This window comes from Panthera onca, chromosome C1, assembly GCF_046562875.1.
Source record: "Panthera onca isolate mPanOnc1 chromosome C1, mPanOnc1 haplotype 2, whole genome shotgun sequence".
In the NCBI taxonomy this organism is placed as follows: domain Eukaryota; kingdom Metazoa; phylum Chordata; class Mammalia; order Carnivora; family Felidae; genus Panthera; species Panthera onca.
In genome coordinates this window covers 212922554-213038688 of record NC_138346.1, presented here as the reverse complement: position 1 = coordinate 213038688, position 116135 = coordinate 212922554, and the positions used below count along the sequence as shown (strand labels likewise).

Here is a 116135-nt window from a genome sequence, read left to right as displayed (position 1 = left end):
TGGCTATGGCCACTGCTGAGTGCCCAATTCACCATCATCAGAGACCAACACAGAGCCCCCAGTAGGGCACCATTTCCCAAGGGGATCAGCCAGCTACTGATGGCAGGTTGGTTACACTGGATCACTTCCATCACGGATGGGGCAGCTTTTTGTCCTTACTGGAATAGACACTTATTCTGGATATAGACTTACCTCCCCTCCATGTAACACTTCTACCAAAACTACCATCCGTGGATTTAGAGAGTACCTTACCTACTGTCACAGTATTCCACACAACACTACTTCTGATCAAGGAATTAACTTACAACAAAAGAAGTGTGGCAATGAGCTCATGATCATGGAATTCATTGGTCTTATCATGCTCCCTGCCATCCTAAGGCAGCTGACTTGATAGAACAGTGGAATAGCCCTTGGAAGACTCAATTACAGTGTCGACTAGGTGGTAATACTTTGTAGGGCTGGGGCAAGGTTCTCCAGAAGGCTATATATGCTCCAATATACGGTGTTGTTTCTCCAATAGACAGGATTCACAGTCCAAAAATCAAGGGTAGAAATTAGAGCGGCACCACTCGCTATTAACCTTAGTGACTCACTAGCAAAATTTTTGCTTCCTGTTCCAGAAACTTTATGCTCTAATTGGACTAGAGGTCTTAGTTCCAGAGGGACAAATGCATCTACCGGGAGACACAATGATTCCATTGAACTGGAAGCTAAGACTGCCACCCAGTGACTTTGGGAACTTCAGGCCTCTGAGTCAACAGGCAAAGAAGGGAATCACAGTCCTGGCTGGGGTGATTGATCCTGACTTCCAAGGGGAAATTGAGCTCTTACTCCCCAAAGGAATATGGAAGAGTATGCCTGGAATACAGGAGATCTCTTAGGGCATCTCTTAGTGTTACCATGCCCTGTGATTAAAGTCAATGGAAAACTAGGGGCGCCTCGGTGGTGCAGTCGGTTGGGCGTCTGACTTCAGCTCAGGTCATGATCTCACAGTCTGTGGGTTCGAGCCCCACGTCGGGCTCTGTGCTGACAGCTCAGAGCCTGGAGCCTGCTTCAGATTCTGTGTCTCTCTCTCTGCCCCTCCCCTGCTCATGCTCTGTCTCTCTCTGTCTCAAAAACAAATAAAAACATTTAAAAAAATTGAGTCAATGGAAAACTGTAACAACTTAATTCTGGCAGGACTATGAATGACCCAGACCCTTTAGGAATGAAGGTTTGGGTCACCCCACCACATAAAAGACCATGACTAGCTGAGGTGTTGCTGAAGGCAGAGGGAATACAGCATGTATAACAGAAGAAGATAGTTATAAATACCAGCTATGACCAAATGACCAGTTACAGAAATGAGGACCGTAATTACCATCAGTATTTCCTCCTTATTGTTATGACTATGTTTGTGTGTATATATATACATGTATGAAGCAAATATCTCTCTTTTCTTTCCTCTCTTATTCCCTGGTCATATAACATAAATGTACTGACTTAACGTCAGTTTTCACATATTGCTGATTTTATATCACACTATTTAAGTTGTGGCATATCAAGAAGAGTACACATCACTCAAGGACTTTACCTCTTCTTCTGCCGGAGGAGTTAGCGTGTTTTGCTCATATGCAGCCTAGTCAATCGTGTTAGGTAGAATTATGACCTTGTGATTGTCCTTATTTGGAGATTAAGTACAGTTTATGGAGATGGGTGTGGGTGTCAGGTTGACAAGGGATGGACATGGTGGTTAATATTGTGTGTCAATTTGACTGGGCTAAGGGATGACAAAATAGCCAGTGAGATATTAATCCTAGGTTGTCTGTGAGGGTGTTTCCAGAAGACATTAGCGTTTGAATCAGTAGACTGAGTAAAAAAGATCACCTCTCAGACATGGTGGGCATCATCCAATCCATCTAGGGTAGGAATAGAACAGAAAGGCAGAGGAAGGGCAAATTTCCTCTCTTTGCTTGAGCAAGGGCATCCACTGTCTCCTGCCTCAGACATTGGTGCTCCTGGTTCTTGGCCTTCAGTCTCTGACTGGCGCTTACACCATTGCCCCCCCCAACCCCCACAATTCTTGGGCCTTTGGACTCAGACCTTATACCATCAGCTACCCTAGTCCTCAGGCCTTTGGACTCAACTGAATGACACCACCTGCTTTTCCTATCTCTCCAGCTTGCAGGCAGCAGATGGTGGGACTTCTCAGTCTCCACAATCACATGAGCCAATTCCTATAAAAAAAATCTTCATATGTATATATCTATATCTATATCTATATCTATCTATCTATATTTAGAGGGAGAGAGAGAAATAATGTCCTATTGGTTCCGTTTTCCTGGAGAACACTGACTAAAACAGCTCCTAAGTTTGGGGACAGTTTGTTACACAGCAGTTTATAATCAGCATATTACTGACTTTCAAAAGAAGGAGAAGGAGTTATCAGAAAGCTGTAGGCCAGGGTTCTTGGGGCCCTCCCTCTACATTTAATGTGGGGTCAACTTGAACCTAGATGTCCCAGGGGAAACACCACTCCCAGGTCTGAAGGAGCCTGTCCTAGAGAAACTGACCGTTGGGTTTCCTTATTCATGTATTCAGCAATCCCCCATGTGAGCAGTAAAGATAGGAGTGAGAGAAAAGCAGTCTTTGTCCTGGGGCTCACAGTTCACGAGGCAAAACAGACACAACCAGGTAACTCTGAGGGTTGTTAGAGAAACAAGGCTCTGACGGGAAGAACCAGGCTCAGCAGTGGCACTGGCCACCCTCCCACATCCTCACTGCGCCCTCATGACTTCCAAGGAAATGACGTAGGACAAGCACCTGGGGAGGCCCTCCGTGTGCCTACCTATGGCTTCTCTGGGGCGAGAGGATTCAATAAGAAAAATGTTCACAAATTACTTACTACAAGTGGGTGGTGCCTAGTGCTGGATGAATGGCAGCCATTGTTTTTATTCTGATTATTACCATTACTATTCACAAAAGTGGAGATGCTTTGGGGCACCTGGTGGCTCAGTCAGTTAAGCACCCGATTCTTGATTTTGACCTCACGGTTTGTGAGTTCGAGCCCTGCATTAGGCTCAGCGCTGAAAATGTGGAGCCTCCTTGGGATTCTCCTTTTCTCCCCGTCTCTGCCCTTCTCCGGCTCATGGTCTCTCTCTCTCTTTCTCAAAAAAATAAATAAACTTTTAAAAATAAAGTGGAGATGCTTTACAAAGTTCTTCCATTTTTCCCCCAAATTAATGGAGAATCTATTGAGTATCTTCTAGCTGCCTACTTTGTAATCTGTCTACAACTGGATGCTTTCCAAGCCCCTGAAACTTAATGTCCCCAGATCTTCCTCCTCTCATTTTTTTCCCCCAGTGCTGCTCAACCTGATTTCCTCGCTCTGTCAGTGGCTCCAGCATCCATGGCTTGGGGACACTAAAAGCTGGGAGAAGGGACAGGGTAGGCAGGAGCTCTGGGGGGATGTTGGGAGAGTAGGCTTCCAACTAGGAGGACTGGGAGACACCCTAGATCTACAGCCCTTTCGGGGGTCACTGGCAACACTCACATCTCCCACACAGCAGGATTAGCTTCCTGACCCAGGAAACAATCTCTCACTTGGAAATCAAGCAAAGCCTCACTTCATTTTGCCAGAAGTGGCAGCCAGATGGATGCACTAAACCTTGGTCATGATGTGTGCTGTAGGAGTTGGGGCCGGGGTGGGTGGGTATTCATACTCAGTTTTAACTGTGATCCCTTCCATTTGGAAGATGACTCTTGCCTTTCTGAAGCTTTTCCTGAAGCTTTTCACCCCCAGAAACCCTCCTGATCCTCCCCCCTACTCCTTGTGACTATACCCATGTGATGGATGCCATGGCATCCCACCCATGCCTCTCGGCGCTCGCCTTGTCTCCACATGCCAAAGCTGCTTACTGCCCAGCTCAAGGGAGAGGCCAGCCCACCTGCCATGGGAAAACCAGCACCAGAGACCCCTGTAAGGAACAGCACATCCAGATGGGGCCTAGGAGAGGCAGCCGTCAAGGCCCCCTGATGAGTGACAGGGCTGGGAGCTCAGGTACAGGCAGAGAGCAGCGCAGTCAGCCAGGTGAGGGTTCAAATCCCTCCTCTGCCTCTTACTGAGAGTGCGACCTTGGGCAAGGCTCTCAACCTCTCCAAGCCTCAGTTTTTACCTCTGCAAAATGGGGATGACGACAGTCAGTCGTGAGGCTATGTATGAAAAGTGTTCAGCATGCAACGAGTGCTTTATTATTATTTCTGCTGTTGCTGCTGCTGTTGTTGGCTTAATGAGTCTAAAGAAGAGGTGGGCTCTGTCCCCCATTGTGAATTTCATCACTTGGAACAACTATCTCTCCCAACCCAGGGACTCCAGGGACTCATGTCCAGCCTGCTGGATTTCTGACGCAGAGATAGGAAGGGCAGGGCTGGAGGGGAAGCCAGCTGCAGACCGACAGCCAAGGGCAGAGGCTCCTGGAAAGACGTGGCCAGGGGGAAAGAAAGACATGAGTTTGAACAGCATTTTTAAAGAGTCAGAGTCACCAAGAGACGAAATGGTGTTTTCATCTGGGAAGTGGGGAGGCCCTGCTCCCATCCCCCTTCCCCAGATGCTACACATGTACAAACTGAGGACAGTGACCTCAGTTTCCCCAAAGCACCTGGAGGTTGCTGGGGAAGGGGGAAAACCCATAGTAGGAAGGAGTTTGGAAGCTCCAACTGGAGGTCTGTCTTCATCCCCTGAGGTCGATAGTGTTAAATTGGGGGTGCTGGCCCACCCACCTTAAGTGGGAGTGTTGTGGGGCTAAATCAGGGTGAAAGCTCTCTGGGGTGTGGGTGTTCCGGTGCTCTTGGGCAGTGCAGCATTGAGGCGACTTCTGTGACCATAGAAAATAGCCCTATGAAGCCATTAGGTCATTACACACCGTTATCATTAAGATAATTTGTGTCACTGAACTTAATTCACACCCCTGCCCCCAGTGATAGGAAGGGATTCCAGAGCAAACACTTGGGGGGGGGGGGGTGAGGGTCCTGCACCAGAGAGGGTGGGACTCTCCTTTTTTCTTTCCCAAAAGAAGCTTTGACCTCTCTACCCAGTGGCTCCTTCTTAAACCTAGAAATTATTGGAAAGGAAAAAGAAATGTTCCTGCTAGTGAATTTTCATGAGTGTGAGAAACAGGAAAATGCTCACCTACTCTCATTAGCCCCCAGTGTGTCTGTTCTGAAGTGCGCCAGCACAAGGACATCTGTGTTATGACCTCAGGGCCTTTGCACATGCTGTTCTTCCTGACTGCATGCTCTTCCCCCAAGATATACAGACAGCTTACCTCTCATTCCCTCAGGTCTCTATTCAAAGGTCCTCTCCTTAGAGCCCTCCCCCAACCACCCTTCTAAAGAACATCCCCAGGGGGCACCTGTGGCTCAGTCAGTTAAGCGTTCGACTTCAGCTCAGGTCATGATCTCATGGTTCATGGGCTCGAGCTCCACGTCGGGCTCTGTGCTGACAGCTCAGAGCCTGGAGCCTGCTAAGGATTCTGTCTCCCTCTCTCTACCCGTCCCCTGCTCATGCTCTGTCTCAAAAATAAATAAACATTAAAAACAAAAATTAAAGAACATCCCCAGTGCTCTTTATCTCCTTATCTCACTTAAATTTTTCCTAGTTCTTGTCACTGTTCCTCATCACATTACATATTCATTGGTTATGGCCACCTCAGCCACTGAAGTCAGCATTCCCAGAGGGCACAAGTGCTGTCTTACGACTGTATTTCCAGCACCTAAAACAGAGCTACACATGCAATAAGTGCTCAGCAATATATACAGAAATCCCAGTCTCCCTCTACTCCTGTTGGAACCCAAAGGCACAGGGCTCCACCTCAGTCACTTGGGCCACAAGCCCAGGCATCATCCTGGATCCCACTGTGTGCCCACTCCCTGCACCCAACTGGCAAGTCCTATTGGCTCTGTCTCCAAAACCTATCCCAAAATATGCTTCCTCATACATCCCTGTCCCTAAATTCCTTTTCCAAGTCAACTCCCTACTGCTTCCAGCATCCCTGCCCGCTTAACAGCCAGAGGGATCTTTTAAAAATATAAATCAGATGTGGGGTGCCTGGGTGGCTCAGTCAGGTGGGCAACCAACTTCAGGTCATGATCTCACAGATCGTGAGTTCTAGCCCCGTGTTGGGCTCTGTGCTGACAGATCAGAGCCTGGAGCCTGCTTCAGACTGTGTTTCCCTTGCTCTCTGCCCCTCCCCCACTCATGTTCTATCTCTCTCTTTCAAGAGTAAAAAAAAAAAATTTTTTTAATATATAAATTAGACGTGACCACCTCTCCCTTGCTTAAAAGCCTTCAGTGGCTCTCATACCAGAAAAAAAAAATTCAAACTCTTTGCCTGCTGACTTCTCTGACTTCATCCCGCACATTTCCATGTACGCATCCCTGCACAAGCTTTCCTGTTGCTTCCCAAGCATACCAGCCTCATTGTTTCCACCACAGGGCCTTTGCACTGGCTATTTCAGAAAACTCTACTGATCCTTGCGAAACCAACTCTGCCTTATCATTGGCCTCTCATATCAAATGTGTTTTCTCTGAGAGGCTGCCCTTGACCACCAAACACACCCCGCCCCACTCCCAGTCACTCCCACTGTGTTACCCCACTTGCTCCCTGCATCTCACGGAACATCGTCTGAAACAGTCATGTTTGCCTGTGTGTTGATCAAGTGTGTGTCTCTGCCATTGACTGGAATGGGGAGACTTGGAGCAGAGAAAGCAGGTGTGGAGGGGGGCGGGTGCAGAAGGAGGATGGCAGGTCCTGCTTGGCTTTGTTGAGTCTGAGGGGCATGGGGTTGTCCAGATGGGGATGCCCAATGGGCAGGAGGATCTGTGGGTCTGGAATTCAGGAAAGTGTTCGGACTTAGAGACTGGGATCTGGATAAGCGCTCTGAGAAGGGCATGAAGCGTGAGAATGGATGGGGAGATGAGCACAAGAGGTAGCTGGAAGCCACAGAAGGTTCTGAGCAGTCGACAGAGAAACCTAGAGAGAGGAGCTGGTCAGACGGGCCAGTGAGGCAGCAGGGTCTGTGCCCTGGGAAACGCGGCCTGGTGGTCCATGCACCAGGGATGGAGAGGAAGCCACAAAGGCAGGACCCCCATCATGTGATCTTTTAGGACAGCATCCCCTTCCCTTCTGCAGGCAGGGGTCGGAAATGTCATCCGGACCACAACTGAGGCCCCCGTTCCAGCCATTCTCTTCACTCTGCTCCACAGGAACGGCCCCACCAGGCCCTTGGACATCAATTCTCCTGACCCTCAGCTCTTACAGAGCCCCTGCCAATCGATCGCACTGAATCGAGTCAGTGGGGCAGGTCCAGAGGGCCTCAGGCGGAGAGATCATCACAGTGCTATTGCTGCCAACGTGTGCAGGGACAGATTTTTCATTAACCTCACGGCCCCCTCCTGGAGCACCCCCACTTGGCTTCAAGCCACAGTCTTCCGGCTCCTAATTCCTCTTTGTCCCTGGCTCCTTGCTGGTGAGCGCTGAATTGGGGAGCACACTGGGCCGGGTGTCAAGGGTCTTGGGACGTTGACCCTCTTGCAGAAAAGAGCCAAGGGGAGGGCAGCTGGAGCCCCTCTGTGCCAGTCAGGCCCAGTTCCAGGGAGTCAGGAGACACAGAAGGGGAGGGTGGCCATCCCAAGGGTCCCAGTAAGAGCCTCAGTTCCCAGGGCATTGGCACCAACGTGTCAGGAAGGGCAGCATGACCTAGAAGTTAAGGGCTGGGGCTCTAGGGCCCTGATTCACCTCCAAATCCCTGAACTGCTACATCCTAGCTGTGTGGCCTTAGGCCAGTCACAGGAATCTCAGCCTCCCCGTCCATAAAATGGGGATAATAAACAGCACCTACTCCCATAGGGCTACAGCAAGGGTTAAATAAGATAATGCATGTAAAATGCTCAGTATGGTGCCTGGCACGTAACATGTGCTTGAGAAATATCAATATTCATTATGATTTCATCTGTGAATCCCTTTTAGAATGAGGCAGAGGTGGAGGAAAAAGGACCATAGGTTTCCCCAAGATATTATCCCCAATTTTATTTCCTCCCAGATTGTTTGGCTTCAAGGGAGCCTGTGTTCAGTGTTACCCAGAACATTCTCCAGAGTCAGCTGACCAAAGGCTGGAAACACGTTGCTGCTCACTACAAGCCCCCGTCCAGAAAAGGTGTGCCCAGGTGCCCAGCCCAGGCCCCACCCCTTGGCAACCCCCTCCTCCAGGGAGCCAGGACCTCATTCCAGGAAAGACCCCAATCAGGAGGTTCCTGGCCACATTGGGAGACTCTGGACACTTCAGGTTCTCCAACGGAGCTCTGAAAGGCATGGGCTCTGGCTCTCTCTCTCTCCAGATGGAGCAGTTTCTGTGTGACAAATCATAGATTTCATGACATCTCTCCTGGGTGGGCAGGGGGTGCCTCTTCCAGAGGAGGTCTGGGCCCAGGGAAATGGCTGCTGGTAGCTGCTGTCACCACCACCCACCTACCCTCCCCGGGGTGAGCAGAGCTTGTCTCTGCTTCTTCATATAGATTTCAAAACCTGAGAACCTGGTTGAGCGCTTGCCCAAGGCTGTACATCCATTACACAAGGAGAGAGGGCCTACAGCCCAGCTTTCTGGCTCCAAGTCCAGTACTTTCTCAAGGGTGGGGAGGGGAAGGGATGAGAGCCTCTGGGGGAAATGACTTGGTCACCTGCTTTCAGTGGCCTGAGGCCCTTGGATACCTGGGTCCCCACAGGGGCTGGGTCCCTTGGTCTGCCCTGCAGGAGGACCCTATAGCGGAGGAAGCGGAGACAAAAGCAAGAAGGGTGATAGCACAGTGGGAATCAGAAGGGAGTTCTGGCCTTGCCTCCGACCTATCCCCCCTTGGGACCTTGGACAGCTCCCTTCCCTTCTCTGAGCCTCCACCTTTTCCATTGCAAAGCGGGGAGATTACATTAACAGACCTCTTCTTGCTCTCATACTTCAAAGGGATGGGTCAGTACCCTCAACTGTCAAGTGAAGGACTGAGGCCCAGAGAGGGAAAGCATCTCACTCAAGGTCACACAGCTCCTTGTGGCAGAGACAGCTAAGATCTGATGCTGGACCAGATATGGTCTTTAGGTGTCTTTCATGGGCCAGTTCTGCAACATCTCTGCCCAGCCAGGGCCGAGCCAGACCCAACCCTCAGGCTTCTCCACAGTTGAGCCTGTGGCTTTAATCCCCAAACTACCCAGGCTGTGGCTTCCAGCTGTGCTCCCAGACTCCGGGGGGCTTTTCCTAATGGGGACATGGCAACCAGCCCTGCAAAGCGACTCTGGCAACAGAATCAGAGGGGTAAGAGGGGCCTGGGCAGGCTCCTTCCTATCTCTGCTAAAGTGCCTCCCTCAGCTGTGGTGAAGGGTTACCGGCCGTGCAAGTGCTGGGAAGGCCCTGGCTGAGGCTTCTCAGACACCAAGGGCAGGCCCCAGACCTAGGCCAGGCCCAAGACAAGAGGACTTTTAAAGTCCTCCCCTCTATCAGAGCAAAGTGCACCAACAGCTCATAATAAATATGACATTTTTGCCAACAATCTTTTTACAGGATTTTTATAATTTTGTTCTTGGAATTGTTTGGCTACCAGGCACTGACTTAACGGGCAGTTGGCTATGCCTTCCTTCTCGTCCATTCTCTTCCTTACCCGGGATTTCTTACCAAGTGAGAAAATGTAGCTGACAAATTGCTTTTACGAGTAATGACACTTTTATGAATGCCTAATGTAGTAATTAATGCAGTTGACCTAACGTTACATTTTGTAGACATTTAACATTTATTAATTTCGATTTCACCGTTTTCTTTTCCCATTTTGCAGCCAATAAATATTTTAAGGCCTCAGATATTTTTGCAGGATCCTTAAAAGTTCATAGGCCCAAAAAGCTAGTGTGACCTTGAGAAAAAAAAAGAACTGAGCCTCCCTGGGCCCCAGCTTCACCCCCGCCCTGTTCCCCGGGGGCCTTGCCAGCCATAGGCGAATCCTGCAGGGCTGACCCACACCAGGAGCGACATTTTAGAACTACGCTTGGTCAGAACAAGACCAAGCCCCAACAGGGGCTGCCAGAGCCACTATGAAGATGCTCAGAACCACACAAAGACAGAGACAAAGACCTCCCTCTCACCCATGAAGAGCAAAGCAATAAAAAATGTTATTTTGCCAGTCGGTTGAATTTCATTTGTGTGGTTTGGAGTGTATTTTCTAGTTAATGAACCTGCCACATTTATGACCACTCTTTTTCAATTCGGTGGAGAGAAAGGGGGAAAAGGAAGCGGAAAAGCCTGCCATATCTCCCCACACAGCTGACGGCTGATAGCTGCAGGTCTGCACAGGGCAGGGCCACACAGCCATGGACCTAACCGCCTGGTCAAGGGCAAGGTCACTGGGGAAGCATTTGTATGTGCAGCATATATGATCTGCGTTAGACCTCAGGGACAAGTCCCCAGCATAGGGCCCTTGCTGAAGGGAAGTCCCCAACCCCACCTCCAGGCATCTTTCCTGGGTCAAGGTGATCCAGTCTGCCCTGTTCCTCTGCTGGCAGGCTGGAGGATGCCAAATGGCCAGTGCCCTCTACCCCTAGTTAAGTAGGTGTGGGACAAAAGGCAAGAAACTGGGACATGGCCAGCGGGAGAGGAGAGGAAGGTACACCCCTGACTTGTCCGCCCGTGAGGCAATCTGCGATCGGGTCCTGAATAAGTCATGACAGGTGGGACCAGTAGCTCCAACTATAAACACACATATACACACACGGGCTCCCTCCCCTTCCTCCAGCCCAGCACCACTCCCTGAGCCCAGCCTCCATGGAGGAATCCGAGGCCCAAACCTTGTCGGGGCCGGGGGGTGGGGGGATCTCAGCTGCTTACCCCACCACTACCCCAATAGGGAACATCCCTGCCCACACTGGTCATGAGTTGTAAGGACAGCAAACCGGAGATGACTTTGCAAGGCTGCCGAGGCGTGGGCTTTGGCAGACGAGCCCCTATCCAAGCTACAGATACCCCTCTCCTCTGATTTCTCCCTCAATCACTCCCTCTCCCCTCTTACCTTCACAGCAGCCCCAGCTAAACTGTAGTAGGGAACCACATCTTCAACCATTCGCACACTGTTATTCACATCCGCTATACGCAGGCAAACGAGGCAGACCACAGTCCCTGTGCCTTTGGGATTCACAACACTACTAGAGAAACAAGTAAGTGCAGCAGTCACAGAGGATGGGCCAAGTTCTGAGGGAAGGAATACAGGCTCAGGAAGCACAGTGGGTACCTCTCCAGGACTGTGGAGGCAGCATTCCTGGAAGACTTCCTGGAAGAGGAGATAGCTCATGTGGGAAAGGAGGAGGGGATCCCTAGGGGAAGCCTGGAGCACAGAATGGTGCATCTTTTAGGCCCGTCAGTGGGGGCAGAGGCTGTCCCAGATGGACGGCGACCGGGGAGCCACACCCCCGAGTCTTGCCTTGAACTGAAGAGCCCACATGGTCACAGGGTATGAGGATGGGAACTGAGGAGAGAGGGAGCCTGAGTCCACTGATTTCAGGCTGTCAGGGCCTCACATCTTCCATTTTTCATAACTGAAAGAGGCATTGACAGCACCTGACCCTCCCAAGGGATTTGCATTTTAAGAGGGATCAGAGCCAGAAGGGAAATACCCGCCCCCTGCCATCAGCTCAGCACTCCCTCCTCTGCCAGAGAACCTTTCGCCCGAGACTCCTCTCCTTTCCTCCTCTGGTCTCCAGTCCCTGCACCCCCACACCCACCTTATGGGGTGATCGTCATGGTAACCTCCACACTGGGGGTCCTGCCCCTGCTACTAGCCTGGAGCACACCAGGTCTTCCTTACACAGCACCCGGCCTTGGCTGAGCCAGCACTGAGCTCAGTGCCCCCTCTAGGGCACAGGAGGAAGTTTCAAGAAGCACTAGGCTCTCCAGGGCTCAGCTCTCTGATTCCCCACCTGGAAAGACCTTCATGTTGGAACAGGAGTGTCTAGAAACTCCTCAACCCTGAGGAGGGTAGAAGGAGGCAGAGTGGAGGAAACTGAGGCCCAGAGAGCGGGGGAGCGGGGGGAGGACCAGCCGAGGTTGCAGAACTAGTAGGCATCCCAGTCCCGGCCTGAATCCAAATCTGTCTGGTTCAAAAGTTGATGCCTCCAACTGCTAGGCCATGAGGCCACAAAACCCCAAACACCTGCCAGGGCTGAGCGGGTCAGCAGCTGAGTGTCATGTGAGCACTGGGTGCTGTGGGGCGTCGGCCCCATCTACACAGAAGGCCAAAATTCTACTCCAGTTGACAGCTGCCATGCGGGAGTGTAAGGCCCCGTGACGGGAGATCGTCTGCTTTTTTTCGGAAAACAGGACCCAGATTTTCATATGAAATACTCGAGTTTGTAAAAGTTATCTAGGGGCGCCTGGGTGGCTCAGTCGGTTAAGCGTCCGGCTTAGGCTCAGGTCATGATCTCGCGGTTTGTGAGTTCGAGCCCCGCGTCGGGCTGTGTGCTGACAGCTCAGAGCCTGGAGCCTGCTTTGGATTCTGTGTCTCTCTGTGACCCTCCCCTGCTCATGCTTTGTCTTTCTCTGTCTCAAAAATAAATAAAAACATTAAAAAAAATTTTAAAAAGTTATCTAATCAAAATACGTTTCATTAGATGTTATATAGGTTAGACAACACACATCTACCACCAGGTTTTTCAGCATTCATGCAATAAATATTTAATGAGCACCTACTTTATGACGGGTAGGGTAACTGGATCTTCCCAGTGCCCACAGACTGTCCTGGTTTTAAAGACTGGCAGTCCCACATCCTGGGAACCCGTCAATCCCTCTACCAGATACTGAGCTTTGCGTCTATGGGGGAGAATAAGAAAAAGTCCCTGGCCTGTGGGAGCTTCCGCTGTGGGGGAGGGGACAATACATTCATCACCAGGGCAAGACAGAGGAAACAATACAGTGTAATGGATAGATTCAGTAGTGACTGGGGGATAGGGCTGATCAAGGACGACTACTCTGAGGAGGTGACATTTATTTGAGCAGAATCCCAAAGGAGAAGAAGAAAGTAGCCAAGAAAATATCTGCAGTAACAAAAATGCACTGGCAAAAATATGTCTGCACAAGCTATTCACTGCAGCTCTGTTTGTAAAAGCCAGACCCAAAACAGCCCGGATAACATCAGTAGGGGTGTGGCTGGATGAGCCCGGCCCCTGTAGGAAGGAAGGGGGAGGAGCTCCAAATGCCCCTACACCGTGACTATCCGCAAGGCCATACTGTTGAGTGGAAAGTGGAGGTGGCAAGGTGTGTATAATATGTTGCTATTTATCTAAGAAATTGTGTGTCTGTGTGTGTGTGTGGATGTGTGCATGCTTACATTTCAAAGGCAATAAGCAGGGGTGCCTGGAGGGTTCAGTCGGTTAAGCGTTGGACTCTTGATTTCGACTCAGGTCATGATCTCCCCGTTCATGGGATCGAGCCCCATGTTGGACTCTGTGCGGACAGCGTGGAGCCTGCTTGGGATTCTCTCTCTCTCTCTCTCTCTCCTTCTGTCTCTGCCCCTCTGCTTGTACACTCACGCTCTCTCTCTCTCTCTCCAAATACACATTTTAAAAAGTAAATAAATAACAGTAAATAAGCACAGAAAAGATACAGTTCAAGACTTTGCTCCTATCAGGTCTGCTAATACCCCTCTCTCTGGCCCCAACAAACCCAAAGTCAACAGGTGGAAAGTCCCCTCCATGCCCCATGAGGCCACAGCCTGTGTGGACACATACCTTTATTGCAGAAAATTGAAGAACTGGCCCACTGATTCAATCTCCACAAAGAAAAGGCTAGGAATTCTCAGCTTTGGAAATATGGATGGCCAGGCTGGGTAACAGCTGAGAAGGCTGTCCTGTGCATTATAGAATGGTTAGGATCCCTGACCTCTACCCAGCAGATGCCAGTAACATCTCTCCAGTCGTGACAACCAATCATGTCTCCAGTCATTGATAAATGTCCCTTCAGAGCAAAGTCACCCCAGTTGAAGACTGCTGGGCTAGAATACCACTGTGACACCACCCAGTACGTTCATGCATGTATGCAGTGACCCTCAGGGGCAATGTAACTCACAAAAAGAGACAAAACATGCCTCCCACTGTGTGCCTCCCGATGAAAGCATTCAGGATGACCATATATGGACTCTTGCAAAAATACCTCGCCTGACTCTGATCAAGCTTCTAGATGGAACTGCCACTTTGCAGGGACAGTGGACAAGGGAACATGTTCAATGGCACCATAAAAGATGCAATCTGCAAACTCCAGACAGCAGGAAACTCTAATGTATACACAGCACAGTTTCCTAACTGTGGGATCAAACTCCAAATCAGTCTCTGCCCTAGGTGTGGAGCCTGCTTAGGATTCTTCTCTCTCTCTCTCTCTCTCTCTCTCTCTCTCTCTCTCTCCCCTGCTCATGCACAGGTGTGCATGTGCTATAAATAAATAAATAAATAAATATTTTGAAAAGCCACCTCGGTGGTGCCTGAATGGTTCAGTTGGTCTCTTTTTTTTTTTTTAATATAATTTATTGTCAGATTGGTTTCCATACAACACCCAGTGCTCCAACTCTTAATATCAGCTCAGGTCTTGATCTCAGCGTCACGAGTTCAGCCTTCAGCCCTGTGCTGGTCATGCAACTACTCTAAAAAAAAAAAAAAAAAAAAAAAAAAAGGAGCCACATGGGGTGTCGCACTGGGTCAGTAGGTGTTAGAGCATGTGATTCTTAATCTCTTAAATTCAAGCCCCACACTGGATGTAGAGATTACTTTTGGAAAAAAGAATCTGGAGGGGTGCCTGGGTGGCTCAGTGGGTTAAGCATCTGAATCTTGATTTCTGCCCAGGCCATGGTCTCATGGTTCATGGCCAAGCACCAAGTCGGGCTCTGTGCTGGCAGTGCAGAGCCTTCTTGGGATTTTCTCCCTCTCCCTCTCTCTCTGCCCCTCCCTGCTTGCTCTCTTTCTCTCTCAAAAATAAATAAACTTAAAAAGAAAAAAAAGAACCTGGAGACAGGTAGGAACTCACAATGTTCCAAGTAAAAACTCAATAAAAATAAATTTAAAACATTGCCAAAAGAAAAGGGGGGGGGGGCAACGGGGGAAATATGCACAGATATTTGATGTTGGATGATATTAAGGAAATAGAGTTTATTTCTTGTGTGATAATAGCATTGGGGTTAGGTTCTGGTAAAGAGTCTTTTTATCTTTTAGAGATAATGCTAAAATATCTACAGATTAAATGACAATATGCCTGAGTTCTGCTTCACAAAAACCTTCACACACACACACACACACACACACACACACACAAAGTAGGGCTATAAATAAAACAAGACTGATTGGTCATGAATTAATAATCACTAGATCTGGGTGATGGATAGAGGGGAGGATCATTGTTTTCTCTCCTGTTGTATCTGTTTGTAGAGGGAAAAAAAATAACAACAAACAGATGAAAACAGGATTCAGGGTGAGAACTTTCTACGCAGAGGTTATCAGCCATCATGAATGTCATGGGGCTGGGATGAATGTGGCCAGTTCAAGGGTAGGCAAGGAGGCCAGTGCAGCTGGAACACAGTGGATTATGAGTAGGAGCGTCAGATGAGCACAGTGGGGCCTGACCCTCAAAGCCCTGGGTCCTTGTGGCCTTCACCTTGACCCCCAAGCAGAAGCTGTTAGAGACCTGTGGGCAGCAGTGGGGTAGAATCTTTTGATTAACAGCACGTAGCCTCCCCACACGATGGGATATTACTTAGCCATAAACGGGAATGGAAAACTCAATCAGGCTACAACTCTGAACCCATTCTAGAGGAAAGAAATCAGGCACAAAAGGCTACCTGTTGTAGGATTCCAATGATGTGAAATACCCAGAATAGGCAAATCAATAGAGACGGAAAGCAGATCCGTGGCTGTCCAGGGCTAGGGGAAGGGAGAATAGGGATTGACTGCTAATCGGTTACAGGATTTCTTTCTGGGGGATGGAATGTTCTGGAATTAGTCGTAATGGTTTGCACCACATAGCGACTATACTAAAACCACTGAAGTATACACTTTTAAATGGTGGTTTTTATGTTATAGGAATTATATGTGTTTTTGAAACCCCAAAAGGAGACAAGATCCTTTTGGCTGCTCTGGAGAGTAAGCAAGACCAGCCATGGCAATGGGAAGGTCCCACTACTCATACCTCCAGTGGGCTGACTGGTGAGGAGAGAAAGGGGGATGGAGCAACTCCTAGGTTTGGGCCTGAGCATGCCACCATGGGTGGAGATGCCACTATCCAGCAAGATGAGGAAGACTGGGGTCCAGGGAGTGGCAGGCTATTCCTTAGGTTCTAGGTGCTTAGGGTTGGTCATTAGTACTTCTGCCCACATGGTCCCAGCCCTTCTCTTCCAGGCCTCCAGGTGTGGGGCGGGGCCACACGACCAGCTCAGGCCAATGGGGTGTACCCTGAAGTGGAGAACCTTCCAGAACTCGGTGCCAAGGTGTTCAGTACATTCAAGAGGGTGGCTGCTTCACCAACCTGGGCTCTGGAGTGAGATGACACGAGAGCAAAGCCCCAGCGAGCCCACGATGGATGTTTAGCGAGTGAGAAACACACCCTTTGTTGTTGTAAACCACTGACAGGTTGGGGCCATTATTACCACGGCACAACCTAACCCACTCTGACCCATGTGATCCTTGGAGACATTCAGCCAGTTTTCTCCCCGGCCTCGCCCCGCCCCACCCCCCAGTGCAGGGCACACTGAGCACCGAGCTTCCACAGGGATAGGTTTTCTTCAAGCCGACCACGTGATTGTCTAGCCTGGAGCCTTCCATGCCCAAGCAGCTCAGGACCAGGTACGTACGAGGGACCCCAAGGTGTTTGCGGTACGCAACCAAATGGTGGAACCAGAGCAGAGGGGGTGGTAGGGGTTGAAATCGGGGGTGGGGGGGGGAGATAAAGCAGTTTAAATAAATTAAGGAGAAGTAAGCAACAGTGCTTGACCGAGTCTAAATTGAATGTAATCAGCTGTCACTGAATGTGTGAAATCCTTGACAATGGTGACTGCAGCCAGTCCAGGTTGGGGGACAGCAGGACAGACCAGCAAGGCCTCCCGGAGGGAGTGGCGACTTCATCCTGAGTGTTTCAGGAAAGAAGCCTGACCTGGTGGACGGCGGGGGGGGGGGGGGGGGGGTGCAGCAGCATGGGGGTGGCTCCCCCCTCCCCAGGAGAACTGCCCAGCTTCCAGCTTCTCTGGGGTCTTCACGGCCCTGACAGGCACCCCTTAGGAAGGTGAATCAGTTATTCTAGCTCTACCCGTCTTCATCTCTGGGGTAAGGCCTTGTCTCTAGAAGACCCCTGTTACAAGGCACAGCTCTTATCAAGAGGGACAGAGGGTTGACGCTAAGATTAGCCTCCCACCCCTCTCATCAGAGCAGAGAGCCCAGGGCCCCGGAGAGCTTGGGGTGACGGGGCACCACCACCAAGACCTGCCACCAAGACCAGACCTACAACTTTGCCTCCAGCCAGAGCCCCACTGGCTTCCTTGGCATCAGCCGCTCCGCATTCTGCCATCGCCCCTGCTACCCCAACGGCCGCCGTTTGAGGTCAGTCACACACAGGGCAAGGCCACTTCTCCTGAACCCTCTGCATGACCCACGCTGCTTCTGGAAAATCAGCAGGGTCCCTGCTCTGAATGCAGGGGAGGGAGGCCCGGGCCCAGCTGCTGGGCCTTTACCATCAGCGCTTGTCGCCTCGGCGGCCTGGGAGGCTTTGCCAGCTCTCAGGAAAGATCGGACCCCAGCCCAAGGCTCTGACCTGCACGTGGAAATTGCTGCCATGAGAAAATCCCAGCCCCGTCACTTCCTAGCGGCAGGCCTCAGATGGATGGCTTCACAGCAGCTCCAGTCCGGAGCTGGCTGATTAGACACTGGCAGAGCCGGGGTTCAAATCCCAGCTCCACCATGACTAAGTGATTGACCTTGGGGAAATTGCTGAAATTCCCTATGCTTCCGTTCCCCACCTATGAGATAGGGTTAGTCATAATACTCATCCTTCAGCATCCCCAGCCTGAAGGAAGTGGTGAATACACACTGGTGAAATTAATACAGGAATGAAAACTGGTATGCCTGTCAGGGGCCTTTAGTCACAAGGAACCAAAGCCCAACCCAAGCTAGTTTGCGGGGAAATGGTACTTAGCAGCTCCAGTACCTAAAAAGTCCAGGTATGGTAGAGCTGGCTTCAGACACAGCTGGATCCAGGGGCTAAACAATGTCCTTCAACCTCATGGGCTCATGGATCTCTCTCTCTCTCTCTCTCTCTCTCTCTCTCTCTCTCTCTTTCTCTCTCCTGCACACAGCTCCCTCCACATAACAGGGGAGAGCAAGGCTCCAGCTGACACGGGCTTTAGGGGAAGGAGAGAATGCAAAACCCTAGAGAGGAAATCTGACTGGCCCAGCCAGGATCTCATGGGCTCTCACTAAGCAGAAAGGGGTCCGGTGATGAAGAGCTCCCCACAGCCAAATGGAGTGGCCAGGGGGACGTTCTCCCAAAGGAAGGGGCTCTGCCAGCAGAAGAAGAGGGCACAGTCATGCTGAGCAGAGACAGTATGGACACATCGGCGTCTCCCAGTAGGTGACTGGGCAGCTGGCCAAGGCAGGGCTGTAGCCTGCGGCCACCGGGAAGGAAAGGCTGTGGGAAGGGGATAAAAGGGAGAGAGAAGGGAGGAGAGGAGGGAGAAAGGAGGAGAGAGGAAAGGAAGCAGAAGGGAGAGCAGGGAAGGGAGAGTGCCTGGACCACACAGGGCTCCATCTGAGCTCAGCACCTGTACAAACCCCCAAAACACCCTGCTTGCCTGAGGCCAGCCCCACCCCGCCCCAACCCCCTTGCTACAAGGTCATCCCACACCCCTGACCATGGTGCTTGGTTGCGAACAAACCAGGTCTGAGCCCATCTATTCGTGTTACCCCTCTGGCCAGTCAGCCAAAGACGTTCGCTGGAATTCCGGGCGGACATCTCCCTCCTGGTGTGCAGGGAGGCGTAGCTGGAAGTGTGAAGTCCATTTGCTGCCATGAAGGAAGCCGTCCTCCAGTCGAAACCCACACCGGCAATGGAAGAGAGGGGAGCAATGGGAAACAATCGGACGATCGATGACCACTGAGAGGCTGAGTCCAGCAGCGGGGCGGGCTTACCACTGGGCCCCAGAGGCATGAGCTGATACACCCGCTCGCTGGTTCAAGCCACTTTGAGCTGAGCTCTTCTGTCAGGTTCACGCAAGGGCAGCAGAAAAAGCTGAGGGAACTGGAGACCGGCCACCGTCCTCTCCATGAGCATCTGTCTGTCCTGCCTGATGCCAAAGAGGGGGCCGATGACTAAAGGGGGGGTATGTATCAGTCGGGGTTCTCCAGAGAAACAGAACAAATGGGAGATGTAGAGAGAGGGAGAGACTTATTTAAGGAATTGGCTCATGTGATTAAGGAGGCTGGCAAATCCAAAATCTGCAGGATGGGCCAGCAGGCTGGAGACCCAGAGGAGAGCCCATGCTGAAGTTCAAGTCCCCGGGTCTCTGCTGCAGAATTCCTCCTTGTTGGAAGGAGATCAGTCTTTTGTCCTATGGAGACCTTCGACTGGCTGGATGAGACCCACCCACATTACGGAAGGCAGACTGCTTTACTCAAAATCCACAATAACGTTTGACCACATATCTGGACACTGTAGCCATGCCAAATTGACACATAAAGTCAGCCATCATAGGGTCCCCGGATGCATCTTGTTCCGCCCCCTCAGATGAAGAAACAGAAGTCCAGAGAGGCCCACGGGGCTGTCCTAGGTCACACAGCAGTGTAACAGCAGTGCCTGGCTGCCTCCATCCTGACTCTCAGGCCAGTGCTCTCTGGACAGTCCCCTCACTCTTGCTGTGGCTCCTAGGAGCCCAAGGACCAGCTGAGAGCAGGAACCACAGACAGGCTACCCACACTGCCAGCCCAATACACCTGAGCAATCAGTCTTCGAGAAGAAATGGTGGCTGGTGGGGTATTTGCATACCCTTAACATGCTGTTCCATAAAGTTCAAAATATACAGAAATCCCCCAGATCTTCCTTTTCCCCTATAGCCTTGGAACTTCCAACTGAATTCCTTGGGAAGGACCCAGAAAGCGTTGGTTCTTCCGGGTGGGTCACCTACCCCCTGACCCCCACCCTGATGCTGCACCAGCCAGGAGGTCAGATTCAACTGACTGAGGTTTTCCTTCACATGGCGAATGCGCCATTGCCCACGTGGGAGCTGACATTTTTTATTTTAACAGTCACGTATTCACTTTTATGTTGCTTTGAATTTATGACTAGGGATGCTGGTTTCCCATTTATGGAGGTGATATAAAGTTTCCCTTTAAACTAAATTTAAGTTTTTTAAAAGTGACTCAGTGGAAATAAAAATAGTAAGTAAATAATAGAACAGGCAGTGTGTCGATATGGCCAAAACAGAGCTGAAATAACCGAGGTTGTAGGGATGCTGGAGTGACCAAAATAGCTCCCGCCGCCATGTCAACCCACCTCCACTTGGCCTGTCCCCAGTGGAGGTGAGGGCCGAGGGGACACAGTTGCACGAGTTGGGAAGAAGTGTTCACTCCCCTGCCTGTGCCTGGCCTTGACATCCTGACCCGGGCACCACGGCGTATCCAGTCCCCTTGCCTGGAATCCCAGGACACCAAGAGTCCCAGCACCAAGTTCTGGGGACTCAATACCTACCAAAGGAACATCCCACCAATTTCCTCTCCTGCCTCCCGGAAGGGGACTTGTGTTTTCTCACCTAGACCACCCACCAGCACGGAAATAAGCCATTACTCCATACATAAAAGCCTGCAAGGTAATTAATATCGCAGCCATTTAACTCAGCTGTAATACCCTCACCGTTAATAAGCTAGCTTAGAGCTCTGCTTGAAATTAATAACTTGCAAATGACCCAAGAGCCCTGGTTTCCTACCTTCTTTTTTAAACCAAAAAAAAAAAAAACACCAGAATTTAAATAGAAAAGCAATTTTCATTTATGAGCCAGTATCATTATTCATAACTGGAGAATTGTAAGGAGTAAAAGCCTTTTCCACTTAATTAGAATCCTGAGCACCACAGGAAGGAGGGGGAGGCCACGTCTAGCACAGGGCGTAAGGAGGCAAGAGGTACAAATCGAAAGGAAGAAAGTCCCTCCTATGTCTACACAGCTGGATGAGGAGCAGGACCCCCCCCCCCACTCCCCTGGTGCATCTACTGCAGTGAAAAGTCCAGCACCAGCAGCCGCACGGGGGGGCTGACGCTGGCAGGGGAGAAATGCGCGAAGACGCCCGCGTGTCAATCCGTGTCCTCAAGACGCAAGCGATAAAGTCTAATCTTAAAGTACAAGGGAAGCGGAAGGGAGAGAGCAGAGGCCAGATGAGAGGCTGGGGAGGAGGGAGGAGGGAGGAAAGGCGGAGAGACAACCGTCCGTCTTTCCTCCTGCATGGAGGACCCAGCCCCGAGGCTCACTACCCCACCCCGCGAACCAGATGCTTGGCAGGTGCGCTCTGGGAGGAGCCTCACTGTCACCCGCAAGCCTCACAAGACAACCCCTACCTGTGTCCCAGTGAGGAGAGGGGACGCAAAGCAGGCAAGGTCCTGTTAGGGGCGGAGCCAGGGAGGGGCGGAGCTAGAGAGCCAACTCAAGTCTCTGACTGCAAGCCGGGGGCAGCTTCCCAGGCCACCAGCCAGCTCTGCCCTCAGCCTTTCTTCACCTTGATCAACTCACTGAGGACTCACTTTCGTGAAGTAGATACTGTCCTCCTCCTTTGAGAAGTGAGGAAACTGAGGCATGGGGCGGTCAGGCCACAAAGTCACGTGGTCGGCCTGCGGCCCCGCCCCCCGGAGGCCTGCTCGTAACCATGAGGAACGCTGCCTTCAGCTCTAGGGTCTATGCTTTTAGGCCCCTCCCCGTCACAGTAGCGACAGGGAATCCCAGAGTCATCCTGTGGCTTCTCTCACGCTGCGCATCGGAGGCATTTTTCCTCCTTACCCCAGCGGCCCCCTCGCCAGCTCTTGCTGCCTACACCGGCCCCCCTGGACTGACTTACGGGGACTCGGTTGCCCCCTGGCTCCCGCAAGCCGAGCGCCTCCTCCCTGCCACCACCCTCCCACCATCCCCCCACCCCCCCGCAGTGTGGCCCCCTCCCCAGCTGAGCCCTCTCTGAGGGCTGGACTAGATTCAGAATGTCCAAGCTCTAAAGATCTGACAAGCCACCTCCTCCACTGCCACGCCCATTCTACAGGTGGGGAGACCGAGGCCCCAAAAAGGATGCCCTGACTTGGCCAAGGTCACGTGCCCCCTCCCTCCCCAGTGGCCTCCTGGGGTGTCCCCAAGTTGCACCCTCTCTCCCCCTCCTCCCCAGGTCCCATCCTGTCCCCAAGCACTGGCAGGATCTCCAGGAAGAGCTCTCCGCTCCCAGATGCTCCACCAGCTGGCAGGCCTGGGTCCCCTTATGGGCCACCTACCACGTGTGGATGCAAAAGCGTCACCACCAGGAGCCTGATGTTGGAGTCTGGACTCAGCAGCGACGGCCGCCTCCAGTTGTGTGTGTGATGTACCCCGTTAGCTCTCAGGCGAGCAGAGGCAAGCAGTGCCCCAAACAGGAATAAGCTCGTTGTCCCCTTTGAGGAACCAGACTTTTTAGGCAGTGGCTCCCAAATGTCAGGTAAACAACCAACTACATCAGAATCACTTCTCCAAAATACAGTCTCCTGGGTCTCACTCCCAGGACAGTGCCATCTGGCAGGTCTGGGGAGGGCCCAGGGATCTGTATCTGAAAAGCCCCCGGTCCCACCAGCTAATTCTGGCAAGGAGGCTTGGAACCACTACTCAGAGCACTTTACTCACAGAGGGTCAAACTTGGGGGCATCTTAAGGCCCCTCTAGCCCAGGGGCACCTGGGTGGCTCAGTCGGTCGGTTGAGAGTTTGACTTAGGCTCAGATCACGATCTCACGTTTCGTGGGTTGGAGCCCCGCTCCGTGCTGACAGCAGAGAGCCCACTTAAGATCTTCTGTCCCCCTCTCCCTCTCTCTCTCTGCTCCTCCCCCTCAAGTGTGCGCTCTCTCTCTCTCTCTCTCTCTCTCTCTCTCTCAAAAATAAACATTAAAAAAAAAAAAGATAAAAGGACCCTCTAGCCCAGCCCACCCATTGTACGGTTGGGAAAACTGAGGCTTATGGGGCTTGTCCTGGGTCACGATGGTGCTATTACTCAGAGCCAAGTGTCCTGGCTCCCAGACCGGGGTGCTTGCCCTTCTGTGAAGCCATCTTGGGGGACAAAGGGAAAGGGCTTCTAGCCCTGGACCGTAGGCCATGCTCGGCACAGAGCAAGATTTTCATGGAGAATTATTGGATGGGAATGAAGAGTATTGACCTGGGGACACGGCCTGTTTCTGACCATCTCTCCCTGTTCCGTGAGGTCCTGAGGGAGCTGAGTCACAATGCTCTGTGAGACACATCTCTCTCCCTCTCTCCCTCCCTCCGTCCCTCTCTCCATCTCTCTGACTCTCATGCACACACACACACAATGTCGGTGGGTGGGCAGGTGACAGGGCCGGGCTGCCCAGAGTTCTTATCCCTCTGACCACTATACCCTCTCTTCTTGGGATCTGTGAGGAACAAACTATATTCTCAACAGCAGTTGTCTCCTGATCTATGGGTCTCACCACACCTAAATTACAATAAAACTATACCGTAAAACACCCTCTGAACCTCAGCTTCCCCGGCGGGAATCAGATACGATGCTGCTTCAAAAAGCCTGGAAACCACAGGGGACTCAGATCTTCAAAGAGAGAAGACACACATCCGAAGCCAAAGTCGGTCCTTTGAGGACACCACCGTCGGAAGGCCTCCTCGTGACACCTCTTTGGAGTGGCGGAGGCCAGAATGGCCACCCCCGTCTCCAGATAGGTAAAACGAGGCACAGCGAGGCAAATGACACATGCTGGCTGTCCAAAGATCCGGGACTGGAAATCAGGAGATGGGAGGAAGTGTAGCCCCGGCCGGTTGGGGTCAGCCAGGGAGAGTGTGTCGGGGGAGGCGGAACAGGAGGTGAAGGGGACCGTTGCCAGACGCACGTGCACGTGCCCTCACACGCGCTCACACCCTCTCCTTCCGCCAGCACTGGCGGAATTGAGAATGCAAGCAGCGTGGGGAACCGGCCAGACAATTACCCCATCACTCCCGCTCCTAATTCTCCCTCCCCGTCCTTGGACACGTTTGAGACTCTCTTGAAGGTTCACAATCAGACCCCTTCTCCAACGGGCCTTTCTGCGCCTCACCGCGTGACTTCCCCTCTCCCCAGGCTCTTCGGCAGCCCGCCTCTCGGCCCAGCGAAGCCTGACAAATCCTGCCTACAAAGGCGCGTGTCTCAGGCTCGGAATAGCCCTCCCCAAGTAAGAGAAAAACCCTCACGAGGTGATGCCAGGTAAGTCGCAGCGACAACCCCAGCGTGTCTGCTTTCTCCCCAGGTCCCAGGCGTTCCTCGTCTGGGATAGCCATTCGGGACGCGGCCACGGCCAGCCAGGGAAGCCCGGTGCTCCAAAGAGCCCCCAACAACCAGATCACAATGATTGGACTCCGCCACCCTCCCATCTGGAGTGTGCTGGGGGTCGGGGAAGGAAGACATCTGGTCTCCTGTGCAGAGAGAGAATAACAACGCTCATGGTAATTGGCAATGCAAGTAATTGCCACTTACTACATGCCAGGCACTATTCTAAGCCCTTTGCATTCATTAGCTCGCTCAGCCCTCGCACCAGCTCCACGAGACATGTTCCTGTGCCCCTTTTCCAGGTGGGGACTGAGACCCTCTGACCACCCAAGATTAGCGCCCCCTAACATGGCAGTGGTCATTGGAGCCGAGCAATGGCCGGGACATGCCCACTTCAGTTTGCCGTGGTCCCCGCCGCCCCCTAGTCTATTATATCCTGTCTGTCTGGCCCGTTGAGTTCCCTCACTTCACCCCTGCAAGTGTCTGAGTTTTCAACCCCTATACCAGGCTGCCTCCTCCCCTGTATTTTCCTCCACCCGCTCTGGCTCTTAAGGAATCAGGATCTGGAGCCTACAGGCCTGCCAAAAGCCGTACCCTTCCCCTTCCTTCAGGCCGGCCCTTCCAGGAAGTCTTCCTGTTTTAACATCAACTCTGCAAATGTCTGAACCTAAAGGATTCTGGGAGGCCGACCTGGGCTTCACCCATCGGGTGCAGATAAGAGCCCGAGGCCCGGAGAGACGTGAAATGCTGCTGCCCCCTCGCGCAGTCAGGAAGCCTTGCGATCCAAGGTCCCCTCTCCGGTTTGGCATGGAGGATGGGGGGCGGAGGGGGTTGGATCGGGCTGGGGTCGTTCTCATGCTCATTTTACTGGGGCAAGGTTGCAGGGTGTCTCAGTGCCATATACAAGGCTGCTGTCTCTTCCAGGGTTTTCCTGGCCACAAGCTTGTCCTCTCATTCCTCCTGAGTCTTCTGTCGGTCCCTGAGCTCTGGGACCGGGTCCGGGCCCTCCCCCTGCCCTCTTGCCTTCACCAGGCACAGCCTCGGGAACTCCCACTGATTCTCCTGACCCGATATGTGGGTCCATCATTCTGCCTCCATTGCACACCCACCCCACCTACACTCTCCTTCTGGGCTGAGGGGAGGCCTGATCCTGCCCCTAACTTCCCAGCTGACAAAGGAGTGTCACAGAGAAGCTAAATGTGACCCAAGGTCACAGCCGCTCCTGCGGAGTTGGGACCAGCTCTGGACCCCTGACTGCTGTTTATGATTCCTCCTCCGCAGAAGCCAACAAGGGACTTTGTGACATCACTGTGACCCTTCCCCTGTCTTGAACCTCCCCCTGGGGACCCTGACCACTTGGAAGAAATCCCATTTTCTGGAGTGGGCAGTGGAGACTTACTCCCCCCCCCCCCCACCCCCAAGATGATCATTTTCTCAGAACCTTTGATGTACAGGCCCTGGCAGCTCCCCAAGCTCACACTGCCTGGTCTTTCCCACGACCCCACCTATCTCTGGACACCCCAGGCCTGTCTGTACAGCTGTGCAGGTTGTGCACTGCTCCCCCAGCACAGCCCCATGCTGCAGTCCTAATTGTCACTCACTAGGCATCGCCATGCGTCCTACGCGACGCGGCTGCCAACTACAGGAAGTGCTACAGCAGCAGACCAGAGAGCCTCCCCTCTCCTCCACTGCATCCCCGCTCCTGACACACACACACCCCTGCCCCAGCCCCAGCCACTAAACTCCCTCAAGCAACCGGGGATGGACCTCCAGGACTGACAGGAAAGGTCCCCCAAGCGGGGGAAATCTTGCTCGGCCGTAATTAAACTCCGTCACTGCACAGGCTGCAGACAAAAGGGAGCCCGTAATGGGATTAGAATTGTCATAAATTAAAATCATAAATTCAATAAACGCCTTATCGGCCTCCCTCTGGAAGTGGCTGGCCCACGGAGGCTGGCTTTGATTGGCATAATGGAGGGGCCATGGGAAGATGGGTCTCTGCAACCAGGCAGGCTGCAGGCAGGGGGGACTCTGGCCAGCTAGGGGGTCCTTTCCCAGAGAACGCTCCCACAAGGACAAACCACGACAGTCGATAGTGCTCCTTATCCCCCCCCCAGGATTTAATCCCGCCTAGCTGTTCACCAACTTCCTGCCTTAGAATGGGTCGTCACACAGGTCTGCCACCCATGTGGGCACCCATTAAATGGCCTTGGGCTGCAAATGTGCGGTGTGGTAGAAGGACATACGTTGACAAAGCAAAGTTCTGGGTTTGAATCCCAGCTCCAGCACATGCGAGCTGCACGGTCTCGGCCAGGTATCTGCATTCAGGAGCATGCGTCTTCCCTCACCCTGAGAGCACCATCCATCCGCCTTTCCATCTATCCCCACATTCGGCACACAGTTACGGAGTTTGGACTGAGTGCCAGACTGTGCTAACCACTGGGGGAAATGACAGTAAGATCATGAAGCGGACATTCCCATGAGGAGACAGGCCTAAGCAGGAAACTTCACAAATAATTGATTATAGCTATAATTCACAAAGGAGAAACCCAGGAGACCCGGGGCCAAGTTGGGGAGGAGGACACACAGTGAGAGAGTTTTGTGAAGAAATAAAGTTCCAGCTGAGGTCTAAAGGAAGAACCAAGAGAAGAGTGTGGGGGGAAGCATAAAGAGCTCTCAACATCGGGAAGAATATGTGCAAAGGTCCTGGGGTACGAGCAGCAGGGGATCCTAGTTTTGTAGGACCTGCAGTTTATATAACCTGGGCGGGAGACAGGGATCTTAAAAATAGAATCCAAATTAGGCCTAAACATCAATGTTAAAGTTCCAAATAAAGTTTAAAATGAACTAAATGAAGTTAATGTTTATTTAGAATGGATGGGGTGTCTGGGTGGCTCAGTCGATTAAATGTCCAACTTCAGCTCAGGTCATGATCTCAAGGTTTGTGAGTTCAAGCCCCACGTCAGGCTCTGTGCTGACAGCTCAGAACCTGGAGCCTGCTTTGGATTCTGTGTCCACCACCCCCCCCCCCGCCCCTCCCCTGCTCATGCTCTGTCTCTCTCACTCTCTCAATAATAAACAAATGTCAAAAAAAAAATTTTTTTTAAAGAATGGAAAAAGTGTTGCAAATTACACACTTTTTGGGGCGCCTGGGTGGCTCAGTCGGTTAAGTGTCCGACTTCGGCTCAGGTCATGATCTCGCGGTCTGTGAGTTCGAGTCCTGCGTCAGGCTCTGTGCTGACAGCTCAGAGCCTGGAGCCTGCTTCGGATTCTGTGTCTCCCTCTCTCTCTGACCCTCCCCCGTTCATGCTCTGTCTCTCTCTGTCTCAAAAATAAATAAACATTAAAAAAAAAATTACACACTTTTTAAAGCTGACAAATACTACAAAATCCAGGGCGGGGTGGGGGGGGAGTATATTTTTAATCATGGCCTAACCCACCTCTGCAATATTTCTTTTTTACATTTTTGCCTGCAGACTCTTGGATTCCCTCTACATATGTCAAGATTTTGTAATATCATTTTCTAGAGGATAGAATCATTCTTCCAGCATGCCTGAGTGAAACACACACACACATGCACATATACAAACACACGCATACATAATACACCCATATATAACAAATGTATCATGTTATATGGGATCCATAAAGCATGTGGCTTCACACACAGGCACCTTCATTGTCTGTACACCTGCTACAGATCTGTGCCCTGCTGTGGTCAGCAGAGCAACAGCCCCACGAGACAGCTATGCCTTGAGCTCCATAGCTATGAACATGTTGGGTTACCCAGCAAAGGGCAACCAGGTGGCAGCCAGAATCAAAGTTGACCTTGAAATAGACAATACTGGACTCTCTGAGTGGGTGGGTCCAATGTAATCCCAAGGGTCCTTAAAAGTGGAAGAGGGAGGCAGCGGGGACAGAACCAGAGACAGCAGCGGGAGGACTGAGCCCAGTAGGGCTGGAGGCAGGGGCCACAAGCCAAAGGGTACAGCCAGCCTCCAGAAGCTGGAAAAGGCCAGGAAACAGATTTTTCCCTCAAAGCTTCCAGAAAGGAAGGCAGCCCTCCCAATACCTTGACTTCAACCCTTGATGGGAGACCCATTTTGGACATCTGACCTCCAGAACCATAAGATAATAAATTTGCATTGTTTAAGCCCCCGGGTTTGTGGTAATTTGTTGCAGCAGCAACAGAAAACGAAGGCACCCACAAACACAGGAATTCGAATCAATTCCATTTCACACGGTCGCCAATGAGGAAGGAAACATACACACAGTGCGTTTATACTCGCAGATCACGTGTCCTTAAGGATGTTCCCAACTGGAGAGAACTGGTTTTGACGAGGCCTCTGTGAGAACCGAATCCTACACTGAAGAATTTCCACATTCCAGAGGTGCCTGGGTGGCTGGGTCAGTTAAGCGTCCCACTCTTGGTCTCACCTCAGGTCTTGATCTCAGGGTCATGAGTTCAAGCCCCACATTGAGCTCCACACCGGGCATGAAGCCTACTTTTAAAAGTAATCATAGGGAAGCCTGGATGGCTCAGTCAGTTAAGTGTCTGACTCTTGGTTTCAGCTCAGGTCATGATCTCATGGCTTCGTGGGTTTGAGCCCCATATCAGGCTCTGCGCTGGCAGTGTGGAACCTGCTTGGGATTCTCTCTCTCTCCCTCTCTCTCTGCCCCTCCCCCACTCGTGCTGTCTCTGTCTCTCTCAAAATAAATAAATAAACTTTAAAAAAATAATAAGAATAATTTCCACACCCAGTGACTGGCTTCCCACTCCGCACGTGCCAAACCTTCTGAGACGGGTGCCTCAGGACACACACACCTCCCAGGTCAACTCCTGGCCCATGTCTTCATGTCACAACCTTGGGCAAGTAATGGGTGGGGTGGTAGGAGGGCTCCTTAACTAGACTCAGAGACTGTGGGGCCGCATACATAGATCCCGCTGAACCCACACTAAACAAATCTCCCCTCAGCTTTGCCTCAGATGGATTCGAAAGCTGCTGTGGCCACCCTAGCCCCCCGACCGTTGGGCAGTGGGAAAGCAGAGTGACAGAGTGGACAGAGACAATGGTCTTAATGGGCTGCAGTTGACATCACTCCATTAGCGAATTTTACAAACACACCTAACCGTGTGGACACCACGTTAGGGGAAGGGAACAGGAGCACCCTGAGCCTTGAGTGCCAAGCTTTCCCCATTCAAGTGACTCAAAGCAGGTGTGGTGCCAGGGGGCACAGAGGGCCTGGAGGAGTGATGGGGGCAGGTGGAGGCGGGTGGTGGGCCAGGAGGCTGCAGCCAGACCAGGCGGGGCCTTGAACCCACCCGATCCACCACTGGTGAGTGAGAAGGTAACAAGGTGAGATCAGAGCAGCTGCTGGGTGGGGAGGGGCTGGATGTGGGAAGGCTATTGCAGGGGGGTCCCAGGAAGAGCAGATGGGGGCTGAGGAGCCGGGAGGAGGAACAAGCACCAGCCAGGAGGTGCTTCCACCTCTTGGAAGGTAGCAGCCACAAGACCTTGGGACAGATTGGAGGTGGGGCTTGAGGAAGGGGCAATGTCAGGGGTGAGTCCAAGGTTCTGGCGGAGAGACGGGAGGGCTGGGGTGAGGCGGGGCTCCAGGAGGAGGGGCTGTGAGGGAGAAGAGGAGACCCTATGTGCCCACCTCCCCTTCCACCCACAGCACAGAGCAAGGGACGTCTTCCCTTACTTCCCTGCAGCCCCAGAACCATGACTTTGGGATGAGACTGAGAAGGTCCCGCAACGCTAGTGCTACCAACTGCCTCAGCCCAGGAGGCAGAACAAAATCTCCAGAAACAGAAACAAATTCTTCCTTCAGGGACGACGCTCCTGCAGCTGCTCAGGCTGCCTCAGAACCCCACCTGTTCCCAAGGCCAGCGCTCACCCCCCCCCACCTCTCAAGCCCCCACTCCTTGCCCTCTGGGGGGTCTCAATCCCCCCCCCCATCTCAACCCCAACTCCCAAGCTAAGCCCGAAGCCTTTGCTAGCGCTTATTAAGCTACTAATTAATTGAATTTTTCCCCCTCATTGCATGCTGTTAATTAGTTTCTTGTAGTAACAGAGACTATTATTCTTGGAAGTAATAACTTGGTCCAGGAGGCAGTTTTAATGTTACTTGTAATTGCTGGAGAAGGTGGGGTCTTGGGCTCAGGTGGGTGGGGCTAATTCAGGAAAGGAAGGAAGGACAGGGGACATGATTCTCCTATCTAAAAGGTGACTTTTAAGTCAGTCTTCACGTTGTCCCGCATTTTCCAAATTTTCTCCAACGGAAAGCATTATTTTTATAACAACAGAAGTAAAAATTAAAAAAAAACAAAAACGTAAGGCAAGACAGGCTTCAGAGTGTCTAGGAAAATTGTGCTAGAGCACGGAGCCACAGAAGGCTGGGCTAGGAGCTGGGGAGAGCGGGCTCCTTCTGCTCCCAAAGCTTCTGTTCTGGGCTGTCCCTTCTCCTCCTTCTCCATGATCCCACAGCTGGTAAGCACCACCACCAGGATGCGAAACCTGGGCTCTGACTCGGAGCCCAGGGACCTGATGCTGACCCCCGCTGAGTTACGAAAAGCAAACAGCTGGGTGTGATGTCTTCCCCGAGCAGGGATCGGGGGGGGGGGGGGGGGGGGGCCCACAATGAGGAGATGACGCGATGGAGAAGCAGCGTCTGAAATTGCAACCCAAATTGCTAAGTCCCTCCTTCCCATCTTCACAGAGCTTGTGTTCTAGTAAAAGAGACAAGAAATACGTAAGCAGAAAAATAAAGTAAAAGAAAGGTTTGTGGGAGGCAGAGAAACATACCGTAGCTAGGACGCTCAGGGTCTCCCCGAGGGGCCCGACACTAAAGCTGAGCTCAAAGGGATGAGGAGGAAACCTCATACCTTACACAAAAGGTATTCTAGAGGACACGTCTGCCTCTGCGTCTACCTGTGAGCGCACTCCCTCCGGCCAGATTCCTGCCTTGTCCTCAGAGCACCGCAAAAAGCTATCGCTCACACCAATAAAAGCACCAGTTAACCTTGAGGCCTCAATTAGCCGCAAGGTCTTAACTCCGTCATTAGCCCGGACGTGGGAGGGGAGGAGAGTGGGAACCACACCTGATTCCCAAAATGACCTGTGGTGTTGAAAAGTGGCCAAACGGAGGCTGAAAACTCCCGACGCCTCCGTGGGAAGTCCTTCTGCTCTGCCTCAGTTCTCCCCAGACGAAGCAGCTGCTTACAGGCAGGAAGGACATCTTCGGTGGCCCCAATACGCCCCCCATCCTTTGCCGCTGCTTCAGAGGACGGTATCCGTCAAAGCGCTTAGGTGCAGTGAGTGATGTGCTGGTAAATGCTTAAGAACCAGTTCTCCAAAGCAGGGAAAGCCCTGATTTGTAGCCCCTGTCAGTGTCCTCGGGGTAAATACTCCCACCAGGGCACACACACCACGGCTCCACCCTTGGCGAGTTTCCTCATCTGCAAAGTGGAAATTAAACGAGATTAGGTAAGTCACCATCACCACCAGGAAGGGCCTGATGAAGGTCAGTGCTGATAAAGTAAAGGTTTCCTTCTCCCGCCCAAGAAGAGCATAGGAGTCCTGGCACAAGATTGGGAAATACCACCGGAGCATTCAGGGACTGAATATCTTGCTTAGCCATCTGGGCAGAGGTGGTGTGGGGTGGGGTTGAGGGGGAGGGACAGCACAGAGAACGTCAGGAGAATCAACTTCCGGTCCCCACCAGCGCCCCGTCCAGTCTCGCCTCCTGGGTGGTAGCAGGGAGATGGCAAATGTCACACTACTTGGACGCCCCAGGACAGGGGCTGGACTTGACTGGTTCACCCCTAAATGCCCACCCCCAGCCCAGTGCATAGCAGCAAGCAGCAGATGTTCCAAAATGTTTGCCAAATGAGTGAATCAATGAATCACAGAGACCTCTGCAAACGGAGGATGGCAGCTGATCGCCTCCTCCTCTCAGCCCACGCACACGCACGACAAGAAACCTGAATCATGGGTCGGGCTCTGGAACAGATCACCAGACCCGCACCAAACCCCCGCCCCCACCCCCACCCTGGGACACTGATGAAAGTATCTTGGGACCCAAGGATGGGCTTGTGGTGCTGTGTGAGAGCAGGTTAGAGACAGCCTTGTGATTCATAGCAGCAAATGCTGGGGAAATAAATATCACACTGCCCTAGCCCTTCCCATCTCAGCCTCTAATATCCTTTCTGCAGAAAGAGGCCTTATTATTCAGTGCCCGTGGTGACAGCTAACGAGTAAATCAGTGGCCTGGAGATTGCTCCCTGGGGAAATTGGATGTGGCTTCTGGTGACGGCCACTCTGCAGGGGCTGTGTGGGAGCAAAAGGGGTCACATTGGAGCAGAGTGGGGGCAGGGGTTGGGTCTGGAGAGAAATTCCCTGCCCGTCTCCTTGCTTCCTGTGACGCCTGCAAGATTGGGAAGCCCCACTCCCCACCCCCACCCCACCCCCATGCTGTCATTTGCCTTTCTAGAATAGAACCAGCTCAAGGGTGAAATAGAGGCACAATTCAAAGGAAGTATCATATGGTCTTCTGGGCACTCGTCCTTTCCAGAACCTGACCCCCAGGTCCTGGAGCCAAATCCATCCTCCTGGGCCGGAGTGGGTAGGAACTGAATCTACCAGTTACAGTGATAAGAGACCAGCTTTGTTTCCCCAGTGTCAACACCTGATTCTTTACTATTTGCCTGGCACATAATAGCCCCTCAATAAATATCTGTGAATGAATAGATGAAGAAATGAAGAAATGGTTCCAGAACAGAGCGGGCATGGGCATGCATTTTCATCTATTTCCCTGCCTCGTTATGTTCCTAATCTTTCCAAGGACGCACCACCACTTTTCATCACGGCAGCAATATAATTCACTGGGTCACACTAATTTCCAGTCTCTTACTTCAAGCTCTGTTTGGTTTTGCTTTCCATTCCTCCCACTGTCCAAATGACACTACCCCGAAGTCCTCTTCCTCCCTCCAGATGGTGGGCATCATAAGCAAACTGGTCCCTGTCCCCCTGGCCAACATAATGTCTTCCTACGTCCCCAGCAGGCCCCCATGGGGTGGCCTTCATGGTCAGAATTCCAGATGCAGGGCCAGACAAGGAGATGTGTTGGGGCGAAGGGGGTTTTCCTATTGCCTTGAACCTCACACAAGAGTAAATTTCTGGGGACAAGTACCTACGGGGCTTTGCAGAGAATGGGAGCCATGAATTTAGTGAGGGTAAAAGGCCCGGTTCCAAGTTTTCCCCAAGGTCAGCAGGATATAGCAGCACCAGCCTCGCTGGCTGCCACTCCGGCAAACCTTTCTCCTAATTATATCTGAATTATGCAAATCAATACCAATGTCGATACACGATTTCCTCTAACAAGTCAAGAACATGCAAGAAGTGAAGACCTGGGGAGATGGAAACCCATCTAATTAGGAGTGAGTTTCTCTGTTTTTCTCGTGGCTGAGGGAATAGTTGGCTGCATGACAACCCCAGGGAAGAGAACATTGGGGTACGGAGCAGGGCAGAGGGCAGATAGAACATGAAGATGGGGTGTGGGCGGGAGGGGTCGGGAGACGGCGGCCACGCTTGAGAGCATGATGGGTGTAGTGCCAGTCTCAGAACAAGCGTGTGATCTTGGAGACTCTCTTTCCACGAAGCAGTTTAAAATGTCTCAGACCTGAAGGTTGGGGGCCCAGGAACACAGAGCGGACACAGTTGGATACCCCCCTGGACATGGGCTACAAGGAACTAATGAGTGGGTGAGTGAATGAATGAATGTTACAGCTATCATACCTTGGACTCTGCTAAACACTGTACCTGCATGCTTCCACTTAACCCTCAATGCTCTGGGTGAGATACTACTATGACCCCATTTCGAAGGTGAAGACGGTGCGGTCAGAAAGGTGAAATGTCCTGCCATGGTCCCATGGCTGTAAGTAGAAGGCTGGGACACCAGGACTAGTTGTCCCCCTGTATGCCACTGCTTCATCAAGAACAAGTGGGGATCATAGGCAGAGTGTGGGCTGGCAGAGAGTTGCCTGTGGAGAGGTGGGACGAAGAACAAGGAGCCCTGCTTTAAATCCACAGGGGTCTTGGGCACAGTGACCCCCTTCTTCAGGTCCCTGATGCAAAGAAAAAGCCCCAAGACCTGAATCCCAGAACAGGAAAGTCATCAGAGGAAGGGACTGACTTAACTTCCCTTGAAGTTTGCGCCAAATTGTTCTGTTATGGCATCTCCTCCCCAAGTAGAGACTGGAACACAGCTGGAGAGCTCTTTATCTGTTCAGTGAACAAACATTCTCTACGCGGAGGGCCCAGCATGAGACACTATAGCATAGTGGGTTAAGAGCCTGGCCTCAGGAGGCAGACTGTCTCCAATCCCAGCTCTACCGCTAGTCGTGGCCTGGCCTATAACAAGTTACTCTCCATGCCTCAGTTTTCCCACCTCTAAATTGGGACTGATGGCATTGCTTGATATATAGTAGGACCTCAATAAATGTTAGCTGTCACAGTTGCTCAGGGCAGGGCATGGGGTCTCAAGATAAACTAGGCCCCATCTCTGTCCTTGAGAGGCTTGTAGTATAAGGAGAATGGGGAAAAGACAGCACCATGATAAGTCAGTTATGGAGGTGAGCAAAGAGGCCATGGGAAACCAAGAAAGAAGCCCTTAATTTTGCCTGGCTCAGTGCTCTGGGGAGCTACAGGACAGTCGGGGAATGCTTCCTACAGGTAATAACACTAGGGCTGAGCCATGAATGATAAATGGTACTTACCAGGTAGACAAGAGAAGCGATGGCTTTGCAGGCAGAGGACTCAGCCTGCGCAAAGGCCTGGAAGGCATTCAGGATGTCTGCAGCAGGCCATGGCTGGGGCTGAAGCTGGAGAGGTAGGCAGAGACCTCTTCCAGAGGTCTCTTCCAGAGACCTTGAATACCAGGCTAAAATGTTGGGATTTCATCCCAGAAGTGCCAGGGAGACCCTGAAGAGGGACAAGATGAGCCTTACACTTTGGAAAGGTGCCCTGCAGCTGAGTGGAGGCTGGAGCAGAGATGTGGAGTGGGGAAGGCAGGAGGCTGAGTCCTGGAGCCCAAGCCCCAGGCTCCCAGCTCCCAGCCAGACTCCCTCTGTGGGGGCTGAGGTGGGAGCTGGAGCTCAGCGGGACCAGAGAAGTTATTAATCGCTCCACGACGCCGCAGGCCATGGCCCATTTGCTGCTTTTCTTGGTCTGTTTTGAAACTGTGAAATGAGCTCCAGTCTTCAAGGCGGCTATAATAACCATCCCGATTCTGACATTTAAATTACAGATGGCATTTTCAATTAAACAGGCGCTCTCAGCAGGTTTAATTTAGCTATCAGTTCTGGTCTGTTCTTTAAGTGCTTAAAAAAAAAAAAAAAAGGCCAACAGTGAATTCTAGCTCTCCTTCCAGGAGGAGGGAGGGTCTCCGAGATGTGACACCAAATCTCATCTTCTAGCCCCCCTGGGGACTGACGCAGCCTCCTGTAAACAGTCACACTCCACTGAAGCCACCCTCATGTGCATCCAGAGGCATTCACAAAGCCACACACATAAACATAGACCCAGCCTCTCAGCTACAAACCCAAGAGCTTTGGGGTCATTTTTGCCACAAGTGTGCAGAGGCTGTGCCTCTCCCATCTGGCCAGAGTAACAGTAAGAGATTCCACAGCCAGACAAACCTAGATCGAGGTCCATGCTTTACTACCAACTAGCTCTGTGACCTGGGGCAACTTGCTTAACCTTGCTGAGCTTCTGTTTTCTCAGCTGTAAAATGAGAAGGAAGATAAGGCTGAGTTGGAGTGGTGTAATAAGGTGTCCAGCACTGTGCTGGCTTCTGTAAGTGCCCAATAATCCTTGTGCCTACCCCCGTCTTCTTCCCTTGGGCTGTGATACCCTGCCCACTTGAAGTTCTCCCATTCAGGATTTCCACTCCTGGATTCTTTGGTCCAGGTGGGAGGGCGCTGTCCGCGGTGCTGAACCACACCTCTTGCTTGCTCTCCGTTCCAGAGGCGTTATCTCCTTCCACCCTGCCTGGCTGGCCTCCTCTGAAAAATCTCACCTCACCCAAGGCAGCCACTGCAGGTGACCTGCATGACAAAGGCCCAAATGTCCCCCTAAGGTTCTGCCTCCCCATATCCCAAAGTGGGGGCAGAGGGCAGGGGCACCCAAAGGAAGAGTATGACTGGTCCCTGACCCCCGGCCCATATGCACACAGAAAATCCCCAGCTTCAGCCAAGCAGTAGTCCAGCAGCTGGGCTCCAGAGGTTTTGTCTGAGGTTCCTGTTGTTCTGGTTAATCCCTGCTCTCCTGTTGAGTTCTGGACAAGCTGTCAACGGGCTGCCTTCTCTACCCACCAGTGTGCTGGTTCCAGTATTTCAGGAAGATGCCAGCTTTGGAGAAGCCACAAGTGGCCAGTTGGAGTATATTTGCATGGATCGCCTGTCCTCTCACTTTCCAGACAAACTTCCGATCAAGTGGAACTAGGGCTCAGGGAAGGAGAGGGCAAAGGTTACTGCCCCCAGCTAACCAAACTCCAGGGAAAACCAGAAATCCACCAGTGCATCAGGTCAGGCCTAGAGCTCCAGTGTACCCCAAGGCCAACAGACATTAGAAATTGGGAGGCAGGGAAGGGGGGGTGGGGAGGCATGAGGCTGCAGCCCAGAATCTCGATAAAACAGTGTCTCCAAGGGAGGGTTTTGTAAGAGAGACAATTCTTCCAGCCAAACCTTATTTGCAAAATATTAACAGTTCATAAAGCACTTTCTCAACCACCCACTTCGTTGGTTCTGGCGGCGGTCCCATGTAGTAAGTCCTATTATCCTATTTTACAGGGAAGGAAGCTGAGGTTCAAAGAAGTAGAATAGCTTGCCTAAGGCCACTGGGAAAAAGAAGCAGCATGTGGACTTGAACTCTGGACTTGGGAAACCCCGTTCTCCCTGTCCTCACACCCAAGGCAACCTTACTTGGGGTGGGGGGAGGGAGGTGGGTAGGGCACCTGGCAGAAGACAAGGAGGGCCAGTGCCCTGTCAGGGCAAAGTATGGGACCTGAAACTGAAGCTACAGGAATTCAGACCAGACCCAAGAAGGCAGATGGGTGCATGTGCCACGCCCCCCCCCCCATCACCTCTACCTGCAATCAGTGCTTTCAAGTCAGGGCACATCTGGGCTCCGCAAGGCTAAAGCACCACCTCCCCAGGCAATGTCCCTACTTTCACCCTTTTGCTGTCCTTCCCAGCATTTCACATCCAAGCCTCTGCCCTCTGTCCTCCAAGCCACAGCCTTTCGGGGCAGCTGTGACCAGCAAGGCCCCATTTAGAGGCCCCCACCTCTCCACTATGTGCTGACCTAGTAGGAGCCTGACCCCCCCTCCCGGCACACATCAAAACCAGATCGGCACCTGTCCTTGGTGAGCACCTAGTGTGTGCCCAATGCTTTACACAGAACACTTTGTGGACTAGGTGTTACGACGTCCACTGAAGTAAAATAATTTCAGGGGCGCCTGGGTGGCTCCATCGTTTGAGTGTCCGACTTCAGCTCATGATCTCACGGTTCATGGGTTCGAGCCCCACATCGGGCTCTGTGCCGACAGCTCAGGGCCTGCAGCCTGTTTCAGATTCTGTGTCTGGATCTCTCTGCCCCTCCCCTGCTTATGCTCTGCCTCTCTGTCTCTGAAATAAATCAACATTGAAAAAAAAAATTTAAAGAAAAGTAATTTCATTGAGATTCCGAGAGGCAAATAACTTGCCCAAGGCCACCCAGCTTCCTAGTAGTAGAAACAGATTTGAACCCAGGTTCTGCCTGTACTTTCCCCAACCACACCCACTGCTCCAGGCTGGTGGCTGGGAAGTGGGGGCAGGCAGAGAAGACGGAAGGGATTCTAGAAAGCCTTCTTGGAGGCAGAGCACTTTGTGAACTCCCCCAAACGCAGCCTCCACCCTGTGCCAGGTGCCCCACCCCCTCCTCAGGTCCAGAAGCTCCCATCTCCCAGCCGCCTCGGTTGCCCCTTCCACAAACCCCCGTGGACCACAGGCAGAAGCCCCGCATGGCCCCACTCCATGTTCTTCATAGGGCCTCTCGCCCTGGCCCCTCTTCCAGAGGCCTGGAGTAGCCTTTATGTCTTAGGGGTAAATATAATACCCATGAAATCTAATATGTGTTTTGAGCCCTGACTGTGCTTTACACACACCACCCAATTTCATTCTCATGACCACCGAACAAGCTAGGGCCCATCTTTCTCCCTATTTGACAGAAGAGGAAACAAGCTCAGAGAGGTCTGGAGCCTTACTTGGAGTCCCACAGCCAGCAAGGTGTGGAGCCGGTCACTCTGCACTCACGGCCAAGCTGGGGACCTCGGGGCTTGGCCACCTCTTCTTCTGGTCCCTGAGTTCCCACGCCTCTGGTGGGCGGGGCCAAGCGGTCAGATCAGGCATCTGAAGACCCCCTAGAAGCCAGCTGTTCCCCCTTCCTACGTCATTTCCTTCCTGGCTCTGGAGCCTCCCCAATGCCTGCATACCCCAGCCTCCCGCCCCCCCCCGCCCCCCCCCCAGCTTGGGTTCTCCTCCACCCAGGGGAAATGGGCTAAGACGCCACCTCCCTCTCCTTGCACACCTGATCCCAGAACCGCGGCGGCTGGCTCTCAAGAGAGGCCTGTTTATCCCCTCCTGCAACACAGCCTCAGTTTCCTCCTCTGTAATTGGAAAGATGCCGAGTGAAAACCCCTAAGACACACGTGCCAGCCCTTCATGGTGGGTAGGAAACAAGACACTCCTGTCCTCCGTGCTCTTCCTCCTCCTTCCTGGATCCCTCGGGCAGGTGTCTAATGGATACGGTGGAGGTGGAGTGCATCAGAATCTCTCTGCCCGCGATGGGAAGCAGGGGGTGTAACATTGTAACAGAAAAAGGCAACTCCAATATCAGAGCGGGACTTTATATTCAGGGAAAATAAAACAAGATAGCCAGTGTTTTCACAATACAGGCCAAAGATAATCAAGCCTGGCAAAATTGTCCTGGCCACTGGGGCTATTACCCACATAAGGTGGATCAGATGGCAGTGGAGCATGAGGAGGGCAGGGGTGACTGGAGAGTTGGCAATTCCACGTTGGGGTGAGCAGCTCTCACTTCTGGGGCACAGAGCCCCCATGACCCCCTACCCAGACCCCTACTCCTCTCTCCCTGGTCAGGCCTCCGGCCCCTGCAGAACCCCAGCCTCAGCCCCCTCCCCAACAACTCCCTCGGCCCCAGTGCATTAGCCCTGAAAAACCTACTCAAATCCAGGGGGAGGGTTTTTCAGCTAAAATAGCTCCATCTCAGGCTAGTTTCTTTCCTCTCTTCCCCACATCATTAGTGAAAGTGCAGCCCTTGCAGTCCCCTGGCTGTGTGGGGTGAGTCAGCCCCCCCTTCCCTGGGGACCCCTGGCCAGGCAGAGGGCCAAGGCTGGGATCTGGCCTGGGGGTGGGGAGGGAGGTTCTGGGGGAGCAGATAAAGTAGGAGATCATGAGGGAGGCAGAGGGAGGCCCGGGCAGAGCCCCTTGTAACCTGCCCAGGAGGACACTGCATCTTCCTCAGTGAAAATTGGAAACAACCCCAGCAGGGCCGTGGTGGGCAGAATGCTTGCCCGATGATGCCAAGCGCTGTGCCAAACACCCCCTCATTCTTGCCCGGGGCCTGTGAGGGGTGGGGCTCTGTGTGAGGTTTTTGTCCCAGTGCCTTCTTCAAGGGGGGCAGCATCTGCCCCCTTCTCTCAGCCTGTGGTTCTCACTGGGTGGCTCCACCCCAGGCCTTGCTCAGGGATGGGTGTGTGAACCCACTGGACTTAATGTTGGGGTGCCCAGCCCCTTCCAGAGCGAGCCTGCCTGGGGTGAAGCCACACAGCGCTGAGATACAAAGACAAAGCCCAATTTCCGAACACGCCATTGGGGCCTCTGGAACCAGCTATCCCTGGGAGAAATCTACACCGGGCTTTTCTGTTATGTGAGCCCCAAATCTGCTTTTTCATTAAGCCACTCTGAATCGCGTGTCTGTCATTTGCAACCGACAGAGTGGCAACCAGTACAAGGGTTTTAGTAAACCCCATTTCTTGGGTCAGGACACTGATGTCCAGAGAGATTAAGCTACCCTTCGTCCCAGGTCACACAGCTATGAATGGGCAGAATGCCCCAGACTGAAAAGCTCCCAATCTCAATATGTTCCCCCCTGAGGTTGGGCTGGGGAGGGGTGGGGGGGAAGTGAGGCCATTTTCCACAAGGCCCAGAGAGCAAGGGACAAAAAGGTAACAGGTTGCCATGGCTACCCACTCACTGTGTGGCCTCAGACAATCAACCTCACCTCTCTGAGCCTCAGGCTGGAAACAAAATGTCTCACCCCTGCAGAATGCAGGTGGCCCCTTGGGCAGGTGGGGTGGCTGCCTCTTGGCCCCCACCCCAGAGCATTATGAGCAGGGGGCTTCCCCAGCCAGGCAACAGAGGTCCCGGCAGCTGTCAGACCCTCCCCCCCCCCCCCCCGCAATGTGCACACTCCACCTGGTTTTAAATGTCTCTCAAAGACCAAATTCAATTTGGTATAACTCCACCGGCTCTGCAGTGCAGAATTCATCGGGTGAGGAGCCTGCTTTTGGGGGAATAATTCATTTTTCCGGTGTCGGAGAGCAGAGTAATTGATCCAGGGGGCTGACGCCTCCCTCCCCTCTCCCTCCCCGGGACGATCTGATTCCAAATGCAGCCCAAGACTGTTAGGTCAAAGTCACAGCAATAAATAGGAGGGGGGTATCTGCTTTAATATATTGGATTATTCCACTCAGTGGTGACGAAAAACAAGATTTAATTCCCTGAGAAACGCCAGCCGAGAAAATCATTTCCCTGCCTGCTTCTCCCTTCCTTTTTCTTTTTTTTTTTTTTCCTCTTGTTCTTTTTTCCAAAGACATCTTTGTCTCTTCATGCAGGCTTTGAGGGCCTTGCTACACCTTCTACCACCAGAGATTTCTCTGCACCTGCCCACCCACCAATCTTAAGAGAAGATTCAGGACCTTCTTGGCGCACTGCCCTCAATCATGGGTCCCTGGGGACACAGATTTCTGTTCAAACGCAGATGACACTAATGGTGGTTTGCACACTGATAAATTCTGACAAGAAAGCCCCAGGAAATGACCGGTTAGTGCCAGAGCTCCAACTGATAGTACATGGAGCTAAGAGCTGCTTAAGGAAGTGATTTGCCTTCCTACTACTCCTCAGATCAAGAGTCCACTCACTGCCTCCTCCAGGAAGCCCTCTCTGATTAAGATCCAAGTTAGATGCCTCTCCTCTGGGTTCCCACAAGATAGTGGGCTTCCTCCTCATAGCCCTTTTACTGTTGGACTACAACTGCCAGACTTATTCGTTTTACTTTTCTTTTTTTAAGTGTACTTATTTATTTTGAGAGAGAGACAGAGTGCGAGCAGGGGAGGGGCAGGAGAGGGAGACAGAGAGAATAGCAAGCAGGCTCTGCATTGTCGGTGTGGAGCCCGATGTGGGGCCTGAACCCACAAACCATGAGATCATAACCTGAGCCCTAACCAAGAGTCAGACACTTAACCCACTGAGCCACCCAGGTGCCCCGTTCATTTAGCAAACTCACATATATTATTTGCCATATACAGGCTCTGATCTTAACAAACATTACCTGATGCTTTACAAATATTAATTCGTTTGGTCCTCATAACAACCCTATGAGGTAAGAACTATAATCAGCCCTATTTTACAGGCAAGGAAACTCAGGCACTGAGTGGGTAAGGGACTTGGCCAAGGTCACACGGCAGGGAGGGTCAGAACTGGTGACCTAGGTGTCTCCCTCTTTAGTCAGCGAGCTCCCAAGGGACAAGGACCTCATTGGCTCACAGGGCCCTGAGACCCATGCCCTTCACCAGTCCCACCGCGTACAGGACCGGAATCCACCATGAAAAGTCTCACGATGTGGGACAGCCTCCTGGTGTGGAAAGAATCCCCACCCTGTAACGTGTGGCTTCCAGCTGTGTGGCCTTGGGCAAGACTGCACTTCTCTGAGCCTCAGTTCCAACACGGTCTCTCAAATGAGAAGGGAAGTAGGGCACAGGTGTGCTGCAAGGATTGAATAAAGCCATGCACCAATACCCAGCACGTGGTGAGCGCTCAGTAGGTGTGAAATATCATAAACTATGAGATGTGGACTTCGGGAATACTTCTGCTATGCTCAGAAAACAACAGAACCTCATCAATCCCAGGAAATGAAGCGAGGCCCGAGATCTGGATGGAAGGGTGGATTTTTCTTAATACTCGTAGTAAGATGGGTGAGTTGCCAAGAATTACCAAGAAGAATTTTGCAATCACACACAATCCATTTCCTTCTGGGAGTTACCAGGATGCAAGAGGGTCTGAAATGGGGACCTAGTGGGCCAGAAATGGCGATTGAGGAGTGTTTCATTCATTCAGGTGTGGGCTGAACGCCTTTCAAGTGCATTGAAGGGAGGTGGAGTGGGGGGAGGGGCACAGTTGCCCGGGGGCCCCTCGGATCCAGGCCCATCCCAGCCAGCTCTGCAGGTCTCGCAGGTGTCGGTTTGTGTCCTTGACCCCTAGACCCCCCTCTCGGCACCGCAGACTTCTCTTTCATAAATTGGGGTGACAAATGAAGTCTTCCCCAGGGGTTGCTAGGGGGAGCCCGTGAGATAGTGTAGACGGGGTAGGAGACTGACAATGTTAGTTCCCCCGCCCCCGAGCCTCTCAATGGTGGCCCCAGGGGTGTGGCAGTCCACCTGACCCACTCGGCCCCGTATCTTGTACAAAGAACTCACTGGGTGCCAGAAACTGGGCCTGGAAGCTTGGGTGCTTAAACTCCTCGGAGCCGCACTCAGATCCCACTTTGCAGCTGAGGACGAGCGGCAAAGCCAGGTGAAACCCAGGTGTTTCTGTCTCCAAATCCATGCTCTGAACCCTCATTCCTGGGACAGGAAGGGAGGGGGGCAAGCAGGGTGGGGAGGAGGCTGGAGACCCCTGCGTGCAAGTTCATTTATCAAAGGCAACCCCAGAAATGGAGTTCATGAGGCTGAGACAGGTCACAGGGCGATACCCTGAGGGAGGAAAGGCAGGGGAGGGTGTCAGGTGGCCTGGGATGGAGATGTTGAGGGGTCAGGGGCCTCAGGGAGCAAATGCCTTGCACATGCAGGGACCCACAGAGCCTCTCCCCATGTCTCACAAAACCCACCTGGCAGAGGGATTCCACACTCTTCACAGCCCCCTCCTTGGCTTCAGCCCGTTCTCTCATCCAGGCAGTTCTCCTTTACATCTAACTGACATTTTTCCTGCTGCATCACTGGCTGACCCCTGCTGGAGCACTAGGAGACCCCCCCCCTCCCCGCACTCCCCCCCTACCACAGCCCTGCCCATCCTGTCTGCAGAGTCTGTGCTGGCTCCCGGCTCAGGGCGGTAATCCTGCTAACAATTAATTGGCTTTTGTTGGAGGAGAATGAATACCATCTCATCTTAATCTTCTTCATTATTCTCCTTGTTCAGCAAAGTCAACACAAGATTAGGTTTAATTTACGGGGGAAAAAATAGCAAAGTCATTACTCACCAGGAGATCAGGACTGGATCTGCCTGGGTGTTCTGTGTTCACTGCAGGCGAAGGGCCATGAGGAAAGCCCGGGGCTCTGCCAAGCTCGGGATGAACTGGGGCAGCAGGTGGGAGAGTTGAGGGGGGAGGTCTAGGCCCTGAGACCTATTTGGGGCTGGATTCCCGAAGACCACCAGCCCTTCCTAGTCTTACAGGACTCAAGCCTCAGAAGACCTAGCCTCCTAAATGTTTCTCAGGGGCCTCTGGCATAAGAGCAGCCCCAAGCAGACCCTCAGCCCAAGACTCAACCCCAGGCAAGAAATCCAATCCAGCTGTGGATTCAAATCCTGCCTGCCGATGCCCCTTCCCCTGCAGAGAACCCGGCAGAAGCCCAGCCTGGGAACTCCCTTGACAATGCTGACACCTAGTGGTGCTCAGAGGAACTGGTCCTTCCTTCCCTCCTCCCTATACAACCGCTCCTAAACGTACCATGCACACAAAAATCCAGGTTTACAAACAAAATAAATCAGAAAGGGGAAGGAGAACTTTTTCCCATTGCAAAAATTACTAAACAAAGAGCTCTACCAAGAAATCTAAAAGAAAAGTCACTTTACCTACCTCAACCCCTTAACCAAAATGGCCCAGAAACACTTAGGATCCCCTCCTTCCGTCTGGGGCAACCAAGAATATGCTTAGAAGGCCTGGAGCCCCACCGTCCTTGTCACCACTGTTTCCACTCTTCCTCGCCTCAAAGCCCCTAGCTCCTGTCATTGCTCTGTCCCCTGGCATGTGCCCATCTTTGACCCTGAGCCGTAGTGAGCCGGATTTCCAACCTGGAGAGCCACAACTGTTTACTCACTGTATGTCCCTGAGCAAGTTCCCCAACATCTTAGAGTCTGAACTCTTTCATCTATAAAATGGACGTGTCTGTGTCTACCAGAGAGGGCCACTGAGCAGATTAAATGAGGCTGTGCGCTTAGCACGGGAATTGACTCCCACCAGGTCCCGATGGATGCTTGTTATCATGCCCACCATTGTTGTTATCAGCATCCTGGTTATCCTGTTACTCTCGGGAAATGTGGTTTCCTCACCTGGGCTCTAAGCTGCTCATGTCTAACTCCCCATTCTCAGGTCCTACTGGATACAGCAAAGGTTTTTCCTTAAAGCATTTAAACCTTATATGTCAGAGCACACAGTAGGGTGTTCAGGAAACTCTCAGAATTGCCTGCCTACATCTCCAATCTCATGTCAAACAGCTTCCCTGCTTGCTCACTGAGCTCCAGACTTTCTAACCTGTAAATGAGTTCATTCCCACCTCAGGGCCTTTGCACGTACTGCTCCTACAATGCTCTTCCGCCAGATATCGGCATGGCTGGTTTCTCCTCATCCTTCCAATGTCCCTTCCTCAAAGAGGTCCTCCCTGATGGCGTGACTACCCTCAGTTTGTAGTTTGTTTACTTCACGTAGAAGTCAAGTGCCTAAGTGGCTGAGGAGAATTCCGGTTCCACCATGTATTAGCTGTACGGCCTCAGGCAAATTGCTTAACCTACCTGTGCTTCCGTTTTCTCATCTATAAAAATAGAAGTAATAATATTCCCACTCCATATGGTTATTTTAATGAATCAATCTATACAAAGCTCTCAAAGTATTGCCTGGTATGTATATTAAGTGCTCTATCATGTTAGTAATTACCTTATTCATTTATATAGTTGCTTGCATTTAAGTTTTTCTGCCTAGACCGTATATTCCAGGGGGCAGAGTCCTCGTCTGTTTTTGCCCTGCCTGGAAGATAGTAGATGCTCAGTAAGCACTGATTGAGTGGAAAGGACCTTCAGGAATATGCGCCTCTCTCTCTCCTTAGCCAATGTTCAGGTGCCATTGAGTCATGTGGCTAATCTGTCTGCTATCTACACTCCCCACGGTCCAGAGATGGCCCTGAGGCACCCCCTGCTGGACAGCATAAGCTTTTCCCCTTGAAACCTTCCCCTGAAGGTTTTCCCCTCCCTTGAAGCTGGTATCTGCAGTCCTAGAATCAATGTTGGAGGGGAGCGGGCAGGTAAGGACAATAAAACTGAGGGGTTAAGCGCACACTCTTTGAAGCCCGTGCCACCTTGGTTGAAACTTGTGCTTCTCCAGTGAAGTTGTGTATCATCAGCGAGGTCTGGGATCTTCAGTATCCTCGTGTCCAACAGGGGTAAAGATGCCCTCTCCCCCTTCCCCATGTCCGACTGGGCACGGGGATGTAGTGACAGGACGTGCCCTGTGCACAGTGAGTACACAGTGCCCTGTGCAAAGCTCACTGTGCTTTTCTGGCCCGTCCCCCGCTCCCGAAGCATCAGCTCTTTGGTGACTCAGGAACTGCTGTCTGCTGAATTCCACCAGTGTATCCAACTGTCCTCTAGTGACTGTCCCTCAGGGACAGTGGGTCTGGAGCACTCCATTATCTGAGCCCCTCAGGTCTCCTCTGTGAGTCTCATCTCTGGGGCCCCAGGGCAGAGAATCTGGTCTCTGGGCTTCTGGCTCCCTCCTCTGAGTGCAGAGAGTTGACTACAGATGGCCTTGCTGGCTTCGCCCCCTCCTACCCATCCCATCCCCGCCTCCATGGCTGCTCTGTCTTCTCCACCACAGCCCTAAGGCTGTTTCTCTGTGCCCTCTCCTGCCTCACTCCACATTTGTTCCCAGCCCTCAACAGTGGCCTTGGCTTTGGCCGCTGGCCACATACACTGCCAACCCTAGATCACCAGCCCAGAGCCCCAGACCCTTCACGGGCCTCTCTTCTGAATGTCCCCAGCTCCCACCTGCAGCACCTTCCATGCCCCCACACCCCGGCCCTGGCACCCAGTCCTCACAGGCACCTGCACAACGCCTGCCTCTCATGCTCACCGCACCTCCATCCAGCCTCCTCGCGTAGCCCCAGCACGGGCCCAGTCCTCCCCCAGCTCATCCTCACGGGGATCCCCGCGTGCCCATCCTAGTCCATCGCCCCAGGGCACCACCGCCTGCTGCACCTTCACGTACACCTGGAAGCTCAAGGGGTAAGCCTCTTCCTTTATGGCATCCATCGAACTCATCAAGGCATCACGCCCCCTGACTGGAAACTCAGGTAGGTGTGAACAGTGCCCTCCCCCACCGGACTGTGACATCCCGTAGAAAGGACTGAGGGTGCCCGTGGGGCAGGGGCTGTGCCTCCACCTTCAGACTGGGGAGTTCTCGAGATCAGGGTTTTGTCTCCCCTGTCAGACTGAGGATGCCCCCAGAGCTGAGACGACTGGAGGCGCCCCAGGACCCCAGGATGCCCCCTCTTCCTGGGACAAGAAGTATCTTCCTCACCCCTGGAATCTCAGGGCCCTGCACAGAGCCCGGCCCCGGGGACTGGGGCTTCAGGATTGGGGAGTGAAGGAACGAACCAGTGACCAGGCCCAGGCAGGCCCCAGCTTAAAGCCTGCAATCCCACCTGACCAGCAGGTGGCAGCAGGGATCAGAATCAAAGGAAAGCTGGCGGGGGGGGGGGGGGGCAGGGTGGGCACTGAGATTTTATTGGTCACCATTGCCTAGAGGAGAGAGGCTATGGGGAGACCCTCATTCAGCCCCAGGACCAACACCCGAGAGTCCTGGGGAGGGGCTGGGTTTGAGAGCTGCTGGAGAGGCCAAAAAAGGGGCCTGGCACCACACCCTTGCCGCCTCAAACCAGGGCTAGAGCCAGCCTCCCGGCAGGGCTTAGAAAAATGACCAGAGGCTGGGGGGGGGGGGGGGGGGGCGGGGGCTGGGGGGGGGCGGGGGCTGGGGGGCTCAGTCGGTTGAGCATCCAACTCCAGCTCAGGTCATGATCTCACGGTTCATGAATTCGAGCCCCTAGTTGGCTCACTGCTGTCAGCGTGGAGATTGCTTTGGATCCTCTGCCCCCTCTCTCTGCCCTTCCCCCACTGGCGCTCTCTCAAAAATAAATAAAACTTTTTTTTTTTTTTTAAGAAAAAAAAGAAAGAAAGAATATGACCAGAGACCAGATGCTGCTGTTCAATCCATCGCCAGGCCAGGGAGGACAGCATGAAGTGTGCCTGTACTGAAGAGGGACACCAAGCCTCTCCCCTAGCCACCCCCACCCCCAGCTCCCCATCCCCACCAGGGCCACCGGCATCCATCCCTTGGGCCCCGGAGAATTCGTGTGCTAAGTGAGAGGCTACCGCCACCCACCATCCTGGTCTCAGAAAGGAACAGGACGAGGACCAAGAGAGGCCTGGAGGGCAACCCCCCCCCCACTCCCGCCGCCCCCGACAGACACACACACACACACACACACACACACACACACACACACACACCCTGTTCTGGCCTCTGGGCAGCTTGGGTGTCAGTCAGGCGCCAGGCCCAGCTCCCCACTCCTTGGCCTCACAATCCCGGCCTTTGTCCAGCCGGCCCGGGGCCTGGCTGGCTCTGTACCGGCCCAAGGGCCTCTGGAAACCAGAGCAGCTGGAGCCCCACCAAGTATTTTTCCAGGCTGGGCCAGGGGCCCCCAAGAGACAGAGGAGGATGCAAAGGGGGCGGTGTTCATTCATCCGTTTGTTCATTCATTCCTTCCTTGGACAAATATTTATTAGGTGCCCACTTTGCGGCAGGCATTGTACTAGGTGCAGGGGATTCAGCGGTGGGCCCGACCCAGGCCCATACCCTCACCCATCTTATTTTCTAGATGCACATATACGCCAGCAAAACTCCTCTTTCCCAGTGTGGGGGCTGGGCTGGGAGAGTGGGGCAGGAGAGGAGTGTGTGGGGGTGGGGGTGAGGTGGGGGATGGAAAAAGTGAGGGGGCTACTGACTAAGGCCTATCTACCCCAGGCCTCTGCACCTCCAAGAGGGCTGAGGTTGGAGGAGGGGTCACTCAGGGCTCCACCCACACGCTGCTGTTGGTCACTCGGGCCCCGAACCAGCCCTTCCAGTAGACGGAGTCCTGACCCCCATGTTCGAAGCGGACAAAGCGGACACCGGGCCCATAGTCGGTGAAGGTGTGGGAGATCTGGGGGGTGGAGGTAGGAGGGTCGGGTTAGGGCCCTGACGCCTCCCCCAGCCACCCCACCCCAGCGCACTTTCCCAACCCCTGGCCCGCCCCCTTTCTGGGTGTCTCAGCCAGGGTCCCTCACCCACACCTCTCGGCCAAGTCTGCGTTACCCCGGCCGCGCGTGCCATGGGCGGGGTTTCCATGAGCCCCGCCCTTCGCTCCCAGGCCCCGCCCCGGCCCCCGGAGCCTCCAGGCTCACCTGGATCCAGCCATCGTCGCTGTCTGGGGGCACCGCCACCTGCCCGCTGCTGAACTCGGCCAGCACGTCCTCGTGCTCCGACAGCAGCTTCACCGTGAGCTCGTACAGGCAGCCGGCGTCCCTACGGCCCGAGTACCTGCCCCGAGGGACAGAGCGAGGGCCGGGGGACCCTGCTCAGCCGGTACTGCGGGCCCTGCCTGCTACCGAAGTTCTCATTTCCGCCCAACCCCGCCGGCCGGTACTACTAAGGTCCCCGTCTTACAGATAAGGAAGCTGAGGCCAGAGACAGCGTGGATTCGCCCAAGGTCCAAACCCCAGGGACTACACCCCAGGCCGGCCAGACCCACCCCCGGGGCTAAAGCCAGCCCACAGTGACAAGTTTTGTTTTTTTAATTGCCCACCTTTGAAAGTCAGCAGGACAGGTGGGTTTCCACCTTCTCCCGAAAACCCCGTGGCCCATGTAGCCACAACCAGTAGAGTTGGGAGGCCCCGGCCCCTGGGGCAGGGCAGCGGCTCCAGGTCGCCCCTCCCCCCCCCCCACAGCCCTGCTCCCTCCCTCCCCCCTCTCCCTTCCCCTCCCTACCGTCCCGGCCCCACCCCCAAGGCCGCTCACCAGTCCTTCACCACGATGGCCGGCTGAGCGGTGTCCAGCAGCTCCTCCCAGTAGCCCTCAGCCTGCAGGTCAACGACCTGCGCTTTGCGACACCACCTGGGGAACTGGAGTTAGGAGGGAGTGGAGACCCCTCCCCCCACCCCCACCCCCGTGCCCTCCATCCCGCTTCTCCTTACTCAAAGGAGGAGGCGAAGTACTTCTTGACGCTCTCGTCGTGGATGAATTCCACCCCACAGTCTCCGGGCAGGTCCTCCACCCTCCAGCCGTCCCCTCCGTGCTCCACGTCGCACCAGCCCTCCAGGTCCTCTGTAAGAGCACGACAGCCCCACCCTGGTCACCCACTCCCTGCTGAGGGTGTGGCCGGGCTGGTTCCCGCGCCATCAGTTGCGGGGCAGGGGAACGTGGTCCTTTAACGGGGTGGGGGGGGGGGGTGGTGGGGAGGCAGGTGATGCGAGGGGTTGGAACGGGAGGAATTTCCTGTTCGTCCCCAGGTTCTCTCTCCCTCCTGGGAGGGTCCTCCACGGGGCCCGTCTTGCCTCAGATCGTGAGGGTGGAAGGACCTGGAAAAGGGACCCCCCAGAGAGCAGGCGGCCCCAGGAGCCAATAATATGCACAGGATTCTTGTCGGGGCTGCCCCGCGGGGCGTCGTGCCGGGGCTTTATCCCATTTAGCCCTCCAAGCAGGCTGGCGTTGCTCCGGCCCATTTTGCAGCAGGGAAAGCTGAGCTCCCCGGGGCCGCTCACCTGCCCCGCACGGGTTGCGCAGAAGGTTGCGCCGCCGCTTGCTCAGGAAGTAAAACTGTTGCCAGTGGTCGCGCTCGTCCTCGGCGCCGCCCTCGGGCACCAGCCCCTCCTGCTGACACTTGAGCAGCCAGAGGGGGGCGCCGTCCACCAGCTCCTTCCAGCGCAGGCACACCAGGCGGCAGGCCTGCACCAGCTCGGCGGCCGGCAGCTCGGCCAGCACGCGCAGCAGCAGCGGCTCGGGCAGCTCCTGCAGGTACGCCGCCGCCTCCTCCTCCTCCTCCTCCTCCTCGGGCCGCTCCTCCCCGGCGCTCGCCTCCTCCGCGCCGGCTTCCTCCTGCTGCCCCTCCGGGCTCACCTCCTCCGGCTGGCCCAAGCTCTCTGCAGGCGGGGGAGGGGAGGGGGGCGGGGGCTGTGACTCTGCTCAGAATATCCCCCTCCAAGCTTCAGAACCGCGACGTGTCGGGTATCTGCCCCTCACCCACCCTCGGACGATCCGAAACCGGGGCCCGAGGCTCTGTGGCCAGAGACCGGCGCCCAGTGGAGGAGACCCCAGGGGGCTAGGGCCGCAGACCAGCGCCCAGTCGGAAGAGTTTCCTGGCAGGGCCAGTAAACCCGAGCGGTTAACAGCAACTGATAATCTGATCGTAAGGGCACCCATCTAATTGCACAAACTTGACTTCATCCACTCCTTTATCCTTACAACCGCGCCCTGAGATCCCTGCCTCCCCTCACCTCCTCTGGGGACGGTTCCCGGACTTCCCACCACGAAATCTTCTAGCCGTGGAGTTCCTGTCCCTCCTAGCGCTTGTCTTAGGGTGTGTTGGTTTGTAAACACCTCCCTCAGGACTAGAGTGAGTGCAAGAAGGCAGGAACTGGGTCTGGGACACTCACTGCTTCACCCCAGTGCCTGGCGTCTCGAACCCTCCCTGGCACACTGTCAGCAGCTAATGTTTCCTGGGCATTTAGCAAGAGCGAGACATTGTCCTCAGCGTTTTTATTTATTCCAAATCCTTGCAGCATCTCTCTGAGGTTGCTCCTCCTGCTGTCGCTATGTCATTGATAAAGAAACGGAGGCAATAGTGAGGTGAAACCACTCAGGATCACACAGCAAATGAGTGAAGACTGGGTTCAAATCCAGGCTCAAAAAAAAAAAAAAAATGCCCTCAATAAAATAGTTTGTTGACTTTGGAGGTGCCTTTGATTTTGACTCACCAAGGGTTATGCTGCTAGTATTAGGACAGGGACATGGGGATCTGAGGCCTGAAGGGAAAGGGGAACAGGGATCGTAATCCCCTGCTGGCCACAGCAGTATGACGTGGGGGCTCATTAAAAGAGAGCAGGTAGGGGCGCCTGGGTGGCCCAGTCGATCGAGTGCCCAACTCTTGGTTTCAGCTCAAGTCATGATCCTGGGGTCCTGGGATCGAGCCCCACCCCAGGCTCTGCACTCAGCATGGAGCCTGCTTGGGATTCATTCTCTCTCTCTCTTTCCCTCTCTCTCTCTCTCTTTCCCTCTGCCCCTCTCCCCTGCTGGGGCTCGCTCTCTCTCTCTCTCTCAAATAAAATAGACAGCAGGTATATCAAACAGGGAGATGTAATAAGTGCTCAAGAAAGGAAGGTCTTTTCACTCCCTCGTCCTATCCCTGGACCTCAGTTTCCTCATCTATAAAATGGGAGTAATCATTGTGCCAGGCCATTCGAACAGTGCTGATGTTCCAATCCCCTGGGGAGGGGGCAAGAGCATTCTAAAGTGTAAGGAGGTGGACAGACGTCAGGAGCTGCAGGCTAGACTATCTCCTGGAACCCAGCCGGCCTCAGCTGGGCCATCAAAACCTTGAGTAAGCAGATACTGAGTGCACAGTATCTCTGGAGGAGGAAGACACGGTGGTGAGGGGCTGGGACCACTCTGGGTGATGGGGGCGGGTGGGGGAGACTAGTGCTCTCAGATCTAGGATGGGGGGTTCCTAAGGGCTAGAGCCTGGAAAGCCCAGGCAGTGGTAGAAACAGGCTGAACCGGGGGTGGGGGGAGAACAGGCAGGGCCTAGACCCAAGTCTGGATGTTGGCGGGACCCCAGCCTGCCAGGCTTTACCGCCCCTCCTCACATGTAGCACATTCTCCCCCCTCCCACAGTCAGGCCCTTGAGAGCTGAACCAGGGTTTACCTCTTCTTCAGAGCCCAGAGCACACAGTCAGTCCTCCGCAAATCTTATTTAGTGAATCTGAGCACAACGCTTTCCTTCATTATTAGCTGCATTGGGGGGGGGGGGGGGCACATCTTTATGATGCGGGGGTTTTCCCTTTCTTTTTTGCAGAGAGGAAACTGAGGCCCAGTTTCCTCGCTTCTCCCAAGTCACACGAAAGAACAATGGGCAGACAGAAAGGAAAATGCCAGGCCCTGAAGCTGCATCACCTGCCTGTTCTGCTGCCCACAGCTCTCTGGGGAGCCAGCCCCAGTGTCCTCACCTCTCCAGCCCTCCCCCTGCCCTGCCCTGGCCCTGGTGGACACCTGATGCTCCCCCGAAAGGTGCACCTTGCCCAGTCCCCTCTTCTGGCCCCAGGCCTGGCACTCCAGGCCCCAGATCTAATTACAGCCCCCCCCCCCCCCAACCCCTTTCCAGTACACACAACTCCCCACATTGTTGCTGTCGGAAAGTTATCTGGCCCCTAGAAGCTGCCTCCCAGGCTGATTCACTCACCTACATTGGGCCCTGGAGTCCAGGGAATAGCTGAGCCCTGGGAAAAAGCAGGAGCCCATTCTGGGGCCCTATAGAGGGCGTGGCAAGGGGGTCACGGATTGGGAGCATGGGCTGAAGGAGCTGGGAGTTTCAGGACTGGGGAGAGAGGGGCTTGGTTACCGGAGCGTGCATCAGTGTTTCCTGTTGACTCCTCCAGGAAGGCCCACTCTCAGATGGGCCTGCTGGGACCGGGGTGGGGAAATCTGCAGGCAGGTTTTGTTCCCACCCTGACTCAGCAGGCAACCCCTACAGGCCCAGCAGGGAATTCGAGGGATGGGGAGAGGGGGGTCTTTGGTGCCAGGCAAGATGACTGGGCAGTCTCAGAGGGCTCTGAGCTGTGCCCCAACTCTCCCTCACCGCTGGCCTGATCCCCACTGGGCAACCAGCCACCCAGTTGAAGAGCAGTCCCTCCAGACAAGGGAGCCAAGGAGGAAGGCAGGGATGGGGTGAGGAGAGGCCGGTAACCCCAAGAAAGCCGTAGGGATACACGCAGTTCAAGGGCCAGAGCTGGCAAATGAAAGAAGTTGATGGGGGGGAAAAAAAAGCTTGCAGCCTCCGGCGTCCCAGATGTGTCCCAGACCCGGACCCAACAGACCCTCAGGAAGCTGAGAGGCGAGAATGTGGGATTACCCCTACACTATTCCCCCCCTCCCCCCCCCTCCCCCCGTAAATAGGACCCAGGAGTCCTCCCTCCCTGCCTGTCACCTCTGGAGGCCTCCAGCCACAGGGCTGTGCTCTTTTAAAACTGTTTCAAGGGCTTTGCGTGGGTGAAAGTTTGCCGCGCTCGGTCGCCGGGACCCCCTCGCTTTCTGATGCCCCCTCTCCGTAGCATTCGCTCGCCCGCCTGCCTCGGTCTCCCCTCCCGGGCCGAGCGAGTGGATCCGGGTGGCAGCGGCTACCTGGTTCACCGTCTCCGTCCATCGCTGCGGAGGGCGGTCTGGAGAGGAGGAGGAGCCGGAGCGCTGCGGGGCTGCGGGGCTGCCCGAGTCCCGCGGCGGCGGCGGCGAGTCCAGGCGCTGCCCGCGTCTAGGTCGGGTCCCGGCTGGCGGCGCCTCTTAAAGGCCCCCGCCTCCGCCCCCGCCCCGCCTTTGGCCCGGAGCCGGGACGCCCCGCAGTCTGGAGCGGTCGGCCCCAGGCCTGAGGCTACCGGTTCCAGGCGGACCCAGGAGGCAGGGAAAGGTCAGGAGTCGGATTTTTTAATGGGAATGGGGATCCGATTTGGGGTGTCTCCCAGCTCCCCCCAGGGGTGGCTGCTGGGAGGAGGAGGCGAGGGGGCACCGCGAGTGTGGGTCATGCGGAGGGTGCGGGGCGCGCCGCCCTGGAGGAGGGAGGAGGGCGGAGGCCCCTCCCCGCGCCCCACTCCAGGTAATTTTCCTACGTAGCGGTGGGGGGCGCGGCGCGGGGCGGGTCAAGGGGGGCGGGGCCGGGGCGGGGCCTGGCGGGCCGGGGCGGGGCCGTACGCGCTCGCTACTGCCGGCGGAGGTCCGCTCAGCCCCGCGACCCAGCGGGATCCGGCAGCGGCGGCTAAGCGAAGGTGACCCGGCGGGAGTGGGCGCGGGGAGCGCCGCGGCGGGGGCGCGGGCCGTCCGGGGCTGGGGGCCGGAGGGCGGGCGGGCGAGCAGGGCGATTTCCGGCCTCGCGGCAGTGCGCAGAGGGCGGCCCGGCGCGGACAAGGCCCAGGCCTGGGGCTGCGCGGCGCGGGCTCCAGCGGCGGCGCAAGAGGGAACCGGGGCCGGGGTCGCTTATCGAGGCTCAGGGGTCCAAGCCCCAGCTTTGGATTGGGGCACTTTAAAGCCACAACGCAGGGTGGGAAGCGCGCGCGCCGGGGGTCGTGGGGCTGAAAGCCCAGCCGCGAGGATGGAGATGGGAGTGTTGGAAAGGCCTTTCTTTCCCCATCTCCCACCCCATCTCCAGTCCCAGCTAGGGGGATCATTTACTCTGAGGCCTTGAGAAAGTCGCCTGAGCTCTTTAGACCTCCGTCAGACACCAGGATAATTATCCCCCCTGCCCCCAATCTCTCTCCCTCCTCCGTTGGAGGACTTGCTGGAGTGCTCTGCGGGGCTGCGCATTGTTATTCACACTGTAAAGACTTGCTTTTTGGAAAAGGCCGGCTCTAGAATCAGAAGACTCTTTCCCTCCTCTGTCTATGTGACCTTGGGCAGGTACTGGCACCCCTCTGGGCCTCCTTAGCGTCTTTTAGAGGCTGTCGTATGGTGGCAGTAAAATCAGTTACCATTTATTGAGCATCTGTTGTGTCACGGCATTTGAACCCATTTTAGTACAGTTCCTGGTCCCATTTTTCAGAGGAGGAAACTGAGGCTCGGAGACGCTCGGTGAATTTCCCGAGACAGCAAGTGGCAGAGCTGGGATGGGAACCTCCACCACCATGGGGTGTTGCAAATATTCTGTTCTGGGGGAAGGGGCCGGCTTTGAAGGGTAGCTTCTCAATAACCACAGGGGGTTGTCCAGAAGCCACAAGCCATGGCCGTGGGGAACATCAACGAGCTCCCTGAGAACATCCTGCTGGAGCTGTTCACGCACGTGCCCGCCCGCCAGCTGCTCCTGCGCTGCCGCCTGGTCTGCAGCCTCTGGCGAGACCTCATCGACCTGGTGACCCTCTGGAAGCGCAAGTGCCTACGTGAGGGCTTCATCACCGAGGACTGGGACCAGCCTGTGGCCGACTGGAAGATCTTCTACTTCCTACGCAGCCTCCACAGGAATCTCCTACACAATCCATGTGCTGAAGGTGGGATGTAGGGTGGGGTCTGACCTGCCCCCAACACACACGGCTGTGACAGCAGCTGACTTTCATTACGCATTTACTATGAACCAGGCACTTTGGATGGCTTAACTCCTTAATCCTCCCACAATAATCCCAAGAGGTAGGTGCTGTTAATGCTCCCATTTTTCAGATGGGCAAACTGAGGTCGAGAGTGGCATTTTGCATTCCACTCTTAAGATTATTTCCCCAGTGAGGGACTGTTGACCAGTCAGGACTACTTGTGCCCAAGACACAAGACCAGGAAATCAGAGCCATAATTTGTTGGCCTGGATCCCAGACTCCAGGGCTAGGCGGACTAGGACTGTCCCAGAGTGCAAAGGGGACTTTACTCATGGGAGGATGAGAGATCCACTCTTCCTCCCAGCGTATTACAACAACAGGTAAAACAAAATTTCTACATCACCTAGAGCTCTCTTTTTCTCTTACTGCATAGTAACTCATTGGCCAGGCACTGGGATGGGATGGGATGGGATGGGAACCTCATTTTCTAGTATATGACCAAATTCTGGAGCACAATGACAATGAAATAACTCCAAGCCGTCCAGAGCTTTCAGATGCCTGCCTCACTTGACTCCCCAATGGCCATGACCATGGACCTTGGCACTCTATGGTCCATTAGCCACACCTGGCCCAGGAGCTGAAACTAGCTTTTGTGATTTTAAATGGTTATATATCAAAAAAATAAAAATAAAAATAAAGACTAATAGAGATAGTATGTAGCCCACAAAACCTAAACTCTTTTGGCCCTTGGCAGAAAAAGTTTGCCAGCTCTTGTTCTTAACTCCAGTTTACAGAGGACAAAACCAAGCCTCAGAGAGGGAAAGCAACGTATCTAGGGTCACACAGCCTCATACTGGTAGAGCTGGGACTAGCTCCAGATCTGGCTGGCTCTGGCATCAGGGCGTTCTCCATCACAGAAGGGATCTGGTCACTCCCATGGTCGCATGTCTTGGGATTCCCAGTGGCAATCACTTGCCATGGTGCCTGGCGCACAGGAAGCACCTAATACAAGACAGCTACTGTTGGGGCGCCTGGGTGGCTCAGTCGGTTAAGCGTCCAACTTGGGCTCAGGTCATGATCTCACAGTTGGTGGGTTCGAGCCCCACGTCGGGCTCTGTGCTGACAGCTCGGAGCATGGAGCCTGCTTCAGATTCTGTGTCTCCCCCTCTCTCTTCCCCTTCCCCACTCCTGCTCTATTTCTGTCTCAAAAATAAATAAACATTAAAAAAAATTTTTTTAAGTAAAAAAAAAAAAAGACAGCAGCATCCCACAGCGTGAGGCTTGAGGGTAGCTGCAGAGATCCAAGGAGCAGATCCAGGAGGAAGGGGCACTTGTGAGAAAGGGACCACTGAGGGGCTTCCGTATGACGTGAGTTCTGCTTTCTGGCCAGAGGGCTTTGAATTCTGGAGCCTGGATGTGAATGGAGGCGATGAGTGGAAGGTGGAGAACCTCTCTGGAGACCAGAGGAAGGAATTCCCCAATGACCAGGTCAAGAAATACTTCGTGACTTCTTATTAGTAAGATCTGAGGCTGGGGAAGTCTTGGGGTGGGGGGAAGCCCAAGCCACTTCACCCAGGGATCTCCTGCCCCTGAGAGGGGCAGCCCTAACCCCCCAGTGCCCTAGTGCTGAGCCCCAGCCCCTCCCATCCCTCCGCCCGCCCTCCCCAGCACCTGCCTCAAGTCCCAGGTGGTGGACCTCAAGGCCGAAGGGTATTGGGAGGAGCTGATGGACACCACACGGCCGGACATCGAGGTCAAGGACTGGTGAGTGCCTGGGGCGAGGGCCTGGGGGAGGGGGGCCTGCCACTCAGGCGCCCCGCCCCCACCCTGCCCCCCCATCTCCGAGGCCCTGATGGGCCCTCCCTCTGCACGCAGGTTCGCAGCCAGGCCAGACTGCGGGTCCAAGTACCAGCTGTGTGTTCAGCTCCTGTCGTCAGCACATGCGCCGCTGGGGACCTTCCAGCCAGACCCGGCAACAATCCAGCAGAAGAGCGATGCCAAGTGGAGGGAGGTATGTGAACTGGGAAGAGGGCAGGTGGCATATTGCCCAAGGCTGAGACTGCAGTCGAACGGGCCTGGGTTCGGATCCCAGCTCTGCTGCTTCTCACCTGGGCACCAGCTGCTCGAGCTCGAAAAGACATCAGCGAAATGGTGCTGGTAAAGCCATGTTCGAAAAGGTTGGCGGGTTCTAGTTACTAATATCGGTTATTCCTACTATTTAGACCAGGGGGCAGCAGACACAAATATTTTAGGCTTCGGAGGCATTGCTGTCTCTATCACCTGTACTCAACCCTTCAGCTGGGCCGTTGCGTTGTGAAAGCAGCTATATAGACACGGCTGTGTGCCAGTAAAACTTCATTTACAAAAACAGGCAGTGGGCCCCTAGGCCATAGTTTGCCAATTGAGACCAGTGCTGTCCAGGAGAAATGGTCTATGTAACCAATAGCCACATGTGACTATCGAACACTTAATAAGAGCTAGTCCCTAGTGTGACTGAGGAATTACATTTTTAATCTTCTCTAGTTTTGATTAATTTTAACTGAAATAGCCACGCGTGCGCAGTGATGACCGTATTGGACCTCTTTCACTTTCCTTCAGTTCCTTTGAGCTGCGCTTGGGCAATCCTGTGGAGTGGACGGACCCAGGAGGACTCTGCTCCATTTTACGGATGAGGAAACTGAGGCAGAGAGGGGAAGGGGTCTGCCCAAAATCACAGAGTAGGACTAGAACTCAGTTCTGCTGACTGCTGGGCCAGCATTAAGACCTTGGCCCGTGACCTCTCTCCCTCCACCTGCCGCCAGGTCTCTCACACGTTCTCCAACTACCCACCCGGCGTCCGCTACATCTGGTTTCAGCACGGCGGCGTGGACACTCACTACTGGGCCGGCTGGTACGGCCCGAGGGTCACCAACAGCAGCATCACCATCGGGCCCCCACTGCCTTGACGCCCCCCAAGCCCTGATCCGCCAAACCCCGACTGGTAAACTGCTCTCAGAGAAGGGCTGGGTTAGGGAAGGGGAGGGGGGCCGGGCTCCCCCAGACCTCCTGGTTCATCCTTGCCCCTCAGTTGCCTATTTTGTGGAGCCTCACATGCCATGGGGGCCAGCGCTCTGCCCCAGGTCTCAGCCTGAGTGATGGCAGGGGAGGCCTGTGTGGGCTCCTTTAAGAGATGGGGCCCCTGAGGTTGGGGAGGTACAGGATGTTCTCCCAGGTTCCTCCAAGAGTGGTCTCCGAGCTCAGATGCCAAATCTAGATGCGTGTCTCCTACCTTCCCCTCCTGGGCCCTTTCTCCCTGTCTACACTGGGGGCCCTCAGAGCAAGGACAGTCAAGACATCTGGCAAGCCTGTGCCTGGCCTAGATCGTGCAGATGCTGGGAGGTGACCACATAGCTCAGACAGATCTGGGAGCAGAAGAGGAGCTGTGCTGGCCTGTCTTCTGCCCCTCCCAAGCTCTTTGCTCTGCCCGCCAAGCTCAGGCCTGGCCTGAGATGGGCAGGCCCAAGATGGGTTGTGGTCCAGGCCAGGTCTGGACTGACCTCATTATCGATGAAGCCCGAGAAGTCGGAAGTCAGATGGGTATCAGGTGGAGGCAGGATCTCCAGAAGACCCCTGGAGTCCTGTGCATGGTAACCCAGGGCAGGTGGGGGGCAGGATTAGACCCTGATTCTAAGAGCCGGGACATGTAAGCCCTGGATGAGATGAGTGGGAGGTTTTCAAGGACCACCCATCCACCTCCATGCCCAGATCACCTTCCCTGTGGCTTGGAAAACATCCCAAGCCCCTATCCCACCCCTGGAACTGCCGTTCCAGAACACCCCCCCACCCCGCCTGCCCAACCTCACTCCTTCCTCTCCCTCCTGCTGGAAGGACAGCTGTGCTGTGATTCTGCTCCTGCTGCATGCAGCTAAATAAAAGGTGTTCCCAGCCCAACCTGTGCCCTGTGGTTTCTGAGGGGGAAAGGCAAGTTTCATGGGAAGCCCTGCCCTGGGGGGTGGGGGGGAATATCTGGGTAGCCCTTGTATGCATCTCACTGCAGGCACCAGTTACCGCTTACTTACTTGGCCAAGAGTTTTACTGACATTAGATGAAGCCCCAGCATTTAGAATGGTATGCGGCACACAGTTGGTGCTTAATGTACTGTTTATCTCAGTAGCAAACTAGATTAGGGCCTCAGCCTTGGCAGGGACACCACTCACTAGCAGTATGGTAAACCAGTTAGTAAAAGACCCCTTTGGGGGAGATGCAGCCCTGACGAGTTAACGGGATGGCCTGGGCCAGGCACCCTGGCGCAGTGCACAGCCTGCACAACCCTTTGTGGTTGCCTTAAGTAGGTGCTTGATAATTATTTGTTGAATGAAGAAAGGAATTAATAAATTTAATCCCGACATAAACGCAGGGAGGTTTTTACTTTTGAGTAGATTGAGGCCTACGCGAAGCCACTCCCTAGTGAAGGTGAAAGCCATGCTCCAGCCCAGAGTTCCAGCAACCACCCTCTGCGGCGAGCCCCACCTCCCTCTATACCGGAAGGAACGGGTAAAGAGGTCTCAGGGTGACCCGCGCACAGGTGGACGCTTGGTTAGGAGAAAGCTCGGACTTCCCTGAGGGAGGAGAAAGCAAAGGGAAGACGTGGGATCCGGCTGCCGGGCCGCCCACCACCTGGAGGAGAAGAGAGCTTAAGGCTCCGAGGTCCGGAGGGCCCGCAGCGCCGCGGAGGCACCGACGACCTCAGGGTTCCCTTCCCTTGGCTGCGGAAGGAGCGGGCGTCGGGCCGGACGGCGTGGGGCGGGGCGAGGCGGTGGGCGCGGCCCCGGGACCCGAGGGGGGCGGTCCGAGCGCGGCGCGTGACGCGAGGGCGGGGCGGGGCGAGAGCTGACGGCGCAGCGGAGGGCGAAGGGTCCAGGCAGACCCGGAGCTCAGGTCCGGCGGGGCGTCCCGCCCCGCGTCCAGGTCGTAGTCCAGCCCGGGGGACGGGCGTGGGACAGGCGCGGGTAGGGCTTGGGTGTCCGGGACCCCCCGGGGTAGGGGGGGAGAGGAGGAAGGGAAGGGAGGGGCTGGGGGCGGGGCATTAACTGAGCCGGCGACGCAGTCTCGAGCGGGCGGGGACTCCGGGGACCGCGGGGCGGGGGGCGGGGCGGCGGTGGGGGCGACGCGAGGCGGAGGGGCAGCGTGGGGCGCTGTCGCCCAGGTCTGGTCACGAGCCGGGCCGGATCCCGCGCCGCCCGGTCCTGGCTCCGGCTCCGGGCCGTGCCGCCTGGGAGCGACACCCTGCCAGGGGCCGATCTGGGACCTCCCGGCAGTACCATGCCGGCGGGGGCCCGGGAACGGCCCCAAACTTTCCCAAGCCTCAGCTTCTGCTTTCGAGAAGTTGGCATGCTAACAGTACCTGGAGGGGGTGTTAAGAAGGTCGCGACTCGGGCTGGGGACGTGAGAAGCACAGGGTGCCCCGGGGTGGCTTCGCCTCCTGCCCCAGTCAGGCCTCGTCGGAGACCCTTGAAGTATAGAAACCAAGGGAGCGGGTGCTGGTGATAACGTTCAACCTCAACCGGAGCCAGAGACCAGACTCTGGACGCCTGGGTGAGGAGCTATTCGTACCTAAGTCTCCTCTAACTCCGACCCAGCGACTTTTATTTGGCGAAGACAGTGCCTTTAGAAGTTGCCAACATTTAAAAATTGACAGGTGGCGTATTTTCAAAATCGTTTAGAGTTGCTTCTGAAAAATCGGAAGACCTAGCCACACGCAGTTTTTCCCATCCTAGCATTATTGTGCAAGGTACAAGTACTTTTTTATTGTTCTCTGCCCTGCTGAAACGCTCCTCTCTGGGCAGGAACTAGATGATGCGCCCACCTCGTTTTTGCTGGGACGGTAGCTTTGGGAAGACTGTAGGCTGCTATGGAAAGTGAGAAATCTCAGAAACTCTGGGGGTGGGAGAATAGTTCCTCCTTCTCCCACCTGTAATCAGATGAGGCCCATCTGAGTGACAGTGGCTGGCCTTCCCTCCCCTCCTAGGGGATCTCCTTAGAGATCTGGATAAGCAGGCAAGATTCAGGCCAGGGTGACACTGTGAATTTTCCAGAACCCTTGTGCAATTCAGGTGTAGAGGGTGGAAGGTGTTCTTGGGGGCGAGTAACTACAGCTGCTGGACTGTTTTTGCTGTTAACGACAGAAGTGTAAGTAATGGGGGTCTGGAGCACTTCTTTACCCGCCCTATGTTAAGTGCTTTGCTTGTGCTAACTCAGTCCTCCTGGCCCTTCTGAGGTTGGGACAGTTGTTAGCTCCTTTTACAGCTCCCCACGCTAGCCACTGCAGGCCAGGATTCAAACCCAGGCAGGCTTGCTCAGGCTCCCTCAATCTGCTTTGCAGTTTCTGAGCATTTCAAAGTGGGTTCTGGCCTGATGCCCTAACCAGAATGGAGTTGGGGGGGGGGGGTGCTTTTCATTGGGGTGTTTCAGCACATCTGGCTTCCAGGCCAAAGTGAGCAATCTGGGGAGAGGAAGTTGGTTTCTCAGCACTAGCCCCACCGCTTAATGAAGTTGTGACGTGGAATATAAAATCTTTATTACGTCCCCAGACAGATAGTGAATTCCCAGCACCAAAATAACATCACCACAAACTCCTGCAGAGCCCACAGGCAACAGCGTGGCCTCGGCAAGGTCTTCCAGGCCACCAGGTCCACCATTACATTTTTTTTTTTTTTTTGAGAGAGAGCGAGCGAGCAGTGGGGCTCACCCAAAGCAGGATTTGTGCTCACCCAAAGTGGGGCTCCAAGTCATCTGATGCGGGGCTCGAACTCACGAACCGTGAGATCATGACCTCGGCGGAAGTCGATGCTAAGCCGACTGAGCCACCCAGGCGCCCCGTTAGGCAATTATTTTTTAATGGGGGGGGGGGGGCGGGAAGGGCCCCTTTAAATATTAGCTCCTAAAGTCTCTATTAATGTGTTTACTATACTCTTTTAAAAATGTGCGTAGCATGTGACCACTCCGTATTCTGACAGCCTACTCTGTACTGGAAGGACACTCAAATGCGCCGTCTACCCCTCTCGTTTCAAAAGCCCGGGTGGCTCAATCGGTTGAGCTTCTGACTTCGGCTCAGGTCATGATCTCACAGCTCAGCTCAGCTCCTGAGTCCAAGCCCCGCGTTGGGCTCTGTGCCGACAGCCCGGAGCCTGGAGCCTGCTTCAGATTCTGTGTCTCCCTCTCTCTCTGCCCGTCCCCCGTTCACACTCTCTCTCTCAAAAATAAATAAACGTTAAAAAAATTAAAAAAAAAAAAAAAAAAGAGCCCCTGGCTGAGGTCCCTGGGAATCCGAGGGGGTCCACCTGCTCGGTCAGGGCTCGTAACCAGTGTTGCCCCCCACAGGCCTGTGTGTGCACCCTACCTCACCCCAGCCATGGCCCCGGTCAGCATCAACGAGCTCCCCGAGAACATCCTGCTGGAGGTGTTCACGCACGTGCCCGCCCGCCAGCTGCTCCTGCGCTGCCGCCTGGTCTGCAGCCTCTGGCGAGACCTCATCGACCTGGTGACCCTCTGGAAGCGCAAGTGCCTGCGTGAGGGCTTCATCACCAAGGACGGGGACCAGGCTGTGGCCGACTGGAAGATCTTCTACTTCCTACGCAGCCTCCACAGGAATCTCCTGCGCAATCCGTGTGCCGAAGGTGGGTCGGGGGGGGGGGGGGGCTGCCCCCAGGCCGGTTCCCTCCCCTTTCCCGCCACTCAGGAGGCCTTGTTTACCCTCACGATTCCCACACTGTCTGGAACGTTCTCTCACACCCCTCCCACACTCCCCTGATTCCTCATTCTTCAGGTCTCAGTTCAGACACCTGCCCGCACCCCCACCCCCTCCCGCCCCGCATCTATCTATATCACATCCACTCTGTTCAGTTCCTTGATGACACTTTCGTTACCTATAATTACCTTATTTATCTCTTGGTCGTTTTTTTTTTTTTCCCCCTCTGCCACAGACTTCAAGGTCCAGACTTCATGGGTCTTGCTTGCCCCTCTCCGCCCAGTGTCCGCAATGATGCCTTCACATAGCAGGTGCTCAGAAAACGTTTGTTGAATGAACAGACTACACATTCACCGTCCTCTCTTGAGTTCGGTCTAAGCTGCCTAACATTTCTGGAGGGGCTTCCTCTGCATCAGGCACTGGACTGAGGTCTTCACAAATGTCATTATCCTCCTGTTATCCCTATTACCCAGATGAAGGAAATAAGGATTTCAAGAGGTGACTGCATAATTTGAGGCCCCTGCGTAGCTCTTAATGTTCTCTTATGTCTGCCAGTGGTTTTTTCCCTTCATTGAACACCTACCACATCCCAGGCACCGGGCTTCTTGTTGGGGCTACAGCAGCAATCGACTGAGGCGTAGTTTGTACGCTCGGAACCCCTTTCACGTCGGTTTTCTCTCTTGACCCTCACAAGGATCCTGAGAGTTGACCGAATAAGTAGGTTGGCTCCATTTTATAGATGGGGAGTGCTAGGCCCGTGATGAGCGTCCTACCGGAAAATCCAGAACTGCCCAGTTGCTGGGGCCTGGTCCTGACTGATAAGGGCCCTCGGGCCCCTCTCTGAGGCCCCACAGACAGTGGCCCAGACACCCAATCTCTCTGCCTGCCCCAGATTCCACTCCGAAGCGACCCAGCTGAGCTGCCGGCTCAGCTCACACAGCTTCCACAGAGCCCGCCTGCAGCCTGTGCCTGGCTCAGGCCCACAGCTGGATTTCTGTGTTGTTCCCCTGGTTCTCTACTGGTGGGCCCCGGGGCACCCAGGGAATAGGTGTGGGCTTCTAGTAGAGGGAGGAAGAGAGCAATTTGGAAAAGCTCCCTTGGTGACTGTTCTGGAAAGCCTTGGTAGAGAAACACTGCTGTTTTTTTAAGGTCCTCTCAGCTCAGTCGGAATGTCTGAACGGGGAGACCGGAACCTGCCAGGCCAACCTGGTGGGGATCACGAGTATGGGGCCACCACATGCCACCAATGCAGAAGACGCCCACCCTCACGGTTATCCCTCCTGGCCTGGGCAGAGGGGGGTCTGAGCTAGCCCAGAAGGTTCCCATGACCTGCCACCAAACCCACAAACCAGTCCTCGGGCCCCCTTGGATCTCAGTTACATAGCTAGGGTGTCAGGGGAAACGTCAGTCAAGTCAGTGGGCCACGTTGGGACAAACTGACATTAGCCATTAAGAACAGGAGTACCATCACAGGCCCTTCATAACTTCATGTTTTGAGAACTGAAACTTGGGTATTTCCCAGAGCCCTCCAGCAACAGTGTGAACGAAAGGAAGGAAAGGCTAGTTTAGAATTTCTGGTAATACTCTCTATTTTTCCCAGCTTTATGCTACAAGTAGAGCCCGTCAGGGACAAGGCGGGACAGGGAGGGTCCCGGATCAGAGCCCACATGGTGGGGACGGGGGAATGTGCTGGAGGAAAGGCACTTTGGAGGGGTGCTCGCCTTGAGATGGGAGCTTGAGTAAGCCCAGCCTTATACCTCCCTCCCTCCTGACAGCAGGAGGGAAGGGCCAACTGTACACTTACCCAGGGGAATCTGACCTTGGTCCGTTTCTCCTAGAGGATATGACCTCCTGGCAGATCGATTCCAACGGCGGAGACCGCTGGAAGGTGGAGAGCCTCCCCGGAGACCACGGGACGGACTTTCCCGACTCCAGAGTCAAGAAGTACTTTGTCACATCTTTTGGGTAAGGGACAAACCACCGAGCCGGCAGTGTCGAGGGGGAAGGGGGTCAGGACACCTTTTGCCAAACCTCAAGCTTCAGCGAGGGCCTCTCTCTGCAGCTGGAGGAAGTGGAAGCCTAGAACAGGAGTCCTTAGCGGCCTGGATTCATGGCAGGGGGGGGCGGGGTGGGGGTGGTGATTAGGGTAAGTCAGAGGTATCTTCTGGTTCCTAATCTAGGAATACGAGTTCACCAAGGTGCCCTCTTTGGGACCCTTGGACTGGGGTCACATGCCACCGAGGCACAGGTGGGTCAGACCCCTCCCCCATGTGTTTCTCATAGGCCAGCACCAGCCAGTGGCCGCGGTCCCACAGCAGCCGGGGGACACTGCTGGGTCCTGGCCACGGCGCACACCCGGGAAATGTCCACCTTTCCTTATGCTCCACAGGATGTGCCTCAAGTCCCAGCTGGTGGACCTCAAGGCCGAGGGCTACGGGGAGGAGCTGCTAGACACGTTTCGGCCTGACATCGTGGTTAAGGACTGGTGAGCAGGGCTCGGGCCGCGCTCTGCGTCCTCCCCTCTTTCCTTTCTGGGAACACCCATAGGCAGTGCCCAGTCTGTGCCTGGCAGTGTCCTGGGGTCGGGGCTGCCCCCAGAGCCGGTGGACCCGGCACTTGCTCATTCAGTGCTTCTGGGCCCTCCTGCCACCCTGCATCGGCACGTGTTAATTCCAGTTTACAGATGGGGAGACTGAAGCCCGCAGATAAAGTGTCACCAAACAAGTACTGAAGCAGCAGAGACACCAGGACGCACCCTCCCCGGACTTTGCTCCACGCCTCCCGCCTATCTGCCTCCCCTCCCCCTTCGCCGTGCACCCCTCAGCTCTTTCCCAGGCTCCTACTTGGCACCCAGAGCTCTGCAAGACTCTGGCTTGGCCCAAAGCAGCAGGGGCAGGACCCCAATTCCAGCCAGGCCCTAGGCCGCCACTCAAAGCATCACGGATGGGGCTGGAGGGGCATCCAAAGCTGCAGAGGGGTGGACAGCCAGAGGGTGAGCTCCATACCAGCCCCTGTCACACAGGCCACCCCTTAAATCTCCCACCACATCTCCAGTCTGATCCATGATAACGTACAGGTGACACAGCTCCCGCAGCCCAGGCCTTGATCCGTAAGGACTCTTTTGTTGTGTTAAAGGGACATCAGCACAGGATACCCAAAAGGGATGCTGCTTTGCTCCACTGCCCCAAGGGCACAGTAGGGCCCAGGGAGCAGTGAAACCAGCGGGGCCTCAGGGGCAGAGCAGGGAAATCCAACTCAGAGCTCCAGTTTATGGGGCTGCCACCTCCCCCACCTCCAGGGCCACCTTCTGTCTTGGGGTGCACAGTCCTGAGCCCCACCCTCCCCCAGGTTCGCCGCCAGAGCAGACTGTGGCTGTACCTACCACCTCCGCGTACAGTTGGCCTCAGCCGACTACATCGTCCTGGCCTCCTTCGAGCCCCCGCCCGTGACCATCGATCAATGGAACAATGCCAAGTGGACGGAGGTGAGGCCTCACCTGCTTGCCCTTCACCACCTGCTTCTCTCAGGGCCACGAGGGCAAAGAAACAAGGGTCAGCCTCAGGGCACAGAAGGCCCCAGCTCTCCTGCCTGGAGCCCGTGGTGTCCAGCCGGGGGGTGGGGGTGGGGGGGCTCTCCCCTGCAGGACCTGGCTCTTCCCCTCTCCAGCGGGGTGGTCACCCCATCTCGTCCCTTCCCCAGTCCGGGCGATCACTTCTTCCTCTCCCCACCCCCCAGGTCTCCTACACTTTCTCAGATTACCCTCCGGGCGTCCGCCACATCCTCTTCCAGCACGGGGGCAAGGACACCCAGTTCTGGGCAGGCTGGTATGGGCCCCGCGTCACCAACAGCAGCATCGTTATCAGCCCGAAGATGACCAGGAACCTGGCCCCCTGCACAGCTCAGCCTGAGACCACAGAGGGGTAGGAGAAGGTTGTCTGCCTGCCCTCCTTCCCTCACCTCAGAAGGCCCTTCTGACAGCCTGTCATCTGATAGCCATTCATCCGTCCTCTGTCTGGGCCAACTGACTGCCAAAGGTCTCCTCCGGCGGAGCGTGTAGCCGGCAGCGAGGGCCCCTGCCCCTGGAGCTCCTGCCCCAGTTCCAACCTTGGGGAAACCCACCAGTTTGTGGGAGCCCCCAGTCATTTGCTCTGACATTTTCTCACAATAAATGTTTTCCGTAAAACCAGCCTGGGGTTGGGTTTACGGGTGGTGGGGGTGTCCCTGGCACTTTGGGAGAGAAGCAGCCCCTCCTCCCAAGTTAATTTGGCTGCTCCTGTCCCTCTCCAGTTAGTGACAGCCCAGCTCAGCCCTTGGGGCTCTTTATTGAAACAACTCACAGCACAGTATTTCAGACAGACAGTGTTGGCCGGCCACATCCCAGGAGGCCAAGAAATCAAGGTCCCGGCATCCTTCCCTGCCCTCCTGGGGAAAATTCCTCCATGAAGGCAACCAGACCTGAGCGGCGCCGGGCCGGAGAGTGGGTGGTCCATACACAGAGGCAATAAGAGCACTTGGAATCGGGGGGAGGGGGTGTCCCTCAGCACCGCCCTAGGCTGGGGGCCCCCAGTGTCCCATAGTTGTTACATCCATGATCGGAGCATCACACCCTCAGCTGCTTTTGTGAGCTCGCTCTTCCACGTAGAGCTGCATCTAGTGGACAGGAATAAACCGCCAAGGTCAGGAGCACAGCCAGGGCACGTCCTCAGGAGGGCCCATAAGCCCCAGGCAGACAGATCCCTGCCAGCGGTGGGGCAGTGTGGCACAGCCACGGGTTAAGGGAAAGGGAGTTTGGAGCCTTACGCCAGGCACTCCCTGGTCATCTCCTCCGAGCCTTGAGCCATTAGCCTCAGCGTACCGTCTGTAAAGCTCCCCGGGTCCCCATGCAGCTCACCTTTAAAATGTCTGATGTCATCGTTTTTAGCGGTATCAGCCGGGGATCATGCATGTGGACGTCCTGCTCATCTGCCAGGATCCAGGGAAAGTCCTAGGGTGGGGACCAAGGGAAGCGGGTGGAAGGGGGCTGGGCCGTGGCCTGTCCTCACTTTGCTACCCACTCCCTCTCCAGCGCCGGGGTCCCCAGACTTCAGGGAACACCAGAGTCGCTAGGGAGCTACCAGCATTGCGGACTCCCGGCTTCCTCCACCCGAGAGGCCGAGCCCGTGGATCCGAGCTGGCCGGGGCACCCAGGTGATTTAACGAGCCCCAGACACCATTTCAGAAACTGGCGGGTGAAGACCTCCCCCCCCCCCCCCCCCCGCCCTCTCTTGAGAGCCACCACTGAGCTGGCAGACCCAGGACATGGCTCCACCCTCCTCTCGGTACTGGGTGCCCAGGCTGGGTAACGACCAGCATTCGGCCACACAGTTAACACACGACAAAAACCTGCCGCGTGCCAGGCACCGCCACCAACGATGTTGAGGGTGCGCGAACAGCAACACCCCGGCCCACTCAGAACTGTGGCATCTTGCTTTCAAAGCCTCCCGGCTGTCTCCCTGCCCACCAGACGGGTCTCCTCTCACCTTGATGACCTGAATCTTCTCCATGTTGCGGGTAGCAGCTTCTCTCGTGTGCACTAAGACTGTGAAGGTACAGCCTAAAGAAGCAAGAGTCTGGTCAAGGCTGGGCCACGTCACGCCTGCCACTGGGCACAGTCTCTTCCCCGCTCCCAGGCTGGCTCAGCAGCCGCCCGAGGGGAGGAGAGTGTAAACCAAGTGCTAAGACAAGACACAGTCAATAGGGAGACTGAACCCCGGTGGAGTCCATCAGGGTAGCTTCCTGGAGGAGGTGGACTTTCAGAGAGGTTCTAAAATGCAAGAAGGAAGAGAGGTGGCTTGATACAGCAAAGTAGGGACCGGAGAATGCAGCCCGAGCCAAGGTAGCCATGGAAAGGCCCGAGGACAGTGGGGTGGGGGCGAGCACACCTGGGGGGTTGTGGTCCAGGACAGCATCACACACACTGATCTTCAGGATGAAGGCTCGGAGCAGCTGCTCCACATGAGACAGCAGGGAATCTGAGCTGGAAGGAGAAAAGGAGGGGCTCCCGTCACACTGGCGGCCCTTCCCACCAGCAGGCAATCAACCCTGGAAACAGACCTGGGGGTCCAGGGGCCCTCTCTGCTTCTGACCGTGTTGGCTTTGGAGGGCTTGGCCACCTATCCTATCTACGCAGTTAAAACCATCTGGAGAGTTTAAAACCAGTGCCGAATGTGGCACCTGGGTGACTCGGTTAAGCGTCGGAACCAGTCGGGATCTCGCGGTTTGTGAGTTCGAGCCCCGCCCCGGGCTCCGCGCTGACAGTGCAGAGCCTGCTTGGGATTCTCTCTCCCTCTCTCTCTGCCCCTCCACCTCTCTCTCTCTCTCTCTCAAAATAATAAATAAATAAACTTAAAAAAAAAATGCTGAGTCCCATGCTGAGTCCCATCCCAAACTAAGTCCAAATGGGGCACTGTGAACCCCCACAGGTGGTTCTAATGTGCAGCCAGGTCTGAGAACAAGGACACAGCCCAAGCCTCCTCATACCCCAGGACACCAAGCCAGGAAGGGAAAGGGCTTGCCTGAGGCCACACAGCAAGTGGGAACAGATAACAGTGCCCTGACCTCACCAGGAAACCAGCAGCTGACCAGCCAACACGCTTGCCCAAGGTCAACTTCTGGTTGACTATGGGCTGGACACTCAACTAGGAAGTCAGAAAACTGGGTCTGGCCCCGGCTCTGCCACCATTTGGGTGACCCTGAGTGGTTCATGTCATCTCTCTGGTCCTTGGTTTCTCCGTCCATAAAAGGAGGTTGGGAATAGCCATTCAGCAAAGCGATGGTTTGCCAAGTGTGGACCTCACAGAGGTTACATGAAGACCACAGGGCGGCCAGCCGCGTTAGGATAGCGTTCCTTGCCATTCTCCTCTTTACCGAGCTTCCTGGAGGAGGTGGGCTTTCAGAGGGGTTCTAAAAGGCAGGAAGGGAGAGAGGTGGCTTGGTGCAGCCAAGTAGGGACCTCAGAACACAGGCCAAGCTGAGGTATTCAGGGGCTGCCCTAAAGGGGTGAGTATGGGGGCGATTTCTAGGGACCTCATACCAGCCAGCCAGCTAGCTAAGAGTCCGGGGAGAGGCGGCTTACCTAATGGACAGCAGCGGAGGCTGGGTGATTTCAAAGACGAATTTCTCCACTGGGCGGTGCTCTTTGTCCAAAATTACCACCACCACTTTCTCGACATCGTTCTGCAAGGACAGGAATCCCCTAGTCCAGGACCAGGTAGCCCACCCACCACCACCACCTCCCTCCCTGCCCAAGGAAGGACGGCAAGGGCACGCCCACAGCCCCTCTCAGCTTCTAGGCTGAGGGTTCCTGGGCTTTGAGAATTTCAAGTAGGCATCGCTGACATGAGCAGTACAGGCTGGGAGGGGAGAGAGTGTCCGGGCCCCATGGCGGTTCCAGGACATCTCGGAGAGCGGGACAAGATAAAAGGAGGAAACCCTCAGGGGGCAAGCCCAGACAGAACTTGGGGGCAGGGAGAGAAACAGAAGTGAGAAGAACCCAGAACCCTCTGGGGCAGGCTCCACTTGACCAACTCCACAAAACAGGGCTCCCGGGCCCAGCATACCCTGAATGTGGCTCACGTGCCCTGAGGTCTATCCTGGGGCAGGAGTGGTCTCCAGGGAACAGGAGATATGCTTTGGGGTATAGAGTCATAGGGACCCCGCACGGTCCCAGCATCACCCTGTCCTGGAGCCCTGGAGGAACAGACTGGGCGTGAAGTAGGCTGCAGCCTGGTGTCCTCACCTTCTCCAGCAGTGGCTTGACACACTGCAGGGTGTCCTGGATATACTGGTTCAGCTCCGGGTGGCAGGACATCTGCACACAACCGCACGATGGCTGGTGAGGCCCAAAGCACCAGTGGGGAAACCACCCAACACCCCTACCTCCAGGAGCCCAGGGAGAGAGGCCAGCAACTCCCTAGGGCTCCCTACCCAAGAGATTGACTTCCCATCATGGGGCTGAGAACTGCGAATTATCCACACAGAACGTAGAAGAATTCAGTCTCAACATTAGCACTTAATATAGCATCAGGGGTTTCTAAAGTGGGGTCTGCGGGCTCCTCTAGAGGCTGAGAAGTCCCTAAATTGTGTGTATTTGGGCATACAGGCATTTTTCCCAGAGAAGGGATCCAAAATTTTAATCAATTTTCAAAAATTGAGAATCTGGGACTAAGAGCTATGTGGCCTCAGGTAAATCACTTAACTTCTCTGAGCTTTAATTACTTCATCTGTGAAAGGTCTCGCAAAGAAAAAATGATGAGTAGTGAGATAATCCCGTACAACACAGAGGGTGCACAGTAAATGCCATTCTTTTTCCTTTTCCTCGTATATCCTTCAATCTCCCACCACGTTTCAGTATTGGGTCATTCATTTATTCTAATGTTTACTGAGTGCCTTCTAAGGGCCGGCACTTCTACAGACTGGGGACAGGGTAGCATTTGTTTACTGCTTTTGTCTGCCTTTTAACCTAAAACAACCCCTTACAATGAGGGCAGAGAGCAGGGATACCTGAGGTTTACAGGGATCCCCTCCCCAAACCAATCATTCGCCAGTCCCAGGAGCTCTTTAAAATACAACCATGCCCCAGGGGCAACTCTAACCCGAGAGTCTGGTCCCTAACTTGGGGCAAGGGGAACTCCCAGTTCAGAGGGATGGAAAGAAAAGTCCCTGCAGTTGTGGCTGGGAACTGAACGGCAAGGCCAGGCCGCTGGGGAGTGAGGGGGCTCAGCCTGAAAGCGGAGGAAGAGTTCAAAAATCCAACCTCTACCCACCTTGAAGTTCGGGGATGACCAGAGGTGGGGGCTCACCTGGACAGGCACGTTGTACTTCTTACGCTTCTGGAAGATGCCCACCGGGTAGACCTCGCGCACGTAGAGGATGAGGTGCACGGCCACCTCCAGGAACTCGCAGAGGACGTCGGCCACCACTGTGAAGGGGCTGAAGCCGGTGAGCTTGGGAAGCCCGCCGGCCCAGGCCCTCCCTCGCCCCCCCACCCTGGGTCCGCAAGTCCAGCCTCCCTACCTTGACCAAAGTTGAGGTCCTGTCGCGTGAGTGTGGTCATCCTTACCGCCACCTAGAGGGTGGGGCAGGAGGGGGGGGCTGGTTCTAACGGATCAGACTGCCGCAGGGTGCGCTTGCCTCCACCCCCTCTCCCCTCCGTCTGGGGGAATCGGGGCAGGACGTCCCCCTTCACACAGAATCTGGGCAGCTAGAAGGGACCTCCCACGCTGGCGTCATAGCTCGGGGACATTAGCTGCGCCCGGATCAGCTCTGTCTACTGGCCCCCCGCCCTGCTGTCTCGGGGGCGGGGGTTGGGGGGGTGCGGTAGGAAAGGCCAGAGCTGTGCTCGCAAAAGGGCACGGCCGCAGAGGGAACGGCGGGTTGCCTAGGCCCGCGGGCGCAAAACCGGACACGCTGAGAACGAAACCGGGCTGGAATAAGACGCCGCCCTCCGCCTGGCCGGAAACCTCCTCGGAGGGAACCCCGCCCCTCTCCCCTCCCCCGGTGCGGGGAACCACCGACCCGACCACTCGCGCCTCCCGCTCAACCAGCGGCCTGGACTCGGCTCCGAGACTTCCGCGGCGCTCGGGCAGGTCCTAGCGACCGCCTCCGGCCACGCCCACTTCCCCGCGCAGCCAACCTGGAGGCGGGAGGGAGCGGCAGCCGGAGGGGCGGGGCCTGGGAGGGGGCGGGGCCCGGCCTCGCCGCCAGAGATCCCAAGGCGGGAGACGCGGAGACTGCGCGGTACCGCCTCCCTTAGGCTCCGGGTCGGCGCGAGAAAAGACCCCTTCGCTCTCCACGTCAGGTCGCCACGTATTTTGCTCCCCAGGGCGTTTGTCTCGCTTTGGGAAGCGTTGGGAGGGAGCGGATAGGTGTTGCTGGTGAGGAACAGGTGGAGGGTACAGCTGGGGACTTAAGACAGCGACATCTACTGCTAACTGCAGAGTCACCATCCCCGGACCTCAGCTGCCCAACCGAAAGCGAATCCGCCGGCTCCGGGGCGGGGACGTCCTCACTCCCGCCCTCACCCAGAAACTAAATGCAGCTTGGGTTTACCTCCCAAGAAGATAAAACCTCCCGGGCCCGGGCATCATAGTGGTAGCTGCCCTTTATAGGGACCCAGCCGTGTGCCAGGCACCGGGCTAAGTGTGCCTGTGGATTATCCCACTAAATCCTCAAAACAGTTCCGTAAGACAGTTACTGTGATTGTCCGCATTTTATAGAGGAGCCAAACGAGGTTCAGAAGGGTGAAGTAACCTTCCCGAATCACACATCTATTGAGGGAGGGGACGCGCGGAGTTGTCTTTGCCCACTACATTTTACGGTTCTGGAATCCCCTAGAGACATGGCCTCTGGAACCGCTGAGAGGCCCCCTGGGAGATAATAATATTAACATTAAAATAATCACTAACTTGAATTGAACACTAACTCAGCCTAGGAGCTAAGCACCCGTTTTACAGCCCCACTTTATAGATGGCAAACAGGCTCAGAGATGCTCCCTACTTTGCCCAAATCACACAGTTGGAATACAAACCCAGTTCTGACTTCTAACCTGATTCCAGGGCTTCAACTTATTTTCAGCCCCTTTATTTTACAGGTGGGGAAACTAGGGTCAGAGAAGTTGCAGCACAGTTACAGGCAACAAATCAGGACCAGAAGCCTGGGGACCTTGACTCTGACCTCTAGGGACAGAAGAGCTTGTTAGGAGTCACACCCAGCTGTGGGTACCCAGATCTAGCCAGGAATGTTTATCAATTACAGGTCCCTATTGGAGATCTGCACCCGTTTTCACTCCAGATGCCTTCAAACCTGCACTTGCCCACTTCTGATGGGGTGGGGATAAGGAAGAGAATAAGTGACTTGGCCCATTAAGCCAGGAATACCAGCAAAGCATTTCTCAAAGCAGTCCTTGGAAATCTGCATCAGAATCCCTGGGGAGCCCATTAAACTCCTGGAACCCAGGCCTCTCTGACCTACTGGACCAGTCTGGGTGCAAAGCAGGGTATGGGCCCTTTAACAAGTTCCCCAGGGACCCTGATGCCCAAAATCATATGGGAATTGCCACGGTAGTTTGGGCTGTTCCCAAAGAAAGTCTGCATTTCATACCATTTCCACATTTAACCCAAAAGGATAAGATGGTTTATTTCAGGAATTGACGCACTCGGTGGCACATTTTGGGCATAGCAGCCCTTCTCAAGACTTGGGGACACTGCCCATATCATGCCATGAAGGAGAGAACCGTTTCCACACAGAGCCAGTTAAGCAGCTCACTGGCTTGTAAACAGTGTCCCCTGGCTCCTTGCGATTTAATCATTATGGATACTTTGGCCCTGGAGAAAGCAAGAGTCCTTCTTTGCCCCTCTCTGGAGGCTGTTCAAGCATTTTGTCCATTAGTGACAGGAAGTGGCAGTCTTAGGGGGGCAATTTCTTGTACAGGGTTTCTTGGGATTGGATCCTGGGCTGGGAAACTCAAGAGTCTAGCTGCTTCCATGGGATGGCCTCCAGAGTACAATGTGAGCGACACGAGGACTCATGCCAGGCTCCCAGCCTTAGCCCCCTGCCCTGAGAAGACAAAGCACAAGCCACCTGTAGGTCCCCTGACACACAGAGCTAAAGGAACTTCAGAGACACTTTGGCAGACATAAAACCCAACACTCAACATTTTTCAAATGCAGAAAGCGAGGTCCCAAGAGCTTTTGACACTGGGGTACCTGCCTTGTCAACTAGAAACCCATGGACAAAATGCCTACATTTGGGGCTTTGGATTCAGAGTCAGCCACAAGCAGAGGAATGCAGGCTGGGAGACAGGTGAGGAGGGACTCAAACTGATCTGACCCCTAACCCCAAAAAGGCCTCTATCTCCTCATTTTTGAAATGAACAGGCTGGACAGATGTTCCCTAAACCTCTGATGGCCTTGGGTTCCACGGGGGCCAAGAAGCTGGAGAGGGGGCAGGGGAGCTCTAAGAAGACATCTGTCATTTTTATCCATAGGGCTCTGTGGCATCTGGGTTTCTAGATCTTGAGCACATCAGCATGATGGATAGTCTTGGGACCAAGATTACATTATGGGGTTAATTTATTACATTTTTGAATACCCATTTGCTGGGAGACTGTTTTTCCAAGTTATTTGCATATTTTTCACCATAATAACAATATGTAGGAGGGCATCTGGGAGGAAAAGGATGGATGTTTAGGAGGAGAGAGGGCTTATTTGCCAACTGGAACAGGTCCCTGAGGGTCTGCAATGAGGACAGAAAGAAAATCACTCCCAAGAGACATTTAAATTGAAACTAAGAGAAAGCAAGATGTAAGAAAGTCTTGCAAAGACCAAGGCCTGCGTGGGCAAAGGAGGATCCCTGGAGTTCACTGAACAAATATGCAACAAGTGAACAGAGTAAAACAATAGACAATGAAGTATCCAGCCCCTTAAGATGCTGCCAAGGTCCCCTCATACCCACTAGGCTGATCACATGACAGATCATTTATCCCATACCTGCTTAAGGTTCCTAAGACACCAAACACAGGAGAGTGGGGGGAGCCATAGACAGTGAGCCACATATAGCCTAGTAACAATCCACTGGTACCCCGATGCTCAAGGATGCAGCCGTTTGGGACACCTCCTGATCAGAGCCTCAGCCTTGTTCATTCTTTTGGTCCAGCCCCTCACCCAGTGCCTGGCCCAATCCAGGTTCTCGATGAGCGCGAGTAAATGAATTAATGAAAGAAAGAACAGATGAAATGATAGCGGACAGTGGCTCGTTGCCATTTGCCTGACTTGAATCCTAACTTATTCTGAATGAGAACAAAGGCCTCTGATTTCAGTGCTCGAGCTACAGGTAGCGGTGTGCAAAGAGCTGTTTTCAAAAGTGAAGCAAGAGCTGGGGAATGCTCACTAGGTACCGCCTGCACCCACCGGGCTGCTCGCGCCTCTAACGTGCTGTCTTTCCCCACCACTGCTCCTTAACCAGCTGTGAGTCCCTTCCCTCTCTGAATCTCAGGTTCCTCACCTGTAAAATGGGATCATGGGAGCACCGATTCCATAGGGTTGGGCGGGGAACAAGTGAGATGGTTGTAAAAATATAAAGTGCACAGGGGCGCCTAAGTGGTTCAGTCGGTTAAGCATCCAACTCCTGGTTTGGGCTCAGGTCATGATCTCACAGATTCACGGGTTCAAGCCCTGCATCATCAGGCTCTGTGCTGGCATTGTAGAGCCTGCTTGGGATTCTCTCTCTCTCTTCCTCTCTCTCTGCCCCTCTCCCACTTTTGCTATCTCTGTCTCTCTCAAAATAAATAAACTTTTATATATATATATATATATATATATATATATATATATATATATATATATATATGGCACATGGGTGGCTCCGTGGGTTAAGCGTCTGACTTCGGCTCAGGTCATGATCTCATGGTTCGTGGGTTCAAGCCCAGGGCCAGGCTTTGTGCTGGCAGCTCAGAGCCTGGAGCCTGATTCAGATCCTGTGTCTCCCTCTCTCTCTTTTCCCCTCCGCCACTCACTCTCTGTCTCTGTCTCTCAAAAATGAATAAACATTACAATTTTTTAATAAAAAATAAAATTATATATATAATTGTATATATTAATTAATATATTAATTTTATATATATATATATATATATATATATATATATATATATAAAGTGCAGAATGCCTGGCATATAAATGCACAATTCATGCTATTATGGCAATGATATTAACATCTGCACACACTGTCTAAGCCCCTAGAACAAACACTCTGGACCAGCCACCATGCTTTTCAAAACCCCATCTAAAACATTTTCAACTGCACCCCCTCCCCATCTCCATTTCCCAAGGCAGTCCCCAAGGTGCCCCAAGGTGCCCTAAGGAAGGACCTGCATCCCCCCTGCCAGAGATGCCTAAAGGCAAGGGAATGTGGCCCACACTCAGCTCCTCCCCTCCCTCACCTGGTCTTCTGGCGCGAGGCGTGACCTATACAGCTCCCCAGATCCACGGCCGACCTCAGACCCAAGCCAGGGCCCTGACCTTAGGCCAGCAGCACTGGGCACTTCCAACACCTCAGCCAGGGCTGAGCCCATACATGCCATTCCCTCCCCAGTGTTTTGCTGACCACCCCCCCAGTGTTGCTGACCCCTTTTTGGTCAGGAGGATCTTACAAATCATCTCTTCTTAAGCGTAGAGCTTCCACCCATAGACATGGAACGTCTTCCACAATTTCAGGGGTTCCCGGGCTCTCTGAAGTCATCCCAGACCACACACTAAGAACCCTTGATCCAACTCGACTACTACTTTAAAAATAATAATAACTGCTTTATTGAGATGTATTTCACAAACCATAAAGTTCACCCTTTAAAACATGCAATTTAGTGGTTTTTAATGCGCTGTGCGTCAATCACCACCATCTAATTCCAAAACGTTGTCATGACTCCAAAAAGAAAAACCCCGTCTCCCCTTGCTCCAGCCCCAGGCAACCACTAGTCTACTTCCTGTCTCTATGGGCTTGCCTATCTTGAACATGCCATATAAATCATACAACATGTGGCCTTTCACGTCTGGCTTGTTTCACTGGGCATAGTGTTTTCAAGATTCACCCACATTGTGGCATGTCTTGGTACTTCGTCCCTAAAGCCCAAGTCAGGTCATGTCTCGTCTCTGCTCAGAACACAGTCCATCCTGGTGCCCATCAGGCTGATACTATTACATAACAATAGCAGGTCATTTTTCTAGAGTGTTTCCCATGGGGCCAGGATCTTAGGAACGCTATCTCCTTGCATCCAACAGAATCCTTGAACCCTAAGAGTTAGGGATGATGAGCTCAGAGAGGTTAGGCGACTGCCCCAGGTGGCCCGGAATGGCATCAGCAGATGAGCCCAGGTATCTGGCCTGACCCAGGAACGGAGCTCCTTAAACCTCTGAGCCATAACTGCCACACTCTGGAGGAAGAGGAAAACAATCGAAATGGAAGCCGCTGGGCGAGCTCTGGGCTCCAGGCGAGACTGGCGATTCACGCGCGCCCGGGTCCTGCCCAACAGCTCTTTGATCTTGGCAGTGCCTGTGGCCCCGCTGACCCCGCGGTGAGTTATGGGGGCCGCGGGACTCATAACACAGCATTCCCGGACTCCCAGGGTCTTTAGGACACGGCGCCCCGCGCGGTGATGGATGAGCCGGCCCTGGGGGCTGGCTTTGTCCCAGCTGGGCCGGGCTACGAGAACACCACCCGGACTTTGGACGGGGCGTGGCGAGAGGAAGACCGAGTGTGTGTGTGTGTGTGTGTGTGTGCGCGCGCGCGCGCGTGTTGGGTAGGAGGATTGTATCTCTCCCTTCCTTCTCAGGGTGTGCACCGGGGGAGACACACTAGTGCGGCCGTCAAGGCCCGGGATTCTCACCTGGTAACGGTTTGAAGACCCCCTATACCCCCCACAACCAAGAGCGACCTCTCCAGAACCCCGCCCCCTGCTCCGCGCACTTTCCGAGGCTACAAAGGCTCCGCGGTGCCCCGTCCCGCCTCCCTCGCACCGGGCATCTCTTCCGTCCCATTTGACAGCCAGGGCGGAATAATCCTTTTGGGGACTGGCCGGCCCCTGCCCGGCCAGACGCGGCCGCAGCTGAGCGCTCAGCTCCGATCCATTGTTGGGTCCGCCGGGGACCCCCTGCCGCGGCCCTTTGTCGCCCGCTCCCGGCGGGGCCGCTCCAGATGCGCCACCGCTGCCCGCGCCCCGCCCGTCCCACGCGCTCCGGGCAGTACCGAGGCAACTCTTACGCACCGGGAGGAGTGGACTCGCCTCGCCCCGTGCCCGCTCGGCCGCCCGGCTGCGCCCGCCTTTGTCTGCCTCCTTTGTCTGCCCCGCGCCCTCGCGGCGACGGCGGCTAGGCCTCTGGGGAGCGGGCCCGGAACGCCAAGTGCAGCTGGCGAGGGCGCGCCGGCCGGGAGCGCGCAGGGCCCAGCCGGGCCGGGGGCTGCCCCTCAGCCGGGGGCGGCCGAGCCAACTCCCACCGCCCCTCCCCCGCCTCCTCCCAGCGCGCCCGCCCCTTCCCGCGCGCCGGCCCCCTCCCCTTCCCTCCAGCCCCTCTCAGCCTGGGCACATCCTCCAGCCGCCCGCGCACCTCGCCTCGCGGTCCCCGCTTCGCAGCTCGGCCCTCCGCTGCGCTCGGCTCCCGCAGGCGCTCGGCCCCGGGCCCCTCGGCCCCCGCCCCGCCGGCCGGACAGGTAAGGCACGGCCTTGGCCCGCCCCTGGCCCCGCCCTCCCTCCTCACCTGGTAGCGTGCCCGGACAAAGGTGGGCTACCTGGCGCGGTTAGGGGCAGGGCGCGCGGGGGACTGTGGTTGGAGGTGAGGATGCTGCTTTCCTCCCTGCCCTCGCGGCCCTCGAAGCCGTCGGTCCGTGTGTCCGCCGCCTCCGCCCCTCGCCGCGTCACCGCTGGGCTCCAGGCTCTGCTCCCGGCCCCCGCGTCCGCCCACCTTCCGCCGGACGCTTACTTTTTCACGCTCTGACACTCTGCCTCGCGCGCGCCTTGGCCGCCCTCTCTGGGTCGCGGCTTTCGCCTTCTCTCCTCCTCCGCGCTAGCCCTTCTCCCTCTGGGACCGAGTCTCTCTTTGTCTCTCTGTCTCTGAGTCTCTGGGCGGTCTCCAGGACGCGGGAGCGGACCGGAGAATCCGCCACCATTCGAAGAAGCTTCGAAGACTCCCTGCGCCCCGGGCAGAGCTGACAGGCGTGCCCTCCTGCCCCTTTCGAGGCTGCCTGGGGGGCTAAGGTGTGTTCCGGGGGAAGGAGGCTCGGCGTGCGCCTCTGCCAGCGCCGCCGGCGGCCACGCGCCCGGGCGGTTCTGCGCCCTAGCAACCTCGACGGCCCCGCTCTGGCCCTCTTCCTCCGCTGGCTTTTTCTCCATTTGCGCACCGGGGTCTCGGCTGCCTGCGGGGTTTGAGATGCGAGGGCTCTCGGGTTTCCCGCCAAGTCTTCTTGCTTTCCTCCACTGGGGGTTCCCTCGGCCTTCGCCTCCATCGGGTCTCCTGCCCAGCGCACCTTCCCCGCTGCCCTCCTCCCCAGCCGGGGGCCCGCAGGAAGTGTGGCGGTGCGGTTCAGCATCATCCCCCAGGGATCAGGCAGACAGAGGCCCTGGGAGTGATCTTGGACAAAGGAATGCATTTTCCTGAGCCTCGATGCCCCCTTCATAAAATGGGGATAACAGCACCTACCCACAGGGATGTGTGTTGAAACAGTGAGAAAAAAAAAAAAAAAAAAAAAAGCAGATTGGATGCCAGCACAGGGCACACTTGGTGGCCGTGGGGGAGGCTTCGGTCCCTGGCTGGGGTGGGGAGGAGGCTCCCCAGCAAGGGGGGGAAATGGATCCCAATTCAAGGCTTAGAGACACTGCAGGGAAACCTGAATGTCCCCTCCCCCCCCAGCGTGGCTGCCACAGTTGCAACCGCCCCCACCCATTTACAGGGTTCCTGCTGTCACAGGCACCGTCCCCTCTTCTCGCTCCTCCTCTCTGCTTGTCCTAAAAGCAGTTTTAAAAAGTCAGGGTGAATAGGGTCTCTGCTTCCAAAGTGAGATGAGTGTCACTGTGACAATGTTGCCAACAGCTGGTCATTCATCATGAGGCGTCCATGTGACTCATTCCCAATTCTGAACCTCTGTCTTGCACCGATTTCTTTTTTAATGGCACTTGCACACAAGCCATCTCCTTCCCCCTGGGGGCACTGTCTTGCTGTATCCTGGACCCGCTGTGTAATTGCCCAAACCCTCTGACCACCGGATCATCTGTGTCCTCATAACAGGGGACACACCACACACACACCCCCCCCCCCACCCCCGGAATCCAGCAGTGGCTCAATGAGGGCCACTGCAGCAGAGGGTAGCCTCTTCCCAGCCAGCACGTTCTAGGCTCCCCCGGCTAAGTTCTTGTTTTCAGCCGTGGCCAGAGCTGGCACTTAGGGACTAGGGACACGGGCGCACCCCACCCAGCCTCCTGCTCGTGATCCCGCCTGGCGGACAGGCCCAGCTTTGGCAACCCAGGGCGCCCTTGCCGGCTCTGCCTCCTCGCGAAAGCCAGCTCGGCAGCCTCTGCGACCCCTCCAAAATTCGCTCCTTGCCCCTCACCCACACGAAAACGACGGCGCCTTCTCCGCCCGTCCAACCGGCCCCCTCTCCCCAGCCCCAAATCCTTCAAATAGCTCCCTGTTGGCACCAAATTAACAACTCTACCTGCCACGCACAACACTCTCGTTGAGTCTTTGGCTCTTCCCTCCTTCTGAAACGTCTCCTCCCCTGCCCGTATTCAGTTGAAGCCTGCCCTCCCTGCAGGCCAAGGTCAGATGTCCCCTCTTGCGGGAAGCCCTCTTGCTCCCCCCTTGCCTCCCCTTCTTGCGTGGTCTGCGCTCCCCTGAGCGGGGCTGGGTCTCGTTCCGTTCGTGGTCCCAGGACACCCAGTGGGTGCTGCATGCACACGTGTTGTACCGACTGGAACGTTTGGTCAAGGGGATGGGAGTGACCTGAAAATTGCAAGCCACAGGTTATCCTTGGGTCCCACCGGGTCCTGCCGGCCCGGCCAGGGGCAGGGGTGACCCTGAAGCAAAAGACCGTAGCTGGGGAGGTCAGAGGGGGAACGAGCCTCCTGGAAAACCCCCGGGGTACTGGGTTCTTCCTCTCCCTGAAAGATGAGGATATCTGTGCCTGATTATAGAGAGGGAAGTGATTGCCCAAGTCCTGCAGAATGGGTTTGAATTCCGGCTGATGGCTTGCTAGCTACGTGACCTGGAGGGAGTTCCTTCACTGGTCTCAGCCAGGAATTTGGTAGAGCGGAGATTGGCATCCTGGCCTCCCTGATTCTACAGCCTGGGGAGAGTGGCGCTCCCTCCAGAGAGGGTCCTGGGCATATTCCCAAGGGGGGTGTTAGATGAGCATCCCTATTCTGGCTCTTTCGGAGGAGACCTGCCTCTTTTCCCGCTGCAGCCCCTCTGCCCGTCTTCTGTCGGCCCTTCCTCTTGAGTGGGCCATTTGGCCAACTGAGCAGAGGCCATCTCCAGGAAGGACACAGGCCGTCCCCAGGAAGGACACGGGAGGGTGGCTGAACCGTTGCCACTAGAGGCCAGGCCACCCTCACCACCAGCTTTGACAGCTCTCCTTACACAACACCGTGGTCCGGCATTGACCATCTGGTACCCGTCACTGGATGGGTGTGGGGGGGTCCAAGGGATAAGGCCCCTCCTAGAATCTAGAGCAGTTGAGGGGAAGTCATTGTAGAAACTACAAGTTCTTAGAGGCTCTCTCTGTGCCGGGCTCTGTGTTACGGCCTCCAGTACGGGAGGTCCTGGACAGTCACAGCGTCTACACTGAGGGTCACTGAGGGTAACATGAGGAGTGGTCAGAGACCCTGCCTTTGACAGTACAGGCACGGTTGCCTCTCAGACAACCATGAGATCAAGTCCCAGCCCTACCACTCCCTCTGCAGTGTAACCTTGGGCAAATCCCTCCAAATTTGGCCCCATGTTGAGTCATTTTTGCCCACTTCAAAGCGCTAAATTAGATAATGCACCTGACGCTCTAGGCCCAGATTAGTAAATGGCCAATAAATGATACTCAGACAACCTGGGACTGACGCCCAGAGAGGTTAATTGACTTGCTCGGGGTCACTCAGCTATTAAGCGCTTGGAGCCAGGATTCATCCCCAGGCTTGTCTGACACCAGGTGTCTTCCTGCCCCCACGCTGTCCTGTGCCAGAGCCAACAGCGGGCATTTTTGTCACTTGATGATTAAGCGATGGGTCTGACCAAACACCAAGTGGTGTTAAATTGTCTGGGTCCCGAGATAATGAAGTTTGGGGAAGGGGAGGGCGGGCGGAGGATTGTTTGGGGAGCGGGGAGAGGAGTGGCTACCTATAATGTAGCAGGAGGCAGGACACTGGCTCAGGAGGTGGACGTGGGACACTGGGAGAGAAAAGCCCAAGGCCGGGAGCCTCTGGGTGGGTGGGCGGGGGCTCTGAGGCGTCCCCCAACTCCACACCCCTATGTAGGTTTTTTGAGGTGTGAGGCCTTGGGGGGGCTGCCAATTCCCAAGGCTACTGTTGGAAACAATAAAAGCAGATGGGGCCGCCCCTGCGGGGAAGCCAAACCTCATTTACCAAGACAATGGTCCTCTCCAGGCTGGCCTGGGCCTGTCCTGTCCTACCCCACGGGAAACCATCGATCACCCCACTGAGGACTGAGGACATGGCCACCTGCGCTTGCCCCCCCTCGACCCACACAGGCACAGATGCACAAATGCTTCCAGGACCAACCCCTCTCCCCCCCCTCCACCCACCACCCCCTCTCTCTCTTTTTCCCTTCCCCATTATAACAAGGGCTACTGCTTATCCCGCCCGGACTGGGTTCTGCTCACTTTCTATACGTTTACTTCTCCTCCTCCACAACCCCTGGCATTTTACAGAAGAAACCGAGGCTCAGAGAGGTTCAATGACTTGCCCAAGGTCACACAGCTCTTCCCACCTGCTCCATGGGGCTCTCCCATGGCTCAGCTTGATGGATTTGGGCCGACACCTGTTTGAATCAGTGCTAGTTTGTGCCTCGAGCTTTCATTGGACCTCCGGCCTCTCCAGCAGGTCAGAGTGGGGACACCTGGAGGGCAGGCACTATGTCTTTGCCTGCAGATTAGAAGCTCCTTCCAGCAAAGGGTATGTTTCCCCCCATGCTATGGGAATTTCCAAGGCCAGAGGTACGTCTCTCCTATCGGGAACCTCTAAGGGCAGCAAATGAATCTACCTCTTGATTTCTTTGTTTAAGGTTTGTTTGGTTTTGTGCACACGTGAGTGGGGGAGGGGCGGAGAGAGCGCGGGGACAGAGGACCCGAAGCAGGCTCTGCGCTGACAGCAGCCGAGCCGGGCTTGAACTCGTGAACTATGAGATCATGACCTGAGCCGAAGTCGGACGCTCAACCCACGGAGCCCCCCAGGCGCCCCTGAGTCTACCTCTTCAGACTGCAGGCTTCCTTGGGGCAGGAGTCGCTTTCCTTGTTTAGACTGAGAGCTCCCCGTGGGCGGGAGGGGTGTCTCTCTTCTCCGTCTGGGAGTCCTCCCTAGATCCTAGTCCTCCAAGGCAAGACGTGGATCTCCCCTGTGACACTGGGAACCCCCTAGGGCCAGGGTTAGTATCCCCATTTGGACTGGCAGTTTCCCGAGCAGAGACGAAGCTCTCTTCCTTGAGACTGGAGCGGGCTCCTTTACGTGACCTCCAGGTCCTGCACCCAGAGGGGCTCAGCCGGTGGTGACCGCCTGGTGTCATTCTCCCCTACAGTCTCCGCTGCAAAGCAGCAGCCGGTGCTTCCCCACCCCCCCTCCTCCCACCGCCTCCCTCAAGATAGAGTCCTCTGCAGGAGGCTGGGTTGGCTCAAAGGCCTGTGGAAGGGTAGGTGGGGCTCTGGTTGTTCTGTGTCCTCTTCCTATTGGACAGGGAGAGGGGTGGGGACTAGATCAGGACTGTCAAGGCCCAAGTACGCACCTCGCCTCCCCCCCCCCTCCCCCCCCCCCCCCCCCCCCCCCCGCAACCCGCGGGCTGGGAGTGGGTGAGAGCTCTTTATATATTAAGGAGCTAATCTCTTGTCTGCTGGATAGGTTACAAAAAGAGGAGCCAGTGAGCTCGTTTGCTGCCTTCTACCCCACGTACACTGCCCGGCTTCCAGGCACACCGGAAGTCCCTTCTGCCCTACACGCGGCACGAAGAAATACTGATTTCCTAAATAATCATACCTCAAGACAGCCTGATGATCCCATTTCGCAGACAGGGATGTCATGACTCCCGAGGAGTTCTGATGGTGGGAACAGCTAGAGGGACAAAGTCTATTTCAGAACTGCCTTGAGAAAAGCCCACCCATCTACCCCTCCCCCACTCTCATCTACACCAGGACTATTTTGATTGAACCAGCAAAATCACTCATTTTCCAGCCCCGGGGGAGTCAGGTCCCTCTAAAGAAGACAGGAATCTGCTCCCAGGGGGCCAGGAGCTCTAAGACCGGCCACCCCCTCCGCTGGAGCTCCAGTTTGGGGAGCCCCACTGTTCAAAGACAGAAGGAGGGGCAGGCCTAGGTAGCTCAGTTGGTGAAGCATCCGACTTCGGCTCAGGTCGTGATCTCACGCTTAGTGAGTTCAAGCCCCAAATCTGGCTCTGTGCTGTCAGCGCAGAGCCTGCTTGGGATCCTCTGTCCCCCGCTCTCTCTGCCCCTCCCCAGCTTGTTCTCTCTCTCTTGAAGTTTATTTATTTTGAGAGAGAGGAGGGCCTGGGGATGGCCACCTCCATTCTCCGCTTCTAGCCATTCCAGAAAGTGTCCAGCCTCCAGGGTGAGGACGGGGCACCAGAGGGAGGAGTCAGGCAGATCCGTTCTAAGTTAGGACATTCCTAAAATCTTCATGGACACATGGGAACGTAAAACCAGAGATGATTCCTGCATTGAGAAAAATCCGTCCTAAGCACTGCTGAGTCGGGGTTCTAGGCCTACAGTTGCTGCCCCAGGGCTCCCAGGCTCGGGGTGTCAAGGGCTGGGCGTGAGGGAGAGCTCTTTATACATTAAAGAGCTAATCCCTTGTCTTCTGGATAGGTTGTAAAAATGTCCACTGAAGAGTTTTAAGCCGTAGAGCCAGTCATCAGATTTGTTCTTTTTTTTTTTTTTAGGTTTATTTATTTATTTTGAAAGAGAAAAAGTGGGGAAGGGACAGAGAGAGGGAGGGAGGGAGAGAGAGAGAGAGAGAGAGGGAGAGAGAATCCGTAGGAGGCTCCCCACCACCAGCCCAGAGCCCGACTTGGGATTCGAACCCACAAACCACAAGATCATGACCTGAGCCAAAGTCAGACGCTCTACCAACTGAGCCACCCAGGCGCCCCCAGATTTGTTCTTCTGACCACAAAACAGAGAATGTTTTGGTGAAAAGCAGGAGCAGAGGCAGAAGGGCAGCGTGGGAAGCTGTTCCAGTCACCCAAAACACGGCAGGGAACATGGCCAGGGTTTTGTGGCGAGCGGGCACCCACACAGAGGCCGGGCCTGCCTGAGGCTGCTGCTCAGAAGAACACGATCCAGCCCTTAGTACCCAGGATCCGGGCCATGTCCCCATGAGCCTGAGGGCTCATCACCGAAGCCTGAGAAGAGAGAGAGCGACCCCCAGGGTAAGGGAGTCTGGGGTGACTTCAGCATGTCCCTTCCCAGCTGGGTTCTCTCGAGGGAGCAAGATCTCAGAGATGTTTCTTGGTCTCTCAGAGGTCAGAGGTCCTTTCCTGCTCAAGTTTAGCGGCGGGTGGTTGCCTGCAAGTTTCTTATGAGCTGGAGAGGGTTAGGGTGTTTCCATGGAAAGGGTCATTTCAAGACCCAAGCTGTGGCCAGAGGAATAGCAGGAATTAAGACACCTCCCTGTCTAGCCCCCACCCCCAGCACCTTGCATTCTCTTCTGCAGAAGTCTAAAAAGATAGAAATGCCGCGATCGTCCCAAAGAGACCCTGTACTGGTCTCAAGGTGCCCATCCCTGTGGGTTAGGGTCTCACTGGTGCCCAAGGGGTCAGCCACTTTTAGAGAAATGGACAGAGCACAGTAGGCCTCCTCCAAGAGAGAGGGAGAGGGAGGGCCAGCCCTGGCATGGGGTTGTTAATCATATAATTTGTTTTACCTTTTAGCATTTACCAGTATGTCCTCTGAATTCATGCCCCTAGCCCCTGGGGGCTTACTCGAATCCTAGAGGATATTACCCGGCACCCCTCCCCCACAGGGGGGCTGTCAGACAGATGGAGAAGGCTTGTCACTGTAGGTCATAAATTCCCAGGCTCCCTGGGCGGACAAGGTCCTTGAGGCCACCCCACCTGCGGATACGATGGTCTTCTTCCCCTGCTCCCCCCGTACATAAGTAGTTGCGAATGGCAACAATTCTTTTATTATTTTTTTTCCCTTCGAAGTTGATTTATTTTGAGAGGGGTGGGGGAGGGGCAGAGAGAGAGAGAGAGAGAGAGAGAGAGAGAGAGAGAGAGAGAGAGAGAATCCCAAGCAGGCTCCCCACTTCACGGGGCTGAAACCCACGAACCATGAGATCATGACCTGAGCCGAAAGCAAGAGTCGGATTCTTAACTGACCGGGCCACCTGGGTGCCCCCGTAACGGTTCTTTTCAACTGCTCACCTTGAGCCCCTGGAACACTCTTCAGTGACCCAGGAGAAGCCCGAGTGACGATGGTGCAGTGCTCGTGTTAAAATTTGAGTAGACAGCGTGTCTGAGAGTGTCTGTTGTCTTTGCTACAGCTTTCAGAATAGTTTAAAACATTTTTTTTTAAAGTGATGTTAGAATCAAACGTTTAAAGAAGCCCTGAAGCATCTCTAGCAAATATGGTGGCTCGGATGTCTCGTTTTCACACGTGAGGAGGAGACTCAGCGTCCGGGAGAGGGGTTGATGGGCCAAGTTCTCCCAGGGGGTGGTTGTCTGGCTCACAGCCCAGACTGAGCTCGGTAATCCTCTGCTCTATCAGAGCATCACTGATATTCCTGGCCCAGGATCCCCATCAGACCCACCCCCCACCCCCAGCCCTACTACCCCACCCCCCATCCCTCTTCCTCCCCACCCCCTCCCCCCATCCCAACCCACCTTGCGGCTGGTGAGCTGATCAGCAAGGCAGGAATGTGAGCCCTACCGCTGTCCTGGGATGCCCCGGGGGCAGTCCAGCTCCACAGTTGTCTGCCAGGCAGGTGGGACAGGAACCCCCCTAGTCTCCTGGCCCTAAATGCCAGGCTGTTGGGAGGGGAGGGGCTCAGGAATCACGGTAGACTCCAGCCTCAATTAAGTGCCTTCGTTCGCGTGTGCAGCCTTTGGACGGAGACAGCTCCCAGTCAATTGTCCCCACTGTGTAGGGACAGCTTAAGGACATGAGATAAGTTCTTTCCTCCCTGTCCCCAGCTGCCAGTGCCTGGTCCCCTTCTTGGGCCTCGACTGCACTCACAGCAATGACAGATTATGTGGGGGAGGCAGGTGACCCCTGATGAAGCTCAGTGCATGGTCGGTGGTGTGCAAGGACCGTCCACGTGCACTGGGTGAGTTGCATCATCTTGAATGTGTGGCTTTACCCTCCCGGAGCCTCAGTTTCCTCATTTTAAAAATGTAGAAAATGACATGCTGTGCAGGGCAGCGGGGAGGGACGCAGGGAGAAGTGGACGAAATCAGTCTCAGCGGCAGCTCCTGTGATTACATTTGCTTTTGTTCTGTTTTGCTTTTAATGAGTCACTTAGATCTCAGTTACGAGAGGGGCATCTCTGGGTCGCGGATGGTCTTGAAGTCCCCTTGACAACTCTCATCCAGGGCAACTCCAGGCTGCTGCGGAGGGCATCCTCCCCGGGGGCCCGGAAGGGCGGACTTTGTGAGCAAGCTGCAGGCGGGGACAACCCTCCAGGGCTGATGGGGGTGGGGGAGGGGGGGCCTGCTGCCCCTTTTTTGCCTGGATGCTCGGCGCTTTGTAATGCAGCCTCCAACTGGCTTTCAGAGTGACAGAAATGGATTGGAGCCCCTCATCGCTGTGGATCCCTGGCACGACTTCTGTTAGCAGCCCACGTTTCCTGAGGCGCTTTGCCAGGCTGGCATCTCAGCTGCTGGGCTGTGCCAAGACCTGCGAACAAATCCCGTGGGCTTGGAGAGAGGGCTTCATGCAGTGGTCAGGGCAAAGTGGTGCCAGGATGCCCAGCCTTCACTCCAGTACTCATGCTCTCTCTCAAACCCACACATGCGCGCACGTACACACACACACACACACACACACACACACACACACACACCACCCTAGGAATTTATTCATGTTCTTCTGCTCAGGGTCACTTTGCGCTCAGTCCACTTCCATTCCCATCCACTGTCAGTGCCTGTTATTTGCAGGGTCCTGTAGATGTGATGGGAACAGAGGGAAGAGAGGGACAGAGCCCCCTAGGATCTTTCTGTCCAGTCAGTCTTTAAAAAAGCCTGCCCCAGCACAAGATGGCACATGAGGTCTTCAGGAGCTGGGCACACATATGTGGGGGCGCGGTGGGGAGCATTTGTAACTGGGGGACTGACAGGGCTTCCTGGAGGAGAGGACATTTGGGATGGACCCCAGAGGACGGGCAGGATTTGGACAGAGAGAGATGGGGGGGTGGGTGGAGAGAGGGGGTTGTTTGAGGCAGAGGGGACAGCCCAAGTGAGAAGAGAGATAGGAAAGGTGGGGTGTGTTTGGGGCCCGGAGAATAGTCTCTGTTGACCGTGAGGGGGAGGAAGTAGAAGCCAAGGCTGCAAAGCCAGGTCGGGGTCACGTTATACAAGGTTTTGAGTGCCGAGGTAAAGAGTCGCCGTTAAATGGGAAGGCAATAGGGAGCCAAGGACAGTTTCGAGCAGGCGAGGGTCATGGTCAGAGGAATCTGTCAGCAGTACGAGCTGCTCTGGGGGCAGGACGGTGCCGATAAGGTCTGGGGAGAGAAATGGCTCCCAGTGGGTGCATCGATCGGCACTGCACACTGAAATCCGTTCTTGCTTGTCCCAGGCTGGCTCGCGCGTGATTTGTGGGGTGCAAAGGGAGGGAGGGAACAAAGATGGCCCTGAAGCCAGTTGGGGTACCGTAAACAGACCCACGGCCATTGGAAGACTCTTGGCAACAGGACCCCGGTGGGAGAGAGAGATGCCAAGGGGTGGGCTCATGATGCCTGAGGGCGTGGCGATGGGCTTCCTCTTCCGGCTCTGCAGAGGAGGGGCTGTCGTCTGAGACAGTTCCCCAGGCGGGTCAGCGAGCTCACACCTTGGCTCTCAGAGTCACCGACCTGCTTCGCGTCAAGCATGCTGGCCCACGAGGGCCTGTGGGTCTGCCCACCCCTCCTCCTCTGCCTCATCTGGCCTCTTCCTGCACTTCTGGAGTGACCGGCCTCACCCCTCTCTATTCCCACCACCCCTGCCGGTGAGGGCACTCTGTGGGCTTCTCTCAGGCTATTGTCCCTGTGAGACAGAAGGGCCGCGCGGGGTGGGGGACAGCATCCCACACGGCCTCAAAGCCTTTCTCAGTCCCAGGCAGAGCGAAGCCTGGCCAACCAGCCTGGAGAGGAGTCTGCATCTGCCTCAGGCCCGGAAACAGGGTTCAAGGGGTTCCCCGGGGGCAGAACAATACTTGACTGACAGGCCTTTAGAATGGCCCCCCTCCTCCCGCCCAGCTGCCTCAGGAGCCCAGGAGCACAGGCCCTGGCTGCCTGAGCCCCGGCCTCCAGAGCCCTCATTATGGGAAGGCTGGAGGTGAGGTTGATGGGGCCGAATCCTCGTGTGGCCACTGAGATGGACAGCAAGGCAGGCCAGGGCTTCATGGTTTACCGTCTTAGGCACGGAAGGCTGTGTGACAAGACAGGAGTTGTCACGCCATGCCATCCCAGGGTCCCACACGGCTCCTGAGGCTCTCCCGGGACGCGCAGGGGGCTCCCCGGGATTGGAGGAAATAGGATGGCCTCTTTCTCTCAGTCGGTGGTTCTAGCAAGATCGGAGCTGCAGGCCGTGGAGGCAGGGCCTGGGCCTTGCAGGGGACCAGGGCACTCCAGGCTGGAATGAAAGGAGAGCAGGATAAAGGACCCTGGGACCAGGCAAGGTGGGAGGAGCTGTTCCCCCCCTTCGGCCCCCCACCCCCTCAGAGTGGGTCAGCCTGGTGGGGCCCCGGCCTCCCTGTCCGGCCTGCCCTCCCCGCCCGTTCTGAGAGCCTCACTGGGAGTTGGCTAAAGGCGAAGCTGTGGGTGGGGGAGCCGGGGGCAGGGAGGTTGTGGGGGGCAGGTGGGGCCACAGGGGGTGGTCGCCAGAGTTGGGCACCTGCCCCACCGTCCCCAGCCACAGCCACAGCCTTAGCTCCGACGTCTTCTGGAACATCCAGGGGTTGCTTCCTCCTCCCACAGGGGGGCGGCGGGGGGAGCAGTGTGTGCCCTGAGGAGGCCCCACTTCTGGTGGGCAATGAAGGGTTATCTTGAGGGTAGGTCAGGGTCAGCTCACCCCACCCTGCAGGGGTCAGAGCCAAGCTTCTTCCCAAGTTGCTCAGTGCCGGCAGAGACAGGGCTGTGTCAGAACCTCCCAGCCCCTTAGAGGAAAAGAAAAGAGCAAAGACGGACCGAGCGGTCTTGGGACAGCCACGAGGGAGGTGCAGAGCACAGACGTAGCAATTACATGTATGAGACTTACTAGGTGTGGCTTAACCTCTCTGGGCCTTAGTGGCTGTTCCAGAAAATGCTAGGAGCCACTTCAGAGGCTTGTTGAAAGGACAAAGTGATATGAGTTCCCGCAAAGCTCTGAACCCGATCCCTGCCCGTGGCACGCGCCCAAAGAGGCTGTTCTGTTTGTTCGGAGTTGGGCTTTGAGTCAAGCCTCGGGCAGGACAGGCCTGTTTCTGAGCTTGGAAGAACGCAGCTCATTCCGGGGGACTTGGCAAAGGGCAGAGGTCTGTGCAAAGAGAATTCTAGACGAATCTGGAACCTGGATGCTGCTTAAGCCAATCAAACCAGGATTTCCCAGCCTCGGCGCTGTGGTCTTCCTGGGCCGGCAAGCCTCCTTCGTGGGCCATCCTGTGCTAGCTGTAGGGTGTTTAGCGGCATCCCTGACCCCAGAAGGGGCGACACTGCCCCGCTATGACAACCAAAAATGTCTCCGGACATTGCCAAATGTCCCCTGGGGGCCAAGTCCCCCTCCATCCCTGCTGAGAGACACCGGGCTATGATGATGTGGGTGAGGGGATTTGCAGAAGTGGGGAAGCAGAAGACGAGGAGGGCTGTTGAGCTGTCTGCTCATGGTGCTGCTTTTCTTACAGACCAGAGCTCATGGCCGAGCCCAGCACCCACGTTGTCCCCATGCTGTTCCTCGCCCTCCTGGTGCTCTCGGAGCTGAGCCTGGCAGGCTCCCTGGGACCTGGAACCCCGGCTCGGAACCTTCCTGAGAATCACATCGACCTCCAGGGCCCAGCACTGTGGATGCCTCAGGCCAGCCACCACCGCCGGCGGGGCCTGGGCAAGAAGGAGCGGGGCCCAGGCATGCCCGGCCGGGCTCAGGATGGGGCTGTGGTCACCACCACCAGGCAGACCTCCAGGCTGCCAGGGGCAGGGGAGCCGCTGCCCGGGCAGAGTCCTGCAGGCCTACTGGAGGACAAGGGCCCGCTCCTAGGGCTGGCACTGCCCTACCCGGAGAAGGAGAACCGGTCTCCCGGGTCAGAGAGGGTCAAGAAACGTGGCAGGGAGTTCAAGAGACGCAGGGAAAGGTTGAAACTGCACAGAGGTAGCCGGAGGTCTGCGAGGGGGTGGGGTCCTGTCATGGAAAGGAGGGGTGGGGGGATGAGGGAAGGGCATACCCCCATGGCCAAGGGGACTCCAAGAGGGGGGTGGGGGCGGGCACAAGGGAAGTGGAGAAGTGTCGATGGTGTGAGAAGCCGGGGAGGATATCCAGAGGCTCCATAGAGGGCAGGCAGTGGAGCCCCAGAGGAGGGGAGGGGGTCTCTCAAAAGTCGGAGTGATCTGGTAAGAGGAGGGAGCTGGGAGAGCCTTGGTGGTGGCGCGTGGGAATGATCCTCCTAAGTCAGGAAGCTCTGCCTTGTGTCTGACCGAAATCCACCCTACTATAAGCCCGGAGTAGAGATAGACTAGTTCGGTCCCCAACCAGGGGACTTAATCAACACTTACTCAACTCTGAATCCCAGAGCGGGGACTGAGAGCTCAGACTCTGAAGCTAGGTCTGCCCCAGTTCGGCTGCGTCTCTGCCGCTTACTAGCTGCGTGCCCGGGACAAGTCCCCTTTCTGTGCCTCGGTGTCCCCTTTTGCAAAACGAGGATGAGGGCTCCATCTACCCTCAGTGTGGGCTCATAGAGGACTTAGATGCTTAGAATGGCACCTGACAAGCATCACGTGCCGTGAGCAGTAGCTGTTACTAGCTAATTCTCAACTTGCTCTCAGTGTGGAGTCACCGTCCCCTGACCCGGACACGGATGACCCAGGGAGAGACGTGGCGTCCTTATCCCTCCTGCCTCTGTCCTGTGTGTCTCTTGGGGTGCTCCCCCGCGGCCCTGGTCACCTTCTTTAAGTTTCTCCCACATCCCCAAATCCCCGTGAGGGCCTAGCCGCCCCCTGGCCCCGGGCGCCACCTCCTTTGCCCACTCAGTCCCTAAACAAACATGTCCCAACAGCTGGGCCCAGGCAGCTCCTCCTGCCTGACCTGGCCCCAAGGCCACCAGGGGCCGACCAAGTGCTGCAAATGTGGGGCAGGTGTTCTCCAAGAGGAGCATGATGGAGGCTGGGCACCCCCACCTCCTGCAACCGCTGGGGTCTTCCTTGCTAGGCCTCCTGAGACCCCCCCCCCCCCCGAGTGGACAGAACACAGTCGAGAGATCCCTGCTTAGACTCAGCCTCCCACCCCCTTGGAGGTCACGGTCAGGTTGGGTGGGGGAGGCTGGCATCCTCAAGGACTCACAAGGCATGAACTCATCCTGGCTCAACTCTAGGCCCCAGCTCCATCGGACCAAGGGCCCCACCCCCACCCCAAGAGAGTCAGTGTGGCAGGTGAATGGAGGAGGGGACAGTGCTGGAGGCCAGGCCCGGTACTGCCGACCTGCTGCGGAGCTCTGGCTGACCGGGCCCCAGTTGCCTTGTCTGTAAAATGAATGGAGTGGATTCAATGGTCCCTAAGTCCCCTTTCTACTCTCTGGGGTTTGTTTCCGGAGGGTGGGGTGGCCCCGACTGACCCAATCAAACTCAAAGTCAGATCTTGCCCGAGAAAAAAGAGGCAAGGGTGAGCCCGGGGCCTCCAGCTTCTCTCAGAGCCCCTTTGTTCCTGACCACCTCCAATCCTGCACACTGTCCCCTCACACTCAACTTACCCCAATGCCCACGGGTCTTGGGGGGTGGCATCTGTGGCCAAAAGCATCGGCCTTGTGCTCAGATGGACCTGTGTTTGAATGCAGGCTCTGCTGTCCCCTAGCTGTGTGTCCTGAGGCAAGTTGCCTAACCTCTCTGTGGTTCCGTGTCCATACCACCCCCCATAGATGAAGCCTGAAGGAGCACCCATCTCCTAAGAGTTCCTACCGTGGTTAGATGAAATAATGCTTGTAAGGAAGGACCCAGCATACAACAGGGCGATGGTTATCACCACATAGGAAGCCCTTGCTTGTACGTGACAAGCTGTGGATCTTGCCATCTCAAAGACCTCTCCCCAGTGCAGTGCCTCTCAGCCTCTCCTACTCACACCTCACCTCTTCCGGGAAGCCTTCCGTGGTCAATCCCACCAGTTCGCACTTGTTGCACTTACGCCCCCGGCTGTAACCTGACTTGAACTGGCCGGACTGCTGCTTTAGAGAGAGCATCCTTGGGCTGCCTCCTGGCGGCAACACTGCAAGTTCATTCAAGACCTCCCTCCTCTCTCCCCACCACCCCAGTCCCTCGTTTCCACCTCCCCAGGAAGGTGGGCAACAGGAGTGTTGGCTGAGCCCATGGCTTGGCACATAGTCCCTGCTGCCTCCTTGTTTGCAGATGGAAATGTGAGTTGTGCTGTGGGTTGACACAGGGTGGTGAGCAGATAAAGCTCCTGTGTTTCCCACTCCGTGTCTCAGGCCGAGCCTTGGTCCGAGGTCCTAGCTCCCTGATGAAGAAGGCAGAGCCGTCCGAAGACCAGGCACCGGATGCCACGATGGAGGAATCCTCCACCAGCCTGGCCCCCACCATCCTCTACCTAACCACCTTTGAGGCAGCACCTGCCACAGAAGAGTCCCTGATCCTGCCTGTCACATCCCTGTGGCCCCAGGTAAGGGGCCCCAGAAGAGCCTCATCGTATATTTAGGGAGACTGAGGCACAGGGGTGGGAGGGAGCGGGATGAGGCCACCGGGGCTAGAGGCGGACCAGGTCTCCTGATGCCTGTCCAACTCAGCTGCAGCCCGGCAGCCGCTCTCTGCTAAAAGGGCTGCTACTGTCCGGGACAAAGTGGTCCTAGGGTTCACTCCAGGGACAGGCAAGGGAGCAGGTGCCAGCTCAGCACACCGGGTCCGCATGGAAAAGAGCAGGGACCTCGGGGAAAATTTTCACACGTACCAACGCGTCCTTGTGCACTGATCCAGCCCCGAGACCGCTGGCTGCGAGGTGAACTGAGCGGCGGCCTCGCGGTGCTACAGAGCCAATGACTTGTCAGAGGAGAGAAGGGACAGGAAAGCGAGTGGCTGGGCTTCACCCAACTCCCCGGCTGCATAGGTGTAGAAACCCTGAGCAGGCACGAATGCCTTCCCGGTCCCTCCCTCAGGGGCCTGGCGGATAACTCACCTGTCTGCATTAATACCATCCCACTGGGGTGGTGGCTGCAGAGTGAGAGAACTGCTTAGGCAGCTGTCCCCGTGTCCCCAGGGCTGGGATTCCAGGCTGCCCAGCAGAGGACGAGCTAGCCTCTAAGGAGCCCTTCCTTAACCCCCTGGTTCTGGGGTCCCATGTTTCGACTCGCACCTGTTGGGAGCTCCAGGCTCCCTCCTCTCCATGTCCCTCCTGCAGGCTCAGCCCAGGCCTGATGGGGAGGTGATGCCCACACTGGACATGGCCTTGTTCGACTGGACCGATTATGAAGACTTAAAACCTGAAGTCTGGCCCTCTGCAAAGAAGAAAGGTACGTCCGCCCAGCCCTCCACCCCCACTCCTGGGTTCTCCCTCACCCCCCTCACTGTCTGTCACGGTGGGGGTCCCAGTGAGCCCAGCCTGACCTACAGGTGTCCAGAGTGGGAGGGCGTGGCGTCTAAATTGGCACTGACACCCACAAGGCAAAGGCTGTTCTTAAGTGCCGATCACACGGCACACGTTTTCCTCTACCAGCTCGTTTTACCTGAAAAAACAAAACAAAACAAAACTGTTGAGCCCATTTTAGAGAGGAGAAGACGAAGGCAGAGAGAGCGAGGTAGACAGTCCTGTCCACGCCACACCGTACCGGGGGCAGCGTGAGCACCCAGTCCCCGGCGCCCACGTGCCGAGTCTCTCTGCTCTGCTTGGCGTCAGCTTCTGACTGCAGAACTTCTCGTTGCCAGAGAAACACTGGGGTAAACTCTCCAGCGATGGTAACGGAACGTCACCGGCTGAGGGTGAGCCGTGCGACCATCATCAAGACTGCCTGCCAGGTACGGAGCCAGCATCCGCCTTCAGGGCACACGGCTGGGTGCAGGGTCAGGGTTGGGGTGGTGGAGGGGAGGCTGCACGGGTGTGGGGACATTCCAAGGCACGTGAGCAGGGCCTGTGGGTCCGTGGCCCTAAAAGGGAGAGAAATAACAAAAACCAGAGCTACCTCTTTCCTGAGTGTCGCTGTCATACTCATACTTTATTTGCTCCTCATAGCAACCCAGGGAAAGGGACCCTGTCATCCCCAGTGTTTAGACCACCAGCTCCCGGACAGGCCGTTTCCTCTGCAACACATGGTTTTCACCCTGAGCGCAAAGAAAAGGCTTGATTTGGGGTCAACTGGACAGTCTTCCTAAGAGCTGGCTCGGTGTGTGGCGGGCAAAGCCCTGCCTGGGGTCTACCTTGGCCCCCCCGCCCCCCCACCCCCCTGCTGCTCCCCCGAGGCGGCGGCGGGGGGCGGGGGGGGAGGGGCTTCAGTTTTCCCATCTGTCAAAGTGGACCTTGGCAGCGATGATCCCTGAAGCCCCTCCCAGCTCCACACCCCCCCCCCCCAGCTGCTCTGCCCCCTCTCCCTGGGAGGCCATCCCACACCGCCTTCGCTCTGCCCGTGCTCTATCAATTGCCCATCTGGGGCAGCTGGGGTCTCTGCCACCCGCCCCTGGGGGGCCTCGGCCATGGCATCCATAGGTGGTCCCAGTAGGGAGCCTTGCGCACCAGATGGCCCACCCTGCCGGGCCACGGCCCTGCCACAGAGATGATGGATCTCCTGTCTAGTGGGACGGCGGGCTCGGCGGTGGGAGGGTCCGGGGAAGCGTGGCTGACCGCGCACTTGCTGTGTGAGCAGGGAGCTGCTGTGACCTTCGGGAACATCTCTGCACGCCCCACAACCGCGGCCTCAACAACAAATGCTTTGATGATTGCATGTGTATGGAAGGTGAGCCCGCACTCCTGGGGGGCGGGGGTCCCCTGGGCTCTGAAGAGGGTGGGCAGAGGGGCCCGCGGCCAAGAAGAGGGTGGAAGAGGGCCTCGGGAGCTGAAAACATGAGCAAGAACAGCTTTGCTCGGTGCCTTCCCAATCTGTGAACTCATTTAGTCTTGATTCCTGGCATTGGTTCTCAGATGTGCTTTTCTCACCTCTTGAAACACAAGCTGGCATGATCTCCTGTGATCTGGAGGTGGGAGAAGGGAGGAGAGGCGCGCATCTCTTTAAATAAGATCACATCTGAGGAGGCTGGTACTTTCATACCAGAATTCTATCCCTGGGGAGGCCTTCCAAGTGTGATAACAAGGGGTGGGGTGGATTTCCCAGCACTGTCCCAGGGGAGGATGCACTTGGCCAGCTACGTCCTTAACTCTTCTGAGCTCCCACCTGCCCAGGTGTGCCCCGCTGTGCCAGGCTCTTGTGCCGAGAACTTCACTCACGCCATCTCCCATAATCATGCACAAGCGTCCCGGGAAAGGGAGCTATTATGATCCCCCTTCCGCACATAAGCAAACCGAGGCACAGAGAGGTTAAGTGACTTGCCCGAACTCACACAGCCAGAAAAGTAGGGGAATGCTTTTAATTTTGCATTCTGAAACATTTCAAACATACGCGTTAGAAATCATTATTGCAACCGTTAGCCCCCCAGAGTGATTTCCCATCATTCTGCATCAGGATTTACAGACTCACTGCCCATCTGTGCCACTTCTCCCCCCCACTCAGTTCCCAGTATGATTTTGAAGCAACTCTTGGGAGTTTACAGACATTTCACCTGTGATTAGTTCAGTATATCTCTCTAAAAGAGAAGTACGCTTTTAAAGATAAAATACCAAATGTGAACAATAGTTGCTCGGTATCATTCACTAGCTAATCAGTGTTCACATGTTCTGAGTGGGAGAATTTGGTCGCGGTCCCTCTACTGACCATCCTGAGATACAAGCCCTGTTTTTACTCAGATTAGCCTCAAAAATTATCTGCGGTGAAAGCGATACACCTACACGGTCTAGTCAGTCAAGAAATATTTTGTTTGTTTGCTTTGAAAGAGAAAGAGAACAAGCAGGGGAGGGGCAGAGAGAGAGGGGGGAAGAGAGAGAATCCCAAGCAGGCTCCATCCACACTGTCAGTGCAGAGCCCAGCGCAGGGCTCGATCTCACAAACTGTGAGATCATGACCTGAGTCGAGATCAAGAGCCGTACGCCCAACGGACTGAGCCACCCAGGCGTCCCCAAGTAAAGAAATATTTATTGAGTGTCAGGTACCGTTCTGGACACTCGAGATTCAGCGGCGAAGAGAACCGGCAAAGTGCACCCATGGATTCCATTCTAATGGGATGAACGGATACTAAGCAAATAAAGAGATAAGGTGTCTTTAGAAAGTAATAAGGGCTGTAAAGAAAATAATCCAGGTGGTCTGATGAGGATCAGATTTGTTTTAGGAAGGACAGACTGGAGGGGACAGTGGGGACCAGCCTCCAGAAGATGGAGGGTATAGGGACGGAGAGAGAGCCCCAGGCAAGAAGCAGGAGAGAGACCCCCAAGCAAGAAGCAGGCCAAAGGCGAGGACCTTGGGAGGAACAAGGCTGGTGTGTTTGAGTAGGCCCGGCATACAGTGGCCAACAGAGAAGGTGGCCCAAGGGCCGGGTGGGAGAAGCTAGCGGGGAGGATCACATGGGACGTTGTCAGCCTTGTTTGAGTTAGAATTGGAAGTCGTAGGCAGGTGTTAGGTGGGAGAGTGACATGGTCCCTGCTGCAGGATGCTGAGGGACAGGAGTGGAGATAGACAGGACCGACAGGGAGCTGAGGAGAAGGCAGGGTGGGAAGGGTGCAGGGAAACTGCCTTCTGTTACGTGTAGGCAGGGTTGGGGACCCATTTCACAGAGCAGGAGACTGAGGTATGGAGCCGGCAGGAGGGCACTCCAGTCCAGGTTGGCCAGAACACTTCTGAGGTCCGATCTCAATCCTTGGCCTCCAGGTCCAACCCCGAGCGCCCAGGTGGGGGGGATGCGGCCCTGCTGAGCTGCACCTGCCTGGTTGGTGCCTGGCCGGGTGCTCAGGGGGTGGCCCCACCATCCAGGAATCCTTCCTTCTTTCCTCCCCTGGACCTCAGGCGGGAGGGGGCAGCTTTCCAGGCATCCGGAAGATACGTCGGCATCCAAAGCCCCATCTGCTCCTTTCCTCTCATCCCTCTGGCACTGGTCGGTCCTGGAAGGAACGCTTGCTTCCTCCTGGGAGACTCAGGCTCCAGAAAAAAAAAGAACAGAAGTGACAACTCAGGCAGCTCATTAAAGATGGTCCAGGAGGCGGCTGTCACCAAGATGCCACACCAGAGGGATCTAGGCGGTGGCCAGGAACCCTCCTGAGGACCAAGAGTCCTGAGGACCTCTGAGAAACCCTGAAATGCTGAACACGGGGCCCAGGGCTTAAGTCCAGCAGTCAGGGCCAGCCTGGGTTCTGGAGGGTTCTGAAGGGGCTTCTGTGGGAACCTAGTACTCCTGCTCATGAATCCCCTCCCCTTTCCAAGTGTCACTTGTGTGGCCACAGGTCTGGAAGCCCAGTGACCCAGGTGTAAATTCTAGACCACTAAGCACAAACTCTACCCAGCAGCTTGCTCCTTTATTCTCTGGATGGTGACATAAGTGAATCTTAAAGTAGCAATGTCCTCTCTCCCTGAGGTCACTCCTAACCTGAAGTGGTGGGATTGCTCAGGCCACACTCACATCTCTTTCCACCTGCCACCACCAGGAGGATGTGGCCTTCTGAGGCCTTAAATGAAAAATACATCTACCTGCCGTGTATCCCAGTAGATGCTGGTGGCCATGACAGAGAGAGCTTCAGCTAAGAAACCCTCCCACTGGTGGGCCAGAAGGGCCACACTGACTTTAATTTGGGTGGTCAGGGAGGGTCTCTGAGCCGTGAAGGCTGTGAAGGAGCCAGGGATGCAGAGAGCTTGGGAAAGGGATTCTGGCTAAGAGAAAAGCAAGTGCAAAGGCCCTGGGGCAGAGCATGACTGGGTGTTGAGGAAAAGCAAGAAGACTGAGTGTGGCTGGAGTTGGTGAAGAGGAGAGTGGGAAGTGAAGAGGGCAGACGGGAGGCGGGTCCAGGTCCCAGGGGGTCTTGTAAGCCAGACTGGGAAGTTTGGATTTCTATTTGAGTTCCAGGGGGAGCCACAGGAGGTTTATAGGGGAGGGCAGAATCTGCATCCCTTTACACATTTTTTTAATAGACCATCTTTTTTAGCAGCTTTGGGATTACAGAAAACTTGCACAGAAAATACAGTTCTCCTGTGCCCTCTCCCCCCCACCCCCCTGCACGGTTTCCCCTGTTATCTTGCATTAGTGTGGTATGCTCTTTACAATTGAAGAACCATGGTCTTGATAAAGCCCATGGTGTGTATTCGGTTCACTCTCGGCATTGAGCATTCCACGGGTTTTGATAAATGCATCATGTGTCCACCATTCCAGTATCACAGAAGAGCTTCATGGCCCCGAACAGCCCCTGTGCTCCGTCTCTGCATCCTTCCTCCTCCCCACCCCCCCCACCCCCCCCCCGCCTATTGTCTTTTCTAAGCCCACTCGGGCTGCCGTGTGTTGAGTGGGTGGGTTTTAGGCAGCACAAAGAAGGGCTGGTGAAAGTGTGCGGGGCGGTGGGGGCGGGGGTCCCAGAGGATGCGATGCGGGGAAGGAAGGGGCGGGCCCTGGCGGTGGGCCCCCCCTGACCGCCTTGACTCTCTCCGCTCAGGGCTGCGCTGCTATGCCAAATTCCACCGGAACCGCAGGGTCACACGGAGGAAGGGGCGCTGCGTGGAGCCGGAGACGGCCAACGGCGACCAGGGATCCTTCATCAACGTCTAACGGCTCTGCGCGAGGCGCCTCCCCGCCGGCCTGGGGACCGCGCGCGCGCCGAGGTTTGGAGAAGCCGGGCAATTTGTTCAGAACTAGCCGTGCGAGATCGGATGGGGACTAGATGGTCGAGGCTGCAGGCGCCAGCCCAGGACACTCAGCCCCGGCAGGGGAGCCCTGGGCGAACTTTCTCCGCCCAGGAGCCGAGCTGCGGCACACCTGCGCCCACCTCCCGGCCTCCGGAGGACCCACGAGGCCCCCGCGATCCCGGGGGAACCGCGTACTCCGCGATGGCAATGTCGAGACTGCCCTCTACTGCCCGACCTCAGCACTGCAATGGAGAGGTTTCCGAGCGCGTAAAGGGACCACTCCCAGAGACCAGAGAACCCGAGGAGGTGAACGCGGGAACACCTCTGCCGTACCTGGCACTGTGCTAAATGCGTGCCATACGTTATCTCTCTTAGTTATCACAATGACCTTTCCGAGTGGGCATTATCACCGTTTTATAGGTGAGGAAAACCGAGGCAGAGTTAGTTATGACTTGTCCAGGGTCCCAGATCAATGCTCCTCAAACCTTAACCTGTGTAAGAACCCCCAGGGAGATCTGGCTCAAATGCAGATTCTGGCTCAGTCGCTTCAGCATTTTTAACAAGCTCTGGGGGGGGGGGGGGGACATGCTGCTGATGCTGATGCTGATGGGGACCCCACTGAGAGCACCCAGGTCCTAGGGAGTAAATGCCAGAGCCAGGATTTGAACCCAGGCCAAGCCTGTCGGGTTCCCCAGGCCCAACGTGTGGTTGCTTGTCCACAACCAAGGATTTATCCCAGGTTCTCCAGGGCTTTCAGTGGGAAAGAAGCGTTCCCTGGCAGTTCCTTTCCCTGGGATGAAGTCTGCAAAAACGAACTGTTCTCTGCCTTCCCTGGACAAAGGTATATCATCTTTAAAAACAAAACATGCATTAAGCTCCCGCTTGCCGGGAAGGCATGACCTGGGAAGATTGGTCGCTGCCCTCTGGGAGTTGGTATTCTGAGATACGATGTGTTTGGGGGAAACAAGAGTGCATGTCCCAGGACATGTGCTTTGCCGTTGCCCTGATAGCTTCTTAAGCTTCTGTGGTTCATGCCCTTTCAGAATCGAATGCCAATATGGACTCAAAATATGCACCCATTTTGCATGCTGCCTTAGTGGTTTCCAGGCCTCCCACAGACATCTCTAGACCCCCACACCACACTTCTGCAGCAAAGCCTACTGAGGAGTTGAGGTACCTCTGAGGTCAAGGTGCTGTCTGAAACTACCTGCCCCCCCCCCCATAAGCTAGACCCACGATGCCCTCAGAACATCTCTCCCAGCAGATTTGGCTCTAAGGGCCACTTCAGGAGAGCCACTTAAATCCCCCCTATACACACCTGGCACCTCTTTCTTGGTCAGCCCTCTGGTCCAGGGCAAACCAGGTTGCAAATGACAAAAGCGTTCCCTGTCCAAATTCCTCGCTGGCCTGGACACCTGCCAGAGGGACCATACCCGTGATGTCAGGGCTGTTTACTCCATTGGGAAAATCAGTCAGGGTCAGAGGTCTGGCACCAAGCATAGCAGACAGATCTAGGAGAAACCAAATATCCTTGCTCATTTCTCCCTTTTCAAGTTCTATGGGCAAAGGAATCTGGGGCGTGGGGGTGGGACAGGGGAACTGAAAGAGATCAAAGCCGGCCATTTGGAAATCAAATCCACCGGCAGTTTTGTCTAAGACCGGACAACGCCCGTGCTGTGTGTGCTTCACTTGGGGCGGCTGATCTGAGATTGTGATTGAACCCTAAGGGGGTGGCTGCAGGCAGGAAGCACAGCATTGCTTATGTCTGCCATCGCTTGTGTCTGGGGGCTAATAGGATGGCCCGGGGACATCAGCAATGGAAAACACAGAAGGCCCCATGGAACTATCCCTGTCTACTAGGGGAGTTCCACGGTTGGAAATTCAGAGGAGTCTAGCTCTTTGCCCTAGCCACCTGCATGTCGCGGTTGCAAGGTGGTCTGTGGGTGCAAAGCTCCTAACACCAGAGTTAGGGATCCCAGAGCCCCCTGTGTTTAACAAACCCCTCTGCCAGGAAGTTCTTCCTTAGGTCTATCTTACATTTCTTTCGCTGGTACAGAATCCCTAATCCAGGATTCAGCAAACTTTTTACCATAAAGGGCAGTTAAATATTTTAGGCTGTGTTCCAATAAAACACTTTGTGGACACTGAGGTTTGAATTTCATATAATTTTCACATGTCACAAGCTATTAGCCTTCGTTTGATCTTCTAAAACCCATTTATGAATGTAAAAACCTCTCTTAACTGGCAGATTATCCCAAAGCAGGTGGTGGGTTGGATTTGGCCCACGGGCGCTAGTTTACAGGTTCCTGCTACAGAAACTGGTCTCAAACTTGGCTTCCCGTTAGAAGAATATGGGGAGCTTTCCAAGGTACTGATGCCCAGGCCCACCGGCAGAGTGGCACGAGTGCTGGTTTCATTGATCTGGGTTGCGTCTGGGCTTCATTTGTGTCCAAGCCTCCCCCAGGCAACTCTAATGTACAGCTGGGCCTGAACTCTGCCCTTGTCCTCTTGACTGTGGGAGTGCAGCTGGTAGCAAACAGCCTGCTCCACCTCTTACCACCTTGGTGACCTTAGGAAAGTTACTTGTGCCTTGATTTCCTCATCTGTAAACTGGTTTAATGACTCTCCCTTCATAGAGTTGTTGCCAGAAGTAAACGTAAAATCCTTAGAGCATGTTTAGAATAGTGCCAGGCACATGATAAGCCCCCAGTGTGGGCTAATTTGTTTCCTAGGATAGTATTAGTAGGCGTTCTGTTCTTTGACGATGACTCATCATATACTCAAGGATCATTTCAAAGTCACCGTTCAGGCTCCTTCCCCTGGAACACTGGGGCCAGGAGATGCTCCTTTAGAAAAGAGAGGGCGGGGTTCTGTGGTCAAAGAAGTTTGGAAACCTATTCTGGACTCAGCCAGAGGCAGCCATGCCCACGGTTCCCACATGACTCCTTTCTGGGATTTGTCCAGCGATGCTAAGAGTGGCTCCCCAGCCTGCTGGGAATGGGCTGAGGGTCAGAGGACATGAGGGCCGAGCCTCATAGGGAAAGTGACGGCGTCAGTTGCCCCTTGAGGAATGACAGGAACCACAAGTCAAATCCAAAGCCACAACCCCTTCCTCCCCCCAGATGGATCCTTACTCTAAGCCATATTCAACACACCCAGTAAAATCTAGTGTTGAGATGGTGGGCCCACAGCTCCTTGGAAATGGACCCGCTTTGCAGCAGGAGAGTCAGTGAACATACACGGAACCTACAAAGACATCTCTGTAAGACAGCAGAACAGCAAGGAAAGTGGGCGCTGGGAGGGACACTGGGAGGAGCCAGAAAGCAAACCACTTAGGCTCCTTACTGGGGATTTCACGGGACTGGCACCATCACCTCCACGATGACCTTTCCTCTCATGGGACGCAGTGAGGAGCGTGGGGGAGGGGGTTAGGGGGCAGCAGGGGGGCACGGCCGTCTGGATTTTAACAAGAGCCAGGCTGTTCTTGTGCACGATTGAGTTTGAGAGACACGGGTCTAGGATGTATAGGGGGAACCAGAAAAGTGGGATGGTCTGGGACTTCTAGCTAATTCAGAGCCTTTACATTTGGGTGTGGGAGTTGGCAGATCTGAGATCCGGTTTGCCTAGTTAATAACCAGCGGGTGGACAAACCCCCAGGCTCTGAGGCCCTGGCAGGGCTGGAACTGGTCTATTTTCAGAGGAAATCAAGCAGAGCACCTGGGCCTGGAGCCCTCAGTCATTGGGTTTTCTGACTCTTGGGAACTTCCCTGGGGTGCTGTGGTTCCTCTTTAAAGTGTGGGGGCAGCAGGGGGAGGGGGGGAGGTGCCAGGCCCTTGTAGTCCCGTGATGACGTGTTGCATGTGCTCCCGTGAGCTGTAAATAAAGAGCCAATGGTTAATTAGCTGCTTTCTTGTCTCTCTCTGACTCCCCAGGAGATGATCTGTGTGTGCAGAGGCAGGGAGCACACGCGGGGCGTTTGGAGGGGACCGGAAGCCTAGCATTTCCTCAGCCACATCTTTGAGCATTTGCTCTGAGCTCAGCGGGAAACGAGACAGAGTCTCTGTCCTCACCTGGACCTCATCGTGACCCTTTAACTAGGCCTCTTGGTGGGAATGTCATATTTTGAGCTCCCTCTCCATTTTAGGGTTGGGGTAGCTGAGGTCCCAAAGAGATCACAAGGCTCGTCACCGCAGGCTGGCCCTCATCCAGGGCCTGGGTGGCCACGTGTAGAGAACAGCAGACGCCAGCTTCAGCAGGATGGAAAGGAACAAAGCGCCACCATCTAAGCAGGCTCAGATGCCATCATGGGAAAGGGCATGAATTGGCCAGGGAGTGGCCTGGCTTAACACCAGGAAAGACGTCTCTTATCTCTGTGGCAGCTCCAGCCACTGGAGCAGGACCAGGCCCTGCTAGGCCTGGCTGATCATAAGACAGACCAAGGCTGTGTAACAGCTCTAGGGGACTCCACATCCTGAAGCCAAGCCAGGTCCAGAGTCTCCTGGGGGCCGGGGTAACCACAGACATGGGATGCCCCCCCTTTTTTTTTTTAATGCTTATTTTATTATTTTTGAGAAAGAGAGAGAGAGAGAGCGTGAGCTGGGGAGGGGCAGAGAGAGGCAGACAGAAGATCTGAAGTGGGCTCTGTGCGACAGCAGAGAGCCCAATGCGGGGCTTGAACCCTGAGATCATGACCTGAGCCGAAGTCAGACGCCTGACTGACTCAGCCACCCAGGGGCCCCAATATGGGATGCTCTTAAGGGCCTGGTGTCCCTATGGGGCGCTCCCTGCCCAGGCACCACTGAGGGACTGGCTTCTGCAGCCTGGATGGGAGAAACACCCTAATCCAAGGTTTCCCACAGCATGGGCCTGGGATTCCCAGCATCAGGATCCTCTAGGGAGAAAACCCAGGTTTCTGAGCTCCACTCGGGCCTGTGACTCAGAATCTCTAAGGGTGGGTCTTGGGAATCTGCATGTTTAATAAGCCCCTTGCCCTAGGTATGAGAATTGCTTCATCAGATCTTCCTGAGAACTCAATTTCCTCCCCCACTCAGGCCCCAAGTAGCTGGCGAACCTCTCTCTGGGGATGGTTTTAGGGAATCAAGCCCAAAAAGTTCCGTTTCATCTAAGCTTCAAAAGTCCTCCCCTTGCTGGCCCAGCAGCTCAGCTCTGCCACTGCAGGGCAAGGCAGCCACAGACAACGCTGTGAATGGATATACACAAATGCATGAGCATGGCTGTGTTCCAATAAAACTTTATTCATACAAAAGAGCAGCAGGCTGGATCTGCCCATGATCTATGGTTTGCCAACCCCCAAACCTATACTGCTGACCCCTGGGTCCATGGTTGCAGAAAGGTATGCTAGGCTTTTACAAACCCCTCCTGCCCTGGGATGGCTACTCAAATCCATTTCTTCTGATGAGGGGTTAGAGCAGTACTGAAATGAGGAGTCAAGGCCAGTTGAACTCAAGGCCACAGGGATTTCAGCTCTCTGCCGGCAGCCTGGGTGCTGCCCTCAGGGGATCAGGTAGCTGGACGGGGGGGTGTATTGGCCAGGTTCTCCAGAGAAACAGAGCCAATAGCTTATTTGTATTTATATATCTTTGTGTATTTATATATCTCTTTTCTCTCTGTATCTATTTATACAGATTTATTTTAAGGAACTGGCTCACCCTATTATAGGGGCCAGCAAGTCTAAAATCCATGGGGCAGGCCAACTGGCCAGAAACTCAGGCAGGAGTTGATATGATGGTCTTGAGACCACCTTTCTTCTGCTCTGAGACCTCAGTCTTTGCTCTTAAGGCCTTCAACTGGTTGGATGAGGCCCACCCACATTATTGAAGGTACTCTCCTTTCCTTGAAGTCACCTGCTTGTAGATGTTGACCGAATCTGCAAAATGCCTTCACAGCGGCACCTAGATTAGTGTGTGATGAAATCCTCACATACTCCCGCTGGCCAAGATGACACAGGAAGCTGACCATGACGGAGAGGCGAAGCTCAGCTCTCCAGCTCTGGATCATAGCACCCGGGCACGTGGTAGAGTTGTCTTTGGTGCGTCTTGAGGTTCTGGGCTCCCTCGCTGCTTTGCCAGCTTGAGTGCCAGATGGCAGCAGTGACTGCCATCTGTTACGTAAGCAGACACACCAGTCCTAGTCTCAGGACATGAAATCCTGGCGGGCGTGGGATGGGGGAAGGTGGTGTGATGGACACTTGCGTAGGCAAAAGGCTAAACAGAGAAACTCCTTTCTCTGCACCCTCCCCCTCCAGGATGGTGTATCCTGAAATCCACATGTTTGTGCCTGGGGGACCATGGCGGGACACCTGGGACCCTTCCCCACTGGTGATTGGTCAGTCCAGTGGGGAGCCTGGGCAGCTCTGTGCATGGCGGTCCTGAACTGTCTCTCCATGCCCCAGCCTTGACCTTGTGTCAGTGCCTGGCACAAAGCGGAAGTCATGTTTAGAGAGGGAACACATTCGTCCAAACACAACTGTGGCCTCTATCTACAGGGCGGTCCTCACCGCCAGAAGCACCCTCCTCTTGTGTAGCTAGGTATTACTAGAGCCCCTTTTTCAGAGCAGGAAAACTAAGTAGATGTATCGGGGACCCCACCCAGGTGTTTCCTACTCCAAAAACTCGATTATGTCCCCCGATTTCACACTGCCTCTCAAATGCCACAAGTTTGCTGAGCACCTACTAGGGGTTGGTCACTCCCACCCACCCCCACCCAGACCCCGGGTCACAGGAGCTGCACAGTGCATCTGGCATCACCAAGGCTGCTTGCGGGGCCGGCAGGGGACAGGAGTTCTGCCAGGCAGGCCCCAGCCCTGGGCTGCCAGAACCAAAGATCATGCCCTCACCATGCTGCCTTCTAGAAGGCCCCGCGGTGTGGAGGGGGAGGGGGTTGAGCTTCCCTCTCAGGGGCTTCCCAACTGGTGAAACCTGCGGAGATACCCTGCCCGACCCCAGTCCCTGCTTCCTTTTTCTGATCCCTCCCCCTGCATGGCTCACAGCCTCCCTTACTGTCCCCCCGGCAAGGAACGCGAGACCTCAGAGAGCCTGCCGCAGACCTGGACCCAAAAGCCATTTGGTTCTGAGCTGGCCCAGCAGAAGGGGGTGAAAGCAAACACCAGGATAACCCCCACGCAGATAGGCACTTGGGGGCTGCAGGGCCCAGGGCCCATAACTGGCCTTGTGCGTGTATCTGAGCGATCAGCAAGGTGCAGCCAGAGCCCTCAAATGCCTTTCTTGAAATTCTACCCCGAGCACGTGGAGAGATGAGAAGCCTGACGGGGAAAGAGGCGACAGCCTGAACTGAGGCCAGGACAGGACAGGCAGTGGGAGGCAGGGGGTGCATAGTGAGAGCCTGGGAACGCACAACCACGATGGCATAAAGAGGGTTGCTGGAGTATGGACGAGGCGAATGAAGAAAATGCCACAGGACAGAGCCGCGGGGAGGGGCGCCGTGGCTCTGTCTTGGGCAACACAGCCTCTTCAGTGCGCTTTCCCTCTGGCTGTTGTCGAACACAACCTCTGTTTCCTGGAACCGGACACAATTTCCTTTTCTGCCTTTCCCACGCTCGCCAAGAGTTCCATGGAGCGCTCTGATGTGTTCTCTGATGCCTGACTTGAGCACACGGGTGTCTGGAGGGACAGGGTACTATCGCTACGTGTCTGGCAGGGCCTTCCCAGGGTGGGGCTCACCCGCAGTCATTTTCTTAGGACCCTGATGAGGTGGCAAAGCTATAGGACCATCAGGAATTACGGGCTTCATTTTAAGGCTCAAGGGAGAGTCTTCAAGGAGCCTGACCGGGGCCTCTAAATTCAGCCATGGATGCTGCTGTAAGTTCGAATTGTGTGCCAATGGGACAAATACCCTGGAATCAGTCCCCCTTTGACTAATCACAAAAAACAAACGTGTCCTCTAGAGTGGAGGCCTCTCCCACCTCCCAGCAATGTCCAGGCACCTCCAGAAAATCCAGGAAAAGGGATGTAGCAGGATCATCCAACCTGACTCCCTCTGGGCACATGCCTCCCCCGGGACCATGTCCCCTTCCTGGCTCTGAGTAAATGGTGCTGTGGACACAGTGATTTTACTGGTGAGTCATAATGGCATTTGATAGTTTTGGTACGCGCATCAACCGAGGACTGGGCTGAAGACAGGGAATAAAGTCTGGGAGCCCAAGAGAGCCACTCCCACCCCAGTCCTACTACTACTGTAGTAGACTACTTCCTGTAGTCGGTGGGCAGCAGCTGGCCCTCAGAAGGAGAAAGAAGAGTATAGCCACAGATCCAAAGGCCAGCACTGACCCACAAAACTCCCACGCCTTCCCCAACCCCGCCAGACCTCAGGCCGAGAAACACAGAGCCGGCAGGTTACATGTGACAAGCTAACACGCGCCCTGGAGGATGGGTCTCCAGATCAAAGCCCCCCAGGGGGATGTGCCACCAGGGGCCATGGCTCTGCTTCCAGACCCTTCTCTAATGTGCTTCTTGCGGAGGACTCTGCATTGTGACAGGCGCATGTGACTTTCAGACGGTGTTTTGGTGATGTTCTCTGCTCTCTTTCTTCCAGCTGGATTTACCCCCTTGGGAAAGGAAGTGGCTGCACCCCCTCACAACGGTGGGCCTCCCCTGGGTTAAGAACTGAAGGACAGGGGGAAATCATCTCCAAACCTTTTCATATTCGGAGTCTCCTTTGTGCCTCACGCAGCAGCGCAGGGGGACTGATTATCACTGTTCCCATTGTCTCGATGCAGAAAAAAATGCGGAGGGATTAAGTGTCATAGATGCAAAGTGGCAGCGCAGGGGAGGGGAGGGTGTCGAAGCTGGGAGGGTGGTGGGCAGCAGGCTGAAATGCTGAGGTCTTTGCTAGTAGGAAAGGGGGGGATGGGCCTCTGCTCCCCATCAAAGGGGTCTTCCCCGGTGCATCTGTTCAAAAAGCATTCACTGTGGGCCCAGACGTGCTGGGAGACGCCGAAAGACACTTGTGGTTTTCTTCACAGCAGGAGGGTAGCTATTTGCCTACTGAGCATTTATGAAGTTCCAGGAGCTGTGCCAGGAGGAGGCAAGGCAGGGATCCAAAAACACCCACCTTTACCCAAAGGAGCAAGCAACCATGGGAAAGCGATGGCTGTGGTCCTGACGCAGGCAGGCCGGGACTAAGAACCCAGAGTGGGGCGGGGGCGGGGGGGGGGGGGCGCCGCAGACCCAGCCAAGAGAGTCCTTGGCTCCGCGCAGGATAGAAATCAAATGCATGCCAGAGAGAGTGAAAGCAGAGTTTAGTTTAATGAATAGCATGAGTGACAGAGTGTAACAGATGGGAGTGTCTGGGAGATGCGGAAACCAAAGGAGAGTGAGTCTCATGGTTGCTTCGAGTGGGGGCGGGGCGGGGGCGGGGGTTATACTGGAAAGGAGCCTAGGGTAGTGTTCCTTCGGGAATCCAGGGTAGGGGTCCGATCAAAGATGAGGTGGGTGATGGGCGAATAACAGGAACTATTTTATAAACCACCGGAGGGAGGAGGTGTTGATGTCAACATCAGCCGGGGTTTGTTCGAAGCTGATGCCCTGGAACCTGTTTGGGATCTGGCTCCTCTTAGGTGTTCTCAGGTGTTTGAGGCCTAGGACAAAGCTTTTTTGCTTCCCCCCTAGAAGTGGGAACATTGCTTCTTTGGCTTGTTCAGAGGCAAAGTGTAGAACAGGAGTGAAGGGGGCGTAGCAGAAAAACAGAGCAGATAGAGCCTTGCTTTATTTTTTTTTAACTTTATTTATTTTTGAGAGAGAGCACGAGCAGGGGAGTGGCAGAGAGGGAGACAGAGGATCCAAGGTAGGCTCTGTGCTGAGAGCAGAGCCGGACGTGGGGCTCGAACTTGAACTCACAAACCGTGAGATCATGACCTGATCTGAAGTTGGACGCTCAACCGATTGAGCCACCCAGGTGCCCCATTTCTTTTTTTCTTTTTAGATGTTTCCTGCATGGTTTGTCCCCTCAGTCAGTGTCCACAGGGCTCTGAGAAGCCATAGGAATATTCAAGTGGAGACTGTGGACCTGGCTTCATCTTTAACATTATGGAAAAGGACTATACATTGTTATGCCCAGAATTCGTGATCCCCAAAGACCACCAGGGAGCCGAGTCCGATGCAAAAGCAAAAGAGCCTTTATTCGAGCTAGCTCGAGCTCAATCCCCTACCTGCACCGACAAGCGGTGAGATACCAGGGAGAGAGAGAGAGTTTCAAAAGGACAAAGGTTTTATTGGGGCCTAGGGGCAGTTGGTGAGGTAATGGCTATGGCCTCAGCCGATTGGCTGGGGAAGGGTCCGAGTCCTGTTAGGCAGGTGGGGGGGGGGGGTTACTCAAGGGGAGGAGGTGTGGTCAAGGTGAAGGACACAGAACAAGATGGAGTCGGCCGGCGTAGGCCCGCCCTTTCATTCCCCCCTTGTCATGTAGCTTAGGGACCCAATCATGGGACCGGCTGCATTTATGGTGACAAGGGGAACAGAGTTTGGAGGTTTACGCAAAGTTCTGGGAAGCAAGTGTCCCTGGGGTGGCTCTGGGAGGTCTGATTAAGTATTGTGCCCGAGCTGGTGTCTATGATCTGCCAGGTGATGTTTTGGGAGGCGTGGGGACTCCCGGCAGCATGAGCAATGACAAGCAGAGTTAACAGAGTTACCAATATTAGTTGGGTCGAATGCGCTGTAGCTTGAGCTTGAGCGGGTTGTGTTGGTCCCGACTGATGGCCCATCGCGTGACGAAGTCTTTCCGGATCGAGGAGGGGTCCGCTGGCCGAACGTGGGTGTGATGGACCCAGGTCGCGATGCCGTCTACTTTGAGAGCGGTGGGGGTTGTCAACACCACGATGTAGGGTCCCTTCCAGCGCGGCTCGAGGGTCTCTCGGTGGTGCCTCTTGACGTAGACCCAGTCTCCCGGCCTGTACCGATGATGAGGTGTCGGGGTCGGGCCAGCCTCATAGATGGCACGGAGGCGCGGCCAAATGTCCTCGTGCGCCCTCTGGAGCCCGCTCAAGGAAAGAAAAAGTTCTTGATCTTTAAACTCAGCAATAAGTTCAGCTCGAAGGCTGGGAATAACAGGGGGGTGGCCTGCCAAACATGATCTCATAGGGAGTAAAACCCAGAGTGTAAGGAGTGTTTCTAACCCGATAAAGGGCGTACGGTAGGAGAGTCACCCAGTCCCCGCCAGTCTCCATGGTTAATTTGGTAAGGGTCTCTTTTAGGGTTCTATTCATTTTTTCTACCTGTCCTGAGCTCTGGGGCTATAAGCACAATGTAATTTCCAGTTTGCCCCCACCGCCTTGGCTACTGCCTGTGTTACCTGCGAGATAAAAGCTGGTCCATTGTCTGATCCTACCATGGCAGGAAAACCATACCTGGGTAAGATGTTTTCTAGTAGCTTCTTAGCCACCGTCTGAGCCGTTTCATGCTTGGTTGGGTATGCCTCCACCCAGCCAGAGAAGGTGTCTGTAAATACTAAAAGATATTTAAAACCATACTTTCCTGGTTTGACTTCAGTGAAGTCGACTTCCCATTGGGCTCCCGGTCTGGTGCCTCTGAGCCTGGTTCCTTTTTTATTTGATGTGGCTCTCGCGTTGGTGAGTTGGCAGGTCTTGCGGGCAGATACAACTTGCTCTATTTTGGTGTCCTGTTGGTGAATCTTGATTCCGGCGTGTCGGATTAAGTCTTTGAATTTTCGGGCCCCCATGTGAGTAGACCGATGCATGTGCTCTAATATTGAGACTCCGAGCCGGTCTGGCAGCACGAGCTCCTTGTTAGGTGTATACCACCATCCCTTTATCTCCTGGGCCATGGGGAGTTTCTTGATCCGCTGTAACTCCTCCTGGGAGTATTTGGGCTGGTCTGGTAAAACCAGGTCTCCCGGGTCCGGTAGTTGTATGGTCATGGTGGGGACCCTCTTATTTACTTCCCGGAGGTCTTGTACCGGTCGGCAGTCATTTGTGTGAGGCTTTTTGACCGGCAGTAAGGGGGTGTTCCAGGCAGACTGGCAAGGAACTAGTACCCCTAGGCTTCGTAGTCTCCGGATGTGTGGCTGGATCCCCTTCCGGGCCTCCTGAGACATGGGGTATTGTTTGATCCTTACCGGACTCTCTCCTGGCTTGAGCTCTACCAGGACTGGGGTCCTGTAAGCGGCTAGTCCCATCCCCCCCCCCCCCCCCCCCCCCGTCTCTGCCCAAACCGAGGGGAATTCTTGTAGTCATCTGTCTATATTATCCTCTCTCGGGAGCGCCTCCTGGTGGAGGAGATATTCATCCTCCAGTTTCATGGTCAGGACCTGGATGGGGTGGCCCTTGCCATCGGTGACCTGAGGCCCCCCTTGTCTGAAAGTTATCTGAGCTCCAATCTTGGTCAGTAAGTCCCGTCCTAACAGCAGGTAGGGGCATTCTGGTATTACCATAAAGGAGTGGGATACCCGGCCCGTTCCCAAATCTACTGTTCTTCGGGTAGTCCATGAATACTGGCTCATACCAGTTGCCCCTTGTACCCAGGACTTCTTGCTGGCTAGTTTTCCTTGTGGGGTGTGGAGGAACGAATGTTGTGCTCCGGTGTCGACAAGGAAGTCAACAGGGGTCCCCTCCACTTTAAGACTTACCCTGGGTTTGGGGAGAGGGTCCGAACCCCAACTCCCCTAATCACTTAGTTTATCTAGCTCTAGGACTTTTACTCGATCAGTCTTGCTTCCCTTCCCGCCAGCCCTTTTTGGACAATCTCGGGCCCAATGCCCTATCTCCTTGCAGTATGCACACTGATCCTTCTGCAGCCTCTGCTTCCCCCCCTTGGTGGTTCTTTTACCTTTTCTTGCATTGTCTGCCAGCTGCCAGAGACAGCGGTCTTGTTCCTCGGGGAAGTCAGCAGTGGTAGCTAGTAGTATTCTGGCCAGGTCTCGAGTCTGCTTACTGCTGGCAGCCGCCATGGCGCGAGCCTGCTTGTCCTCAGGAGGCTCCCGGTTATTATATACCTTTTCGGCTACCACCAGTAAGTCCTGCAGACTTTTTTTCTCCTAATCTATCTATTTTCTGTAATTTTCTCCTAATGTCTATGGCCGATTGGTTTACAAAGGCCATGATAACAGCTGCCTTGCTTTCCGGAGCCTCTGGATCCATGGGGGTATAGGTACGGAATGCCTCCATGATCCGTTCTAAAAAGGCAGCCGGAGATTCATCTTTTCCCTGTTGTACATTTCCTACCTTGGCCAAATTGGTTGGCTTTCTAGCAGCCATTCGGAGACCCCCCATTAGAGTCTGGCGGTAGACCCGGAGCCTCTCCTTACCTTCTGCCGTGTTGAAATCCCACTGGGGCCGAGTTAAGGGGAAGGAGGCATCTATCTGAGCCTGGTTGGTGGTGGGATTCCCGTCTGCGCCCGGAACTAGTTTTCGGGCCCCATTGAGGATTCTTTCTCTTTCTTCAGTCGTGAACAGGACCTGCAAAAGCTGCTGGCAATCGTCCCACGTGGGCTGATGGGTAAAAAGAACAGAGTCTAATAAATCAACAAGCCCTGCCGGTTCCTCGGAAAACTTAGGATTCTGAGCTTTCCAATTGTAGAGGTCACTAGTGGCGAAAGGCCAATAGTGATGGAGCTGATTCCCCTCTGCGTCTGGGGGTCCGGTGGCTCGCAGGGCCAGAATAGTGGAGTCGGCGGTGGAGGCAGATTGGTCCCTCTGAGCCCTTTGTCTGGTAAAGGGCGGGCTTCCCACTGGAGCGTTTCTGCCTCCCGCTCTCGGAACAGCGTCTGCCTCCCCCGGAGAGGGAGGATGGTGTTCTTCCGGCATCCTAGAGGGGTTATACGGGGGAGGAAAAATTAATTCTTCTTCAGTACCCCCCTGTAGGACAGGGTAGAGGGGTGCTGAAGGCTGGGTAAGACTTTTCTTCTTCTTTGTCCCCTGCAAAGCAAGAATGGGTTTTGGCTCCGGAGGGAGCGGGCTAGGAAGAGCTTAAGTCAAGAGGGTGGGTCTTCTACAAGGTCCTGCCAAGTGATAATGTAAGGGAGCTGATCAAGATGGCCCGTCTTAGGCCGAGAGATGATACTCCTGACTCGGTGGATGGTAGGGAGGTCGAAGGTCCCCTCTGGTGGCCATCCG

The 116135-nt window shown here is 55.1% G+C and overlaps 5 protein-coding genes, 1 long non-coding RNA gene and 2 other non-coding genes across 16 annotated transcripts; 4 read left to right on the top strand and 4 right to left on the bottom strand.

Moving 5' to 3' along the window:
- Nucleotides 1–23535: 23535 nt before the first annotated feature.
- LOC144617098 (uncharacterized) lies at nt 23536–25950 on the top strand. 2 transcript variants are annotated; one of them, XR_013557125.2, is made up of 4 exons: nt 23536–23977; nt 24372–24462; nt 24538–24733; nt 25169–25950. It is a non-coding gene; the product is annotated as an uncharacterized LOC144617098 (long non-coding RNA). The 2 variants fall into 2 exon arrangements; XR_013557126.2 differs by lacking the exon at nt 24538–24733 and having other exon boundaries at nt 23537–23977; nt 24372–24494.
- A 22756-nt stretch (nt 25951–48706) lies between these two features.
- On the bottom strand, nt 48707–54474 carry FBXO2 (F-box protein 2). Its single transcript, XM_060624676.3, has 6 exons — nt 54374–54474; nt 50743–51120; nt 50176–50305; nt 50000–50095; nt 49387–49522; nt 48707–49145 (listed from the first exon to the last, which is right to left on the bottom strand). Exons 1-6 carry the CDS (start codon nt 54393–54395, stop codon nt 49011–49013), a joined length of 897 nt encoding a protein of 298 aa, XP_060480659.3. The 5' UTR covers nt 54396–54474; the 3' UTR covers nt 48707–49010.
- FBXO44 (F-box protein 44) lies at nt 50972–60186 on the top strand. Of its 5 annotated transcripts, none has more exons than XM_078452428.1 (6): nt 50972–50995; nt 55932–56220; nt 57647–57773; nt 57925–58020; nt 58132–58267; nt 59058–60186. In XM_078452428.1, exons 2-6 carry the CDS (start codon nt 55956–55958, stop codon nt 59199–59201), a joined length of 768 nt encoding a protein of 255 aa, XP_078308554.1. In that variant the 5' UTR covers nt 50972–50995; nt 55932–55955; the 3' UTR covers nt 59202–60186. The 5 variants fall into 5 exon arrangements, with proteins under 5 accessions (XP_078308554.1, XP_060480663.1, XP_078308555.1 ...); XM_060624680.2 differs by lacking the exon at nt 50972–50995 and adding an exon at nt 54736–54839; XM_078452429.1 differs by lacking the exon at nt 50972–50995 and adding an exon at nt 54896–55008 and having other exon boundaries at nt 57647–57744.
- A 644-nt stretch (nt 60187–60830) lies between these two features.
- FBXO6 (F-box protein 6) lies at nt 60831–68168 on the top strand. 3 transcript variants are annotated; one of them, XM_060624679.3, is made up of 6 exons: nt 60831–60942; nt 63616–63911; nt 65821–65947; nt 66372–66467; nt 67331–67466; nt 67718–68168. In XM_060624679.3, the coding sequence occupies exons 2-6, from the start codon at nt 63647–63649 to the stop codon at nt 67904–67906; spliced, it is 813 nt and encodes a 270-aa protein (XP_060480662.2). In that variant the 5' UTR covers nt 60831–60942; nt 63616–63646; the 3' UTR covers nt 67907–68168. The 3 variants fall into 3 exon arrangements, with proteins under 3 accessions (XP_060480662.2, XP_060480660.2, XP_081652582.1); XM_060624677.3 differs by lacking the exon at nt 60831–60942 and adding an exon at nt 61117–61244; XM_081796456.1 differs by lacking the exon at nt 60831–60942 and adding an exon at nt 62331–62424.
- A 117-nt stretch (nt 68169–68285) lies between these two features.
- On the bottom strand, nt 68286–80403 carry MAD2L2 (mitotic arrest deficient 2 like 2). 2 transcript variants are annotated; one of them, XM_060624685.2, is made up of 9 exons: nt 80269–80403; nt 73037–73088; nt 72823–72941; nt 71760–71831; nt 71097–71197; nt 69904–69998; nt 69502–69575; nt 68874–68966; nt 68286–68632 (listed from the first exon to the last, which is right to left on the bottom strand). In XM_060624685.2, exons 2-9 carry the CDS (start codon nt 73074–73076, stop codon nt 68591–68593), a joined length of 636 nt encoding a protein of 211 aa, XP_060480668.1. In that variant the 5' UTR covers nt 73077–73088; nt 80269–80403; the 3' UTR covers nt 68286–68590. The 2 variants fall into 2 exon arrangements, with proteins under 2 accessions (XP_060480668.1, XP_060480667.1); XM_060624684.2 differs by lacking the exon at nt 80269–80403 and adding an exon at nt 73538–73648.
- DRAXIN (dorsal inhibitory axon guidance protein) lies at nt 79961–105468 on the top strand. Its single transcript, XM_078452424.2, has 7 exons — nt 79961–80221; nt 92807–93267; nt 95588–95778; nt 96511–96622; nt 97035–97124; nt 97967–98056; nt 101842–105468. The coding sequence occupies exons 2-7, from the start codon at nt 92817–92819 to the stop codon at nt 101952–101954; spliced, it is 1047 nt and encodes a 348-aa protein (XP_078308550.2). The 5' UTR covers nt 79961–80221; nt 92807–92816; the 3' UTR covers nt 101955–105468.
- TRNAQ-UUG (transfer RNA glutamine (anticodon UUG)) lies at nt 86794–86878 on the bottom strand. Its single transcript has one exon. It is a non-coding gene; the product is annotated as a tRNA-Gln (tRNA).
- A 6521-nt stretch (nt 105469–111989) lies between the features above and the next one.
- On the bottom strand, nt 111990–112192 carry LOC132674065 (small nucleolar RNA SNORA73 family). The gene has a single exon (XR_009608377.3). It is a non-coding gene; the product is annotated as a small nucleolar RNA SNORA73 family (small nucleolar RNA).
- Between the last annotated feature and the right edge of the window lie 3943 nt (nt 112193–116135).

Coding starts and splice junctions, on each gene's coding strand:
- MAD2L2 (XM_060624685.2), bottom strand. CDS start 73,076: ATGACCACACTCACGCGACAGGACCTCAACTTTGGTCAAG. Junction 72,942..73,036: donor GGACCTCAACTTTGGTCAAG/GTAGGGAGGCTG, acceptor GCCCCTTCACAG/TGGTGGCCGACGTCCTCTGC. Junction 71,832..72,822: donor AGTACAACGTGCCTGTCCAG/GTGAGCCCCCAC, acceptor GGTTGTGTGCAG/ATGTCCTGCCACCCGGAGCT.
- DRAXIN (XM_078452424.2), top strand. CDS start 92,817: ATGGCCGAGCCCAGCACCCACGTTGTCCCCATGCTGTTCCTCGCCCTC. Junction 96,623..97,034: donor GCCCTCTGCAAAGAAGAAAG/GTACGTCCGCCC, acceptor TCTCGTTGCCAG/AGAAACACTGGGGTAAACTC. Junction 97,125..97,966: donor TCATCAAGACTGCCTGCCAG/GTACGGAGCCAG, acceptor CTGTGTGAGCAG/GGAGCTGCTGTGACCTTCGG.
- FBXO6 (XM_060624679.3), top strand. CDS start 63,647: ATGGCCCCGGTCAGCATCAACGAGCTCCCCGAGAACATCCTGCTGGAG. Junction 66,468..67,330: donor GACATCGTGGTTAAGGACTG/GTGAGCAGGGCT, acceptor ACCCTCCCCCAG/GTTCGCCGCCAGAGCAGACT. Junction 67,467..67,717: donor ACAATGCCAAGTGGACGGAG/GTGAGGCCTCAC, acceptor CCCACCCCCCAG/GTCTCCTACACTTTCTCAGA.
- FBXO44 (XM_078452428.1), top strand. CDS start 55,956: ATGGCCGTGGGGAACATCAACGAGCTCCCTGAGAACATCCTGCTGGAG. Junction 57,774..57,924: donor TACTTCGTGACTTCTTATTA/GTAAGATCTGAG, acceptor CGCCCTCCCCAG/CACCTGCCTCAAGTCCCAGG. Junction 58,021..58,131: donor GACATCGAGGTCAAGGACTG/GTGAGTGCCTGG, acceptor CTCTGCACGCAG/GTTCGCAGCCAGGCCAGACT.
- FBXO2 (XM_060624676.3), bottom strand. CDS start 54,395: ATGGACGGAGACGGTGAACCAG. Junction 51,121..54,373: donor GGACGGAGACGGTGAACCAG/GTAGCCGCTGCC, acceptor CCCCGCCTGCAG/AGAGCTTGGGCCAGCCGGAG. Junction 49,523..49,999: donor GCCATCGTGGTGAAGGACTG/GTGAGCGGCCTT, acceptor CCCTCGGGGCAG/GTACTCGGGCCGTAGGGACG.